This window comes from Pituophis catenifer, unplaced genomic scaffold, assembly GCF_029215685.1.
Source record: "Pituophis catenifer annectens isolate HBS135680 unplaced genomic scaffold, rPitCat1.0.hap2 SCAF_3, whole genome shotgun sequence".
NCBI lineage: Eukaryota > Metazoa > Chordata > Lepidosauria > Squamata > Colubridae > Pituophis > Pituophis catenifer.
In genome coordinates, this window is record NW_027256883.1 from 163,448,479 (window position 1) to 163,574,725 (window position 126,247).

The 126,247-nt window shown below is 38.5% G+C and overlaps 2 protein-coding genes across 2 annotated transcripts; one reads left to right on the forward strand and one right to left on the reverse strand.

The window, feature by feature from the left end:
• Window positions 1–2,988: 2,988 nt before the first annotated feature.
• On the forward strand, window positions 2,989–47,104 carry INAVA (innate immunity activator). The gene is made up of 10 exons (XM_070939686.1): window positions 2,989–3,067; window positions 27,578–27,700; window positions 29,980–30,104; window positions 31,365–31,484; window positions 35,134–35,365; window positions 38,454–38,507; window positions 39,591–39,825; window positions 41,250–41,423; window positions 42,715–43,438; window positions 46,829–47,104. The coding sequence occupies exons 2-10, from the start codon at window positions 27,640–27,642 to the stop codon at window positions 46,919–46,921; spliced, it is 1,818 nt and encodes a 605-aa protein (XP_070795787.1). The 5' UTR covers window positions 2,989–3,067; window positions 27,578–27,639; the 3' UTR covers window positions 46,922–47,104.
• Window positions 47,105–54,857: 7,753 nt separating this feature from the next.
• Window positions 54,858–95,789, reverse strand: KIF21B (kinesin family member 21B). Its single transcript, XM_070939687.1, has 34 exons — window positions 95,580–95,789; window positions 93,751–93,933; window positions 92,585–92,734; window positions 89,047–89,181; window positions 88,556–88,723; window positions 86,309–86,424; window positions 85,117–85,312; window positions 82,643–82,832; window positions 81,765–81,828; window positions 80,844–81,065; window positions 79,247–79,331; window positions 77,596–77,710; window positions 76,485–76,676; window positions 74,944–75,143; window positions 74,381–74,488; window positions 73,066–73,134; window positions 72,233–72,465; window positions 71,800–71,947; window positions 71,341–71,535; window positions 70,783–70,884; window positions 70,244–70,409; window positions 69,687–69,747; window positions 67,996–68,053; window positions 67,216–67,421; window positions 65,824–65,898; window positions 65,551–65,664; window positions 64,145–64,183; window positions 59,298–59,434; window positions 58,730–58,910; window positions 58,008–58,172; window positions 57,343–57,460; window positions 56,504–56,674; window positions 55,659–55,855; window positions 54,858–54,957 (listed from the first exon to the last, which is right to left on the reverse strand). Exons 1-34 carry the CDS (start codon window positions 95,787–95,789, stop codon window positions 54,858–54,860), a joined length of 4,869 nt encoding a protein of 1,622 aa, XP_070795788.1.
• Between the last annotated feature and the right edge of the window lie 30,458 nt (window positions 95,790–126,247).

Consider the following 126,247-nt stretch of genomic DNA (forward strand, 5'->3'; position numbering starts at 1 on the left):
TCTTTCTTAATAGCTCTCAGCAGATATCAGCAGTTAAGAGATAAAGAGATAGCTAGCTCTATTCATAAGCAAATTCCCTGCAGCAAGGTCTGAACAAAGGTAGGGTTAGCCCTCAGCCACAATAGGAATTGCCCAACAAGCCCCTTCAATGCATCAGCTAAACTTCAACCAAACTTGGCTCAGACAAACTCCTGGGATTTGTACATGGAACCATGGGAGTCTGACAACAGCCAATAGATTACATGTTCTTGCACAGGAACAGGAAGTTCAAGTGCAAAGCCCAAAAGAAGGTATAAATACCCCCCCCTCCCCAACTCCATGTGGTCAGCTGAACCAGAACCATGTGCTTGGTGGTTCTGTTCATCAATAAATCACCATCTTTCCAATCAGCCTCGGTGTTTCCAGTGTTTTTCTCCTGGCTTGGAACTGAACCAGATGGATATTTCTTCCAACATTGAGAACCTTTTAGTTTATTTAAGATGTTCTGGATGGCTTTGGTTAGTTTGTGATGCCGTGTGTTTAAAATAGTGTGTTGGCTCTTTTCCTGAGATGTTTTTGCTGGTAGTGTTTGGTAGTGTTATTCTTTCCGTAGGTTCTGTTGGTTGTGCTCTAGCGCATTGAATGGTAAGACACTTTTTGATAAAAGTCGAGTAAGTATCCATTTTGTTGGAAGAGTTTGTAGAGGTGATCTGTTTCCTTTTTCTGGTGTTATGGGCTGTTGTAGTGCATTTGTGCTTGTCTGACTAGAACTCACCAATCAGCGTCTGCAAGTAAACAACCAAGCTCAGAGACCACCAAAGAACTTACAGATCTCTATTTATCCCCCCATAAATGCAAGTGATTTTTTTTTCTTTTGAGATAAAAGCACATAAACACTTAGGGTATAAAGCATGGGCACAGTGGCTTTTGGGATTTTTTGGATTTTACAGCTGTTTCTTCAATTATTTTATAAAATAAATATATGCAGATGCATATTCACCCAAAAGGAAAGCCAGCTTACTAAAGTAGGAGAAACACAACATTAAAGGAATTGTGCAATATCCTGCTTTCCCCACTTTATCAAGTTAGGGTTAATGAGTCTAGTGTGGAAATTTCCCCTTCTCCATGGATATGATAGCAGTTGTATGTATTTGCATCTACTTGTCATAGATCAGGGCCAAGATGGATTTTATCTATTCACCTGTCTGTATAGTATGACTGTGTGTGTGTGAGAGAGAGATGTCCATCTATTTAATTTGGAAAATGATTTTAGACAAAATATTTGGAGGTATAATGATTTAGGAAAGGGGATAAATGAATGACAGGAGAGAAAATCTTTACTTACTGCCAGCATAGATAGTGTAGTAGAACTACACTGTGGACCCTTAAAATATAGTTTCTACCTGAAGTTTTGTACAATACAAGCTTTATGTTGCTAATCCCCAATAACACAGAGGTTTTTCAGGAAAGACTGAACAGCCACCTGTTTAAAATGGTATATGGCAGGGGTCCCCAACCCCTGGTCCATGGACCAGTACTGTGCTGCGGCATGCCAGAAACCGGGCCGAGCAAACAAGTGAAGCCCCATTCATGGGATGCAGGCAGCATACGAAACCACCCTCTTCGGTTCGCAGAAAACCTCTCTCCACAGAATTGGCCCCTGGTGCCCAAAAGATTGGAGCAGAGGTGGTATTCAGCAGGTTCTGACCAGTTCTGGAGAACCGGTAGCGGAAATTTTGAGTAGTTCGGAGAACCGGTAAAAACCACCTCTGACTGGCCCCGCCCACATCTATTCTCTGCCTCCTGAGTCCCAGCTGATTGGGAGGAAATGGGGATTTTGGAGTAATCTTCCCTTGGAGTGGGGAGGGGAATGGAGATTTACAGTATCCTTCCCCTGCCACGCCCACCAAGCCATGCCCACTAAGCCAAGCCATGCCCACCAAGCCACACCCTCAGAATGGGTAGTAAAAATTTTTGAATCCAACCACTGGAACCATTGGAGGCTGCTGGTAGAGAGTCTCCTGCTTGAGCTGGGAGTTGGACTAGAAGACCTCTAAGGTCCCCTCCAGTTCTATTCTGATTGATTGAACAAATAATTCTCTTGACAAAGGTATTATCCACAGAATTGGATCCTAGTTCTACTATACAAAACATTGTGCAACAATTCTGGTGTTTTTTTCCCCCCTTAAATGTTTTTTGTCAATGAAAGACCTGAAAGAAGTGATGGCCAAGTTTTAACAAATTGCTTGGAGCATTTTTTTAAAACCCACCCTGCTGCCAGAAAAGTTTTATGTGAAATGATCTGTTTATAAAGACCAAACTTTGCTATATCCTCATAGGTATGTATGTATGTATGCATGCATACATACATACATACACACAGACACCTGATAAAATGAAAGCATTGTTTCTTCCGCTTGCTTTTCACTGGCTTATTAGTTTGGCATTGTGCATGTGACTTAATTGACAGAGAATTCAGCTTAATCCATCACTAATACGGCAGTAATAGCACCTGCCAGGCTCACTTTTCTGAGGACTGATCTGAGGGGGGGAAAATCCATTCTTTTGCCCGATAGCTTTGGGTCTCGCAGCCAAAAAGCAAGGGGAGCCGGAGACATTGTGTGTCTTGGAAGTTCTTTTATTCGGCAAATGACTTCTACCACTAGGGCTGAGGCAATCTAACCTTCAAAACAGGGACCCCCAGAAAATGCTATTCCTACATAGTTAGGAATTAGTTTAAAACAACAGCATAACGAGAGGAAAAGAAGCTTTGAGTGTGAACATTTTAATGGCTTCTTTTTATGTGTTCTCCTAAGTGATTTCATGCACATGTTTGAAATAATTTGGCTAAGATATTCCACCCCTCCTTTCTGTGAGGGATTGGTATGCCCCAGGGACAGATGTCTTCAGATCTTTTAACATTTGGGATGTCGCTAATGCCCAAGTTAAATGAAATACCTAGTGGGGGTTGGAGGGAAATTTAGCAAAAGCACCAAGAACATGGAAGCTGCAGCAGCAGCAGCACAACTCTCATGCCTTCCAGGAAGTTAATGGAGAAGCTCAAGGAGAACCACTTCCTCCTTAAAAGGTAAGTGAAAACAAAGTAGAACTCTCTCTGGGTGTAAAATGTGGTCTTTCCACTAATAGTTCAACACTTCTGCAGGGAGGAAACATTTTTTCCCTTGAAGTTAAGAGCAAATAATTCTTCTCAGTTAACTGATTCCTGGAAGTAATTTATAACTTTTGTTTTTCCCCTCTGAAATCTTGGAATAACAATCAAGAATTAAAGGAAAGAATGTGGGAAAGCTGACTTTATAGCAATTCTGTTACTGAAAAAGCAAGTTAATGCCATTTCCAGAGGTTTTAGACCTGAATATCACTAGCCGAAGATCCCCACTTATGCACCCATAGACACACACAGAAGCCAAATTCTCTGAATTAAAGCATGCAAGTACAGGATTGGTGAGCATTACCAACTCTTTTTTTAGAAACTGCCTTTCTTTCTTTTCTTTTCTTTTTTGATCAGCTGCTGTGCCTTAGGGAGTTACTGAAGAGAAATGCTTCTGAATGCATGAACAGGACATGGACCAGTGATTGCTTTCTTGAATCCTTTGTTAAGGAAGAAAGCTTTTTGGATTGAAGAGCCATAGAAGCATCACATCTTTTTTTAAAAAAAAAATTAGCTGTAGGTTTCTCTTTTCCAAATGAACCAAGTCTTTGAGGACCAGATTTTTAGCTGATTACCATGAAAACTTTAGCACCTGGAAACAAATGCAGGATTTAAGAACCAGTTACAGGAAACATTTACAAAGCTGAAACTAATCTAGCCCTGAGTGTCACAAACAGGTTGGTGCTCAGCCTAGGAGTGTGTGGATTAAGTGATTGTATATAAAGTGTTAATTTCTTACAACAGAGTCCCTTGAAAAGTCTTTATAAATTTAGTAGGAGATAAGAAAGGATTTCTAGGTTGATTTGATTTATCAGACTTACAGATTCACATATTGTTAAAATTGTTTTTATTAAGCCACCCTTATATGCACCTATTGATTGATTGAATTGCACAGAGTGTTATATCTGATTATGGCATGTGGATACTCTGTGAGAAAAGGCCAGTAGCTTTTTCTATCATTTCACAAAACTCATACAATTTAATGTTGGATTAGAGTTGTAGCATTTGGTTTCTGATTTCGGATACTCTCCAGTACTCGTTAGTGCTACACAGGAATGAGTTGCTTCTGTATAAATATATATAACAAAAAATGTATGTTTATAAATTAGTATATTAATATGTTAATATGTATAAAAGATAATGGAACCACATGTATAGTTATATAGATGTAAGGGAAAAAATGGATATATAGCAGATGTATACCGATACGGAAATGTTGCAAAGAGGAAAACTTAAAAAAATTTAAAAACTGTTTAATAAAAAATTATTAAAAGAAAAAAAAGAAAAGAAAAAGGCCTTTAAGGAGAGAAAAAAAGGAATGAGTTGCTTCAAGGTAATTTAATATTTTATACCAATTTATCATAAGACAATCCCTTGGTGTTTTAGAATATTAGCTTATTGTCAGCCTTTCTATGTCAACATCACATAACCTTGTAATGATGATATATCACATTTTTATATCTCCCCAATGTATCAAATGGTTATGTACCATTCAGTGGAGGCACTTGCCAATAGTAGTTAATGATTCAAATATAAGTTTTGTTTAAAATGGATTGAGCCTTTTGTATCTTCCACTACAAATCTCATGTGTGCGAAAAGTACTCATTTGTCTTTGATTATTCTGCAAGAATTAGAGTTTGACCTCCTTGTGAATTCCTGCTTATCTGTCTACACAGTGAAATTAATCTAATTTTTTGTTTGAGGCAACTATAACACATGTAGGATTCCTAGAGTGTTGATGTCATAATAATACAATTGCATTTGTAATGAGCTAAATTCCATTGATCTTGGATGGAGAAATTGATGCTGAGGGACTAGCCTAGAAAGAAATTGTATGCCAGAAATAGAATTTAAGCCACTCTAGCCCATTTATTCATCTTTTTCATATCCCATCCTGGCTTTGCCACCTAATTTCAGGCATGTGAAAGCTTTTCCTTGAGGAACTATGCACTATTACTTTTAAGGGTGAGCTTTGTGGTAACCTGTCATAACCCTAGTTCCATTCATTTATTGAATTGAATCCTAAATTCCTCTGTTCATACTCCCAGCATCGCTGGAAGATCCTGGCATAGACCTTTCAGTTTCCCACGGACAGGGAACAGTAGCTCATCAAAGACCCTGCTTGGATGATGGGTGAAATGCTTCAGGTTCCATGCCAGAATGAAGAGGGACTGAAACACAGCTGTGACATGCTTTATCATTCTGGAGCAAAGGAATTGGCCTCTCCTCTTGGTCTTGATGGGATGATGGATGGCCTGCATGTAGGGGGCACTAAAAGGGCACTTGTCCTTCACTGTTCTTTATTCTTGAAGAGCACATCTGGCAGCTAATTGAGAGAATGAGATGAATTCCTTCAGTGTTATGAAGTTAGCTCCTGTATGGCTGCCTTAGTAGACAGAGCCTGGGAGAAGGGAGATAGGGCATAGCTTTTTAGGAATAAAGCCAAATGGAATGATTGGACCATTTATGTTGAAATTCTTTCTTGCACTGTAGCTGGGGAAGCTCCCCGGAACACCCAATGTATAACACAGGTTATTTTGTACCCTGCTTCCTTTGGAAAGGGAACAGTTGAAAGAAGAGGAATAGTTGGCTTAAAAATCAGTCTGATTCTCAGGGATGAGCATATAAAGCTCAAAAGAAAAGACTGCTGTTTGCAGATCAACAGATTCTTTATTTCATAGCCGCTCCATGCTGCATTCAAACAGGAATAATCCATAGACAACTTCCCATTCCAATTCCCATTGGCACTTTGTTGCAGTGCCTCACTGCAACAAAGAGCCAAAAGATCAGTTTACTATATCATACATTATTTCTACAGAACCTATATTCCAAGTGTGACAGAGATGCTTTTTTTATGAATGGACAAAAGTACGGTTTTCAGATAATAGTTCTGCAGTGATAGAAGGGATTGTAGGAAAAGATGTATAAAATAGAGCTCTATTATGTGCTAGAGGTTATCAGGTGCTAGTGTCAACTAGGAGAATGTCAAGAGTGGATGATGAATCTCAGATACAGATAGTTAATGAGCACAGAATATGCTGATAAGTAATATTTCTGCATTAAATGAAATGGATAGTTCCAAATTCTAGACAGAAACATTAATTTTTCATTTAATTTATGTTGTCTTAAGACAGCAACGGTAGAAAGGTTCAGTAGTGCTGCAACAAAAAAAGGGAGTTTATTACTTTTTTCCCCTCCCATGCAAAATGAAAGCCGCTCTTTGTTAAAGAAGGAAAGCCCCACGAAGAAGATCTCCCAGTGGGGTGAAACAATTTTCCCTTCCTTAGAAAATGCATGTACGATCTAAGTTGAGAACCCCTATAGTCGGCTCAATATACCTCCAAGGCACCAGGGTATGGAAGATTGATGTAAGCTATTTTCAAAAGTCCTTGACATCATTTCATTCCAGCTGGCCCAATCTCAGGCATTGTTCTGTAATTCTCCTTAAGGTACCTGGGAAGTGGCAGTTATATTGTAGAGGTGGATATTCTTATCAGTAGGTATTGGACAAATATTTACTTCTGGGGCTCTGTTTTCCTGGTAAGGCCTCTTTGTCTTTAACAGCTCATTATTAGCAGATGTATTAACAAAGCTTTTGTTATCATTTTATCCTGAAACAGCTTGCCTGCTTGGTAGGTAGACTTTTTCTCTCTAGTACAGGGTTTCTCAACCTTAGCGACTTTAAGTTGGGTGGACTTCCAATTCCGAGAATTCTGCCCTAGTATCTACAGTAGACCAATTTGGCAACAACAAAAAATGCTTCTTGTTTTCCCCCACCCTATTGATATTGTGTTGGCCTTAAAAATAAAATTGAAAGAAACAGATTATTCTATGTTTACTATTCTGTTACATAGGCAGTTTCCTGTGATGCTCTTAACTCATATGAGCTAACTTTGCTCCTTCTAAACAGTTTACTGTGCTGACAGTGTTTATGAAATAGCCCAATGTGCAGCTGCAGCAATTATTTAAACAACCTGTATGTGCTGGATCCATTACACACAGGGCTTTTCTGCATAGCAGCCTCAAGCTGCTTCACTCCTGTGTTGGAAATGAAGACAATTTAAGAAATCTCTTTCTGGATTTCCGATCCTTCCTCTGCTTTTGCCTTGGAGACGGCAAAAAGTGCAAAGAAGAGCAACTAAGTTGATTAAAGGCCTGGAGACTAAAACATATTTTATTTTTATTTATTTATTTTATTTATTTATATGCCGCCCTTCTCCGGAGACTCAGAGCGGCTTACAATGCGTTAAGCAATAACTTTCATACTTTTGTATATTTATACAAAGTCAGCTTATTGCCGCCACAAACTGGGTCCTCAATTTACCTACCTTAGAAAGGATGGAAGGCTGAGTCAACCTTGAGCCTGGTGAGATTCGAACTTACAGTAATTGCAAACAGCTGGTGTTAATCACAATGCTAGCAGTCTGCTGAGCCACCAGGCTCAGAAAGGTTGCGGGATTTGGGTTTGGCTAGTTAGAGAAAAGAAGGACTAGGGAGGATATGATAGCAGTATTCCAGTATTTGAGAAGTTGCCATAAAGAGAAGGGGGTCAACTTATTTTCCAAAGCACCAGAGGGCAGGACAAGAAACAATGGATGGAAATTAATCAAGGAAAGAAGCAACCTGGAATTAAGGAGAAACTTCCTAACAGTGACGACAATTAACCAATGGAACAGCTTTCACATGTTGTGGGTGCTTCATCACTGGAGGTTTTTAAGAAGAGACTGGACAGTCACTTGTCTGAAATGATATAGGTCGGATTTCCTGCTTGAGCAGGGGGCTGGATTAGAACCCTCCAAAGTCCCTTCCAGCTCTCTTCTGATTCTGAAATTATGTTATACTACAATTATAACATAATTTCAAAGAGCCTGGTGGCACAGTGGACTAAGTGCTGTTAAAGTAGCACTTAGTTGCCAGCTGCCTGCAATTACTGCAAGTTCAAATCTCACCAGGCTCAAGGTTGACTCAGCCTTCCATCCTTTCAAGGTAGGTAAAATGAGGACCCGGATTGTGGGGGCAATAAACTGACTTTGTATAAAAAAGAACACCGCTTGGGGGGGGGGAGGGAAAGCCCTACTAAGCAGGTATATACAAAAGTATGAAGGCTATTGCTTAATGCATTGTAAGCCGCCCTGAGTCTCCGGAGAAGGGTGGCATATAAATCGAACTAATAAATAAATAATAAATTACTATGGTGGATTCCTATGCTACTGTAATCCTTTCACTTTTGCTGGGAAAGCAAGAACGAATCATTTTCCTTTCCATGGATGGATTTTTGAAGACGTGGTTGATAAATCTTTTGTATGAGGGTCCCTTTCCTGACTCATATTTGACGTGGCCCATCTGGTGTCTTCCATGGTAAAGCAGACCAGACTAGACCAACATCCATTTTACCATTTTATTATTGGGGCTAGAGGGGGAAATGAAGAACTCTAGTCAACTGGCTTTTTTTTCAAATAAAGGCCCAGGTGTTTCACTTTTTCTTTAATGGAGGGGGTAGTGGAGGAAAGAAAGCACCATAGTGACCATTCTTCCTGTCATTTGATCCAGAAGGAAAACTGGCAGAACTTTTGTCAATGTTTCCTTTAATTTTTGTCAATCTTGCTATTGTTTCAATCCCCCCCCCCATCAGCGAACTTGTAAAACAATGCAAGACACAGATCATCCTTGTGGCATTCCACCATTATTTATGTATTTTTTTTTTAAAAAAATATTTCAACATTTCACAGGCCCACAGAAGTTCTCCTGACAAGGTTATGTCAGAAGGTGACAAGCTCTGGCCAAAATGGCCAAAATGGTGGGAAGTGATTGGTGACTGGAGGGAATTGGGCCTACCTGACACATCACAAGGACCCAGTTGGAGGGTACATGGAGTGCTTACAATGAAATGAGATATGACAGGTGAACCAGACAGCTCTGCTTGTGCTGGTGTTCTGCCCCAGCTATGGATCCCCAAGAACACAGCACACACAAACTCTGAACAAAACTTAGTTTACTCAAATAACACAGTTTTAGCAAATGCCAGCTGTTAATAAGTGTTCTTAACAGCCTGCCAGAATTCCACAGATAAGATAATCAGAGTCTTACTGGAGTTGGCAGAAAGCCCAGAAACCAGGTTGCAGAGAAATCCCAATATGATTGGCGAACTAAAGTTGTTTCCTGCAGCTTGTTGCAAGCTGCGTTCTTTCTTAAATAGGCTAAGGGAGTGGCCAATTAGCCCCAAGCCTTACTCTCGAGGAGACCTCCTCCTGAGGAACCACTCCTGCCTTTTGGCAGCTCTGCGTGCATTGAGAAGAGGCTCCTCCTCCATCCTCTGCACTTAAAGGAGCCTCTGGAGATTCTGAAGGCCCTGATTGAATCCTTGCCTCTGGCACCACATCTTCTTCAGCCTCCTCGCTGTCCGACTTGCGCGCCGGCTGCACAGGCTGCTGGCGCAGCACCACACCAGCCTCCTCGTCGTCGGGATCAGCAACAATCTGCGCAGGCTGCTGGCGGGCCACAACAGCTGGCATAGGAAAATGCAACTTTTGATGTGTAGCAAGAAAAGAAACATGGGTATGTGGGTGTGTGGGTGTTGTGCCTTCATGGTGGGCTGGTTGTGGGTAGAAGACAGCATCATGCATTCCTTGAGAAACTGCAGTTTGTGTTTCCACTGGGGAAGTCTGGATGTGCACATCAGTCAATAATCCATTGCCACAAGATTCTCCCTTCAGGGTTCTTTAAAGTGTACAAACATGCACACAGCCAGGCAGTGAAAACACCATGTTTGGTTAAAAGCAGTTCAGTGTAACGATCCCCCCCCCTTGTATTTTAACACTTTAACTTGTATCTTTGATTATGACAATTTAATATATTATAGAGAGATAAACATGGCTTGGAGAATTGAGTGTATCAACTCCATTGCCAGGTGGGAAAATACAGAGGGCTAAAGAAAAGTAAGCGTTTAAAAACATTCTGAAGAGAGGACTAAATGATTATCATTAAAAGAGCCTGGGTTCATAAAGATTTGGAAGAAAGGAAAAGTGATGTGTTGTGATGTCCAGACCCTTAATTTGGGATGGAATATTTGGTGTATAATGATTTTGAAAAGTAGAAAGAATGGCAGAAAAAGAAAATGACAGAGACAAAAGGGTAATTTGGTTTATTACAATGTTAGGCTTTGGTTAGAATTATATTATGAACTCCAAAATAAACAATGCCAAAGTTTTGCACCAGCTTTGTACTGTTTTGTTTTATTAAGCGTAAGTAGCATGCAGTACTCTTGACAAATTATCTTGAGAGAATGTGACCTCTGATGGAAAAAAAATTCCCAAACCTTCACGTTCTCCATAGTTTTTAGAACTTTAGACTATATGATGATAAACATTGAATGTCTCACTCTCTTGCTCTCAACGCTTTTAGCAAAGCTATTTCCATTATCCTTGCAGCAAGGCTTAAATGACTCCCCAATTCTGATTAGGTCAACACTTAAACATACATGTCATATTATTGGGGTACCAGTTTTAATCTTTATCTCTTTCTTCATGCTAATTTAAAATAGGTGAATTCTGCCTGGTTTTGGTGCTCTGATCAAAATGTTATCCATAAAAAATGAGATTTTCTTTTCTCCTGTCTCTTTACTTCTTGTTCCAGAAAACCTTCATATCCTTGCTAGAAAAAAAGCATTCATTACTTGTCACTCACTATTTCTAAAGAGAAAGGCAAAAGGTAAATTAGTTGCTGGCTGTTCTTTGAAAGGATATTTAGGTTTTGACCTACATTTTCAAAGTGAGGTGTGGCTACGCATTTGGAAATCTTCAATGGAAAATAAAACTCTTTAGATGTTGTTTCAAATTGTGACATTAAAGAGAAAGAGTTATAATATAAGAAGGTAATAGTTAATAATTTGCTGGCCTACAATCCTTCAACATAAGGGTGTAACTATCTCCAGAAATCAGAGGAAATGACATTCAAAGATGAGGATTCATAAAAAGTTCTAAAAGAGCACAGGTGACATTACAGAAAATATTTATTGCTTACATGATGTGGACAATAACTCAGTTGCCTCAGCTTACAGTTTCTGAGCCTTTTGCTATTAAAGCGGATTAGTAAATGGCTTAATATTTCTTTTGAACCCAGGTTAAATACTTGAATAATCTTTTTGGCTGGCATCTAATGTGATACAGAGTTCCTAATTTCTATATTCAAAGTGGATCTATTTCAAATACTTAATGTAATATACTACTTTTATACTTAAGTATTGTACTAACAATTTAAATAACAGGATACAGGGACCCTCAAATAGATATGGCAATGCATGTTTAATGGGCTTTGGCATGTTTCAGTAATCTTGGATGAAAAAAAAAAGGAAAGAATTCAGAATTACTTTTGGTAGACAGAAACATCAAGACAAAACTTGTTTGCATGAAATAGAACAGGAAAGTTGCTTTGGAATGAGGAAACTAGGATGTTATACCACATGTATTAGATTTTTGTTCTTGGATTTCAGTAGCAGTATTTTAGATAACAATGTTCCAAACTAGGTGGGGTTTTGAATTATGATTGGAAGAAAATAGGAAGTTTGTAGAGATGGTATAATAATGTAATTAGAGACTCATGCTGTATTTACCGGTATAGCTTTTGTATTTTGAACTGTAAAAATTTTGGACAGTTTTCAAAGACAAATCCATGCCAAATACATTCTACTACTTACATTTGGACCTGTCTTTTCCTGGAAAGAACACAGCTGGCATGTTGTATCATTGAAACAGCAAAGCTTCATTTAGCTACATTTTCAATTTGATCCAGATACCGACACCCTTCCAAGCAAAACACCTGCTCATTTAGAAGATAATACAGGTAGTCCTTGTTTAGCGACTGTCTCATCAAATGACTACTCACAGTTCCAATGGTGATGAAAAAGTAATTTTGTCTGGCAAGATCCAGGAAGAGAGCCTTGCCCCCACCCTTTGAAACACCTTACCCCAGAGGTGAGGTGGGCCCCCATTCTTCTGGCCTTCAGGAAGAGTGTTAAGACAAATCAAAAAGTTTTAGGCAACTGTGGGAATGGATGGTGTTGTGAGGGTGTTCTCTCCATTTTTTTAAAGCTTTTTAACTTTTAGTACTGTAACCCAGTGGTGAAATCTAAAATTTATTACTACCGGTACTGTGGGTGTGGCTTGGGGGGGAGGTAATGTGACTGGGTGGACGTGGCCAATTTTTTTTTTAAACCCTTTTTTCTATAACCTCTTTGGCGAAGAGGTTGTAAAAAAATGCTTTCAAAAGGCTCTGACGATCTCAGCTGAGTTGCCTGATCGGCAGAGACTTTTTTTCTTTTAAATGCCTCTGCCGATCAAGCAACTCAGCTTGGATTGTCAGAGGCATTTAAAAGAAAAAAAGGGTTTTTTTTCTTTTAAAAGCCTTTGACGATCCCAGCTGAGCCGCGCGATCATCAGAGGCTTTTTTTTTTTACTTTTAAAAGCATTTTTTAGGCCGAAGAGGTTGTAGAAAAAATGCTTTTAAAAGTAAAAAAAAAGCCTCTGATGATTGTGCGGCTCAGCTGGGCATGGGGGGGAGCAGGGATTTTTGCTACCAGTTCTCTGAACCACCCACCTCCATCGCTACCGGATCGGGCGATCCGGTCTGAACCGGGAGCATTTCACCCCTGATGTAACCCTATATTTTAATTGTGTCTTTAACTTTATTTTTATTTTCTGCTTTTATATTTTGTGACATGTTTTTGTTGTAAACTGCCCAAGTGACTTCAGTGAGCTGGGCAGTATAGAAATAAAATAAAGTAAAAATTTTTACAACCAATTCCTGCATTTACTACCACAGGTCTGTAAAGCAAAGGAAAGCTGAAGATCATAAGCACTCTTGTGGTTTCACTTAGCAACCACTTCATTTAACAACCAAGGTGCTAGTCTCAATTGTGATCACTAAACAAGGATTACTATACAGTCCCATTCAAGAGACACAGAATACTGAATAAGTGTCTATGGAGATTCCCAGTCATCCAGGTCATGGTTGTCCCAAAGGTGCTTTTTCAATAGCTGAAGAAGCTTCTTGGATGAGAAGCGAAACGCCTTCAAAGAAAAACCAGACAGTCCAGTAGTTGCCTCTTGAAAAAGCACCTTTGGGAATACTGAATAAACCATTCCACCAAGAAATAGTACTTCTGCCTTCCTTGTGTTAAATCTGTTGCTTTATCCACATCACATTTCTCATGGGGTAGGTTCTTTGTGTCTATGATCACTTCTCAGACATCAGTGATGTTACCCTAAGAAAGCCAGCTACCTCAAAGATATGGCTGCTCTTACAGCTGTAGTATAGTTTGCTGATAAGTTTGATCAATGGTCAAATTCTATGGAGGTCAAAGTTGAAGGAAAAATTGCAACAGATATGCTTGGCACTTTATCTTGAGCTATGGTAAATAGGCCCCGAGGGCTTGTTTATTTCAATAAACATCGTATTTAAATGTTCTTTGGCTACATGAAACATAGAACGAAACCAGAGGAGTAAAGTTCCCAGGCTTAAGATTTGCGCTGCTGTGCATGTGCGGAGCTGTACTTGCTTGATGTACAAATTATTTGATCAAAGTAGACCAATTGGGACAGGAGCCTTTGTGATTGATACACACGCTAAAATTTATATAATGTATTCATTTTGCAATCCCCGTTTTATTTATCCCTTGGATAACATCATTAGGCAGCCTTTTCTACTCTGTGAAACAAGGCTGAGAGTCACAATTTGCCCAATAACACCCAAAGGGTCCATAGATTTGGCCAATGGTTGCATTCAGGCCTTTAGATGCAGCACATTCCAGAATTCACTGGAAGTCCTACTAGACCTCTGTTATTGTTTATTATTGTTTATTGGTTCGATTTATATGCCGCCCTTCTCCGGAGACTCAGGGCGGCTTACAATGCGTTAAGCAATAGCCTTCATAGTTTTGTATATACCTGCTTAGTAGGGCTTTTGGCCCCCCCAAGCGGTGTTCTTTTTTATACAAAGTCAGCTTATTGCCCCCACAATCCAGGTCCTCATTTTACCTACCTCGGAAGGATGGAAGTCTGAGTCAACCTTGAGCCTGGTGAGATTTGAATTTGCAGTAATTGCAGGCAGCTGGCAGCTAAGTGCTACTTTAACAGCACTTTAGTCCACTGCACCACCAAGGCTCTAGTCTCAGGCGAGCTGGAACTCACTTTATGGGTAAGAATAATTGAAGAGTGAAAACTGAATAGACAAATGAGGCAAACCAGAAATTAAACCCAAAATCAAACCGGGATTGAAGCACAAGCCAAGAAGTAGGGCTAATGAGCAAGTCAAATGTTAGAACTGAAAAAAAAAAAGAAAAAAACGCAGAAACACTGCAGGTTTCTTAGTCCAGGTAGATTCAGCTTTTATATTTTTTTCCTTTTATATTCCTTCCAGGGACCAGCTTGGGTGGGCAGAACTTTACCTGAGGATATTTCACTAAGAAACCTCAGTTATCAGTTTAGTGATTTCCCATACAGGATAGCTGCTGGCAATCCCATCACCTCCTAATTGGTTTGCATCCGTGACTGAAATGTAGGATACGAAAGAACTTGAACTGCAGTATTTCTTAGTTCTTTTTTTCATGTTGTTGAAAGGATAAAATAGCAAACACATGCTGATGTAATTGTTCCTAATATTTATTATTTGACTTGATTTCTATCCCTCCTTTATTACTCTATAGGTAATTCAAGGTGGCAAACATACATAACACTCCTTCCTCCTCCTATTTCCCCCACAATAGCAACCCTGTGAGGTTGGTCTGAGAAAGAGTGACTGGATCAAAGTCAACTGGCTGGCTTTTATGCCCAAGGCAGAACTAGAACATATGGTCTCCAGACCACACTTGAATCACTACAACAAGCTGGCTCTTTATTTATATTGTTAATATTTTTGTCTGTACTGTTTTCAGTGGAAATAGAATAAGGAAACAATAGAAAGGGAAATTTATTTTATCTGTATAAAGGAGAAAAAAAACCCTGATTTTCTAAGTTTCTATAATGACTACTTACTGGAACAAGTAAAACTATCAACATAGTATTTCTGCTGTGTACCCATAACCTTTGGTTAAAAATCTGAGGGACTATTTGTCTACAACTGGGCCTATACACAAGGGCCTATTGCAGTGATGGCAAACCTTTTAGAGACCGAGTGCCCCAAAACCACTTATTTATCGCAAAGTGCCAACACGGCAATTTAACTTGGATAATGTTTTACTATCTAAAATAATGTTAAGCATCGCAGAGTTCAGAGTTCCAAGAGAAACGTGATAAATGCACTTTTATGCCCCTTCATTTTTTTTTAGCTTTTGAAATATTACGTTTAGCAACAATATCATCCTCTCTTTCTCTCTCTTTCCCCCTTCCTCTCTCTTTCCCTTCCCCTCTCTTTCTCTCTATCTCTCTCTTTCCCTCCCTCCCTCCCTCCCTCTCTCTCTGCCCGCTGTGGGAGAAACACGATGGGGCTGGGCTGGGGCAATGGTGCACGTGCCCATAGACAGGGCTGAGTGCCACCTCTGGCACTCGTGCCATAGGTTTGCCACCACTGGCCTATTGGAAATGTGGGTATTTTTAAAAAGTATCGCTATATGCAGGTAGTCCTTGATTTACGACCCCAATTGGGCCTGGAATTCTGGATATAAATTTGGGTGGCTTTTAAGTGGGTCGCCATGTGATCCTACGTGACTTTGTGGTCAATTTTACGATGGTTATTAAGTGAGCCACATAGTCATTAAGTGAATCCAGTATATCCAATGGGTGTCTTTTGTTGTTTCCTGTGGAAAAGAGCAAAAGCTGTCACAAATTGTGGTCACAATGACAATGGAACAGTGCAACTGGTTATAAATGCAAGCCAGTTGCCACCAAGTGCTTGAAATGCGGTCATGTGATGGGGACAGTATGATGCTTTATGATGGTTGAAAGGGCTTTAGAGGCTGTAAAGCACCCTTTCTGAGGCCATCATAACTTTGAACAGTCATTAAGCGGATGGTCATTAAGTGAGGACTATCTGTACACTCACAATTAAGCTGATTTATGGCTAAGCCAAACCTGATTTTTAAAAACATACATATACCAATATATATATTTACTTTTAATTAAAGGGAAACAAATGTTGGATTTGTTTATCCTTAACAGCTACTTTCTAAAATGTAGTCAAATGCTTTGGCCCTCAGCCTGGATGAAGCTACTGTGTTGTTTAATGATCATGCTTGGAGGCAGTTTTTCTATCCTGTGACACAAGTGCTGATAGTGGCAGATTCGAGGGATGCCAAACGGACGGGCCTTACCTTTGTGTGACAGGATTTGTCCCTCTTTTTTCCCCCAGCTTGGTGCCTTCTAGGTGAGTTGGGCATTCTGTAAGTTTTATCTTCAAAAAGTTGAAGCAAAGGCAGTATTGCTTTGAGTCATCACAATCTGCAAGGCCGCAGAGCTTAGATAACAGTAGCCACCCACATGAAACCTAGTTCACAGTGTATGTTTATTGCAGGGCCTGGATTAAAGGTGATTATATGCCTGACTTTAGTTCCACACCTTTATCTCGGTAATGGCAAATATTTTGAATGCAGGAAATGGCTAACCTGCTTTTGAATTAATGTTTTTCTTTCATTCCCAACTGGACCTGTGTATATTACTTTAGGTTTCTATATCATCCCTCATCAGTAAATATTTTAAGTGCTGCTTTTCTTCCACTGCAGTATATAGAGAAGTGGTAGTTGAAAGGCGCCCGTCTCTGTTAGTTCTCTCTTTGAGAAAAATTGTGACTTTAAACATTAATAACAGATACACTTTGCACTTTAATATCATAGTTTTAAAAATACTATTAATTGCACATTTTTGTTTACAAAATGTGGATAAACTTCTGGATAAACTTCTGATTTCATGAGTGGGTTTATAAAAGTTAAGACACTACAGTACTTAATAAATAAGTACTTCAATTCATTTGCTGACTGCTATTTTTATAGAAAAAGCAGCTTTGAAATGCAATGCTCCTTGATTCTTCCACTATCCAGTGCTTTTTAAGTTCTTTTTAGAACTTTTAAGTTCTTTAGAACTCATCTGGAATTCCGTGTGGCTAAAAATTACTTGTGAACAAAGGGTTAAACACTCCCCAGCTATGTTTTTCTAGTACAGTACCGCAGACGATCTCTTAAAGCTGTTTTTTAAATTTAATATTTATTTATTGGTTCGATTTATATGCCGCCCTTTTCCAGAGACTCAGGGCGGCTTACAATGCGTTAAGCAATAGCCTTCATACTTTTGTATATACCTGCTTAGTAGGGCTTTCGCCCCCCCCCAAGCGGTGTTCTTTTTTATACAAAGTCAGCTTATATATATTAGTTGTCCCACTGTATTATGTTTCTGAGCATAACATGTATTCTATTGAAAACAGCATTAGGAAAAACAGCCTTCACATTGATTGGATTACAGAACTATAGGAATAGTCTGGTAGTATTTTCATGCTAATGAAGTCTCTTGCTGATCATCAGAGAAAGTGCTCAAAGCGTGTTTCTCTGGCAGTAAGTTACAAAGGCAGAAAATATATTTTCATGCGTGTGGACTTAGAGGTGACTGCAGTGGGTTATTTCAGCTTTCCCTGCTTATCCAGGACTAGGGGATTCCTTGCTAACTTTTGCAAGAGATGTTTAATAAAGTCCCTCCCTTCTGGTGTTATGTGTCAGCTTGTCCTTTTGTGCCTGGAAGGATTTGGCACCACTGATTATCTTGAGCTGAAAAGGTATTGCTCACCTGCCCTGCTTCTCTGACTCAAGTCAAAACAAGTAACACAGTTTCTTTGGCACAACCAGAGTGAGGCAGTGCTGGGAAGAGAGAAGGAAGGGACTGGAAACGTGAACAAAAACTGCATGCAGTTGCAGTAACTTGGATATTAGGAACAAACCTCCCCGATCTTCCTCTCAGTAGCAAGTATTTGGAAGCAAAGCTCACTAAAGGTAAGACTGCTGGCAGGACAGCAAGACAGCTGGTAACTGAGAGCACATATTAGAAAATAGCATTTTGATTTTGTTTAATATATGACTTTCCAGGTTTTTTTAAAATCTTCAAATGATAAGTGGAAATCCATTGAAACCTGTTAATTGTGATGATGAGTCAATATTTGGGTTTTAAATGTAAAAGAACAGGAACTCTGTTTAAATCAATTATAGAAGTCTTCTTTATATGGATATTTTAATATAGTATTGAGATTCTACGGGGAAATTAGCAGCAATTAAAGAAAAGTCTTCATACAGAAAAGTCTTCATATGTAAGCTTCACAAGTCTTTTTGCTCTGGTCAGTGACAGCTTCAACAGCCGTGTTCTTGTATTTAATTGTGTAAGTTACTTGTAATTTTTTACACAGCTTACTTTTTCTTGGCGAATCTGTAACAAATAACGTGGACTCTAGATCCAGAAAGGTATTCTGTAGTTCCTTCAATTCATTTTCAGCGTCTGGAGGACAGAACACAAAGAGAAGGCTATGAGATAGACAAACATCTCAATGGAAGCAAGAGAGAAAAAGGAAAATTCAAAATTGCTTTTTGTAGTTAATGCAAATATCTCGGGTTTTTGGATCAGAGGGAACATTCTAGGCAGAATTGCTTGGATGTAGCAAGATGAACAAGAATCTTTGCCTTTATACAGCCAGCCACAGTGATTAAGAAGTATATTGGGAATTGAGTCTGCATTGCTGAGTGGCAAACAAAGGTCAGGGACCTCTGATGACCTTATCAATAGGACATTGACATAGCACAGGTATTGGAATTGATAAGTCTGTACTGTTTCATCATGCAGCTTCTGACTAGCTAGCTTTCCTCATCATAGACTTGGGCTGCGTTATCTAAGTTCTGTAATGATGTTTGGCACCTGCATATGGCTAACTCAGCAACCTCCATATTTTTTTAAGCTAATTTGTGACTTCTGCCAGTGAAGAAATAAAGTCTCCCTGTTCCTTGGTAATGTTTTACTGGTGCTTTCTGATTCCTCTATACTGGCTTACTAGCTGTGGCTGCATCCAGTCCCCAGGCTGTGACAGACTGGTTCCTAAGTCTGTCTTTAAAACAAATTTGTAGGTAGGTCAGAATTGTTATTTAGCATTAATCAAATGTTTGTCTTAGTAGATATTATATATTATAGTTTTCATAAGTATGTTATAAATTATAGTTTCAGATGCTCTATTATTCTCACTTTATCCTTTAAATTTGTTCCAACTGTTGACCCACCATAGCCTAATACTTTTCCAATGGTATGGTGTTTCACATCTTTCTGATTACTTTATTATTTTCACTTTATTTTCAATCATGATTAGTTTTCCTTTTCTCTGATGCATCGTCAGTGCTTGCATTGGATTTACCCCTTGGAGGCATGGTTACCAGGGTAAATAAGAGAAAAATGTAAGCCAAATATGAAGTTGCATACTCAATGCTGTGTTAATGACAGTATGTTCTGACTTAATCTGGCAAAAATCCTTCCTCCAGCCGAAGAACCACTGACACTGTGCAGTGTTTTCATGAGCATCACAAAGTAGTGTGTGTTTGTCGTTATAAGCCATCGTATTTAACTCAAATGCTTGATAGGGTAGGCTTTATGACAATCTGTTCAAAAATACAAGCTGCCCATAAGTCAGATGTTCTTATCCTAGGGATTGCCTGTACCACGTTAGTGCCATATCATGCAGTGAGACCTGACCGGTCACCCTGCATTATAGAACAGGGCAAGTTGGAAATAGGGTTTTACTTTAATTATGGGAGTTGTAATTGTGGAACTTGAAGGATGGGTACTCTGCCTTCAAAGGAAGAAAGGGGAATCAGCAAGACATCATTAAGATAATAGGAGGGTTTATCCAGCTACAGGGAGGGACCTTGTTGCTATCACCATCCATTTGGTTTCCATAGCAAAAAATGTGACCACCCGATCCTAGTTCAAAAGCAGTGCAAACTATATTTGTTAGGGCATGAATTTCCACAGGTAATTTCAGAAAGATTTGTGCATTGCCCTGGTTATATCAAAGTTTATATTCTCCCAGCCAAATACACTTTTTCGTCCTACATATGCGTCCTATTAATACTATTACTCTATGTTAAACATAGAATACCATGGGAAGTTATTTGTTGGGAGAACATAACATTGAAGGAGCTTCCAGGGTATACACCCTTTTTTTCATGAAGCAGAAACAGATGACCAAGCTTCACAGGGTGTGAGAGAGCTGGGAGGCTGCTGGGGGAAATCTGGGATAATAATTGCAAGATTTTAATCTCTTAATTGTTCAATTAGTCAATTAAAGTAGGACAGTTAATTAAAAAAATAATTCAACCAGTAGGCAGCCCTGTTTTGACTTTGGTGGTTAGCTGACAAAAGAAAGGAGCTCACTCAGCACACTCTTTTTTTAGAACTGCTTGGAGGGGGTGTTCAAATATCCATTGAGTTTGGTGGGGTAAGAGTGGGGCACTGAGTCACAGTCTGGGATCTGGTGCCCAGAGGACACTTCCAGATGATTATTTAATTATTGTGCAATAAATATGCAGTTGCTAATCTGGTGGGGGAGTAGGGAAGGGAAGAGATGAGGAAGAGACGGGCACATTTTTTGAAACAGGATTCTTACCCCACCCACCTCCCAGAAATATTGTTTTTTGGGCATAGTAGCAGGTGGGCCATCTGTTTGAACTTGTATTTAGAGATTTTTTTCCCACCTAGTATTTCTATTTCTGTGTTCTATTGGCCAGTTTTGTGATGTTCTCAAAGTCACTTCCACATTATGATTACAGATTATTTTATATGTATTTTGTTTATTTTCTCAAAAAAACTTGTCTAAAATTTTTACGTAGAATTTCTCCCTACTGTCCAGTCTAGATATCTTGCACTGTTAAATTTCTGTTCTGTTTGCCACCACAAGTTCTTTTGCTTAGTTTTAGGTTATACTTTGTTCTCCTTCAACCCTGAAATACATGGATGGTGAACAGGCTGCCTCCTTGAAACTACTCCAAGCTTTTCCTCACAAGACTGTGCTTAAATTTTGGAGGGAAATACAGTATTTTAGCTCCCCATTAGCTCCCCTTCTCAGGTGAGCTAATTTTTCTCCTTAGTAGTTGAACAGAACACTTCTATAACCTTTCAATAGGTAACTGATCTGAATGACTCTTCAGATAAGGTTGATGCTATCAACCTGGAATTTATGCATTTAGTAAATTTATATGGCTGCTCAACTCACATACAGGACTCAGGGTGGTTTATGGCATTAAAAATCCACAATCTAATTTTTTGTTTAATCCTGATTTGTTTGCCTGTTTGTTTACATATTTTCTGCAGTGTTGAGCCTGAAAACTCCCGAGTGTATATGAATCAGTCAGTCAGAGAACTGTATGGCTAGAGACACAACCTGAAGCAAGATTTGGCTTCGTCAGTCTTGAGGGCTAGAAATATAAAGTGAAGATAGTTTTTAATGCAGTTTGGTTTCCATCTATGTACAGGAAATTTGGCTCCATTTCTTGGTTATTAATTAGGTGTTTTTGCACAGTCATAGCCCACGAAAGTGCAGAAATACAATGCAGGGATTTAAAGGCTGATTCAGACAACCACTAACTGTTAACTAATTGGCTGAAATTTTGGCATGCACTAAATCAGTTGGATGCATGTACAGTATATATGAGTGGGAGGGCATGCTTCATGGGATTATGTACATAATTCTGATATTCATATCCATATTCTGTTTGCCTAAGAATACTGTAAGTGAAGGTAATAATTCTTACTATACTATTTATGGTTGCATATGAAAGCTGGCATTAGAACTTTAATAGCCTTCCCCCTATTTTTTAAAAAGTATTTCAAAGGGGTATCAGTTTAAGTAGAAAAGTAGTGTGAAAGGAGGTATTTATTTCTTTTCCTCCCCATCATTTCTCTACTCCAGATCAGCCTTCCTAAATAGCCCCCTATGAAGGCTGGCCCCTATAAATATAATGTGGAAATCCTTGGAGGAGATCCACTTCAGAAAATTGGGGACAGAGAAAAATTTAAGCATTGCTTCCCACTATTTTGTTTTCACTATCTGTATCTCAACTAGCTTTAAAAATAAATAAATAATCAGAGTGCATTGGAATTGGGCAGCTAAATAAATTCAAATAAACAGAATAAAATCATCACAATCTTTCAGACCTCTAATAGATGCATTGATATGTATGGGCTGGTTTCATACAACATCCAAATATGATTAACCCATTTGTAAATTTGTGTAGTACTTTGAGGTACTAAAATTGCTGTGCAAATGCAGCCATGAAGACTTTCACTAATTTGATTATGCTATGTTACTCCAGCTGTTGTATTTGCAGTATTGGTAATGTTTTGATATCTATCTATGAAACATATCTTTTTTAATTTATCATCTCAATGAGCACTGAATCCTAGCTATTTATGAAAGTTTGAGAATATAGTTAAGGCTAATGGATGGATTATAACTCTCTATGCTCAGAAGTTAAATAAAAACTGGGCTCTCTGTCCAGGGAAGCTAGTAATTCTATGTAGAAAGCTTTTATCTTATTCTGATTGGCTACCTGTAGCAAATTTCCTTTTCACTAACAAATGGGCAGCGTGATTTGAAGTAATCGAGAAATACTTTATTTGTTTCTTGCAGAACACCTTTTGACCATCACGTAGGTAAACTGGGAGGAGGTTGCTCTTTGTTTACAGCCTTGTAGAAACAGGGTTAAAAATGAAAGTTGAATCTATCTCAGAATTCCAACAAGATTTGTTAAAATTGACTTAAGTACTTATCATACAGCACATATTCCCCACCTCTTCCGTAATCATGAGAGATGATTATACAATTAGACCAAAGCCAATCAGCAGGGAATAGATTGCACGAAATACAGGAGGAGAACTAAAAATAGACTGAAGGTAAGGAATATTTGAGTAAGAGTGGGGCAATGAGGCAGGGCAAGAGTGGGGCAGGAGAGCAAGGAAGGATGGTGGTAGAAATGTATTTAACATAAGCTTCATAGTATCTCTGCTTAATTTTGTAATCAAACCGAATAACTTCCCTAAGGACTTTGTGAAATCCTAGTTGTTTAATGTTTTAAATCAGGCAGATTTTGCTGTTTTGTATATAGTGTCTGTATATATGTTTTAACATGAACATTATCAGGGAGAAATAATCCAAGTATGGCTACAACTTTTGTAAATAAATGGCAAACAATATAGGCACACAGAAATAAAAGAAGTAGATTGGGTTTAGTACAGTTCCTAGGGTTGTATTTATTTGAAGTCTTTGTTTGATTACATATTTAGAAGATTAGAGTGGGCTGGTTGACTTTTTTTGGCCAGGATGGATGCTCTGACCATCTTCTGTTATTAGGTTATTTTCATTGATCTACCAAAATTGCATCTATATCTTAATGTAGAGACAGGTTTTGTTTCTCTACCTGTGGCTTCAGGTTGCAATTCCTTGAAGGTGGAAAAACACAGCTTTCTCAACCAGAAAGTAAAATTCATCATCCAATAGCAGCCTTTGAGGGTCTATTGCAATTTGTGGTTTTGATTAGCAAGCCCAGCTAATTATTAAAATTTTCAATTAATTAAGTTAGCAATGTTTAGCTTTTTTTCTTTCTTTCCTGCCACACAGGGCAAAGTGTGTATCTTTTATATCTATTGCCAAGCAACAGTTTTAGAGAAGGGGAGAGTGGCAAGTGGTAGATAGAAACCATTCTTCTTCCTCTGGTATGGTGAAGTAGCCTAGCTCTGCCTTGCACTGTTTTGAAAAAGGCTATTTTAAAACTGCAGTTTGAATGGGAAGATTTATATTGTTATGTTTGGGCATTGGGTTCTACTTTTGTTTTTATTTTAAATTATTGAAAGCTTGTAGCTGTATGGCACAAGTATATCTTAGAGCTAAAAAGTACACATGCACCCATTTCTTAGCTTCATAATCAAATTGAAAAATATGCCTTCATCTCGTTTAATATCTTTACCTAAAAAGCTAAAATTGGCTCTAGATTCAGTCTTTTCTAAAATGCTTCTTAGTTTTATTACACTTCAAAATGTGCTGTATGTGCCTTGAAGGCACAGAATGACATGGCTTGTTCATCCCATCCCAGAAAATGTACTGAGATTGTTCCTCTCCTGTTGACCTTGCAATTTATGTTGCCTCTTAATATCTGACCCACATTTTGTCCATCATTCAAGTTTGCCTTCCATCCACTATATTTGGTAGAATGTCTCTTTTGCTTTTAAAAAAGCCCTGGTTTAGTTTTTGGCATCCCCAGAAAGGCCAAAAATCTGGAGAGTCGTTGCTAGCACATTAAAATCTCTCTTCAACTTGGGCTTCCTCCAAAACTGTAGATCTCCATGTCCAGAATTCCCAGATATCATATTTATCACTGAGAAATTTACAGTTACAACTTTTAGAGGGTGCCCAAACTGGGATAGAGAAGTTTGCATTATTAATAATATTGTCCAATTGGGATAAAGGTCTGATATAAGGGATTTTCTTACATATCTAGTTCTTGCAATATGGAATTTTCTGAAAAACCAAAAATACCCTTTTTACTAAGTAGGGCTGTGGGTCTGGGTTTCATATTTGAAAACTGGAAAGACAGACATGGGATATCCTATAGTTTTGAAGGAGACATTGATACTTAAACTTGTATATTTTCTCATTGGGAAGAGGTTCCAAAGCTACAATGGCTTTTGCCATGGGCTTGCTAATTTGTAAGATAGATATCAGGTGAAAGGGCAAACTGGAGTTTTACATCCTACAGCAGATAGGACAAAACTGAACTACTAGTAGATGGATTGTGGGCTGGCAATTTGGAAACAACCGAGACATTTTTACTTGTGACAAGTTATCAGATCCAGGAAGCCAGCACTCTTGAAAGTACCATTCATTGAGCCGTTCTTTTATTTACTGACCATAAAAGCAGGAACATTATGAGTTTGTACTTTAATTTCCTGGCTGGAGAGTTAACTCTTACTCATATAAAAGTTATTAGCGTCTGATCCAAAACAGAAAGCCTGATATATGTTATAATTGTGGGAATTATATTGTTCTGAGGGAAGTGTACAGCACTATGACTGTGTGGTTACCTATTTCAATTTATGAATGGGATTGTTTGTTATGAGAGGCAGAGGAACAGGCTCCTACCCACACAGCCTCCTATGCCAGTTCGGAGTGGCGTGAGCAATAATCTGTACAGGTCTAAGCAACATCACCTTAGGTCATACAGCTCAGTAACAGCTGTGAACCTTGTCCGTCCACCTCCTGTTATTTTTTTCCCCCCCAGGAGACTGGCAGTCCTGTGATAAGCTCCAGACAGAAACTCAGAGTGACTTTCAGATTGACTCACCCAGTAGGGGTGGGGAAGTGCTGTGCAAACAAGTGTAGTTGCAAAGAGGAAGACTTGGAGTCACCCTGGCTGCTGGGAAAGCAATAAAAAGTGATCCCTACTATATAATGCTCCAGTTTTGAATGGCCCATCTGGGCATCTGTGATGAGGTCTCATGGTCACTTCTTCCAATGCTGGAGTTTGTTTGCTTAGCACTTCCTGCCAACCTTATGGCGTAGCTTCTATAGATTTACTTTTTGCTGGGGGGAGGGGGGAAGCAGCAGTGAAACGATTGGGCACATGGTGTCATCAAAAATTAGAGATAACATGTAAGGGAGATAGAATTCTTTCTCTCCAGCAAGTTCCACCCCCCCCCCCTTTCCTTCCCTCCCTGCCTCTCTCCCTCTCTTTGTCTATCTCTCTCTTCCCCTCTCATTGTCTTTTCCTCCCAATTTTCTCCAGACTGGAAATGTGTTTTCTGGTTTGGTTTAGTTACTAACAATGAGTGGAACTTAATGGCCTGGAGACTTGGGTTATATATCAGCGTGTCCTGATTTGATTCTCACTCTGTTCTGAACTAACTTAGAGGCACTTCTCCTTCCTACAGTTTTTGGATAATAATACTGAATTATTGTATGTACAGTATCACTATAAAATGCTAAATTATTACTGTTAATTCTAGTTAAGGTTCTATGCAATCTTAGTGACAAGGTAATTTAAATTTGTATTCCATGTGAATTGGAATATTTAAATTTACATCTGAAATTATCCCTTTTCATATTCTTCATTAAATACTGCATGTTTAACAGGTTTACAGAAAGCAACTTCTGTTAAGACTGTAGCCCTCCAGATGTTTTTAAATATTTTATTTATTTTTTTATTTTATTTCAAATTTATATACCGCACCTTCTCCCGAGGGACTCAGGGCGGTGTATTGTAAAAACATACAATACAAACATTAAAAACAATTAAAAGAATATATATTAATTTGGCCCAGTTTAAAAAGACAAACCAATTAAAATATTTAAAAATATGTTAAACTGCTAGCAGCCTCATTCATTGTAATAAGTTCTAATGGCCTGTTGGAGTTGAAGTTCAGTAATAATTAGAGGTCCAAAAGCCTTTTTATTTTGTTTTGTTGTGAGGTTATGTGCTAGATCAGGCACTGAGACACAATTCACAAGGCAACATACAACATTCATGCAAAAAGAATCTATATAGTTCATGTTTAGGTTTCTAATGAAAACCAAGGAAGTCCAATTGCCTTTTGGAGATGCACCTATGAGACATCCACAACCTGGATGATTGAGAATCTCCATAGACATTGTCACAGTCAAATGATTTCTCCTGACTGAATAGAAAATTTGGAAGGTGGGAATAGAATAGAATAACAGTTGGAGGGGTCCTTAGAGGTCTTCTAGTCCAACCCCCTGCTCAGGCAGGAAACCCTATACCATGTCAGACAAATTGTTGTCCAGTCTCTTCTTAAAAATCTCCAGTGTTGGAGCATTTACAATTTCTGGAGGCAAGTCGTTCCACTGATTAATTGTTCTAACTGTCAGGAAGCAGGAATGAAATGTGAGACTTGGGCTGTAGTATGCTGAAGCTGACTCATATTGGTTTATGAGAGTCAATTGTTGATTTTTTGGGAAACTTTGTGAGCCAGTTGAAGGCAGAGTTTAGCCCTGACGCCTAGTGTGCAATGAGCTGTTGGCGTCTAGTGGTACAGTATGGCAGCGGCAATGGAGCTAGATGTTAAATATTTATCTATTGGTCTTGGCTATGTCGGTCTGGTCCACATTGGAGCCCTAAGTAGAATCTTTGCAAGATATAGGCAGTGGTGGGATTCAGCTGGTTCGCACCACTTCGGGAGAACTGGTTGTTAACTTTCTGAGCAGTTTGGCAAACTGGTTGTTGGAAGAAACCATTAGGGCAGAGAATCGGTTGTTAAATTACTTGAATCACACCACTGGATATAGGCCTTTACATAACCAAGTTCTGACAGCAGGTTCTGCAGTCAGTGGAAGGCCCCCATCCAGCCCTTTTAGCATTGTTCTTGCTTACTTTGTGTTTGTATCAAGCATACCTCAGTCGTGCCTTTTTTGTATTAGCAGAAGACGTTACAGCATTTTCCAGGCGTGATCATACTGTCTCTCTCCACATCCTGAGTTTGACCATGAAGAGTAAGAATAAAGATGAGACCAGCGATACAGACAGTGGCATCATAATCCAGTCCGGTAAGTGACTAATGGGGAAGTTTCTTCTGGGAAAAATGCAGACATCTCTTGGATGCTTTCTTGTGTCAACAAGTTTAAGCAACAATATATACTCCGCTGGGGTCTTTCTTCGGTGGCTTAGGCTTGACTGTATTGCTGTTGCTAACAGTCATTTGCTGCAATTGACACAAAATACAGCTGTACACAGAATCCCACACCTTGTTAGTCATGGCTGGCTCAACAGTCAGAGTTTATCAGTGTGGCTTTATCTCAGATGGGTTATGATGTTGCGCAAGATTTAGTCTTTACATTGAAGTGACGAAGGGCAATCTTGCAAAATAGGAATTGATCTTGGACAGGAACTAGAGCCAGGAGCTGGTGACAACAACAGTTGTATCAGATTTGAGGAATGATAGGGCAGGGTGGAGTCTTCTCTTTGGCCTGATGCTTGCCACTCATCTTGCAGTAAAACATATTACCCATTGCAAAGCTTTTTAGTTGCCCTGAAATACAGGCTGTTATATTGAAGAATTAATCCTTTCTTTTTCTGAGTAAGCAGACTCTTGAGAAGCTATTTCATTAGAAACCTAAGCATGGAATATGTGACATTCTTTTTGCATGACTGTTGTCTGATGCCTTGTATGTCTTTAGTTATTTCTAAACTTTAAAAATTGTTGAATTGCTAAAAAGCGCTGTGCCACATACTTTTGTAGCAAAATAATAATAATAATAATCTAGCCACAAATCAGCTAAGGTAATGCATATACAGTTAAATGCTTCCTTGTATAGGAAAGTGGTACATGTCCAGTGCTGTGTGCTGATTCATAATTTATTTTAATCACAGTTTATTGAATAAATTACAGGAGCTGAGTGTACATATTTCACTAAGTCAAAACAAAGCAGGCTATTTTACAACCTGGCAAGATTCATAAACCCAGCCTTTGATGTGACTCTGGTTTAGAACCTTTCTTCATACAGGCAAGAATAAGTGTAAGTGTCAGATTCAGGTTAATGTCATCTTCTGACTGCAGAACTGTGTTACTTGGATCCCTGACAATAAGAATTTAGAGAGAGAGAGAGAGTCAGGCCCACTGATTCTTCTTTTTCTCAGGATGGTTGGTTACTCTCGCAAATTACCATAGCATCCTTAATATCCCAAGGAAATGCTAAGAAAGAGCTGATGTGGATTATTCCAATGATGATGTAGTCTAATTGCCAACAAGACATGTTCTGTTGTGGTCTGGTCAGGGTGCAAACCTGGATTATCTTTTTAGCCTCTTGGATAAAAGCAGCATTAAGAAGTACAAGCATAATGAAAAAGTATTTTCTTTACTCTGGAAACTCTTGGGACTACAAAAAGCTCAGTTGTGGCACACCTAGCTGGATTTCTTAGTTTGGAAAGAAAGAAAAGCTAGTTCCATGGGCACTTTGAAAATTGATTTTGAAGTAAATAAATTAGGGAATTCATCATCCAGTCTCTGCTTCCTCAGCAAATTCCTTTGGGTCCCAGGAGTTTATCACCCTATACAGTTCGCACATCTGAATAAGGACTGCTCTTTCTTCAGTGCCACCAAATTTAGAGCCTGCTGACAGAATCTTGCCCTGCCCTACATTATGAATCATGTATATGGAACTGATTGTCAGTGCCCTGTTGGATTCAAACCTGTATGGGCTGATATCATATGCTTGAAAGGAGTCATAAAGCTGACCAAGCACCTCTGATCCCATAGGAAGAAATCTTGTGTAGAATCCTCTTAAGTGTGTTTATTAGCAAAGAAAAATAAAGGTATTTATTGATCTGCCCATGGACTGGGAAAGAAATGCCAGGCATTGATTTTTTAAAGCCCTGATATATATATATATATATATATAGGGCTTTAAAAAATCAATGCCTGGCATTTCTTTCCCAGTCCATGGGCAGATCAATAAATACCTTTATTTTTCTTTGCTAATAACATCTTAGGGACATTGGCCTTAGGCCTTGTCTTTATCTTTTCTGTAACAAATTAGACCTGCCTATTGTCTATGAAGTGGAGCTACTCAGTCCTTGCTGTTGGACACATTCCATGCCTCATCCAATGAGCTTCAGAAGAGCTCTTTTGAAGTTAAACACAGTTTTGTGATAACAGTATTATTGGTCTTTGAAGATTCCTTTACAATCCTTGCCTGTGCTCAAAGAAGCTGCCAAAGGCCATCTCTGTCTGACTGATCAAATATTAACAAAATCTACCCCATCAAGTTTTCTTTTCTCTATTGGCTGACAAATCAATCTGTACTTTTTAAAAAAATTATTCTTTCAGGTCCTGATAGCCCCATGGCTGCAATGAAGGATTTGACACAAGCCATGAGGAAGCAGCAAAAGGCCCTTGAGGAACGCCTGGAAGCCTGTTTACAGGAACTACGAAGATTGTGTTTGCGCGAAGCAGTAAGGAGCCGAGAGAATTGTAGAATTGTTAACCTTATTAGGGTTTTGTAAAGCTGCATTCCTACAGGGAAAAATGCATGTCTGGAAGGATTGGGATTCCACTGTCCAAGGAAATGAGAAGGGCTTTCTATAGAGATCAAGTGATACCTAGGCTAAGTGTGAGGATATTGAAAGTGTAAAATGGATCTCACGAACACTTGGTCTGTGATAGAAAAAGCTCATGCATCATTTAAGAAATAGCTTGGTAAAGCAAGTCAGGTCTTTTAATTAAAACTACAATTAAGAGACTCCCTTCAAGTTCCTTAATAAACCTGATGAAGTTTTTTCCCCCTTTGCCATAGAGTGCAGCATTTAGTTGATATGTGAATATAGGGCAATTTCTACCAAATAAAATCAGACCCATCAAGCCATTGTTCTCTTCTATAACAATGTATAAGTACAACTACAAAAAAGTTACTAGGTTAATATTAAACTTGTCTCCAATTGGTTCCCTATTGGGAGTCTCCTACTGAATATTCTATTGTCTCTAGAATCAAGTTGTTCCCTTGGATCCATTCATCGACTGTCTTCCTGTTTCTCTTTGACTGATCACCAACTTATAAAAAGCCTCTTAAAAATAATCAGTTTAGAAATTAGCTTGCAATGAATTCAATCCTGGATATTTTCCTTAGCATCAATTTTTGGTCATTCTCTCTGCCTGAAATTAACTGAAGGCTATTTAGAAAATAAGAAAAAAGCCAAAAGCTAACTGCACACTAAGCCCATTAAAATTAATGTGAACTTATTTGTCTCCTTTTATTGATGTGTGTGTGTGTGTGTGTGTGTGTGTGTGTGTGTGTGTGTTGTGCATTTGTAGTGAAGCTCATTTTCAGGCCCGGGACTAAATGTAAATTCAAAAAAGTTAAAAAAAATATACTTGGTGCTGTGCTAAATAAATAGATTAGATATTGCCTGTGCCCCTTTGGCAATCAGCTCCAGCAGCAATCTCGGTTAAATTGCTACTTCAGGCAGCAGAGCAAATAGCATCCCATTTCCTGGTCAAGGTATGCAATGCCTAAGGCCTATTCAATTATTATGGCAGCAGAAGCAGAAAAAAAATCACATAAATATCTCCCCTCCTATCTGGCAGGAGAAATATATTAATAAATCAATTAATAACAAATATGCTGCTCTTTCATGATACTCAGTTCAGCTGCTTTACATTGCCTAACATTAATATCTCCTTGACTTACACTGCTTCTACATTTCTTTTTTTGGCAGGAATTGACAGGAATGCTGTCTTCTGAGTATCCCCTGAAGCCAGGAGAGAAACCCCCGAAGGTCCGCCGTCGAATTGGTGCTGCTTTCAAATTGGACCAAAAGGCTATTCTTTCAGGAGCAGTAAGGCATCTTGCTCACAATTGGGGGGGGGGGGGGTTTAGAGAATGTGGATGAGCACAGACATTTGAGTTATCCAGGAGGTTCTACTTCCCCCCACCTCCAAGGAGGGAAGCAAAAACAATTAAATTGCAGTTCAGTCATGGACACAGTTTGATTAGGAAAGAGGTTCTGGGAATCCCCGTTTGATATTCTGACCTCCAAAGCAGGATTACCAGATCAGCATCTAATTTTGCTTGCTCCAGTAGTTAATAGCAGTAGTCTTGGGAACTTCTGCTGCTAAGGCTTTTTGGAACAGGGTTGGAAGAAGAGCAGCTTTGCAATGCTGGTGATCTTGGCTGAGTACAAATCTGGCATCTCTATTATCTTAACCTGCTCAGTAAGGACTCCTTGTTCTCTCTTAATCTTTATAAGGCCATCTCAGCAAAGATTGGGCCAGTGTTCTGAAACGTAAACATTTATATAGGTTCAGCCATAAAGCCACAGAACATTCTTCGAGAAGCACTGAGGCTGAGAAAAGATATTTCTTCCTCCTGGTTAGCTGGTTTATACACCTTGATCATTTTATACCTGTTGTTTTTTTCATAGAGTTAGATGCTTCAGGCAGTGGTGGGATTCAAATAATTTAAAAACCAGTTCTCTTTCCTAATGACCAGCTGGGTATGCATGGCTAGGTGGTCATGTGACCATGTGGGCATGGCCAACTCAACATCACTCATGTCGATGGGCGATTCGCCTTAGCTGTTACAATGTCATAAGGGTTAACCAGAGAGGCAGTTTCTGTAAGCAGGGCAATAAAGATTAGGCTAGAAACAACACCAGAAAGGGCTTTAATTATGAAACTATCCAGCCTTGCTACACAAAATGCTGCTGGGTATCTTTCATTTGGAATCTGAAGTTATTCCTGTCTTTTTTACTTCCCTGCTCCTTTTACTGGAGCAGGAAACTTGGAAATGCTATATATTGGCTTTTGACTGGCAGTGTTGGGATCCTTCTACTCTGAAGCCAGTGGTGGGATTCAGCCAGTTCGCACCTATTCGGGAGAACCGGTTGTTAACTTTCTAAGCAGTTCGGAGAACTGGTTGTTAAAAGAAATCTTATTTTGTTTTTTTTCCACTTTACAGGGCTAATCCTGTAAGGAAGGCAGGAAGGAAACATTCTAGTAGCGTACACACACACACACACACACACACACACACACACACACACACACCCCAGGAAATTGACCTTTATAGAAGCATGGTTTGTTTTATACATAAAGCTCAGTCTCCCTTTGAAATCTGGTTCAGCTAATCCAGAAAACCATTTTCTCTCTAGATCTTTACAAGTTGGAGATTCCCAGTTAAAGAAAAAGCGTCTGAAAGTGATTTTCAGTAGGAAGTGAAGGTAGATAAATCATCCCAAAGGGACATGGAAGCCTCGGGTTTCCTTCCAATCAGAGGTGTGAGATGCAGCGTTTCTTTTGCAAATAGTCTCTCTCCTGCCTGTGTCCTGTTCTCAGTTTTACTAATCTCATAGTAAGGGCGGCATGTGGTGTGCTGTTTGTTCTCTCATTTGCCTCAATGGGAGGCAAAGAGTTTGGTGCTAAATAAACGTGCTCTTTTGGAAGCCCATTGCTTCTCTTTGTCTCACGCACACAGGCTTATAGGCATGTTTATGTACATTCACACACTATTCTAATCTTGGGAAGGTTTTGTTTTTCCCCTTAACCTCCAAGCTCACTGAAATATTGCTTACTACTTTGTGTTTCCTCCTCAACTATTAGGAACCTGTTGTACTGGAAACAAAAGATATCTGCTTAGTCTGTAGATAGTTTTTTCTCATCCGGTTTGCTAGGTTCAGCAGGCAGCTGGGAATTTTGCCTTAGACATCAGTCCAGTAGAATATACAAAAGAGCACACCCTTTTAACTGCAGATTACTTAAATCCAAAATAATCACCACCTAAATCTTTAAATTGGATTAGCATCCCTACACTGCGTATAAGCATGCCTTGAAAGAACTGAAAAACATTCTTTGTGATTGCTGTTTAATTATTCTAGCTGCAAATGTGACAGAAGAATTATATTTAGTGAGGGAAGTACTGGTGCCTTGTGCAATATTATCTTGGCCCATCTTTTCCCATAACTCTAGAAACATAATATACATCTTTGCTTGTATTTTATGCTAAGCATGACCTTGCCCTGCTTGTTTCTCCTTGTTTATTGAATGTTCAATATACATAAAAAAGAACTATTAGGAAAATGGATTTGAGACATAGTATATTTTGCACACTAAGTCTCAGCATAATTATATGAATCATGAAAAACTTTCAAGGGCAATAAGTCCTGAGGCCATAGTTGGACCATGAAAGGAGATGTTATTTCCAGAAGAATTAACTTATCTGCAGCCTAAATCCAATTAACTACCTTTCTTTATGCACTCCTATGCCTTCATTTTGTTGTCTCCATCAATCTGTAGCTTTTCTCATACTAGAATGCTCACTATATATGTACGTATACACATGTATGTGTATGCTCTTATGTGCACACAGTCATACGGTATGTGCAAGGGAACTCTGGAATCTCTTCTACAACTGAGGATAGGGAAGATGCTGTTTTTCAACAGACCGTATTTGCCTAGCAGATCCAACAGGGATATAAGTGGCAGTTCTTTTATTAGTTTGTGAGCCATTTGGATTGGTATTACTTATGTTCCACAGATTTGTATGACACGTTGTCTGGAACATCAGTCATTCACTGAGCAAATCAAACAAACAATCCTTTTGTGCCAGATACTTTTTTTTTTTTTTGGTGGAACAATACACTATGCTCAGGGATGAAATCCAGCAGGTTCTGACAGGTTCTGGAGAAGCGGGTAGCGGAAATTTTGAGTAGTTTGGAGAACTGGCAACTACCACCTCTGGCTGGTCCCAGAGTGGGGTAGGAATGGGGATTTTGCAGTATCCTTCCCCTGCCACGCCCACCAAGCCACACCATGCCCACCAAGCCACGCCCACAGAACTGCTAGTAAAACAATTTGAATTTCACACTGACTATGCTTTAAAACAGTGTTTCTCAACACTGGCAATTTTCAGATGTGTGGACTTCAACTCCCAGAATTTCAAAGGTAGTACGCTGAACATGCTCATTTGAAAGTTGTTAAAAACATTGATCCCTCCTTTTCTTCTTTTTATCTGTTTTTCCCATCCCAGACAAAAGCATCCAGCCAGAAATAATCATTGAAACAAACAAACAAACCAAAAAAAAATGCTATTTCTCTTACGCAGCAAAGATTTCCTTGCATGACCAGTGTCAACCCTAATTCACACAGATTGCACTAGCCTTACAAAACATGGCTGGCATTTGCTTCTTTGGAAACCCCCAGATCAGGTTACAGTGACTAAGTGTATTGCTAGAAAGCATTTGAAACATAACTAGGTAAAAAAGATGTATCATATTTAATTACCAAGATGTCCACAAAAGGAGTCTTTGGAGCAGAGAATGGGGTGATGATGTCAGACCTCTGCTGACTTCTTCAAGGAGTGACTCTTAAGTTCTGACGCTTTAGATCCCCCTTCCATTCTCTTTAAAAGGCCAGTCACACCACCCCTTGCTAAGGACCACTCAGGAAAGGCAGGTTTTTGGAATATACTTTCCCTCTTTTTTTCTCCAGGATCCGCTGAGCACATTAGAGAGAGATCTGGCTCTGCAGCTGCAGATTGCTGAAGCTGCTCGGTGTCTTTCCAAAGAAGAAAATCTTGCCAAGCAGGTTCGAAAACGGCGGAAAAGTGCTGTTTTGAAAGAGGAAAAGAAACTGAAGGAGTTGGAGCAAGCGCTCAGTGACTATCGCCTGGCATCCAAACAGCCGTCCCAGCTAAAGACCATTGCTCCAGCTTTATTAGAAGGTAGGTGGAATCAATCTGGAGCAGGGGTGAAATGCTCTTGGTTCAGACCAGATCACCTGATCTGGTAGCGATGGCAGCGGGTGGTTCGGAGAACCGGTAGCAAAAATCCCTGCGCCCCCCCCCCCACCATGCCCAGCTGAGCTGCACAATCATCAGAGGCTTTTTTTTTACTTTTAAAAGCATTATTTCTATAACCTCTTCAGACGAAAAAATGCTTTTAAAAGTAAAAAAAAAAAGCCTCTGATGATCGCGGGACTCAGCTGGGATCGTCAGAGGCTTTTCAAAGCATTTTTTTCTGCAACCTCTTCTTGGCCGAAGAGGTGGTAAAAAAAATGCTTTGAAAAGTCTCTGACGATCCTAGCTGAGTTGCCTGAACGGCAGAGGCTTTTCAAAGTATTAGAAAAAATGCTTTGAAAAGTTAAAAAAAAAAAAAAGTTGGCCACGCCCACCCAGTCACATTACCCCACCCACCCACCAAGCCATGTCCACAGAACCGGTAGTAACAAATTTTACATTTCACCCCTGATCTGGAGCATGGTTATCTAATTCAGTACAGTCTCTGAAATTCATTTTTGTAACTCCTGCTGCCTCCTCCAGCCACACCACTGAATTTTTATTCCCTGCTATCTTGAAACATGAAGTATGTAAAAGCCAAGCATAAACTTAGCACAGTCCTCAAGGAAGTAAAACAACAACAGTAACCCCACCATCAAATCCAGCCCTAGCCATGATGTGTTAGAGCTGTGCTCATTTTGCATCATTTTTCCTAGGACCATTAGGGGCAGCTTACAGGTGGGCCACCCTTCTGTAATTTATACAAATGCTGCACTGAATGACTTTAAAATACCTCTTAGATGGCTTGGAAAGCAAAGCTTCTAAGTACACATTTTGGGGAGGAAGCCTGATACCAAAAAGAGAAAAAAAAGGCCTGAAAACTTAAAGAGGTGATGGTAATAATAATAAATTCTATCAAGGGCAGGCTAATTGGTTTATTCTGTATAGCCACTACAGAGAATAAAATTAAAACCCCTTTTGACTGAAGATCTAAAAACCAGGAGGGTAGAGGCAGACACAACAAATCTCACAAAACCTTAAGGACTAATAGTTTTTGTTAAAATAGATTTGTTTCTCTTTAGGCTGCCACAAGGCTCTTTGTTATTATGAGGAAGTGGGTTTTGAAATTAGAAAGGTTGTCAGGAAATGAGACAGAGGTTAGGATTAAGTACATGTCCCTGTAAATCATAAGAAACAGGTTAAATGAACTTTTGACAGGCAGGGCTTGGGTGGAATTCATCCCAGTTCAAAGCAGGAAGCTGACCTTTTATGGCTTCTTCCTGCTGTGATAAGCTACCAAGGGAAATTTTCTGTAAGTGGTTGCCAAAGAGAACTCAAGAAAAAAAAAAAAAAAGCAGGGAGAGGCAGCTGGAGGAGGAAACATGTAGAAGCTTGCTGTGAATGATTGACGTGAAGCGCCGTGGCATCAGATTTAACCCTTAAAAAGTCAGTCACCTAACTTAGCTTCCCAAGGAATACTCCCTAGGAATTCTGAAAACTCTAGTGGAAACATACTGCAAGGCCCTGTCTGGTAGAAGGTTCATTTAGATTCTTCTTTGGTCTCTGTCACTTGCTTGACAGTAAGAACAATTAATCAGTGGAACAGTCCATCACGAGGTTTTCAAGAAGAGATTGGACAAGTCATTTGTCTGAAATGATATAGGATATAGGGGGTTGGACGAGAAGACCTCCAATGTCCCTTCCAACTCTGTTATTCTGTTATTTTTGCAAACAAAAATGCAATCTGGTGAAATGAGAAGTAAGCTGTACTGAACTCAGTCTTACTTGCATAAAGAATAAATGTATTTTGGACTTCAGTATTAGACTCAATCTTTGCTCATTCTTCCTAGTAGTTGGCTTTAGTATTATACTAGTTCAGATACTCTACTATGAAAATAGCTGTATTGAAACTATATTTGCATTCATTGGGGTAACTGGATGGCTTCTTATATACCACTTCATTGCTTTTTGCCCAAGAATTCCATATGGTAAATATTTGCAGATGAGAATTTAGTGTTTTCTTTTATATCTTGTACTATTTGTTTGTGGTATCTGGAATAAAAAAAGGCAGCTTATTTTAAATTAGACCATTGAGTACTGTCTATGCAACTGCTTCTCAGGTTTCTAACAGGGGTCTTTCCCAGCCGTATCTAGAGTTGATCGGGTATGAACCTATACACAAAGAGACTCTTTGTTGAATGGAGGACAATAGTTTGCGTAAATTGTGCAGGAGGTCTTATTGACTGAATGAGATCATCTCTCCTCCCCCATCTCAGAGTCCACCTTGGTTGGACCATAAAAGGAAACTAGTGGTTATTAATATCTACCTGTTGTTTCAGAGTGAACCCTATGTAAGCTCTTTGAAATGAATCAGCTTAAGGGCATTTCTCTCTGAATTGCCCTCATGTCTCATCCGCACTACATCTAAAGAGTAAAAGAATTTTGAGCTATTAATTCACAATTTGATATTTTGACTGTAAGGAAAAAATGCTGCCTGAAATGCAAATGCAAATCCTTTAGATTAGTATTAATTCGCTTTATCATGGACTGTTTCTTTGAGAAGGGTAGGTTTGTGTACATGAATGCTTTGCCTTGAATGATGTGGTTTGGGTTGTTGGAGTTAGCCCAGTACTAATAAGATAAAAACTTTTGTTGTCCCTTCTGTGGTTCTTCGTGGGATTTATGACTGCATATTTCTAGTGAGTGTCAGAAATTCTAATAGCTGCTTGGAAATCTATAGCTCAAAGGAGGCCTGATTTTTGATGTTTTCTCTGATGACATAAGTAACTCAAAAAGCACTGCTGAAATTGATAGAATCTTTAGGAAGAACAACCCCCCCTCCCCCCGAACTTCTCAACTTCTCACTTTTAATTACGCAGTGGGGGTGTTTATGCTCAGTGATCACAGAATGCTGGCCGGGCCGGGGACATGGCAAATAAGTGGAAAGAATGAATGAAATCCAATATCTAGAATCCTGAAAAGCAAATGGCTTTGCAGATCCCATTTACAGTGCCTTTCCCCATTTCTTCTTAAGGGTTCAGTGCCCCTGATGAACCTTCCTTGTTGGATGTGACTGTGAGAGGAGAAGGTAAGTTAATTAAGTATGACTCTATTGGCTTTACTTGGGATGTTCTCCCGTTGCGTGCAGACCTGAAAAAGGTCTTAGGGCCGTAATGGTGAACCTATGGCATGCGTGCCACAGGTGGCACGCAGAGCCATATCGGTGGGCACACGAGTGTTGCCCTAGCTCAGCTCCGGCATGCATGTGCGTGCCGGCCAGCTGATTTTTGGGCCTTCTGGGCCCACCGGAAGTCAGCAAATGGGCCATTTCTGGCCTCCGGAGGGGATAGGGGATATCCGGGGGGGATAGGGAAGGCTGTTTTCGCCCTCCCCATGCTCCAAGAAAGCCTCTGGAGCCTGGGAAGGGCGAAAAACGGGCCTACTGATTACTGATAACGGGTCTATTGATTTTCCGTACTTTGGTATCTTTGAACATATTTTGTTACATCATTTTTGCATGGTAATGTAATAACATTCATACCTATGCTTCATTACTGTATTTTACATAAATATACTTTTTTGCCCAGTCAAATAGTTGTTCAGAGGGAAGGCTGTTGTTGTAGCTCATCATACACATACAAACACATACACACACACACACACACACACACACACACACACACACGCACGCACAGCAATCTTTTTCACTCTGGGGATGGTGAAGTTGCCGTTTTTTAAATAATATTTTTTTCATGCTGGAGTTATGATTCCCAGGGGTTTTAAGAATAGTTTTCCCTGGCAGAGGCTTAGTAAGTAAACATTCAGACAGCTATTTTAGTCATTTTTAAAATATTTATTTAAATATTCTGCTGCTGTTGTTTTTATTTAATGACATTATATTCAGCTAAAGAGATTAGCTATTTAATCGCAACTCTCAGAATCATATCCAGACCATGTGACTAAAAATTTGCCTGCAACAGTTTACTAAGCTTGAAGGCAAGGAAGGATGTTTATTATGGATTAGTGAAATGGTCCAAGTGTGCTAAATTTAATGTCCCCCTTTGTTTTGATTAAGGGCTGGTAAGAGAGTGCAGATGTATAAGGTAGTTTAGTGGATGTTTAAAGGACATTCAAGTTTGTAGTGACAAGCTATCATCCTTTCTTTTTAAAGAAGCCCCTGTGGTGAATCCTCACCTTCCAACAAAAATTACACCTTGGACACAAATCCAGTCTCACCACAGTCCTTCATCGCAGCTTTCCCCTCTTGGCTTTCTAGAAGATTCAACTCATTATCCAGCTGCTGAAGTGGAGTCTTCTCCCATCCAGAATAGCCCTTGGAAAGAAACTAGTTTGGACAAGCCCTATGAGAAGCCCAAGAAGTCGATGGGGTCCAACAGCACGCTGAGGTTAAACTTCTTCACTAGATGTTTCTACTGTGCTTTTCTCTTTGTTAAGTTGTCTCCATTTGACTTCAAAGAGCTGAGGTGAATTCGTGCAAATCATAATTTATACAAAAGCAATACAATAACTTGCAAAGTGTACTTGCAACTGTTGAAGACAGGCAGGTTGAATTAAACTTTCTGGTTCAAATCTCAATTTATTCATTGATTCTTAACATTAACCTTCTTTCCCCACTATATTAAAATTGCACTAATCTACCTTGTTGCATCCTTTATAAGAAAAGATAAGAAAAGTGTCATCAGAATATTTTGTATCCTGGGTGTATCATTCATAATATTTTACCTTGACTAATAATCACTGATAACAGTGATAGACATCAAATATTTAATGATGACTATTTTTTGCAAGTATCACTTACTTGTGCGCCTACAGATGAAATTATGAATTAGCATAGTAAATTGGTAGTTAGATTATTTTGATTTGCAATAGGAAATGGATTTACGGAAAGTTGTGGTTCATTTTAACACTCTGATTTTAGTATAGCGATTAAAAAAAAAGAACCAATTCATATTTTGTGGAGATGTCATATTAAGAGCATTTCCTGAAACTCTCTTTCCCTGCTCCTGCAATTCAGGTAGATGGAAAATTGGAGACATCATCTACAGGATTTACTGGTTGTATCCTGTCTTTTTAGTGTCCATCTTTAATTACAAGACAAATTCATTACAAAAATCCATTACAAGACAAAATATTAGGGAAGTTAATGGCCGGATAATGGCAATTTAAAATTATAATTTTGAATAAGACAATTAAAAGATGCCAGCATGATTTGGCATATTGCAGGGAAGAGATTGTTCCACAAGATAGGTGCCATCATGGACACTGCCCTCTTCAATGTCAATTTCAGACAGCAAATTCCTGTCTTCCCCCAAAATTGTAGATGCCTGAAAAGGTAACCTTATTTTGGGTAATCTGGTCCCAACGAACGTGGAGCTATCTATACTCATACTAGCACCTTGAATCTAGCTGGATGGTGGACTAGCAGCACTGGTGTAATATGTATGGAAATCCAGTGAGTATTCTGTTCTGGCCTGGTACTGATGGAAGCACCTCGTCTCTGCCCAAAGGCAACCCCATGTATATAAGTAGTCCTTGATTTATGACTATATTTGGGATCAAAATGCTCTTTGAAGAGCATTGACCCAGACTATCAGAGTTAGCTAAACCTGAACAGTTGTTTTATTGACATCCTTGAGTCTTCAGTCTTTTCTTTTGCTTCTATTCTGTTTCAGAAATAATGGGAAAGAACTACAGTACTTTTATGGGCTGTAACCAGTGGCCCTTGGTTTGCTTGTAGAAAAATAATGATAACTGGAAAGTAGACAGAAAAACCGTTTCTTACTTTTTATCTCATTGTGTTCTGTTATAGCACAGCAAGCATAATGTCCCCACCGGCACTCAGCCCTTCCATTCACAGGGCAGTTGAGACACATCTGTGTCACTTAGATCCTCCTAGGAAGCTGGAAGTAAGAAGACAGGCTGGTTCCAGTGCTCCTCCAACCCCAGAATTCCCGGGAAGGAGAGGACAGTCTCAGCTGATAAGGTACTATATTACAAAGCTTTAGCTACAGTATATTGAAGTATTCCTATGGTTTAACATGCTTCAAACATGGAGTTTAAACTTGATTGTGATAAACACATCCATCATCTGACAAAAATTAAAATATAAAATATAAAAATAATAATTACAAATAAATAAACTCAAAGGGAAGACTCAATCGACCACTAGGTCTTTTTCTGCTGTCAGATTTCTATGATTACCTTGCCTAATCCAACAGTGGATTTTGACAACAAGCAGATACTTTAAAAGTATATTGTAGCAAGAATAAATTAAGTTCATGCAGACCTTTATCCCAAAATACAGAGCCTTGAGAATCTTAGCTTTCATTTTTAAAAAAAGTTTATAGTCTTTAATGCATCTGAAGCTAGCTTTGCATGAGAAAACAGTGTTTAGCGAATACAGTCAGCTAGAAGGAGGAGGCCAACAGAATAAATATTATAAGCAAAATAAATAGTAAAATAAACAAATAGATGGACATTGGAGGGGATTTAAAATTGCAAAATTTTGATTGGAATGGAGAGAACTATACATGGCATATTGCCCTGAAATGAGAGATGTGAAAGAAAGGTGAAACTTTGAATATAAATATCTTTCTACTTATTCATAGTTCCATATTTATTTATTTATTTATTGTCATATTTATATGCCAGCCTTCTCCCGAGGGACTCTGGGTGCTCACAGCATAAAACAACCCAACAATAAATGGAATTAAAATGTTAAAATCCGATTTAAAAACCCCAAATGCCCCAAATTAAAATGCAAGGCAAATCAGGGAATTTGCTGAAAGAGCCATGTCTTTAAGTCGGCGCGGAAGTGCGGAGGTCGGGGGCCGTCCGGAGCCCAGTGTGTATACAAAATAAAAAAGTAAGTTATCCACTAAAAAAGTCAGAACTATACCCTTAAACATTTCCTTAAAACAGGTGTATCCAGGCATGGCAACTTTAAAACCTGTGGACTTCAAGTCCCACAACTTCTGGCGGGGGAATTCTGGGAGATGCAGTCCATGAGTCTTAAAGTTGCCACGTTTGGGCACCCATGGTTTAAATGGACATTTATGGCTTAGGCGTGAGATGAGATAGGAAAGGCCAGTCATAAGTAGAATGCATAGCAGACAGAATTAAATGTATGGAAGTTCTGAACTCCATGTGTCATGAGTGTTTGTATTAAGCTACTCAAGGTTTTGAGAAGATAGTGTCATGTTCCCACTTTTTCCCAGAATCAAACAATTGCTTCTGACATTTGCAGCCTTAACTAGTTTATTCTGGCCCCACAGGGTATGTTCCACTCGGGAAAGTTTGGAATCCCGTGGAAGAAGTGCACTACCCAGGCGACGCCCCACCTACTATACCGTGACTGTCCCTGAGTTCTGTTTCTCTGCATCAAACCCCAACCCTGCTCCGAAAGCCAATTTTCACTCTGCTTCAGAAGATAGCAGTTCAGATGTCTCCAGCATCTCTTACACAACATCTGCCGGCAGCAGCAGCCCAGACATTTCCTTTATGAAGCCGGCATCTATAGTGTCCAAGGAGGAGCCAACGCAGCTGTTCCATAGCCAGGTCTGCAAGGGACAAGAAGCAGAATACCACCGTCTGTGTCCTCAGAACCTGCGTTCAGGGCCAGGCTTTTTTCCTGCCACAGAACATGTGCCCAGTGGCCACCTGACTGCTGGGAGAGAGCTCTGCCGTGGTCGGCCATCTTTTCTCTCTGGCAACTCAGCTCACTTTGCCTACAAAGAAGAAACGGTGCCAGTTAAATTCCACAGGTCAGTTATATCCCACAGCAGGGTAGTTCGTACGCCATCCCTGAAGGACTTTGTTCCAGTGGGTCCACGGGTTCTCTCCAAGGCGGCAGTGACAGAAGAGTTAAAATCCTGGCACGAACGAACCCGGCTGCGCAACGCGCGTCCACATTCGCTGGATAGGCAAGGAACTTTCCGTGTGCGCAGTATGCCAGGCAGAGAATTGCATTCTCCGTGTTCCTTGGGGCATACAATTCAGGTAAGAATAAAGAGCAGCTCTCTAGGGAGAGGGGAACCAGCATCTTCTTAATTCTCTCTGCCTTGCCCCAACCTGGCAGCTTTCCTACTGCAAGGACGGTAAACAAAGTAATGGGTTAAGTTAGCCAGTGTTGTTGAACTTTTAAAAATCCACAGAGCCAAGTTAGTGTGGGTTCTCCACTCCTGGCTTATACCATCTGGATACACAAGAAAAAACAACTAAACTTAAGTAAATGGAAAAAATGGTGGAGGAGTGCTTTCTACTGAATTTGATGAGTGCCAACAAAAATGGAGAACAACCCATGATGCTACCTACCACCAATGCATCTTCCTTTTGGATATAAATATGCAGGCCAGGAAATTATCAAGGAAAAAAAAATGCTTTTTATTCCTTTTGGAAATCTTCTCCAACTGCCTCCCCAAATTTGGGATACATGAGAAAAAGAGCTTATGAAAATTTCCAATTATTTTTGTTTTAAATGATATGTGAAATTTATAAAATAATCAAAATCAAGAGTCAAAAGAAGTAAATCACTATAATCACCACCAACAATGAGGATATTACTTTAGGTTCATTTTTGTTTGTGTAAACCATACTTTTTAACTACATAACAAAGCATACTTTTATAAGCAAGCTAATTTATTTATGTAGAATAGGCTTTATGATATGACAGCTTCATATTTGTAAAATCTGTTAGAATCTGCATATATTTCTATCTACTCCCTTCCCTTTTCTGTTTTTCTCTCCATTCACGATTTTCAGGTTATTTTAACATTTATTTGATATGTGCTGCCTGACACTATAATCACTATGTAGCAATTTTTTTAAAAAAATTATAGATTAAAAAGTAAATTAAAAAAAGAAGGTAAATAAAAAAGAAGAGCAAAGAGCAAAGTCTGCCAACAACTCAAAAACATACACAAGCACACCACAAAGGGCTTCATCCACCTTAGCCCAGGGCCTGAGAAAACAGCCAGTTCTTTAATATTAGAGCTGTGCCTTCTAATATTGTGCTTCAGAGTTGTTGATGTTCTGTGAGTTTGGTTGTTTTCTTGCAGACGTGTCATTAGCAGACAAGATAAACATCATCAACACAGATGATGTTATTTAGTTGACTAATGAAATGTTTGCAAGACAACAACCAAGCTCACAGAACGTATATGCAAGGACCACGCAGTTCAACCCTGAGCTACAAATATCAGTATTGTGCTTGTGATACCACCTTTCCTAAAACAATATTTTAAAATGTCCTTTTCCAAGTAAGAGATATATACAGATATACAGGAGGAGGAGTTGATGTTCAGGACACTTACGGGTCATCAATGTCAGTGGGGTTACTTAAGCCTATGACAAAGACTGAAATGATCAGATGATAATTTTGCCCACTGCACTTTTACTGAACTCATCCCTGATTTGATAAATCATATCTATTTTTCAGTTTAAGTTTATCTGAAACTGGTGGGAAATGGTTAAATTGCACATAGGCTCCTTTGTTTTGAGCAGCCTTTCTGAACCTAGTGTCCTCTGGAGACTTGGTCTTCCACTCCCACAATTCCATGCTAATTCATCTGAAGGGCATCTGATGAAAAAGCTGCTTTTGAGGGTTATGGCAAAAGCCTTGCCAGATAAACTTAATTTGGTTGATCTCAAATGGCCACACAAAATCAGACCAGATTATTAGTCAGGTTCCAGATCACCAAGCAATGCAGGGCTGTAAGCTAGAATGAAAAGTTGAAAAAGTTGTCCTGAAAGAAGGCAGGGGCAAATTTTGTGTGATTGACAAAAATGATCCCAATTTCTGACCATTGCCATGTAGTCACCAGTTGTCAAGTTGGACTTGAGGGACTATTTATCTCTTATCTTTGCCATGGCAGAGGATTCTGGGAATGCTTTCACTACCTACTTTCAGAAAAGTAGTCATTGAAAGGAATCTGTGCGGTATGGATCATTTTTTGTTTGTTCTATATTTTTTTCCCCCTTCAGATGTGTGAATGTTTCATAAGGAGTAAAACTTTCATCTCCTTGGACATCTCCCTTGCCTGCAGCGCAGGCCCACACCATGCAAGTGTGAGCTTGCCCTTGGTTTCCTCCTCTCATAATCCCTAATGCTTACCTTCCACTCCTTTGAAACAGAGCTGCAAAATTGTTATCCTAGGAAGTGGTTGCATGAGCTAGAAAGGCAGGTTCTTGAACAGCTCATTGCATTTTTTCTAATCTGTTTTAAGTAGAACACTGAAGCCATGCAGTAATGTCATGGAAGAGTAACCCTTCACAATGCTCTACCACCAGTCCTGAAAGTCCACTATTAAAATCATGTACTTAACTGGATGGGTTGGTTTGTGAGCTTTGGAGTTAAGAATTCTAGGCACAAACTTAGAATCCAACTGCATGAAATCTGCTTCATGTTTATCAGCCTGAGAAATACTGCTTACACAGTGTGAGCATCACATTAAATGGGCTTTAGTCTATTACATATGCTAGTCTTTAAAATTCTCCCACTGCTTCTTGAATTTGCCACAACAGGCTAATGTAGCTGACATTCGCCTGATATTTGGGCCATTGACTGTGAATGAATAGAAACCTGATAGGTTTCACTTCAGTTGTGAAGTATTTTAGATAATAACAGATTAGCAGACATTTCCAATTCTTGATGTTTCCTGAGCTCTCATATCCATAGTTGTTTGACTGCACAGCACTGCAAGTAGAATGGGAAATTCTAAAATATAAATTAGTGATCTGTAAGACCCATGCAGCCAGCTAGAGTAGCTACTCTATTGCCATGTTCCTGAATTTTCTCGTAAGAGGTGCTACTGATTTTAGCAGTGGAGTACATAGGAATGGTCCATCTGTTATGCCATCTTCTCTAAATTAGTCTTGATGTTAACATGCAGGCTGTTGGGCACACAGTTTAAGGCAGAAGGTAATGTAATTATCTCCATTTGTCACATACTTTCTCCCTCTCTTTTAATAAATTAATTTCTTAATAGAAACAGATGGTTAGCTTCCTTAGATAGTGAATTATAACGTCTATCCCATTGAATTCTATAGCTTCATGTTATGGTGATTTTATTATGGTTTTATCTTAATATTTTATCTCCTATATTGTAGTGTGTGTGTTTGTGTGTATGTGTACACACACACACACACACACACACACACAGATGCTTTATTTAAACTAAATTTGTATAACATGATTGCATGTTCTCTGCAGATAAAGTAAAGGTAAAGGTTCCCCTTGCACATATGTGCTAGTCGTTCCTGACTCTCTGCAGATGCCTTACGCTAAATAAAAATAAAATAGATGAATTGTAGTGGTAATAGAGTAAATAGGTAATGGGAAGCCCTGCTAAAAATAACAGTTTTATTAAAGGTTTTCTTTTGAACTTTCAGGTACCTCGTATCCATATCCTCAAACGCTCTCCTGAAGGAGCCCCTGTGCAGGTCTACGTCCCAGAAAATGGAGAAATCATTACTCAGGTTTAGACCCTGGAAGCATGAGCAGGATGATTACCTCTTAGGCCCTTGTCTGGGAGGGGAAGAAGAGGCCTTAATTCAAGTCTTGACACGTTCTTGCACCTTGTGCTCCTTCTATTTGGAAGAGAAACTTTGGGACTTGTTCTGCAAGTTACGTGAGACCGTGTTCCTATGATGAATTGAAACAGTGTACTGATGACAACAGAATTTATGTTTCTTGTATTATGTGAAATATAAATCAAAGTAACTAGGGTTTGTCTGCCTATTTATTCCCTTAGGTCTGTGCTGGAAACAACTTTAGAGTGTCTATAGATTATGGAAATGAAATTAGTGTAGGATTTTTGTAGTCAGAGCTATTTCTGACTACAACTTACTTTCTGGTGGAAATAGAATGTATGTGTACCTGCCCAGGTTCCTTCCCAATTACTGGATTTGCTTTCTTTGTTCCGAAAGAAAGCTATCCAATGCAGCCAATGGTACTTCATGCTCTGTTCTGTTATTCTGCCTTTCTTTAGACTAATGTAATTCACAAATCTGTGGACCTGTGTATGAATCCTTATTTTCAGTTTTAATGGAATTTTGTATTAAAAAGAGGTCCATTTTGATGGATGAACTAAAACATATCGCTCAACTTTTGTATGCAATCCTCATTAAATTATGGAACCGGGGTTGCCTATATAGAACAAATTGCATGTCACATAGCTGATAATCATCTAGCACTGAGCCAGACAACCAGCTTTAATTTTATTGCAGAAGAGATTAATGACTGGTTTATCGGCTGTAGGAAAACAAGTCGCTATTTACTGACCTCTTTTGCAAGAAACAAGATGGTTTACATAAAGACAATACGCAGAGCCAGCCAGAAACTAGTCTCATAGGTTCATACGGTAATTCAACAATAAACTCGGCAATCTTAGAGTTGAGCAACATATGTGTGGAGTAGCTAACCTGTGGCGATCTGTGCCTAATTGGAAACACTTGTTGGGCTGTTTTGTTCCAAAGATGGACTAAAACATGGTTCCTCTGGGTAGATGTTGGTCAGGGAGGGGAGAAGCAGGAAAAAGCCAAGTCTGAAGGCATGTGCAAATTTGTGGTGGCAGTGACAATGTAAGAGGACAGAGAAGGCACTGGAAAGATCAGAATCAGGTGGGCCAGTGCCACATTGGAACTTCATGATGGTAGCTGAGCGAAGGCAAGAGAAGAAGAGGGCAAAGTATCCCACTGTATAAAAATTACTCCACAATCCCTCTGAATGCTGTTTTAGCAGAAACTTTAGCCAATGGAAATGTGGGTTTTGTTCCTACCAAGCCGCAACCAATCCAAAACACTTGGATTGAACATTTTCCCTCCCGCAGTATTTTCTGTATAACCTTACAGCAAAGTTTAGCCTACAAGGTAGAAATAATATTCAATCCTTCTCAAGGGTATATACTACAGTTCTAAGTTTTGGTAAATTATTAGTACTGCCAACTATTTTCCGGTTTTTCTATGCCTTTTGGCTTCATTAAAAGTAGAAATCAAGCTAAGGAAATGTTCAACCTATTTACATTATTTTAAAAAATTGTCGGCAATGTTCTGATGACATGTCATTAAGATATGAAGGGGAAAGAGAACCAGAAGACAGCCTTTTGCTAGTAATTGTAATTTTATATAAATATTAGAATTCAGCTTCTTCAAATGACATTTTTCTTACCTCAATTACTCTGTATGTCAGAATTCAAACTTGTCCATTTTTCAAACTTTTTTTTTTCTTCCACAAAGTGAAAACTAATACCTATGGAAAAAATCTATTTCACTTCAACTTTATATTAAAAATTGCATTGAGTTTGATTCAGCCCAACCTAGAACCTATATTGCCCAGATCTCTGAAAAGAAGTCTTTGTGAACCCTGAATGATTTACAAAAGGCAATTTGTATAACAACAGTGGTGTCAGGTTACAAACGAAAAGAAAAAGAAAGGAACACAGTCAAACACGAACCTGGTTTGTTACTGCCTGCTTTACTTCTCTTCTGGCACGCACTGACAATCGCAAAAGGAAAATCTTTTTAGGGCTACTCGCCCATGCTCCCTACCACCTTTTAAACTATAAGCACCAACCAACCAATCACACGCACAGCTTCCTCCCACATGACCCGGAAATGAGAAGGCACGCTGGAGCTGACAAGTGGTTTTGAGTGTCATGGGGCTGCTTCATTCCTAATCACTAGAAATGTTTTTGTATCATTCATCTCACTTTTCACACTTCTGGTTTTGTGCACTCAAGGAATAGTTTAATAGTCTAGAAAACATTAAAAGAGTAATAAGCCTGCTACCTTAGAATAAGTGTAAACTTTCTGTTGTATTCTTCATTTGAAAATTGGGGGAGGGGATAATTTTGCCTGAACACATAGATCCGTGATGGCGAACCTATGGCACGTGTGCCACAGGTGGCACGTGGAGCCATATCTGTGGGCACGCGAGCGTTGTCCTAGCTCAGCTCCAGCATGAATGAATGGCCAGCTGATTTTCAGGCCTTCCGGACCTACCAGAAGTCAGGAAACGGGCTGTTTCTGGCCTCCGGAGGGCCTCCAGGGGGGTGGGAAAAGCCATTTTTGCCCTCCCCAGGCTCCAAGAAAGCCTCTGGAGCCTGGGGAGGGTGAAAAACAGGCCTACCGGATCTACTGGAAACCTTTTTGACGTTGCGTGCCAAAAGCGGGGGGAGTGCAGGGGTGTCGCATGCGCGGGGAAGCATTAAATTATGGGTGTGGGCACGTGGGTGTGCGACCGCCCCCACTCCCCCCACTTTTGGCACGTGATGGTGAAAAGGTTAGCCATCATTGACATAGATGTTAGAAGGCGATAAGCGTTTGGGAAAGAGAAATGTCTTTTTAAAGTTACTTTTTCTCCCTTCAAGGCCATTCCCTATGCAGAAAACTTTCTATGCAAGGAACAAATGGTAAGGAATACTGGAGGACTGTGAGCTACTTTATCAGATTAGGCCTCTGAGACTGAAGTTCTCCATGTCTGCTCAGGGCTATTTCCAAGTTCTTCGCTATTTTTAATCCTTGCATTTGTTCTGTAATAGCTCAGGGATCCAACTTCTCAAACCCGCAAGCTTCCGATTTAATTTTTTTTAAAAAAACTTTGCATTAGACTTTTAATGTAAAAACCAGACCTGGGATTTCAGTTGAATAAATTTATTACTAGGAGGAACAAAAACATTCATTGGAAAACCATGTACATCAGAAACTTTAAATAACTTACATTATTTACACAGAGGTATAAAATATTACATACATTGTATCCTTACATGCACACGCGCACACACAGACACACACATTCACACTTAATACCATTTTGCCAGATGACACAGCCCTCACAGAAGCCCCAGACAAGCACCAGTGTTTTCTATGGGTAAAAAACCCGACCTTTCAGGATAAGGAAAGGCACCTGTTGTTTGAAACAAAATTTCAACCTGGTCACATCCAGGTAATGCTGGGACTGCAACTAAAACAATCGTCCCAACCCTAGACTGAGGTGGCTAGTGTACATTAGTACACAATCAGTAGGCTTCTTAAACGGAGAGTTTAGCCTTAGGGACAACATGATAACATGTTCTAAAACATCCTTGCAGAGCTGCAAAACCATTATTAGTCTCATTAGTCTTATTACGGTAAGCTGTTTTCAGTTTTTGAAAATTATGAGAGAGAGGAAATGTCCATTGTTGCTTATTTTGTATCCTCTCAATTATGTGCTTCAAGTACAATCAACAGTAGGGTAAATTATATTTATTAAACCCAATAAATCAGCTTAATTACCCTTCTACTATATCCATGGGATCAGAAGTATTAAAAGAGGCAAGGTTCACCCTCCCCTCTCCAAAAAATGGAGAATAACCCAGTGCCAAAGGATAAGAAAGAAAGAGCCACCCAGAACTCTATGGCAAATATGGGCATATGGGCAATTTAAGAAGGAATATGTGGCTTCCATAACTTTCCTTGAATCTGAGCTGGCCAAGTGAGGAAAGATGGAAGCTGAACTTCTGGAGGACCACAAATCACACAATCCTTTATTTAACCTATAAAAAGTATCCCCTGGCAGATAGATTTACACAAATACTGAATATTAACTTTTGTATGCTTCATATTCTTCTAAACAAATAACATGGAGTCAATGGAGAATGCTGAGCTAATTCACAATCTATTCAAAGATTTCTGCAGGCAAAAACATTCAAAAGGGATCACAAACTTCAGTAAATAGCAAAAAAAAACAAAAAAAAACAAAAAAACAAAAACAAATTGGGTTCCATGTGCAGAAATAAAGATTGTGCTGATTTTCTGGAAGATTATCTTCTTCCAATCTTGGAATCGTATGACCCACCTCCCCACTCAGTTTAGAGTGCTGAGTTAAAATAAGACTGCAAAAGACACCAAGATGCAGTAAACACAGTGCAGCCTTAATATGTAAAAGCTCCCTCTGAGATTACACAGAGGCCAGATTCCTTTCATCATACTCTCCTCTTGAGCTTAGAAATTGGGACCAGTGAAACTGTGTGTTTCCCAGATCAATTCAAGTTCTATTAACAACAACAACAAAAAAAAAACCCACAACAAAATGAGAAAACACCTTGAACCATGAGGTAGGTTAACTCAAAACAAGCTCTCACCCTCTTAAAATTGCAGTCACACACCTTTCTCTGCTACCCCCCTCCCCTTACCCCCAATTGCACAAGACAAAACACAGAATCATTTGAACACCTATTTAGAATTACAATGCAACTTTCCACTTGGATGGAAGAATCAGCAGCTTAAGTGTAGAGAAAGGGATTTTCATAACACAAATGAATGGACAGAATTCCAACCTAATCTGGGGCAGTAGAGCAAAGACTCCTACAAACTAAAAGCAGAGCTGTAGAAAGATCCAAAGCATCCAGAAAGCAAATTGCTTTAACCTGCTGGTCCATATTTCCCTACTAGCGAATGGCTTTCCCAAGTCTGCTGCTGAGTGATCAGTTTAAATCCTCGGTCCTCTGATGGAAGAGTACAACACAAGTTAAAAGTTTTAAGGATGAATCCTATAACAATGTGAAGAGTGCTTGATCAATCCTTCAGAGAGGCTTGGGCAGCCCTGCTACATTGCACACAGATGAAAGCTTCTACGCAGTGATGGATCTTCGAGGGCTTAAGCCAATGTTTGCTGCTAAAAATCAAGTGCAGTGAACAATATCCTGTGAAAAATTCAAGTTTCTAAACACAGAGCATCAACTTTTATCAGTTTGCTCCTTATTGTGACATGGAAATGTGAATGTTTGAAAAAGATGTAAACAACAACAACAAAAAAGATGCTGGGGGTGAGATTAAGAGGGGCAGGCTCATTATCTCCCCAGTAATACAGGAATGCATTGCAACACCCTTGTGCTTAGCATTTCAAATCTTCCTTACCCTGTTTGAAAGCTGGAAGGGAAGGTTCCACATTTTTTCTGTTCCCAGACAAAGGAGGAGGAAAAATGTCCTTTTTCCAGTGATAGGGGACAGTTGATTTCTGCAGTCGCTGCCATTTTGTTACCGAAATATAATAATTTGAGAATGGGAAGAGAAAGTGGCATGTCCAGGTTACTTCTTTGCTGGAATTGCCAAATGATGGCATGAAGGAGAATCCTAAATGTATTTAATCAGTTTAGGTCTCTCTTTCTTGTTGCTTATCTAACATTTAGAAAAAAAGCATCCAGCTTTATAACTGGTATTCAGGAAACAACAAGCCTTCTGAAGTTCTCAAAGTTCATCAAATCAGTTACTAAATATATCGCTCTGTATCATACAATTGTTAGTTGTCTTTTTTCTTTTAATACTGTCATTCCAGGAATCTGGGAAAATCAACTTCAAGAGTATTTGGCAAATGAAATAGAAAACCTCTGGCCAATTCTGAATCTATACTGACCACTGAGAATCACTACATTATGTGCTCAAATTAAAGTGGCTCATTTTCTTGCATTCTCCTCCAATCCTTCCCCCTTTCAAAAAGAAAACAAATAGCAATTCACAGATAAACGTAAGAAATAAAAGTCAGTACTTCATAAATCCTCTTGAAAGACCAACTAGAACAAGGAATACCCCCTAAAACAGGGGTCTCCAACCTTGGCAATTTTAAGCCTGGCGGACAGTTGTCAAGGTTGGAGACCCCTGCCCTAAAACAAAACCATCAACTGGTAACCCTTGATTTTCTCTCTAATTATTTTCACTGTAACGTCTTATGGGCATAATCAGGATATAGGCAGTTCCTGGAGAACTGGAAACCATGGGAAAGCCTCATTTAATTATACAAGGATGAAAAATCTAATTCTGATTTATAAAATATTTTGACTCCTTTTTTTCAAAACAAGTCTATTTTGTAGACTTGTCAGATGGATTCTGGCTGAAAGAACCTCGGCACCTAATTTTGTCTTCTTTTTTGGCTCTATTTTACCATGGCTGCTACCATAGACATCTGACAGAGAAGGAGACTTGAACATGTAAACGGAAAAGGAGACTTCCTTTGCCCTCTCCAACCCATGTACTTGTCAGAAAACCAGGCACCCATCTCATCCTGAAGCCCTGGGTGTGAGAGATTAAATGCTACTTCCTAGCCAAGCTCCATCTTAGTCTTCTTAAGATCATAGCTGTTTTTTCTCAACTTCTAGTTTGTGCTGTTCAGTAGCTTCCTCGCACTCCAGAGCTTCACTGTGCAGTCACTGGGAATAAAGGTAAAAGGATAAGAATGTGAGGAATATCAGTAAAAAAACAAAGCTTGTACATTTGAAACCAAAGCATTACATGAAGTGAGAAACAGAAAAAAACTAAAAGCCAAATTATCTATTACATTAAATGTACTTTAAAATGGTATACTTTAAAATGGCATACCAGCACATTTTCATTTTCAAGGAAAAGAACTACAGGGGTCCCTGATCTGAGTCCTTTGGTGCTTTCCTGGTATAAGCCATCATTCTGCTTATCCGCAATACTTTCTATTTCTCCCTGAAGATGCCATTTTATTGCAAATTGCAACTCAGGGAATAAATGAGATTTGGCAGATCTGGAGGTAATTTAACCTCGCCCCCCATATAACTGCTTTTCCTTCAACATAAAATTGACTAACTTAAGCATAGTTTTATAAAGCAGGTTCACTAAAACACATTTTACATTAGTTTGGATACTATTATTTTAAACTGCCTATAGAGAAGTTTTAGGTCTCTCCCATCTTTCATGCTCCTGTGACATTCAAAGGCCTAGAAACTACTCTTGAGCTCATTATTCTATTCTGATACATGTGGAGGGGAGGCCCAGAGATCTTAATTTTTTAAACTAGATTTCTATTCCATATTTCATCTGGGAAATCCAGATGGTTTACTGATGGCTTTCCATTCATTTTATCCTCTTAGCAACAGCTTGGGCTGAGAGTGAGAGAGAGTGACCCAAAGTCACTCAGAGAACTTACAAACCTGAGGGTGGTTTGAATCTATATCTCCTCATCTGTAGTCCAACATTTTCATTACTATATCACACTGACTGGTTCTCATACTGCAAAAACCAGGCAGTGAATTGGAAGTACCTTACTGGAACCCAATTGTCCCTCAACACACTGATCCTGAACTGATTTTACTAGGAGCAACTTTAAACTTATTTCAGTATAACAGGTTTCCAAGTAAAGCACACACCACTTGACATTGGAACCAAATTGGCAAAGTTAGGGAAGAATAGGAGGTGCATTTAGGATGCCCATTTAGGAGGTAAAATAGGGAATGAATTCTCTCTTAGAAGACACCTTCACTTACTGTCCCTTCAAAGGAAAGAAAAGCAAGTAAGCATTGCATACCGTCAAGAAGCAGCTGAAATCAGCTCCCAGAGAGAGGGACAGGGAAGACAAAGAGAGGCAGGGAGGGAGAACACAGCAAGAAAAAGTAAGCAGGAGAGTAGAGAAGAAGGAGGAAGATCAAGGCAGACTGGTGGCACGGCCCTTGATGGCAAGGACGCGTCGTGGAAGGCAGGGGGTGAGCCCAGGCACGTAATTCCATAACTTTACCCGACAGTCACTGTGGCACAGAGAAAGAGAAACAGAAAGAGAAGGAGAAGAAGAAGAGAAAAAGGAAAACAGAAAAGGAAAAAAAGAAACATGGTCGGAAAAGTGGAGATCAGAGATTGCCTTAGGGAAGAAAGTGAATGATGTATTCTTAGTTGTTCCCACCCGTTCCCTCCCCCCCCAGGAGATGCACTTCTGCCAAGCATTGAGCGCTTGCTTGTTTTCCAACCCCAGCTTTGCCAGAAGAATCATGTCTTATAATGGCAGGCTACCAAGAATCCCCACTGCTATGCTCCTGGTTTCTGAATATATAGAAAAAACATTTAAAACTGCCTTAATCAAGTATGCATTGACTGATTCAGTAAGCTATTCAGATAGCAATACTACATTCTTTCAGGATTTCTTTTTGGGATCATTGAAGGTGGCTATTCACTCATAATGGCATTATATGAAGAAGCTATAAACAAAACAACTCTCATAAAAAATTCTTCTTTGGCTTAGAGATGAACAGTCAATGGCTGCAGCACTATAGAAAGTGGCACTTGATGCACAGTCAGTCACTCACCCGTGGCTCCTTTGGCTCCCTCCCTCAGTCTTTGGGCTCTAATGAAGCAATATTATCTTGAACACATCAATTATACATCATGGGATCAAGGCGGCAAAGCCTTTTGGAACCCCTCCCTGGATATAATAGGATTCTACTTAAACACTCACCTGGAAGCTGTGAAAATGTGCTTTGAATTTGTGCAGATGGCATTGATAGGACTATCATGCCCCTTGATGTCCCCAACAGGTGTGAAGTTGTCAACATTCCAGACCTTCACTGTCCCACCACGGCAGGCACTCAGCAGCATCGGCCGGCTGGGCACAAAGGCCAAAGCACAAACCCAATCTTTATGTGCAGGGATTTGCTGGAAACAGGAATATAGTAAATCAGAAAGGGCTCAAGTCTTGTCATAATAGCTAATTAAAGGAAGGAAATTATTGGATTAAATAACTCAGTTGATTACATTGAACTAAGAGGTATTTTTTTCCCTTTTCATAATTCTTGAAACTTTTCAAGATTTTCGAGATCAGTGATACAGAAAAGATGTGCTAAGGCTATAGAGGCAAAAATTATACCCTGAAAATGCACTAACTATTAATGTACTAATGCTAGGGAACAGATGACAGTGGGATGAATCAAATGGTCCCTGAAATAGTATAGCATCCTTTAGTAGAAAGGAATATTTTCTCTATTACAATTACATAAGCATTCTTCAAATAGGTTTTGGAAACCCGGGTAACCCTACAACTGACCCTACCGCACAACTGTATGTGGAGGGAAGAAGTGTGTCAGAAAGTGCCACTAGACATAAGGTAGTTCATTCCTACGATGCTGGATATAGTTTTGTAACATTAGTACAAATCAGATTCCATTAATACACTTAGCACAGAGGGACACCTTGCCATGTTATCTTTAACATTAGCCTAAACATCTGATTTGTCTCACTGCCTTTCCAAGCTTAATTCTCCTCCTCTTTTATTCCCCAATGATTCATAGCTTAGTATTTTGGTACCTGGATGAGTTCTTGTTGATCCAAGTCCCATTTCTTGATCCCATTGTCACGGGAACCACTGAAGAGTATGTCTCCCTGAATAGCTAGGCACTCAATCCCATCATAATGTGGAGGCTCAAAGTTGTGGGAAGGTCCAATGTTCCCACCGATACCTTCAGCAATTTCAAACATCTGCAAAATAGAACTTCTTAGGAAAAAGAGTAGCTAATTAAGGACCACTGTTCAAGTTCAAGCCTTGGGCTCAATATGGCACTTTGCTGTTAAAGACGAAGGAACAGTGATAGAGAAAGAGGACCATCTTCCCTTTCTCAATATTAAATTTGAAACAGGAAGATTATATGCAATAATTTTGGAACCGGAGATATGAGTTAGCTGGTACGGGCTTAGTTTGCATCTTTTGTAAGAAATGCAGTGGGGAACTAAATGCAGATATTCATTAGAACTAATTGTTATAATCACAGTTGTTGGATAGCTCCTATTTTGGTTTTCAATTAATTTCTTTGCCAGGAATTTATATAGAGCCAAGTTGCAAGCAAATGCTAACTGTGAGACCAAGCAGAGCTTAATGGAATGGTTTCATTTGCTCTTTAGTAATTTTTCATTTCTATTGCCTGAATGTGAACAGCCTCATCTTTCTCCTGGATCAGAAATTCTCTTCTCTTCTAGATGATACATAGATAGATAGATAGATAGATAGATAGATAGATAGATAGATAGACAGACAGACAGACAGACAGACAGACAGACAGACAGACAATCTGAAAGGAGAGGAACCAGACTGTCAATAATATAGAATGTTCCTGAATATGCTAATACACTCAACAAAACTTAAATAATACCTTAATGTAGTGATCCTTAGATCCTGTGACTACTAAGTCATGATTGCTTGCAGTCCTATTCACTGTGAGACACATCACAGGGCCAATGTGACCTGTCAGCTTTCCAATAGGCTGAAACCTATTTAACATATAAATAAGCCAATAAATAGCCAAACACTACAATAGTGATCAAATCATTATAGGCAGATTTTATCTGAGAAAAAGTATTCTTTTGCTCCTTCCCTGTACTGGCAACCCCAGCATGCACATTCTCTGAAACATAAAGCAATGACAATATACTTCAACAACTCCTTGTCACTCTCTTCTGGGCATTCTCATACATTGGTAACCACTTGTCTACTGTGGGCAGTGTCAGGAGTTGCTGATTGCTTATCCTGCTGTACAATTTGTAGGTCTATCATATTATCCCATATTACATCTCTCACTGTCCCCATTAACTGGGGATGATATGTATAGAAAATCATAGAACTGGAAGGGACTTTGGAGATCTTCTAGTCCAGCCCCTTGCTCAAGGCAGGAGCATTATACCATCCTAGTCAAATGGTTGTCCAGTCTGTTCTTGAAAACCTCCAGGCATGGAGCATCCACAACTCTGGGAAGCAAGCTAATAGTCCAATGCACTACAGGACACAGGTTAAAGAAATGATTTCTGTTTTCTTTCTGACCTGTTCAACTCCCAAATGCGGACAAAATTGCCAGTGGCTGCGTAAAGCATGGTGCCTGTGGGATTAAGTGCAATCTGATTGATCTGGTGTTCGCCTTGCACGCTGGTGATAGTTCGGGTAGTGGTCCCAGCACAGGCATCTCCAGTGATCACCTGGCCTGAGGAGCTAATGGACAGAGAGAGGGGGAGGGTCTGAAACATAAAATATATCTGACAAAAGTATGAATGGAGTTCAGTGAGAAAACAGTAGATGTTTGCCCTTACAAGAGACCATTGATTTATATACTGCAAACTCACATAACTAGAATAAATTATTTCTCAATCTTACTTGTCTTACTCACAATCTTACTCAATCTTACAATTATAGCTAACTGCAGTTATAATTGTCCAGTACAAAAACAAAAAGTAACTCATAGCTTGCTTTCTGATATCTTTCTCTGCAATAAGGATTAATTAACCCAAGTGATTAGAGCCAACAACGGGTTTAAACAAGATAAGACTAACTCTTTTCTTCTCAGTTGGCTTAAGAAAGCCAAATTTCATGTGATGTTAGCCAGATGGTTATCCACCTGGTTTGTTACACTCCAGCTTCCACAATATTCATTCAGCGCATTCAGCATATTCTAGCTGGGAAATCTGGAATTTGTATTCCTACTACATCCTAAGGGCATAGGGGATCTTGGGAAAGATGATTGTAAAGCATGCAATGCAGTGATTACTTACGTGAGAGTACGGATGCACTTTGCAGAATCACGGATATCCCATACTTTGATGTAAGAGGTAGAAACTGTGAATACCAAGCCAGAGTCACTGCAGTATTTTATGGAGACTACGTTATTTGGATGACCTTTCAAAGATGCAATTTCCTGTCCTGTCACTAAATTCCACATTTTGCAACTCCGATCTTTGGAAAGGAAAGAAAGCTGAATCAGAATGGCTTTTTCTTCTCTGTTGAGAAAAGAAGCTACTAGTCTCCAGTAAATTATAAGAGGCATGCACATGGAAACCATCACAACTGATTGGTCCAGGAGACACATATTCTTCTTAACCTGGATTCTGAAACTGTCTTAATAGAGGTGAGTTACAGATTGTCACCCACTTATTTTTAGGAGTATAGGTGACTCTGAAAATGTGTCCTCAAAAAAGGTGGATTATGGTATGAATCGATAGCTATCATAATAGACATATGGTTCCCACAAAGAATCCATTCAAATGTAACTCCCTTTAGAACATGTGTGCAGCACTATTCAATCCTTCCAGCATCTAGGTCATCAAAACCAGACAAACGTACCTTTGGATCCAGAAAATAACAATTCATCAGTAGCATCTAAGCACAATACTGGCTTGGTGTGTCCTTCAGCCACAGAAATGCATTGCAGTGGTGCTGTCCGGGCATTCCTGGAACCTCCCACAGGATTAATGATCCCCCTTGCAAGGGAGAAAACAAAACAATTAAAAGAGTGCAAGTACATTGTCTAAGTAGAAAAAAATGAAGCTTCTGATTTATGAAAGGGTGAACGACATCAGCAAGTATTGCAGGCCCAATTGGCAAAAGAAAGCTCAGGATCGTATTGGTTGGAAACATGTGGAAGAGGCCTTCATCCTGCAGTGGATAAGCAATGGCTAAAATGATGGTGATGAATCCGATTCTACTCTGGAGCAGCCACTTCACCTGTGAATATTGACATGCCAGAGAAGAATAACCTAAGATTGGCACTTTAGATCATCACCTGTAAAGTGATAACAACTATTACATGGTCTTGCAATAAAGAAGCTAAAGTATTTAGAATGTGTTTAGGTGTTAGAATGTAAAGATATTCATTTTGCTTGTTTGTTTTATTATATACTGATGGAAGCAAATGAAGTAAAAATATGTGATGCTATTCCATTGATTATTTCTGACAGAAAGTTTTTTACTGCTTTGAAAAGACTGAACTAAACATTACAGACCCAGAATGGCAACCTGCAACTGATGTAGATTTATATCCTCAATCTCTCTTTCTCTCAAAAGCTCCCAGAAAGCATTGGCAAATTTTGAAATTTCACCACCGAGAAATGACAGCCCATTTTCCTAACATTTTTGGTGGAAAACAACAAAAATGGGTTCAAAAGCAAACACATGTGGTTGAATTTTAATTTAAACTTTTCAATTTAAATCTCATATCTGCCCCTCCCCAGAAATCCATCACTGCCCACTGCTCACTCTGATTAAATACAGTAATAGCATAGTTATTTCACCCATTGCTCTCCTCAGATCCTCAAAATAGAATATTCACAATAGGAGACTAGAATATAATATGCAAATAAAAAAAGTTTTTTTGTAACAACAATTTTGGCTTTAAAAGATACGATTTGACTTTGGGGTTAAAGTAGGAAAAAGAAAGTCCTGGACGCTGGCCCAGAAAAACAGATTTTTCTGGAATCCCTAGAAAGGGAATGGGAATTGAAACTCATAGAAAATATATTCTGTGTTTCAAATAAAAACAAGCATAATATTTTAATGTTTTTCACCTAATGTTTTGTGTGTGTGTGTGTGAGTGTGTGTATCTCTCTATGTGTATGTTTTGAGGTATGTTACTGATATAGTTCACATGCAAATGGGCAGCTTCAAGATCTTCAGGCCTATTATCACTTATACCTAACCACAGCAATTACATTGACAGCTTCATGTATCCAGACAAGTTTTCTTTGGTTACATATTTCAGAAGTGGCTTGACATTGTCTTCTTCCCAGAAATGAGATTGTCTAGCCCAAAGTCACCCAGTTAACTTCACACCTAAATCAGGGCTAGGACTCACAGTCTCTGTTTCTAGGCTGATTAATTTAACCACTACAACAAACTAGCTCTTAAGTCATCCTTAAGTGTATTAATATTTATTAAAATAGTATCCTCTTTTTTTGTGTGTGATGTAATTCAAAGGCATCTATTATGGCCATAGAGTTGCTTTGCCATGCTTCCCTCCTGTTCTAGACTTGAGAGAAAATTTTGGTGCCCCTAGAGTGCGCCTTTCCCATATACTTGGAACAGATCTGTGTTGCACGGTTATCTGTACAATTTTAATACATAACATTCTGAGGGCAGTGATTGGTGTCTTTATTCGCTGAAATTCTAAACCCACTCACAATGGATGCATCATGTGAAAAATGCTTCCAATTGGCATGTATAAATGCTTATTCAATTCACTACAATTTTTCTTTTTTCTGCTGCATCATCAACTGAGTGAATTTTCTTGTTTAAATTCCTTAAAACTGTCAACTGACTGCTGGCAGAAAAAAATGATAGTTCTATGTCTTTTGGCTGCCACCTGATATGAGTAGCAGAGACTGAGATGCAGTTACCGGATAAATTCTAAAGGTGCTTTTTCAAGAGGCAACTGGACTTTCTGATTTTTCTTCGAATATGTTTCGCTTCTCATCCAAGAAGCTCAGAAAGTCCAGTTGCCTCTTGAAAAAGCACCTTAGGGACAACCATGACCTGGATGACTCAGAATCTCTATAGACATTTACTGGGTAAATGTTGCAGAGCTGGAGTTTGAGAGTCAAATTTTTCATGTGGGAAATGTAAATTATTACATCAGAAAAAGAAAGGAGGAACCAGGACTTCCACTGGCTGCCGAAATATTTGAGTTGTCCTTTCCATTACAATTTCAATTATCTGTGTTAAGCCAAGGATGAGCTAGACAGTTTTAAGGCTCCATGTCTCTTAAGTTGACCTAAACAAATGGCCACAGAAGCCCAAACCCCAGTAAGCCTCACAGCCAATTGCTGTAGAGATGCAGAGCCCAAGTACTGACAGAAGGGGAGGTCCTACAGCAGATCTGCAGCAGAAGTTGGAGCCAAGCAGATTGCTGATTCCAATGGTCACTCATCCTCCATAGATCATCCAGATGGAAGGCTTAGAGCTGGACAAAAGGTGGAAAATCATTTCAAGAACAGGGCATCTAAAGCTGTCTTCAGAATGCCACAGATGAGGGTTGATGGTAAGGTACTGATGCTGGCATAAGGTCAGGTCCTCTGCAAATTGCTAGTACTATAGGATATTGTCATGCTAAGACAAGGAAACCGTGTGAATGAGGCTAAAGTGTACAAAATCTTATATTTTTAGTGAATGTACAGGCTAGAAACTACCACTTAAGTTTCAATCAACAGTTTGAAGATGGAGAGATTTCCTTTGGCAAGTAGGAAGGCATGTATCACATGGGCAGAGAAAAAAAAGACTCAACAACAATCTCCTGGATAGGAAAAAGCTTTGTTCTTTTAAAAAGTAGGGGTAGAACTTGGGGAAGGCAGAGCCAGAAGCTGTGTGGAGAAAAGCAGAAACATATCATTGTTCTTCTCAATTTTTTGATAAAAGTGGAATTTTTAGCAAAAGGAAATTTCCAAGTAAGGGGGCAGAAGGAGCACTTGCTGACAAGGATAACTATTCCCTATAGGAATAGGAAAAATAGTATAGCTAGAAATATTTCATTTTTCTAGACAACTATAAGGAATTGAATCCAATTGTTCATGCATAGTTCAGACTAGGCTGAGAGATACTAACATTTATTTAGAAATTTACTCTAATCTGTATTATTAAATTGCACCATCTCCCATTTTATAAAAGAGCTCACACGATTTGTAGCAGACCATTGCCATCTAGTGGTCTTTTGGATTTTTCCATTTAACTAGTTTATCAGCTACTATATATTGTAAATTTGGGCAGCTGAATAATCTGTCTCCTATAACATGAAATGTTTACAATCTAATATTTTAAAACTGACAAGTGATTTTTACATTTTCTCTCTTTTTAAAACAGTTTCTCTTCCAAAAGGGGACTGGAATAGTTGAAACCTCTAGTCCAGAGGTCTTCAAACTTGGCAGCTTTAAGACTTGTGGACTTCAACTCCCAGAATTCTCCAGCCAGCATAGCTGGCTGGAGAATTCTGGGAGTTGAAGTCCATGTCTTAAAGCTGCCAAGTTTGAAGACCTCTGCTCTAGTCATACACCTCTACGCTACAAGGCCTAGAGGTTTTAATATAGAAATCTTTTCATTTTCCCCCCAATATGCCATAAAGGTAGTAAATGTTCCCAAGCCCTATCTAGGCTTGGGTTAATGAGAGGATTCCAAATGAAGTATCTTGTGGAAGTAGGTAGAAGCAGCAATAGTTACTAAGGCAGGAGAAAAAGCCAGAAAGCGTATTCTTAGAAAGGATATTTGAAACTTCCAGTCTTTCACCCAAAGTGCTATGGAGTTTGTTACCCATTGTTTTGGAGGGAAGTTTGGTGACCGCAATGATTTCTGTTCTGCAGAACAGAAACAAACGGAGGTTGGATAAGGATCAACATAGGAGAGAGAGCAACTTTTATATGGATATTGTCAGCTGATTCAACAATAGAGGGAGAGCCTGTCAACTCAGCAGAACAAAAAGGCTTTTTGGGCAAAAAAAGACTGAAAGCTTCAGACATGTGCTGATGTTTTAACTAGGACTTCCAGACAGAATGGAATTTTAACCCACTACTGGCTGGTGATTTTCAACACATATAAGAAGGACAATTTGCAAGAAATCATGTTACAGGTAGTCCTCGACTTACAACAGTTCATTTAGTGACTGTTCGAAGTTACAATGGCACTGAAAAAAGTAATTTAGGACCGTTTTTCACACATGTGACCACTGAAGCTTCCTGATGGCCCTATGATCAAAATTCAGATGGTTGGCAACTGACTCATATGTCCCAGGGTCCTGTAAACACCTTGTGCAACCTTCTGATAAGCAAAGTCAATGGGGAAGCCAGATTCATTTAACAACCGTGTTACTAACCTAACACCTGCAGTGATTCACTTAACAACTGTGGCAAGAAAGGTCATAAAGTGGGGCAACACTCCCTTAACAAAGTCTCACTTAGCCACAGAAATTTTGGGCTCAATTGTCGTCATAAGTCAAGGACTACCTGTGTATTCCAAGTCACAGGAAATGGGCCTGAAACATTCTTTAGTCAGCTGGAGGTATATTTAGCAGTCAGAAAGTAGAAACGGAGGAAGGTAAGAAATACTACATCAGGGTCTGGTGACATGCAGGTTTTAAATGCAGGAAGAGAAAATAGAACGGGAGGGGAAAAAAGAGGCCACAGGAGTTATATAATAAACAGTAAGTTTTATACCTCAACACCTCCGAGATAGAGGAATCACTGTCATCAGACCTAGGGATAGAAAATTAGCAGGATTATGGGTAATTAAAACCAGGAGAAAGAAAAGCAGCAGCATAAAGTCAGAAGGGGGAAAGTTTGTTATTGCATCCAAGCTAGCAGGGCAGATAAAAAAGGTAGCAGGCTGCAGACAGAAAGGGCTCAGGAGCAGAAGGAACATGAGCAGAAACCACCTGCAGTTTGAATAGATATTTTCTCACTCGCTAAACCCTTGATATTATACACAAAGTCTTGGAACTTGCTTTAGGAAAAAGGAAATGAAAACTCTAATGATGTTAAACCAGAGACCTTCAAACTTGGCAGCTTTAAGACTTGTGGATTTCAACTCCCAGAATTCTCCAGCCAGCATAGCTGGTCCACAAGTCTTAAAGCTGTCAAGTTTGGGGACCCCTGTGTTAAAACTATTGCACATATGTGGCCCTTCTGAGGAGAAAGACACCACACATACAATGCAATCTACCAAGATTGGTGGGTAACACCTAGTGGTCAACCTGTGAGCAAAGTCTATTATGACTTCCACAATACTTCCTCATGAGGATATGATCACTGTGGTGTCAAATTCCCTCTACAAATGGCTGTCAGTTATGTTTCTTGTATTGCTTTTATTTTTATTTGAAACTTCAATAGCCACGTAGACTGAAGTTGATCTATACTGGAGAAATTAGCTTAAAGCACTAAATGGAACATCACCAGTTTTTCGATGCTACAATTCCCCTCTCTCATATCCTGATCTCAAGAGTACACAGGCCGGTATTTGGAAAGCAGAAAGCATATTTAACTCTTGTCTCATTAATAGAGCAAATTAACAGCTATTTAGAAGATGCATGCAACTCAAACCTATCTTGAAAAAATAAACTTGCATCCTCTCAACATTCATGTGCAGAGTTTTGAAAATGAGACTCCTGGCTGTGGGAGGCTGCAGACACGATTGGAAAGAGATTTCATGCTTCCTAGCAACCATCTAAATACACTGAAGAGAGGCAGCAATCATTTAGCAATGGAGACATCATGGAATGTATAAAATTAGTTGCTGGTCCTGGATGGGGAAATGGTATAACTGTTATTTAGGTTTCTTACATATTTGGGGAAGTTCCAGGGAAATCTTGTCTGGTTGCTGCTAAATGTCCTCATTGCTGAAGCAGAGAGCTAATTCCAGTGCAAATGGGACGACACATCTCCAGGTCCCCCCCCCCAAAAAAAAACAAAACAAAACCCAAAACAACAACTCAAAACCAAAACCCAGTATTGGGTAAAATGGAAAATTAGGAGAAACTTTTTTTTAGAGCCAGCAGCTATAACCATAAATTCTTCTCTTTATCCTTGGGAAATGAACCTCCTCCAAATCTCATAGTTAATCTTACTTGTCTAATGCAGAGCCCTGGCTCTGGTTGCTAGTGAGCCGAGAGAAGACATTGCGGTCATTGCGTGGTCTGCTGGGAGGGGATGAGGGAGGAGTGAATCCAACATCTGGATTTCTAGGCAAGAAAGAAAGATGCGATGATTTACTCTGATTGGAGGCTGGTTTGCTCCTTGCAAATCATCTCTCACCACTCTCAGATCCTGTTCCACCAAGCAAGTCAACTGGATGACAAGGAAAACAAAAGATATTGAGAGGCCCCTTCTTATGCACTTACCTGATAGACTGGCCCCTGTCATATGACTTCCTCCTTGTAAGGGGTGAAGTGTCTGTGACTCGGGACTGTCGAGGGCTAGAGAGGAAAAAAACGACAGAAAATATTCTTTGCAAAATTCTCTTATTGGAATGAATGAAGTGCTAAATGCCTGGGGAATCATTTGCTTCAAAACATTCCTAGTGTCAGGGAGGATAGATAGGATGTATATAATCTTCTTGCAGATGCAAAGATTTTGATGAGGGAGCACATGGGAATATATGATCTCTTAAAACACTGCAAAAACAAATGTCAAGAAACTGAAATAGACTGGGAATATTAATTCAGTTTCCAGTACCTTCCATGTTTGCAATATCCTTCATATGTGCAGAAACATTTATATTTATTTTAGTACCTATACTTATCCTTGCCAATTCATAACTGATGGAGATGAATATAAGTTACGTCATTTGTATAAACTAAATTTTCTAAATGTTCAGCAGCCACATCCTGCAGGAAATGGTTCCTGCTCAGACTGCACAATGCTTACGTTTTGACTCTAAAGTGGGGTTTCAGAGCATAGGGACATGAACAGAGCATAAGCATAGGAACATCTGTCTGCAACACTTTTAAAGCAGCTGCACCTTTTCCCAACATCCTGTGACTGCTACTTGAAAGTAAAACTGTGGCTGCTTTGAAGACTTGCAGGTAGAGATTGTGAGATGCTCTCTGAAGCACCTTTTTGTAATCAAAGCAAAGCAAAGCTCCTACTTTCTCATTAGGGCACTGTATATTTTGAACCAGTATCAGGTGAAGCTGCTAGCTGACTGAAGATTATGAAAAGAGTTTTGAGATGATTTCATAAAAATGATGGAATCCTAATGAATTGAAGACTTCTATGCTATTGTTAAAATTTCTGTAAAGTTTGCTGTAAAAAGCTGATTCTGGCCTGAACTCAATATACAGATTGTTGTTTTCTCCTTGCTTGATTATTTCTCTGGCTCACTAACTATTACCATCAAGAAAAACCAAATTTTGGGTTGCTAAAAGGATGAATCATATATTGGTTTACACAAAATAACACTGAAGTACTGGGCTCCAAATTTTCAAGCCAGTAGAATCTCTACTTCTCAACATGCAAGAGAATTTACTCAGAGGTCATTGCCTCTGTAAGAGCCATGGTGGTGCAGTGGTTAGAATGCAGTATTTCAGGCTCTGGCATTCCACTGCTAGGAGTTTGAGTCTGACCAGCTCAAGGTTGACTCAGCTTTCCATCCTTCTGGGGTTGTTAAAATGAGGTCCCAGATTGTTGTGGGCACTATGCTGACTCTGTAAACCGCTTAGAGAGGACTGTAAAGCATTACAAAGTGGTATATAAGTCTAAGTACTATTACTATTGCTATAACCAGGACTTACAATGTGCTCCCTCGGATAGGCAGGCTGATGGTACGGGAGACTTTCTCCTTATAATAAGGATCATGGATAGAGAATCCAACACTGTCCTCTTTGATTTCCATGAGAGATGCTAATGACTTAGTGATGTTCTTAGTTGAGATGTCCAATGTGGGCCCTAGGCACTCTGCAGATACAGCTTTCATCTGACCAGACAGCTTAGGCTCTCCCTAAAACAAAGTCCCAAAAGAATCAAGTCAGAAAAGGAGCATTAATCAGCTACTCAGGCATTATTCCCTGGCTGAATTTAACTATCCTTATTGGTTGGTAAAATGTAGCACAAGATTTAGATTTGAATTCAGGTAAGAGATATCCGTAGTGATCATCCTAAATTTTAGGATGCAATAAGTCTCAAGAGTCATGAAATCGCTGAAGAAATGTTGGTCTAAAGACAATAAAGGAAAGGGACATACAAATAGATAAGGATGAATATTTAGTACTAGTTATGAATTATTTACCATCCCAGTTTGATGACTCTGAGTGGTTCATAATTAAAAAGCAGTAAAATTTCAAAACACAAAAAAATCCATCAACTAAACATAAATGAACAGTATGCTTATCAACTAATTTCTAATTAAAAAAGAAAGCATATACCTGGCTATTAGGCCTTGAATGCTTGGTGGGACAGTTACATTCTAATACTTCGTGCAAACTACTCTCACTGTTTAACTTAAGAGCAGTCAGATGTTTACAAAGACACAAAACACCTATAGCCACACTGACCAAATGCAGCTTTCAACTTACCCTGCACTTGAAGTCATCCTGACTAGCAGAACCTTTCATGAAGAAAGACTGGGAAAAGCTGCAAGACACAGAAGGAGATTTTTGGTAAATGTAATTTTTATAGGAACCTATACAGAATCCAAGTGAGACCAACCCCGAAGAGATTCCCCTAAGTGCAATACTCAGACTCTGATTTATTCCTGTCACAAGCACTCCATGATGAATTGGATTGTTTTATATAAAAAATAGAGCATAGGGATTCCTTGATGTCTGTGAACTGGTTTACTGGTCAAGAAAAATCATTTCCTTTTTTTTTTAATATATACTTTATTAGTTTTTTCCTTTATAAAATATAACAAATCATTAGATCATTCGGAGGTGTAGTGTTTATACATATTTACAAAATATACATCAGATATACTTCAACTTAACTTCCTTAATGTGTTTCCACGTTATACATCAGATGTAGTTCGATATTACATTACTAAAGATAACCGTATCCTGACATCATGCTTTTATCCTGTTGCTTAACCATTCATACCACTTTCCCCATACTTCGAGATGTTTTGATTTCTCGTCATTATTTAACTCACTCATTAATTTAGACATTTCTGCACACTCTAGGATTTTGTTTGTTAATATTCCCTCTGGTGGTATAGTTTTATCCTTCCAAAATTTCGCATAGGCTAATCTGGCCGCTGTTATTATATGAGTTATGAGTTGAATTTTGTCTTTGGTGAGACCATCTCTAATTATACCCAATAAAAATATTTCCGGGGATAAGGCTAATTCCTCTCCAGTTATTTCCTGTATCCAGTTTCGAGTTCTAGACCAAAACCTTTTTGTCTCTGGGCAGGTCCACCACATATGATAGAAGGTGCCGACATCCTTACCACACTTCCAACAAGTGGCTGAAGCGTTAGGAAACATTTTCGCTAATCTAGCTGGCGCTAGGTGCCACCTGTGTAGCATCTTATAATGATTTTCCCTATATGTTGCTGATTTGGTAATTTTATAGTTTCTATTCCAGGCCTCCTCCCAATCATTAAACTTTATGGTGTATCGAAAGTTCTTTTCCCAAATGCTTAGCTGGTTTTTGGCTATATCCTCAGCCCTGTCCTCGTCTAATAGCAGATTATATATTTTTGCTAACATTTTCTTTTCCACCCCCAACATAATTTTATCTAAATTTCTGTATTTTACTTCTATACCGTATTGATCTCTATCCTTCTGGTATCTTGAATTTATCTGAAGATAATTCCACCAATCTAGATTGAAGCCTTGGTCTCTCAATATATCCAAAGATTTTAGATTCCCTCTCTCGTCTAATATCTTTTTATATGTGCCAAATTTATAAATGTCTCTTCTGTTTGGAGCGGCCAGCGCCTCCACAATAGAAAGCCAGTTTGGAACTTTAATATAGAACCTCTGCCTAATTTCCTCCCACGTTTGTATGAGCGTCTCCCTAATTTTATGCTTATGGAAATAAGATTTTTTCTTGTTCCTTGGGTCCCACAGATAAGCATGCCATCCTTCTTGTAGATCATGACCCTCTAAGGTCAGGATTCTCCTGTTTTGCAGTGTAACCCACTCCTTAATCCAGACTACCTAAGCAGCCTTTTGGTATGCTTCCCAGAAGAACAAAAATCATTTCCATTTCTCCCATTTTTTTAAACACACTCACACCTCTCGCTTTCTCTGAGGATACTCACCTTCCCTCTGAAGCCAAACTGAATTCTGAGACTTCCTCATCAGTGCTGGCATAGCCATTTTCTATGCAGAAAAGAAACCAACATTTGGATCACATTTGTCAGCACACAGACATTAACACTGCTTCTGTATCAGAAACTTATCTAGGAAAATGTCTCTAGAGTATATCCAAAGGACACAAGAAGGTTGGTCTTAATTTTTTAAAGTGGGCAACTTGGCAAAAGAAGACTAATCTCCAATTTACAGAAGCAGAAGGACCACAAGAATAAACCCAGAACAAACACACTTTCAAATTAGAAAAGAGCTTTGCCACATGAACTGACTAATTCAGAGGTAAGTTTAAATGTTCAGTTCATGGTTGTACTCATCACATAGCAGCCTGGCTATTTGAAGTCTTTGTTATGCAGTGATTGTCCTCAAACTAGTCCTTTTGTCACACAGCAAGAAAATTTTATAGCAGTGTTGCTATAGAAGAGCACTGCAGATAGGTGAATAAGAAAAATTTTATAGGAGTGTTGCTATAGAAGAGCACTGCAGATAGGTGAATAACAAAACAGACCTTGCTGCACATTATGAATGAGTGCCTGCAATTCAGGGTGGGATTCTGCTTTTTCTCGTAGGGCATCCAGAATATGATGGTTCTGAGAGGAGCCAGTCACATCTGTTTGTCTGAGACGTCCCTCCAGTAAGCGGATCTGAGCTTCCTTCTGGGCTACCTGCAGGCTCTATTTTCAGAGATTGGAAAATTAGGTAAGAACTTGATCTCTCCACAAGCTCTATTCTCAGCCATAAAGAAGGCTATATCCAATGGGATTCTGTGCCTTGCATTGAATTCTGAGACAAAACCAGAAGACTGTAATCATAATATTCAGTCAGAGCTTTATTCTACTTCTTAGTAAAGTGTTTGGATATTGCAAAAGGACTAAAAAGAGTTTCACTGCAAATATATTTCATGATATTAAAAATCTTACTCCATTCTAAATGCATTTCTCCAAGAGTTCCATGGATAGGTTCAGATTAATATTGTAACCAATTACATTTGCTACTGGATTAGCTACACCTATCAATTGCTAGCAGGCATTCCTAGCCTTGACTTACCTTGTCTATGGATGCTTTGAGAAAATTGTCCAATAAAAGTCGTGCTTCAGCCAAAGAGCAGGAGCTGATCACCACAGAGGTATCTGTAGAATCCAATTCTTCCTAGTAAGAAGAGACCCAAAGGGAGAAGAAATAGAATGAGAAAGTCTGGGGATAGAACATTGTTTCACTGTCCAAATATTGGTTTTACTAGCCTTGATATCCTATCAGTAGAGTTGTGCATGAGTAGCTAATTTCAATTATTCATTTATCACTACTAGAGACTTCTCCCTGTTTTTTCTACAAGAGTTTTTCTAGAGTACTAATGCCTTAATATAAATAACAAATTATTATGTAATTTGTAATTAGATGTAATTCCAGACTGAAAGAGAAAAATTCTAGGACTTTTCCAGTTCTCTCAGGGATCTCATAAGGATTATAAAACACAGTAACTCCTTAGTCTCTACTGTTCCTAAGAGCAAGGAGTCCAGCTATCAGCCTCAATTAATCTCTGGCTCATATATAAACTATGGAATCCCCCCTCCCAAATCCCTTGCCTCAGATGGAAATGGGACACACCTTGGTCTCTTCAATCTGCATAATGGTGGCCTGGCAGTCAGAAATACCATCATTTATGTAGTCAAGATTGGCAGCCAACACTTCAATCTCCTCATTCAATTCCTGCAATCCCTTCTGTTCTTCTGGGTTCTCAGCCTGTAGTTTCCCCCTCTTTCCTAGTAGTCCTTCCTGCATCAGTGACAACTCCTCACGTTTCTGGAAACAAAAGGGAAGAATTGAGTCATTCTGCTAGGCCAGGGGTCTCCAACCTTGGCAACTTTAAGACCTGTGGACTTCAACTCCCAGAATTCCTCAGCCAGCAAAGCAAAGGAATTCTGGGAGTTGAAGTCCACAAGTCTTAAAGTTGCCAAGGTTGGAGACCCCTGTGCTAGGCCATTGCTCTGCAACAAACTCTGCCCCCAAGCCTTGCCTTCTATCCCAATGACGACATCTACTCTTATGATCCACCCCCCTTGTCACCTTGATAAGACGCTCCATATCTGATTCCAGATTGATGACAGTCATTCTTTGCATGACAATATCAAAGACACGGCGTTCCAGTGACTGCCACTTCAGGCGGGCTGCCTTACTAAAAGTCTGATTTGCACCTTTCTTTGGGAATCTTTTCCTATAGAGGGAGATCACAAGCAAGAGATGAGCAGCACAATCCTACCATTATGTTAAATTCTTAGCCATACTACTCCAAGTAGTTCTGAAGCAGAGGGTAGGAAACCATTCTGAATTCTACCAAGAAGGAAGTTATCAGGAAAAGCCAAAGCTCCAGGAGGCAACCTTGGAGTTGAAAGGTATCAATATGTTCACAGATACCCACATATAATACACACACATGTACTCTCTGACAGATCCCTTGAATAGCTTGAAATATAACCAAAGAATTAACACGGTATCTGACCTGATTGTCCGAGTTCCATTTGAGGAGGAAGGAGAATCTCCCAGCAAAGCATTGGTTTTTCTATTCCACTGGCGTACAATGCTAGAGACAGAACGAGAACCAGATTCTGACTCTAAGGAAGTGGTAGTGCTGGTGGAGACTTCAGCACTGGGTTCTCCCATGGTTTGTTTCTGGTTAATCCTCCCAGCAACCCTATCAGTCATAGGTTTGGCTAGACGACGCAAAGCAGAGACCTAGAAAACCAGAAGAAAAAGAAGAGTCCTGACAAATAGAAATATGAAAATAGGTTCAGGCATCAGTTTCAGGGGAAGAATCAAAAGTGATTCCAGTTATCTCCAATAACAGCCCCAAACTGCAAAGGCAAAGGCAGCTAAATTTGGGGAAGAATTTTCTCCCAAGTAACAAGGTTTTTGAGATACATGGCAAAATGATACAAAATGCCAGACATTATCTATAATCAAGCTCAAATGATCTAAGCTAAGACCAAATTTAGCAACTTCACTAATCAAGTGATGTGCTCAGTCTCTTGGTAAGAAATTATAGATTTGTCTGGATAAACAAAAAATATAATTCTGTTTAATACATTTACATGCTCAAAAGATACATTTGGGGTCTCCCTCTCCCACTCTATGCAGAGCTCCTGTGATTCATAAGCACAAGAGGCATTTTTCTTGGTTCGTTATCTGAGATTTCAGTTTCAATGGCTATGTGTGATTGGTCCAACAAATCACACTCAAGAAACCCACATGACGTTTCCAAAGTTGCAGACTGGCAAAAACTTTTTTTTTTAAAAAAAAGCAGAGACCCTTGTGCACCCTAAGCCTGCACCTCACCTCTTGGGTTTTCCTGCGCAAGACGATCTCCTGCTGTCGCTTCTGAGATTCCAGAGTTCGGATCTGATACTGCAGGAACAATGGGAAAAAATATTGACAACATCCCACAATGGAGCATCTATGAAATAAACTTTCCTTAGGATGCTCCACTGATTGCTCTGATAAAGCTCTTAATAATATCTTGAGGCTTAATATATATGTCAGTTTGTCAGGGAGTGTCCAAATGCTTCCTGTTGCAGTCCGATGGGATTTATGGATGGAAAGTAACATGATGATTATTGATCAAGAGTTAATAGATAAAATTTGTATACAGCCTGCAGAAACTGTGGATTATATAAGATGGGAAAACTCTGGTTTCAGACTTTCATTGCATTTTTTCCTTAAGATCTAATCTTACTCTTGTAGCACTATTGGGAATATCAGTTCCTCTTCTAGCAATTATTTTCTAAGGCTGTCAAGAGTTCCTCTAATTGAAACCCCAGCTCAAAAAAAAAAAAAAAAAAAAAAAAATCCCTGAAGTTTAACTCCCTGCTCTTATTCAGCTGTCCTATGGTAGACCATCTGGAGAGGGGAAAGCTATCCAAGACAGTATGGATTTTTTAAATGGAGTATTTGGAATTGCTTTATTTTCTTTCTTTTTCATTTTTAAAAGTGGTTAAAATATTTAAACATGCTTAAAATGTTACATTGTCGATTATATCGGGTCCTTCAGCAGAAAGTACCAAAATCAAAAGTTCAGGATTCTCATTAGATAAATTCCATATTGGATGTTAAACCAATATTTTAGTTTATAATATTGTATATTTTTAAGTTTACACCTCTATTGTTCTATTGTATCTTGTGTTAATTGTGATATATGTAATATAAAATTATATATCTCATAAGGTTAAAATATAATCATAATTTGTTTAGGCTTCATCTTCTACAATGGCCCCTTTCTTGAATAACTACATATAGTGTAAAGATATATTTTTATGGAATAATTTACTGATATATTGTGAAAACAAAGCATTATATATGCACACAACTTAAACCACTTATGGAATGTATAAAGGAGGAGAAAAAGCACTATGTTAATTCTATACAAGCCTCCAATATTTATGGATTTTCTGGCTATATCTCCAATATCCACATCGATGTAGCATGGTCAAAGTTGCAAGGTGTAATTAATTCAGACAGACATCAAATCAGAACTTCCCTTTCAACTCCTCCTCCTCTCTCTCTTCCACCCCATACTACATCTTTGGCCAAAGTACCGAAAAAGGACCCAAAGTTGGAAACGTTGGCGAATAGGTGAAAAAAATTTCTTGTTCACCTCTTGCCTACGTTGCTCTTTCTTCAACTGGGCAATCTCACGGTTCCTCTTGGTCTCCACCATTCGCCGTCTTTGTTGCTCTTCACGCATTTGTTTCATCAGTGCTACCTGTAAGTAACAGTCATACCTCAACTCAATAATACTGATAATGAAGAAGACAGTCTTGCCAAACAGCAAATTTAACTAACAAGAGAATACAAATAGTTTGAATTGGTATCAGTATAGGGCCAAGAAATTCTTAATGCAAGGATGTGGTTTTATAGAGATGACCCTAATACAAATGTCTGCTGGGTAACAAGATAAACACAGCTGATAATAAGTTGCTAACTTTTGGCCTGACTGAACCTCACTGAGCCTTTCAGAAAATAAAAATGGTACAAGATTCTCCCTATAAAAGCACGGATTAAAAAAAGAGACAGAGAGATCATGTTTTGCCATTTATATTGTTTAACAAATGTTCCTCCTTACACTCTTTGATTGTGGCCTATGTCCAGTATAGTCATGAGGAAAACACACAAACAGACTCTCTCTCTCACACACACACAAAGGCACAACTGAATTACCTTTGCTTTTTTCATCTCTGCTACTTCTGCCTGCAGTTTCTTCAGCTCTCTCTCATATCGAGACTGGTTCTTGAGAAGGCGAGCGTGCTCCTTCTGGGCAGCCTGCAACTTCTGCAGGTCACGATTCATCTCCCTTAAACGTTTCTCATAATCTGCTTTAATTTTGTTAGCCTTCTCTTCTGTATAACATTCCATACTACCTGAGAAGAGGAAAACAAAACAAAGCAAAAAAACTCATATAAATCTCTATCAAGGCACTGTGCTTGGAGCAGTTTCTGAGAAGGCAGTAACGGAATTGAAATATAATACAAATTAAAACAAACCAAGGGAGATTTTTCAAACAGACCTAACCTATTGTAACCATATTTGAAGACCTAAAATACATTACATTTCTGACACTCTTCTTACATAACAAAAGTATATAACTACATAACTAAATTAAATCCTACATTCTCCCAAAATCATAGGAATCAGAATTCAGAGTTCAGGAAGAATGCAAACCTTCCCAGCAACATACCTATTCAGAGAGCAACGTTATGACTGACTTTTTCTCCCAAATCACTAAAGCAGTAATTATCATGCTAATACAAGGAATTGAGGTTGTCTCCCAAGCCTTACTTGAGGAAAGTATTTAATTATGCAACCTTCATCATATTCTGAAATGGTACATTCCTGGGAATGTATAGTAGTGCAGTAGTTATAATACTTTTTTCTGAATATATAGATCAGTTTTCAAACATTAAGGTAAAGGTAAAGGTTCCCCTCACACATACGTGCTAGTCGTTGCTCATCTCCATTTCTAAGCTGAAGAGCCAGTGCTGTCTGATGACAATTCTGTGGTCATGTGGCCGGCATGACTAAAAACGCTGAAGGTGCACAGAACACTGTTACCTTCCCACCAAGGTGGTCCCTAGTTTCCTACTTGCATTTTTACATGCTTTCAAAGATTGGCAGAAGCTGGGACAAGCTTCTGGAGCTCACTCCATTATGTGGCGCTAGGGATTCGAACCACTGAACTGCTGACCTTTCTGATCGACAAGTTCAGCATCTTAGCCACTGAACCACCGTGTCCCCTATGTTATCATTAGGAGCTAATAATAGATAGGAAACAAAAAGCATATATTTTGAAGGAAACGGGATTTATACACATATACAACTTAAGCTGATCTTTCTGGTGATCACTCATCTGACTACACAACATTTGACCATTTTGAGAGTAAGCTTTGAGTCACATGTTGCAAATTATGAGTTAGCATATTGTGTATACCTAATTATTGTGATTTCTCAGCAACAATTTACAGAGTTAAGATTATGGACAGACCACACCACTGCAAATTAAAACAAATCATGGTTTGACATAAAGTGTAAATCTAATTAAAGATTTACTTACTAATTCAGGTTTGAGAGTCAGATAGTTCTTGTGCATTAAAATCATAGCTTTGACTGTGCATTCAGATAAAAAGCCTTTCAATACCAGAACAATGCAAGCAGATCCTGATCCACTTGTAAAAATCCAATTTTCCCAACCAGTAAGCCCTTACTGAGATTCTGCAGCACCCTGTCTCTCTCCAGCTGAGTGTCACGGATCTTGTTCTGCAGCAAAATTAACTTTTCCTCATATTGGTGCTTCAAGGTTTGTAGGCGCCGTTGGCTGTTCTCCAGTTCATCAATTAATTTCTGTTTGATCTCAATCTCACAGGTCAAGTCAGCCAGATCAGCTTGGAAATTTGCTGCTAAATAATTGAAAAAAAGAATATAAATAAATATTACCATACAACCTGCTATGATCTTGCACCCCAGGCAATCTTCTGATTAAGTCATATTTTTTCCATCAATATGCATCTTATATAAATCTGCCTATCAATTAATCAATCAATCACTTACTCATTCACTCACTCAAACAATCATATTTAGTCTTGAGCAAAATTGCTGGTATTTTGAACCTGTTTTGTTTGGAGAAATTCTCATGACTTTTTAAAAAAAATTCAATCATGTGGGGCTGCCCATTTATTTATTTAAATTATGCCACCCAACTTATTCTAAAAAGTGACTCTTTTCAGAAAAATGGAGTGCCATCCAAGGAATTGGCTATTGCCTTGTGCTGCCTTCAAAAACCAAGAGTTGTACTATATTTGGAAGATGGTGAGAACTCAGTTCACTACAGCTTTCTTTTGAGACAGGAATGCATAAGGCCTCTTATTAAATTGAACATGGCCTTTTCCACCCAATGTCTTAGATAACAGCTTCTATTATCCTACTAACATGTCCAAGGTTGTATGATGCATTCCCAAAGTAATTGGGAAACACTACAACAATACTTAAAATGACAGCATATGGCCTATGCACTGATCAATCTTAACAAAAGACTCATATGTACCTGAAACTAGTATGCTGCTATGCATTCACCTAGAATCAGGAAACATTTATTTATTTGTTGTTGAGAAATATGAGTGGGAAAACTATTTTGCTATAAAAATTAATGTATTTACTTCTGAGATTTTCATTGGCCCAGTGACTGGCCAATGTGGAAACAGTTACTGGACAAAATTGAATTTTTAATCTCTTCTGATATGATGGTTCTTGTATTTTAATCATTACAGTGATGGCGTTACACACGATGAAACCTTTCAAAATTTACTGCATGATATTTACCCTTTTCTTCGACATCTGAATCAGAATCCACCAGACTTTCTTCACTCCCTGAATCTTCTTCATCTTCTTCATCCTGGCCGCCTTCTTCCTCACAGCCACTTTCATCCCTTTCCTCCTTAAATATGAGGAAAATCATGATAAAAAAAAGAGTTGCAATATTACTCCTTACAAGATATCAAAATATTAACCCTTCCCAATTTCTATTTGGACTTGAAACATACCAGCAGTTTGGGTAGTGGTGTCAAGCTGGTCACACCCACCCACTCAGTTAGCCACACCCACCCAGTTGGCCACACCCACCCAGTGTTGTCCACCCAGCCCTGATACAGCTCTCAATGAAATTGAGTTTGACACCACTAGTTTAGATCTAGGCTTTTTGAGAGGCAGCTTCTTTCTGTTTGTACCTGCAACCTTACTGAGATTTGCCTACAGTGATTGTGAACTCATTTAGTACAGCTTGTTTTTTTAAAATTCCTATTATGTATGAGCTTTTAACTGCTGACTCAAATGTTAATTTTAATCATTTGTTCTAGTTGTTTTCACTTTTTGTTTTAATTCTTATTTTAAGAATTGTGATATTTCAGCTGTAACTCATTGTTTTGATAAACTGTATTATATTAAAAGCCATCAACTTTTGTTTGATTTGCTAAATGAGGACAGAATTCTTAATTCACAATTCCTTATTTTGTTTTGTAATTCATATTGTATCAGCTATTGATTGATAGCAAGTCCCCTGCTTCTTGGTTGGGCCTATCATCACGGTATATGCCTTCAAATGGGCTTTATACAGGACCTTATCAGTTTTGGATCAGGCCTTGCTCTAGCTGTGTATCTATCTAAGTTTACACTGCTGCCTGATTTCTCTACTTCACATGCCGATGGGCGTTAAAAAAAAAGCATCCAGTTCTTGGAGATGAGACAAGATATATTCCATTGAGGACCTGTATACTGCACGAGTCAAGAAGAGGGCTGTGAAAATATTTACAGACCCCTCACATCCTGGACAACTCCTACCCTCAAAACAAAGCTATAGAGCACTGCACACCAGAACAACTAGACACAAGAACAGTTTTTTCCCGAATGCCATCACTCTGCTAAACGAATAATTCTCTCAACACTGTCAAACTATGTCTGCACTACTATTAATCTTCTCATCATTCCCACCACCCATCTTCTTCCACTTATGAATGTATGACTGTAATTTTGTTGCTTGTATCCTTACGATTTATATTGATATAGTTTCCTGATTGCTTATTTGTACCCTATGACTATCATAGGGTGTTGTACTTTATGATTCTTGATGAATATATCTTTTCTTTTATATACACTGAGAGCATATGCACCACGACAAATTTCTTGTGTGTCCAATCACACTTGGCCAATAAGGAATTCTATTCTATTCTATTCTATTGCATTCTTAAGCTTAAAGAATTAGCTGTGAATTGTTTACGTCAGGAGATTCTGAAAGCAGAGATTAAATTTAATGGAAAAAATGACTTGGAAGCCCTTTCAATCCAACCTGAACTTGCACTCTGTTCTTGGGAAAGTGCTCTTATCTTCTTTATCAAGCCTCTGCAGTCAATGGAGCCCTATGGATGGGTGAGTAAAAGACCACAGAAGTTACACACACGTGAGAAGGAAAGCCTCTTACCTCTTCTGCCTCATTCTCATCATTCTCATCTGCCTCGTTTCCTTGCTGCAACCTCAACCGCTTTTTAAACCCTTCTTTCTCTGGGCTGTCAAAGAAAAGTGAAATTTATGTCAACGTTTGTTTTGTTTTTAGGCTATTTCTTTGGTTCTAAGATTTCAGTCTAAAAGGCAGAAGATCCACCATCAGAGTTGATATCATTACTATCAAAAGAACATTGCTTCCATTTATATCAATAATGAAAAACACCAACAGGACAGTCAGCCTAAATATTAATCTTTCTATAGATCTTGGCCAAGTCCCTTTACTTGACAATACCTTCACAATAGTGGTGGGTTGCTACTGGTTTGGGAGAACCGGTAGTGGAAATCTGCATAGGAGAGCGAACTGGTTCACTCTGAATGTCATTTGGGCCTTCCCCCCTGCCCCCCACGCTATACCTACCTTTATTTTGTTTGGTTTTTGGTTAGCTGTAAGGTGCAGCAGAGGGGATTGCCATGCCTCAGCTGGTTTTTTTCTCAATGCGTGTGGCGATTGTGCGCAAAGCACATGCACGATGCGAACCGGTGGTAAAACTAATTAAAACCCACCACTGCTTCACAAATCCTCAGCAAGACAGACTCAACCGTATTTACTATCTTTACACTATGTATACCAGTCTAGCAATAACAGTAGAAGCTCATCACAAGAATGAGCATAGAGACAAGCAGAATGACAAGATACACAATACCTAATTTATAAGGTAACCTAATTTATAAATATCAATATGAGTATAATGTATGTGTAATTACACGGGAGTGATGTCATAGGGCACAGTGGTGTTTATTTCTTGCTGCAGAACACACTGAACTTTAGTAAAAAGTTCTTCAGCCAGCTGAAACACAACCTATAATGTTTTAATTAGAGATTCAAATCTATTTGATTAATAAATTAGCATTTAAATTGCTACTCTAGGGATCCAAGAAACAGAAAAAATGTGGTATCAAAACACTCTGTTTGATTTCTTTTTTTCCTCCACTACTTTCATATACTAAGGAGGAACAAATGATAACTTAAACCCTTATAAATACACAATTCAGGAGCCAGAATAAGGAATCTTGCCAGTCACCTACATTTTATCACTCTAATTGAGATAAGTCCCAAAGCAGGGATCTCAAGCAATTTTCTTTGCATCACTGATTTGTGTGTCTGTATGTCCATGCCCAAGTTAGTCTTAACTTCTGGCAATTGCCTGGCAAAGCTTTCTTGGCAAGATTTTCTGAAGTAGTTTGCTGTTGTCTTATTTCTAGGGCTGAGAGTGACAGACATAAAGTTACTCTGTTTAGTCATGCCCAAGGAGGAATTATAGTTCATAAACTCTATCCCAGTCCCTTTAACCACTACACCACCACACTCATACCTCTGATTATATATTTATTTTTTAAATTTATATAGCCACCCAGCTCACATAGGTGACTCTGGGTAGATGCAGTCTTCAATAATGGTTGCTGAGACCCAAGAATTGGTACAGAGTAGGAAGGACAGAGAGAAAGGGTATGAACCATCCTTAGGCACCGTTATGAAGAGTGTGGCACTTGATGAAATGGGAAATGTGGTCTACCTTTTTCTTCGCAGTTTTGTCTCCTTCTTCAGCCTCTCAACATCTTGCTTGGCCCACTGTAGAACGTCAGTGGCTTCAGCTTCCACCGAGGTGGCAGGGGAACGTGAATCTCCCAATCCAATTCCTGGTGATAAGCCCAGGGAATAGGGCAGCCTGGTTGAAACCCGGTTCAGATTGCGGCGTAGTGATTCATTCATAGCTTCACTCTCTAAGAGTTTTGTCCTACAAAGGAGACACACATAGACACAGACACACAAAATCACATCAGCCACCTAATTAGATACAAACTTCTTTAAAGTTCTCTGGTAGGGATAATATATTTGCCCAAACAGAATGAAACAATACAATTAATACCTTATTTTAATGATATAATTTCCTGATATTTTAAGTTCAAAAGATGACTATAATACAAGAACAGGATTCAATAAGCAAAATATGGTCCAAAATATGCCCTTCCATAAACCCATTTATATAGAAGAAAACTCAAAAATAAAAGGATAAAGCAAATTTTAAAAGTTCATCAGATTCTCAAGGTTATAGAAAACAGGCTGCATTGCATAAATTGTCTAATGATATCAAGGATTGATTCAAACACCGAAGAATGATCTTTCATAAGAATTCAGCAATGATCAAAATGTAGCATTAAAGTTAGACATAATTTTTTTTTTTTTCTGTATGATGTTTTCAAGTGTAAATACAAGTTTCAAGATGTCCTACAACATAACTTCAGGCACCTGAAAATTTTTTGGAGTTCTGCAAATAAGGAAGATTTAATCTTATCCAGCAGTTAAAAAACTGGCAATTTGTGCCAGATGTATATTTATAGGAACTGTCAACTTTTTCTCTCCCAAATCTGAATATGGCTTGTAGCTCCCCCACCCCAAAAAACCCTGAAAATAAAGTTAAAAAAATTCTATTTACCTGAGATCTTCAATTTCCCTGATGTAGTTCTGGATCAGAGCACCAATAGCCTCATTACCATCACCTGGAAAAAAGTACAAATAAGAAACAAAACATCAACTACAATAACAAAAACAGCTTTTAAAACTGAAGCAATCCAGTTAACAGAAAAAGCTAGGCAAAAATATCCCAAGAAAATGTAAGAAATCTTGATTACTAGGAATGCTATAGGCAACAATCCTAAAACCAAACGATATATAACAATAGTCATTCAGTTAACTTATTTTAATATGGAGGGAAAATATCCACATCAGGTTTTTGTAGATAAAATTTGGTAGATTCTCTGCCTAACAAACATGTTCCACAGTTTTTGTTAGCTTGTTTTGTGGTAACAGCATTTGGGAGAGGCAAAGTAAAAAAAAAGAGAGGGGGATCTCTTTGTCAGACTACCTATCTCTATTGTAGGTGAACAATAAGAAAAGGAATTATTCAGAAGTAACTCTACGTATTGTTCTTGCCTCTTTATACTGTTGGTCTTCCTTCTAACTCTAAATACCCAGATGATGGAGATGATGGAGGAGGAGGAGGAGTTGTCTGAGCTGCCTCTAGCACGTTTTATTATATTTTATTCTTTTATTATTGTTATTTGTTGTTTTTCATTGTGTACTCTGCCCTGAATTTCAGGTTGTGTATGTAGCTCTATAAACTGAATAAATAAATGCTTCTGAAGTAGCTGTTACTCCAAAAGCAATGTACCCAGATTACGCATATTTGACTCAATATATATGTAATGTCACATGTAATCTGTTCCTTAGTGAAGGAACTCTGTAAATTCAACGATTCCACTGTTACTGAAGAAGCCTACAGAGTTCACTTTGAGCTGGCTCTCACAGTCTCACCTGCCTTGGCAAGAATCAGGTTGGCTTCCTGGCTCATCAAATGGGTGACACGGATGTTGATTGCATCAATGGCCTCCTGCATGGCTTTCACCCGCATACGTAAAGTGGTGTTCTCCTTCTGCAACATGGCGTTCTCCTGGTAGAGGTCACTGTAGCCTTCAGAGCCATCTTCTCCAATAACACGCTTACCCTTTGAGGTGGGGAGAAAACAATGGGTAAGGTTGAAATTAACAAAAAGCTATTCTGTGAGAGTAGAAGTTATAGAGCAAAACCATGTCATATTCTGGTACTGAGGTATTTATTCTCATATATGTTGAAGTAGGGTGCCTTTCATATATATCCTTTTGAACAAGCAATAGAAGTAGTAGACAAGATATATATTTCTATTTGTATTTTTAGTTTTTGATTATGAAGTCTGCACAGGGGGTTATAGACATGATACGGGATAACATTAAAACAAACTACAACATAAAGAAATAAATCTGCATATAAGCTTCATAAGTGTGTGCCAGAACTTAAAAACAGGATAACTCTAGAGTGTAACTCAGAATAGATTTGCTTTTATAGGTAGTCCTCAAGTTACAACAATACATTTAGTGACCATTCAAAGTTACAATGATACTGAAAAAAGTATTTTTGGCACTTACGACCATTGCAATATCCACACTGTCATGTGATCAAAATTCAGATGCTTGGCAACTGTTTCATATTTATGATAGTTGCAGTATCCCAGGGTCATGTGATCAGCTTTTATAACCTTCTGACAAGTAAAGTCAATGGGGAAACCAAATTCACACAACAACCGTGTTACTAATTTAACAACTGCTGTGATTCACTTAGCAACTGTGGTAAGAAATGTTGTAAAATGGGGCAAAACTGACTTAACAAATGCCTCACTTAGCAACAGGAATTTTGGGATCAGTTGTGGTCATAAGTTGAGGACTACCTGTATTGTCTTTCTAAATAGCTAGATCTGGCAAATTACCATAAGAAGAACAGACATCGTGAAGCTGCCTCAGCTCAAAAACATTTCTGCTTTGAAGTGTTATCTTGATGTGAAAAGTTAGTTAAACCTCCAATCAACAGCTTTGGGCATGCAAGCATGCAGAAAGGATGTAAAGGCCAGTGAAGTAGCTAAGATGATACAACTTAGCAGCAATGTGCAGAGCCTACAAGTGAGGCTTCATTTCATTTCTTGGAGATACATCAAAAGGGTGCTTTATTATTTGAACCTCAATCAAAGCAAAGCTCTCCTCTGACACTTCATAAAGCCTACTTCTTAGTTACATGGCAGAGCAGAGCTAATACAATTCTTCATTGTTACAGTTAGCAATTCACTGGGAACGCTGGAAAGGATATTCGGTGACCTAGTTCACAAATAACACAACGGCTTAATACAATCTGGTTTGGATTTAGCAATGTTTCATTGGCAAAAAAGACTTGATCAACATGGCTAAAAAAATCTTAGTTAAGTATTATGTGCAAACACAGTCAATGAGTTCAGGGTAATAAATTAGTACACTTCTGAATGTTCACATATTTAGTGAAAATACAGAAGTAGCTTTTTAATTCCCACCTTTCTTGTAAATTCACAATTCCATGAAAGTATTTGGAAAGAGGGGAGAGATTGTTTAGCAGCTGAGAAAATTTGGAATGTACTTTCAGCTCTGCTCTTATTGGTGAGGGGATATTCTAATCCTGAACTTCAAACATTATCTTCCTTCATGAACCATGCCCTTGACTTATCTATTTACACCAGTGGTGGAATTCAATTTTTTTTACTACCGATTCTATGGGCGTGGCTTGGTGGAAGTGGTGTGGCTTGATGGGATGGCTTGGTAGGCGTGGCAGGGGAAGGATACTGCAAAATCCCCATTCCCTCCCTACTTCTGGGGGAAAGATATTGCAAAATCTCCATACCCACCCCACTCTGGGACCAGCCAGAGGTGGTGTTTGCCAATTCTCCGAACCACTCAAAATTTCCGCTACCGGTTCTCCAGAACCTGTCAGAACCTGCTGAATAGCACCCCTGATTTACACCAAGAGAGAAATGTACTCCATTAGACCACATGTAGTTTCACTCCTCACAAATGCCAATATTTCACCCTGGGATCTCTTAAAAAGAGGCGGGGGGGAGAAAAATGAAGTCAACTCCTTCTATTTTCTGGGTTCACTAGTTGCATTATAGGTCATCAATATATCCATTTTGAAGAGAGAAGGTCAGAAACACTTCTGACTGTTCACATATGATGATTCCATTGCAGAAGGGAAAATGCTAAAGAAGAGACAGAGCTCATATAAAAATTGGCTTGAAGTTTTTTAAAGCAGTATTTAAGTAGGATTATATAAAACATCAAAGACTCAAAAACATACTGAAATCACTAGAGATATTTCTAATGCTAGAAGTCTGTATTTGATTTAGGAACAAACACTAATTTCCCAGTAACAAGAGGTCGCTCATGGCTTCTACTTACTGCCTTATATTCCATAAGTTCCATCTGGAGACGAGCAATTTCAGCTCTCAGGGCACTGATCTGCTGACTGGTCTTGTCCTGATTCACCACCACTTTGTTCTTGATGTTGCGAGCACGATTGGCATATTTAAGGGTATTCAGGGTCTCCATAAAATCCCGATCTGAAGGACTCACACAGGCAATCATCACAGTTTGACTATAAAAGAGGAGAACAGACGGACTCAAAAAAACTTCACTGTAGTGTCAGCTGTGCCCAAATAGGAATAACAAAGCAGTTTGTCAAGGCATTTTTAATATTGACTTCTTCCAAATATGTTTATCTAGGAATGCAGCTCAACAAGCATGTGCTCCAAACTACATATATAGGATAAAGATCTACGTACAGTACATGTAAGGACCCCACTCATAATTCTGAAAAACTGGATTATCAGTGAATTATTAAACTATCTGCTCAATAATGAATAAGAAGCAGGGGATTTCAGATCCAAAATGTACAAGTAGTCTTTGACTTACGACCAGATTAAGCTCAAAATTTCTGTTGCTAAGTGAGACAGTTGTTAAGTGAGTTTTATCACATTTTATGACATTTCTTGCCACAGTTGTTAAGTGAATCACTGCAGTTGTTAACTTAGTAATATGGTTGTTAAATGAATCTGGCTTCCCCATTCACTTTGCTTGTTAGAAGGTGATCACATGACCCCAGGAAACTGCAGCTGCCATAAATATGAGTCAGTTAACAAACATCTGAATTTTGATTACTTGACCATGGGGATGCTGCAACGGTCATAAGTGTGAAAACTATCATAAGTCAGTTTTTTCAGTGCCACATGAGCTTTGAACAGTCACTAAACAACTGTTGTGAGTCAAGGAGTACTTGTAGATTACAAAAATTTGTCATGAAAAGATTCTGTTGCCAAAATTTGCATGAAAACTATTTTAGGCATATAATATAACTATCTACACTAAAGAAGCTAATAATGACATCTGAAAAAAGTAAGCTAATGATGTGTTTCAAAATTCATTCTTTCAAACACCTCTGGTGGCCTTGTCCTGACTTCTGATTAAGCACATCTATGGCCATACATGAGCAGTCGTTTTATCTGAGATTCTCAATGCCAGCAAACCCATATCAATGCTTATATGGACTTCCAGTTGAGCATAAGGAGCTCTATTAATGTTTCTTTCCAGTTACCTATTTCCACCAAGTGAATCTTGGAGAAGCCGGGTCAACTTTGAATCTCGGTAGGGCACGTGCAATGCTTTCTTGCTCTGATCCCCAAGGGCACTGATGACGTTTCCTAATGCTAGCTGTCAGAGAAATAGAAAAGTCAGTACTTAAATTGCCTTCTTTTCCTATTGCTTTTATTTTGGAACTGTTACTCCATAAATTCTTAGATAACCATCAGAGCTCCAGACTATTTTCCTCCTTCCATTCCCTGCTTATTAGATTATAACACACATCGGCTGGGAAGTGGATTCTCCTCGCTTAAAGGAAGATCAGACTGATGAAATGACATAATTCTTTCATTACAGGAATGTAGTCTATGAATTTGTTTTTTTAAAAAAAGTCAGCTAGACTAAGAAACCACCTTCATTGAACTACATAAAACCGCCTATTTATTTATGAAACACACATCAATTCAAAGATTCTCTTCTCATTACAAATTCCCAATCCTCACAATTATGGGGAAAATGTATTTGGTAAAAATCATGGCTCTAAAAAATTGGCCAAATATTTATGTTTTATACATGACTTCCAGTTTTCTCCTTCATTGATTCTTTTACCTCCAGAAGGATCCTGAGAAATACTGCTTTGGCTACTGATCTTTTATGTGCCATTTCCCTTTTGTTATTTAATTCTTTCACTGTTTTGTAAAATAACACCTAACTTACAAGGTCTGAAATGATCATGGTCAGATAATACTGCTTGATGCTACTTATACACTACAAAAAATTTGCAACAAGTGTATTATATGATGCATGTTTCAAAAAGTCAATGTCATATTCATATTTTATATTTTCAAATATACCCTGCAGTTCTGTTAGGATTTGACATAAAAAAGAGCCGAGGTGTCGCAGTGGTTAGGGTGCAGTACTGCAGCTACTTCAGCTCATTGCTAGTTCAGCAGATCAGCGGATCAAATCTCACAGGCTCAAGGTTGACTCAGCCTTCCATCCTTCCGAGGTGGGTAAAATGAGGACCCAGATTGTTAGGGGGGCAATATGCTATTTAGTATATTGTCTTTGGTGTAAGCCGCTCAGAGTCCTCCTAGAATGGGCGGCATAGAAATATGACTAATAAAAAATAATAAAATAAAAAGAAATCCATGATGCAGCTCTTTAACTGTCAAATCTACTGATTGATGTCATAAATTAGTCTAACTTTCATATTTTTGTAAAGACCAAATTACTCTTTTGTAACTATTCCAGTAAATGGAATTCTGCCCTCCAGAGGCAATACATAATATATTTCATAGGCAATCCCCTTTTATGAAACCTGCATTCTATCAACAGCTCAATTCTTAATCAATATGTCCCAACTCATTTTTGTGGAGACCTTAAATTATTGAGGGCACTTCCATATGAAAACTTTACACTGCCTCTTGAATAGTTTCAACGCCTGCACAATCATGCTCCAGAGTCTTGTTTGAGCAGCACAGCTGATTGGTTTCTTGGTCTTCTAGAGCAGGGTTCTCCAACCTTGGCAACTTTAAGCCTGGTGGACTTCAACTCCCAGAATTCCCCAGCCAGCTTTATTTTGCTGGCTGGGGAATTCTGGGAGTTGAAGTCCGCCAGGCTTAAAGTTACCAAGGTTGGAGAACCATGCTCTAGAGGGTAAAAGGGGTTACTATAATATTAGCTTTATGCCTTAGACTTCAGAGCTTAGGAGTGAGCAACCTCATCTTACCTCCCAGCTCCTTGACTCTTCCCTCCATATAGCAAATAACTCAAAATGATTCCTCAGTATTTCAGGGATTAAGAAAATGGGCCACTTTGCTTTTTGTCCTCCTTCCTGGTTGTTTTTGAAATAACTCAGAATGAAGTAAGACTGAGGGGGCAGGCTGCTGGCTGAACATGTTTGCGCTAATTTTTTGCCCGCTGGATAGAGCACTAGTGAGCATTTCTGAGTATTTCTTTATGTTCTGAGATGACTGCAAATAGGGCTCTTTGTGAGAGTCTATGGAGCGAAGCTTGTGGCTGTGCAAGAGAGTGCCCTGAATCACAAGACGCTGGACTATTAAGGGGCTTATCTTCCTCACCACCCGTTTATTGTTTATATCCCACCATTCTATCCAAGCAAAAATGCTAAAGGCAGCAAACACAATTCACCAATAGAGATTCACCAATAGAAAATAATAAAATAAAAACAATATACTTAAAACATAATTAAACTGCAACCAAAAATACCATATTCAGTCTTAGAAGCAATCCACCATACCAAACCACAATTGATAGAGATGCCTTCTTTAGCTCTCTCGCCTGTGGCCCCAGTTCGTTTCAACCTCTCTGAGCCAGCCAGATCAACAAAGTGGAATTTGGCTGTTCGGGTCTCATATTCACTGGTAGGCTGGGATCCATCCAGGAGACTATTTGTGTCTCCATTCACCTGTAGTAAGAACAAGTCCCAGCATTAGGTTACATGGTATAATTTGCTAAAATATCAACTACGGTTATATTGTCATTAAACCAAAAATACACCCACAAAATTAACTTGCTGCTGGCACAAAAAGCCATGCTTCCTCTTCTGAGATAATGAGACTGATTCAAGCTCCCAAGTTCTCATTCACTACATCCACTCAAAGTTCTTGTTGTGTCTCTAGTTCCTACACTACATCTCTGCCACCAAAAATTCCACCCTTTCCATTTGATAGCAGAGGGGCAAGTGACATATTTCCTTCTGATATCTGCTTCTCTGCCTTATAGCCTTACCAAATGTACAGGAGAGCAGACACGCATTTGGCAAAGATAGATTGTAAAGATAGCGTGGGAGCGGGAACTTTGGACGTTCATCTGGGTGCTGGCTGTGGTTCGGGAGAGAGCTCCCTGTTTCAGGCACTGGATCAGCTGCAGGGAGAGAAAGGATATACTTTCAGACCAGGTGCAAAGCCCCCCACCCTATATACACACACGAAAAGGAAAAGTACTACTCCATCTTGTTTCAATAAGCTGCTATACTATTTTATTAAACATGGCAAAAATCTTCCCCAACACGCCGCAAGACAGTAATAATACAAGCTGAATTAGATGCTACATGCAATTAAATCTTTCTCTGAGCTAAAATGGGTTTCCAAGTGAAGAGTGGTTAAGAAGAAAGTGTTTAATCCTTTCCACTCTTGCTGTTTCTTAACTCAAAAGCATTTCCCCAAACATAATTTAGGTTTATTTTATTTATTTATTTATTTTATTTATTTTATTTGATTTCTATACCGCCCTACTCCCGAAGGACTCAGGGCGGTGCACAGCCAAACAATAAAACACATACATACAAAATTTAAAAGTAGAATAAAATCAAATTAAATAATTTTGGCCCCGACAAATTTAAAACCCCAAACTTTTAAAACCAATTTAAAATTGAATGTATAAAATACTAAAAGATATTTAAAAATTAAAAATCTTTTATAAAAGAGGGAGAAAATTAGGCCAGGCCCGCCTGGTGAAATAGTAAGGTCTTTAAAGCGCGGCGGAAGGTGCGCAGATCCGGGATCCTCCGTATCTCTGGGGGGAGCTCGTTCGAGATAGTAGGTGCCCCCACAGAGAAGGCTCTCCCCCTGGGGGCCGCCAGTCAGCATTGTTTGGCTGACGGCACCCGGAGGAGCCCCTCTCTATGGGAGCGTACTGGCCGGTGGGAGGCTATTGGTGGTAGTAGGCGGTCCCGCAAGTACCCAGGTCCTAAGCCATGCACTCTGAATAGAAGGGTTATGCATTTTTCACAGGAAAATGTGTTTGTTAATTTCCTAAATGACTGGATTATTTATTTCAGCACAATAACGTAGCAATACAAATCTGGTGAAACAAGGTTAATGAAGATACTTGACTTGAAAGATATCTTGAAGAAGTTGTCTTCTGTTAGTACATAATCTTGGCAGGAGGACTCGCATGATTTATGCATGTATTTCAAATGCTTATTTCTCTTTTAAATATTGAAATGAGTGGAATGGTGCAATACAATTTAAAATTAGGACAAATTATTGTTAATAAATATATAGTAAATAAATGTGTTAATTCCAAATCTTATTATATAAAATTAGTCTTACTTAATCAAAATTCTTAAGACAGAGATCTGAATTACAAATAATAATAAACTATGCAATGAAGCCTGATATATTCAGAGGATGGGTTTTCAAATGTGGGACAAGGATGAAGAAGAAAAAAAAGAGTTTCTCTCAATGGGAGGTATCTTTCTTGGTACTTAGAAGCCCTAAGATTAAGGACTCTGCAAATGAAAAAAAATGTAACTACTGTACAATTTTGAAGGGCCTGGAATAGAGATTTTCAGATTCTTTCTGTATTTCCTCACTTAAAATAACTTTCTGCAGAAGACTAATTGCATTACACTTCTGAAATCATAACAATCAAATGAAGATGATAAGTGGCCATTCAATTTCATTTTATTTCTAATGAAACAAAGATCCTAATATTCTGCCAATATATATTGAATTTTTTGATTAAATTAAGAAAATTGTACCTAGAAATTTAAAATTTTAGGATTATAGCAGAATAAATTAATTTCTCATTGTGTGAAATTATTAAATGTTAAATTGAATGGTAATGGCTAAATTTAAAAATGTACAGAGCAGAAGAACATTTATATCCCCTTGGTAAAAGCACATTTTGAATTGCTAATCCCTTGACAATGGAAAAAATTGTTGAAAAATTGAGATTCAAAGCATATATATTTATGCATATAATTGAGCTGCTTTAAAATTGCTGCTTTCTATTATTCAATATTAAATGGTTATTTATTATGTCCAATGATTAAATAATGATATTCTTTTGATTGGAAATATTAGGAAATGCCATGCAAGGATCTAAAACAAATCCAACACTCCTTGCAATTCAGTATGCTGAAAAAGATCCTACACTGGGAGAACGATCATTATTTGAATAAAAGGAAGGATCTGTATGTATAAATTCAGTGCCAGTTTTTCTCATCCTGATGCTTTGCAGGTATGTTGAATTTCTCCAGCAACGGGAGAACGGAAATCCAATAAAGCAATAGTGCATCAGGTTGGCAAAGGTACAGTTGAGCATGGCAATTGTTCAGTGTGTTTTAGAAGAACAACACTCAAGAACAGGAATTTGGCTTTGTTAATATGGTTTTGGCTTTGGAAAGAATATTTGGCACGATTTGATTCATTTTATGCTTAATAAGCATTTTGTAAGTTAAGAGGCTTTGAATAATGGTGGAATTTTTTGTCTTAATATTGAGAAGCCAATTCTTTGTTTGTTTTATATTTACCACAAAAATATATAGATGATTCTTCACATAAATCCCCAGGATAGGAATGTATGTTAAAGTAATGAAATAAAAATAAAACAATTTCCCAGCTGCTGCTCTGTCTGTAAGAGGAAAGATTTATGGGGCCTCTATCATTTAACTACATATGGGGAATAATCAGAAGGACAAAGCGTAAGCAGACCCTTTCCAATCCCACCCTCTTCAGTCTCTATTGTAGCTTCCAAGGCTTGTTATCTGTTAAAACTAAGAAATATTTCCAACTAGATTCTAGTTGTTAGAACATAATAAGAGTAACAATTTGAGCTGCAAAAAGTAAAAATGGAAATGTGATAATGATGTTTCACATTATGAGAAACAAAATGAAGAGAAATTTTTCATAGTTGAAAAAATGGGTTCAGTTATGGACACCATCCAAATAATGAATGATAATTAGAATCTGGATAGAATGTTGGAATGTTAACAACTCTAGTGAACTCAGAATGCAACCAAGCTAAAGTTTGAAACATAGTTGAAGAATTCTAATCTCAAAATCCCACACATACACAAAATCAGTTACTGCAGTTCAATTAAAGCTTAATTTTCATAATTTAACCATTTTGTTGCAAAGGTAGGAAAGTGGAATTTGCTATCTCAGTCTTTAGATATATTTTACAGGTGAAACTGAGTAAATAATAACATCTTCTCTGATTTAGAAGATAAGCTTGATTGGATGGATGAGAAACTACTAGACAATACCAGGATTGTAGGCTGGATGGGGAAGTTGAAAAACATATGGGAAGAAAGTTAATGACAAATCATTTCCATACAGTACTGTTCTTCAGAAAACTATCCATCTGTCCAACTTTACTTGAGTTCACTTTTATCTACTTTATTTGCTAGGTAAAGTTAAGAGAATATAACCTCTTTTAGCGTCTGTGAACATGGAATCAGAAATTGATAACTGCTCCAGGTTCAGTAAGATGAAACATAGGAGAAAGAGTTTACGTGTAAAAAAATTAAATCACTTACCTCATCCTGTGAGCTAATGAGACGTGATGTAACACCTGTGGTATAGATACCACCACTGGCATCTTCATGGATTTTGATGTTTGATTTTCGGTGGCGATTCTCAGGGTCTCTTGTGCTATCAAAAAGATCCAGGATCTCCTCATTATATAGCTGAACAATGAAACAGAGAAACAAATTACTAGTGAACGCATTGTTTTGCTTTTTAAACTGTTCCACAACAAACAAAAATGGGTAAATTTTTACATATACAAATGTTTGAAGATCAAACCTTAGTGTTTTATTTTGGTAGAAAGTGATGCTGACTACAGTGTCAAAAAGCCTATAAAAGAATTAGCAAGTTTAAAATTCTGTAATTATTACAAATAGTGTGAAATTATTTATCTCCTTTGGTTTTAAGATTTGGCTCTTTTTATAAGAAGACAATTTCATTATTGGGGGGTAAAACTAAAGGAGAAGTTATAGAAGTAAAAATATGGAGAGGTACAGCACTAAATGAAATACATAATTCCCTTAAAAGCCTACTCAAAATCTGAACACTGAGACAAATGTTCTATTATATTTGCAGCAGCCAGAAGCAAGTAAGTAAATTATACAATTTATTCATGTGGCAATCCTCAGATCTCAACAATGTTTCAACAGTAATGAGATCGGAGGGCTATGAGAGAGTTGCTTGTATTTTGCATTTTCTTATAATTATTGTTAAGAATTTATCTTCTGTTCACAGGTTATTTATTGTATACTCTCTATATATAAGAATGATAAATATAAGGCCTCCTTCAAGTCAAGATTGAAGATTCTGGTGGCTTCCTGAACACCATATAGTTTTATTGGCAACAATACAGAAATAGTTTACTGTGGGATTTAACTTTTTAACTTCTCAGCCTTGCATGCAGACAACATATTCCCTGGAAGTCTCCTACCCAAATATCAGCCATGTTAATATTTGATTAAGCCAATTAGTTAAAAGCTGCCATCTGTTAAGACTATACAGAAATACCCAATACTTTAACTTGTACCTGAACTGAAATAATATCACTGTTCACTATTTATCTTCAAACACTGAAATAGAGAAATTCCACCCCACCTACCAGTCCCAGTTGCCTTATCAGTGAGTTTCTAAACACTCTTAACTCAAGACTCACTCTCTTCAACACTAATATACTTACCTCCAAAAACTGTGCACTGACTTTGAACTCTGGGATGGGGACCCCCTGATCTTGTGCAGCCTGCTTATGTGCGTGTATGCCATTGAAGAGATGGGCAATGGCCCGTGGAATTATGCCCTGCTGCTCTTCAGAAGTGTTCATATCAAAACCAGTACCCATGGTATAAGTCTTGCCTGCACCAGTCTAAAAGATAGTAGAAGAAATATTTCATGGAACTGTCTCAGGACAAAATAGGTAAGAAAGCACGTACCTTTGGTCACTCAAGCAAACACAGAATATCCCTATCAAATTTACTCCTTGCCTTATTTTTTTAAACTCCAGTTCATGCCACATCCTTTTGCATATTTGTCATAGTTTTTTCATTAGCTAAAGTGAGTCCACATTATACTGCATCTCTTGTGTAACATAAAAACATAACACTGCCCTGGAGAGAAGAGAAATACGAATTTCTAAAATGAAAAGCCATTTAATGTCACAAGCTAATTTGCAAGCTTGTCAACTGCTATTTTTATCAACATTAATTTACCATGTATTATTCTGGCACCTAATTAATTCATTTCAAATTCTCTCCCATCCTTTCCCAAGGGCTGGTGAGAACCAGTGTGAAGTCATGGCTTGAAATGTGAGAAAACTAATTTCAAACCGTCATATGCTCATTAGGTTGCTTTTAGACGCTATTACTGCACTCAGCCTCGTTTGGCTTATAAAGTTCTATGAAAACTAAAGCATTGGTCTTAAGAAGTACAAGTCCCTTGGGAAAAATATGATTAAAAACAAGGCTCAGCCAATAGAATATCCACAACAGGATATGAAATTAGTATTAGAAACAATGAGAAATGAAGAAAGAATACAAATAGATAAAAACAGAATGTTAGTTCTGAATGTATGCTTCATTCTAGTCATTAAAAAAGGATGAGCTAAGCAAATATTATGATATATCCAGAAAGAATTGGATGCACTATAATGTTGTTTTGATGAACATCAATGTATGTCTGCGTACTAACTGTATATTAACAGATGGATGATGCCATCAAAATACTCTTTTGATCAAAAAATGTATTCTTTTATTGGCTTGAGCACTGGATATGTATCTGAAGAGATCTTTTTGATATAGAGCTAAACATCTCATCCTTAAGTCTTTTCGCCCCATGAAATTTGACCGTTCCTCATTCTAAAGAGCTAACTGCTAGTCCACTGCAGCATATTTTTTGTAAGTTTTGAATCTGGTATTTACTCTGTATCTTTTCCCTAATTCCAAATCCTAATTTTTATCATTATTTCCAATGCCGTGAAGAATTTCTCCATATAATTATTGGTACAGCAATATTTAGTTCCACTATTTATACCAATCAGTGGATAGCTTTAATGATCTTTAAAATTTTCATTTCTTAAAGCTGCCACTTCAAAATAAGCAGTCTTAGTCCCTCCTTATTTTACTTTGTAACAAGGCCACTTCATACTTAAGAGTTATTGTTATCCCTTATACACCTTCCCCCAGAAGAAATGCTAAACAGGAAGATAAATGGTCCCATATTGTATAAAAAGTGCATATTTTGTTCCATATTTTGTTTTTAAATACTAAATTTTAAATAAAGGTATAGTACCTCTCCCTCTAGTGGAAAAGCCGAAGATTTAAGGGGTTGTCATACTCTTTTCTGATGGGTCTTATTGTCTTTAAACTTAACTTAATTGGACAAGCCCTCAGAGAATGATTTCTCATAAAGTATAGTACTCTACATAAAGCAGGAAACATGGTCACTTTAACCAAGTCAATCCCATTCAGATAAACTCATAACAGAAACTGTGAGGAGAGTGAAAAAGGCACACACCTGGCCATATGCCAACACAGTTGCATTGTAGCCTTCAAAGCAGCCCTCAATCAGCTTGCCTACACAAGTTGTATAGATCTGTTCCTGCCAAGTATCCAGGTCAAAGACAAAGTCATAGGTAAATGCTTTGTCCTTTCCCAGGAGTACTTGGGGTTCCCCAGGTGTCACTGATGTGCAGATGTGGCATCCTTCAATCTTTTCCTTTGGCATCTGAGGACGAATCCTGGGGGGGGAAAAGGGGGGGAGGAAGAGCATATCTTTTAAGGAATTATAGTAGTTAAGTACTGGAGAATATGAAGAGATAATACATCAGACAGCTTTTCTAGAGCACAGTACAACAGTACAACCACAGAAATCTTCATGAAGTTGCAAATCTGTATATTTAAATCAATATAAGAGCTCTCATATTATCTGTATATAATAGAATTATGGAAAAAAAATTAAACCAACATCACTGCAGTGCTACAAATACTTATAGATGCATGGTAGCATTAGATTCCATAGACTGGAAATATGTAGATTTACCTACAAGTGACAGATTAAATATAATTGGACAGATACGGGACGGGAGGAGGTACTGTTAATAGAAAGGCCAAGAAATACAGAAGGATTTTTGTCTTTTTATTATTAAGTTTTACCCAGCAAGCAATGTGTGATTGCAGTTAACTGGGGTGAGGAAAAGCAGAATAAGCTATTTCTGCATCAAGATGCCTTGAGAAAAAAAAACAAAAGTGTAATTAAGACAAATCACCCATTAGTGGCACTATGCAGATAATGTAAATGATATACCACAGAATCCACAACTAGCATTTTGATATCCATGCAGGTGGGGGCAAACCTTCCCTCCAGCAGAAAAGGCTCTTCTAGACCCCACTAGCCAAAACTCCTTGATCTACAGAGTCCATAGCTCCTTCTGTTGGATCAAATGGAGTAGGCTAATCCCATTGTGGTGACATAATTCCCCATAAAACCTGTCCCCATGCTACGAAGGGCTTTAAAGTGATAATCAATACCTTGAATTAGACCTGGAAGCAAACCAACAACTAGTGCAGCTCACACAACAATGTTACACAACACATGTCATCCTAGGGGCAGTTAGAACTGTCCGCACCATAGAACTCTCTCAGGTTTAATATTAGAAACAAAGCATTTGAAACTCAGATGTGCTTCTACCGTAGATTTCAAAACTCATATTGGGATTCAGAGGAACATAAGAACAGGCCAGAAATTATACAAATATTTATCTATATAGTTGACTTAAAATAACGAGTCCTTGCAGTCTGTTGCTTTTTATTTTTTCACTGCCTAATCTCCAAGAAATGTATCACTGCTTAAAGCTCCTGATGTTATCAATTCATTTCCTCTGTTTAGATTAGCATTTTCTTTCTTTATAATTTTTATAATTTTACCAATGGACGAAAAACCTTAGTGGGCAAAATTAGATTTTGTTTTTTTCACCAACATAGTCGGTCTTTACAGTAAGCACCTGCGACAAAAGCATGACATCTTTCTGCAGTTAAATCTACTTGCCTGTATTTATTTATTTGTTCTTTTCAAAGTCAGGCTCATACAGAACTAAAGCCAACCAAGCTGAGACTGTAGACTTGTTTTGCATCTGGAAGTGGTATAGTAAGAGCAAACGTGATAACATAAGTATATGCAGCATTCAAAATACTAAAAAACATCTCCTGCAAAAACCCCCTAAACCCTAGTTTTGGTGAGTTGGCATCCTGTTTGCAAAAGTTCTTCAGAATTCTAATAGGCAGTTAAATAAGCAGGAAAAATATAATATGTTTGGGTTTGCTCCTAAATTCATAACTACTGTACCACAGGTACTACAAGGCTAAGACAATTAAAAAAAATGGACCAACACCCCCCCCCCCCTTGCTACTCTATCAACATGGGAAAAAGCTATCACCCTTTCAACTCTCCATGTAACTTAATAGTCCCAAGTCAGAGCAGGGTTTATACTCAATGCAATGCTCATTTTTCTCCCTTTTTGCCAAGGAGATATTTTCAGAGTCCATATTGTTAAAGTGGATTTGTCCTGGAGGATCAGAGAAGGTGAAAATAATAGCACATATAAAACCATTTATTTTATAACTTCTGTAAAATGCTCCTCTTTTACTTAAGATTCCAATTAGCCCTGATGAGTTTTTATCTTTTTTTCTTCTTCTTAGTTGATCGGTATCTAGCAGGAAAACAAATCTAGTAAGGTTCTGCATGGCCTATTCACCCCTTGTGGTCAACATACATTATTCCTGCTTCTCTTTGAGTTAGTTGTAGCTCCAATCCCTATTTTATCTCAGTAATAGGGATATTTTTATTTTAACTATTATACGATCTACAATTATTGCAAATGTGCCATTCAGCTCACAAAAGATAGGCAGAACACTATTCAAAAATTGGGAGGTTTCTCCATTCTGTGCCAACAGGATGGAAGAGCAGCAGTTCCCATGACAACTAAGTCTCTGCAAGGAGGAGGAGGAGGAGGAGAAGGAGGGGAAAAAAATGCAACCCTAAAAGAGAGCACACTGACAACACTATATAAAACACCACTCAGGCATTTTCTCCAGTGGTCTTGACATATACAATGGCCTAGCTGTTCAGTTCTATCAGCAAAAGCCAACATTTATAGAGAGGGGAACCAACTGGGCTGGCATCCAAGGCACAAATGGCCTCTGGTCTTAAAGGGAAAGCTTTAGACCAGAGGCCAAAAAGGAGCTTTCTCTTTTCTCACCCCCAATATAGTTTCTCATTCAGGAAGATCCCCACAGAAGGGATTTCATCCTAGGATTTTTCAGTCAACCTAGTCTTTGCTCTAAATTTGCTCGCAAAAGGAGGATCCATTCTAAAATTATTCCTGAATAAATAGAAACTAAAGTAAAAGCTTTTTCACAAGGAATAGTATCATGCCTAACAAATCTCAACCAGAAACAAAAGCAGTCTAAAAGAAAAGGTTGAAGGGTTTTTCTTAAGAGCATTACTTTCTTTTTCAAAGGCTTAATTGCTTCCCTTCCCTTGTCAATCTGATTGTAAGGTCCCCTTACTTTGGCCAGAACAGACAGATCGGCAGGATAGAGACAAAAAGGCCAATGCATGACTTGTACTGCTCCTGTTTTATTCTGCCACTGAATCCCAATATTCAAGACTTAAGACTTGTACTTGAGGGCAGTCATACAATCAGGAGAAAGAAAACTAATCAGTTACATGCATATTATGATAAACTTCAGTCAGTCAATGACTAGCACAAGACTAAATAAATGTAAATAATTGGCAAAAAGCCTGAGCCTGACATGTTCCATCAGCAAATGCTTTTTTCTTGCCATGCAGCTAGAAAATACCATATTTTCAGGAAGAACATTAGCGCTGCCCCCATATGGTCTGTATTAATCCATGTTTGATCTGAAAAAAAAATGAGTAAATGAGAGGATTTGGACCTTGTGGCATTTTTACTAAGATCATACAAGATAAGCAAAGCATAAAACTATGGGGTGTAGCTTGAGAGTCCCTGTGCTTCCCTTTTTCTCCCACTGTAAAATATACTTTTCAATGGCAGTCAATACTGTTTGCAAATCAAAATAGATTTTAAAATCTTCTCTCTCTTATTTTTCCATCTTACTTTAATTAATTTATCACCTCGGTCCCAAAATTCTTAGCGGCTATCAATTCCTACTTCCAATAATTAAGTTTAAAAACACACACAAAATCAGGAAATAATAACAACGCATCTTGTTATTTCCACTTGGAGCCTTTTTTTAATTAAATCAGGAACAACCAAATTCATACACCTGATCCATCCTCAAATGCCCTATGGAACAGCCGTCTCTTAATCATCTCCCAAAAGGGATGGGGTTATCATTGTCTCCAAGAGTATGCTATTTTAGGGGGTCAGATGCTGTAAAAACAGAAGGCTAGCTCCTGAGTTCCATTGCATTCACATTCTATAGCAGTGGTTCTCAACCTGTGGGTCGCGACCCCTTTGGGGGTCAAATGACCCTTTCACAGGGGTCGCCTAAGACCATCGGAAAACACATATTTTCAATGGTTTTAGGAATAATTTTATGGTTGGGGGTCACCACAACATGAGGAACTGTATTAAAGGATCGCGGCATTAGGAAGGTTGAGAACCACTGTTCTATAGCTTTTGCCAAATATTAGATTCCACATGGAACAATCTCAAACATAATCAGGTCCCAAACATATATAGCTCAATAGATGGAAATCAGCACTTTGGATTGTACCAGGGATATCAGCAGCCAATGCAACTTTGGCAGTAATGGTCTGACATGAGTACAGTAGTCTGTGTAGATTCAATTACAATCTAGACAAGGGATAACCAAAATCATGAGTGGCTGTCATTATACCTCTGAGTTCAGAAAAAGCTGCAACTGGCACACAAGCAGAACTCTACAAAATGTGTCCTGGCCATGGCTTCCACTTGCTTTTTCAGAAGGCTCCAGGGAAACTCCCAATTGTGATTCTGCCCTCTATGAGGAGCATAACCCCATTTATAGTAAATGATGGTCCTCCCTATAGTCAAAATGCTTTTTGATCAACAGCCATGCTCTTGTTTGCATTAAGCCTGTTTCTCCCCAGCCAGATCCCAACACCCCTCAGACACTACGGTAGAACTTTTATGTTAATGATTTTATGACACTACGATGGAACTTTGACGGTGTCTCTTAATTTGCCCAAGAAGCAGATAAACAACCAAGCATCATAAGCATACCAATGATGGTGCTCACAGATGACTTCTCCCAACGGTTTTAGATAACTGTTAAAGAGTAAAAGGGAGAAGGTGGAGCCCTGTGATAACCCACATCAGACACAATCTCTTTTCTCTTTCCTCCACCAAACGGAATTTCTCACTCATGCAAAATCAAGCCATGACACAAACAAACAGCTGGCAATACACAATATGACAAGCTGAAACAGTGAGTGACATTTCTAATATAAACTTGAACCCATTTAAACCAACTGACCAAAGAGGGCCCTAAAATCACCATACTGCAAGAATAAGATATATGCAGAAAATCCTCTCCACTTATTGCTATTGTCTTACCATTTGGTAAGTGGAAAGGAGGTTAATATATTGGAGGGATGTTTTTGAAAGTCAAACAAAAGATAACTGAAGTCTATCAACTGCTATAGTACCAAATTCTCACTTAATTTTCAGAGTATTTCCATCAGCTAAACTAAAAAGAAAAAGACAAAGCAGACTAAATGTTGTATCCTAATTTGCATTAGTATAATGCTTTTAATTAACATAGGTTGCAAAAGATGAAGCTATCATTCAGGACATGAGCTTTAGATATTAACGGTTTACTAAAAGCCTTCTATAATACACCAGAGCTCTCTCTTTTATCAACTGCATCAGTCATGTTCAAAAATCACATGAACATCATGCTTCAGGCATTATTTCAAATTCTGATGGCAGCACAGTTCCTTTCAAATCCAGAGAGTACTAAGTCTCCATGTTCAATTTCATTTTGCAATGAATGAATGAATGAATGGAAACAACATTTCCCTGAAGAAAAAAAAGTTATCCCATGCTATTATCTTGGTTTCAGATTTTATATGAGTGTTCAGATTAAATGTAAGGTGAAAAAGGACATAACTTAATGGTGGGCAAAAATAAATCTAGATTTGCAATAAATTGGTAATGATGACTTGCTTCCAATTGTTAAATGGCTCTTCTTACTATTTCAATATATACTACTGAAATCAAGAAAGCTTTCAATAATCAAAAAGATTTAAATACAGGTGGTCCTTGGTTTACAACCACAATTGAGCCCAAGATTTCTGTTGTTAGGTGACACATTTGTAAAGTGAGTTTTGCCCCACTTTATGACCTTTCTTGCCATAGTTGTTAAGTGAATCACTGCAGTTGATAAACTAGTAACATGGTTATTAAGCAAATTTGGCTTCCCCATTAATTTTGTTTGTCAAAAAGTTACAAAATGTGATCACATGACCTTGGGACACAGCAACAGTCATAAGTATGATCCAGTTGTCAAGCATCTAAATTTTGATCACATGATCATGGGGATGCTGCAAACATTGTGTGAAAAATGATCATAAGTCATTTTTTTCAATGTCGTGGTAAATTTGAGTGGTCACTACATGAACTGTTGTAAGTCAAGGACTACGTGTACCAGAGCTGAATGGCAGTCAAATACATTTTGATTCTAAATTATTGAACTGAGAGAATATTTTTTTCACCAGATGGAATTTGTAGTTCTAATTTTAAAAAAATGATTTGCCCTTCCCCGAGATAGAAGATAATCAGATTTAATTCATTCAGTTTCTAAAATCTCAGGTTCATACTGTATATTAGGTATTGCACAAGATATTTTAACCATGATTGAGCCACCCTAGATGAAAAGTTTTGCATGGAGGGCATATCCAAACTTATCTTATTCTTCCTTTATCAATAAAATTCTAAATACCAGGAGAAGGAAAGAATTGAAAGGACTAATTTCTTTAGCAAGCTTAATTACTGCAAATTCTCCAAGTTAGTCTCCTCAGATATTAAGATCTAAATCAGTGGCTATTTCCAAACTCTTGCCTGGATTGGATTATAGAGCAGAACTTTCTCTGCACTTTATGAGAGAATCAGCAATTCACCTTGGGAACCAGCCAATTTCTTTAAACAAGTGCTCCAACGTATTTCAACATATACAGATACAGAGGAAGAAACTATTTAAGTACATGACCAAGGGACTATTGCCATGAAATATAGATTAGACAAGGAACATATGATGAGGCTTTAGGGCCCCATTTATCATGAGAAAATCTATTATCTTCCCAAAAACTGACTGGACGCATAAGAATACCAGCATAATCTGCATTGGCAAACAGAAAGCTGTAGCTTCTTTCTCATCTCTCCAGCAATAACCATAGCAGTTCAAGCACTGTTCTACCAATGTAAATGGATCTGGCTATATGACACATTTCCAAACATCAGTACCTGCAAATTTAGATTCAATCAGTGACTGAACCTAATTTTTTGATATTAACAACATTCAGATATCACTGTGGCAACTCCATAAATTGTTATATCTTCTTACTTGGGCTTAAATACTGTTTATGCCGGTATTGCTATCTCTATTTAAATGACTTCTAGTTTCTTTTCCTCTCACTGTCTTTACCTAACCTGCCTTTAGGCTTGTTAAATTATGTCAAGAAAGTTTATTTTAATATTCTGCTTTGTATTAAGATATCTGAATATGTATGATAATTGTTTTTATCTATACATGTGACACAACTATAGAAACATATCTGCAAACGTCAGGAACAAGTATATTCCTTTTCCTTTTCACACCAAATGTGCATCCAACTTAAGGTAAACAAGAGCTCACCATGATTTTCTAAAATTAATAGAACGTTTTCTTTCATATGACAGGGTCATCTACCACAAAAGCGAAGAGTAATCATTCTAGAGACTAGTTGAATCATTAGGCAAGACAAGAGACATAGCTTCTCAAAATGTATGTAACCAAGATATACAACCTCTTCTTCTCTAAAGTGTATGTAGTGTACAGTGCATGCCCTAAATACCCTAAGAGGGGTACCAAAAAGAGCATACAAACCAAAAGCTCTATTATATCTTATATGTTTATTTCTGGCTCTAATTAAATTCTTTATGTCCTGGGACATACACATTATTGACACTTCAGGAGATATATTATGCAAATAGGCAGTGTGGGATAGTACATTATGGATTATATTTCTCTATCTACTGTTCTCAATGTAAAATGTTCTTTTATGAAGAGCCCATTCATACTCAGAAGTATAATCCATATTTACTTGGAGGTAGGGGGCACCTGTTGATCTAATGCAGACAACAAAATAACTTACACCAGCCTTACTTCAAGCTTCCACTATTCATAACACATTTTGAGGATTGAAAGAAGCCTGATAAAAATACTTCACCGTAGGGTTTTAAAATATTTAAATAATATTTAAATGCAAGCTGTTTAACAACAACAGAAATTATCCTGCCTTCACAGCACTGTTGCCATGTTCAAGACTATCAGATGACTGTATCTGGGTTAGAATTGCATGTAAGCTCCTCTTTAGTATGCAACATCACAACCCTATCCTCCATGTCATGTAATATTCCAGAATATTTTGACAGGACTTGTTATAGGATATTCCCTCAGAGCCCAACAATCAGACCAACTATGCAGAGAGAGCTGGGCAATAAACAGTTACATTTGTTGGCTTTGCAAAAACCCAAAGAGTGCTTTTCTTTTCTACAGATCAGAAGAAAGGATACTTTAAAAAAAAAAAGAAAATCTTCTCAGTATGCATTTTCATATGTCAATAATCCTTAATACATTATATAATATTCCCTTCCTGCTTCAATATATCATTAGATTAACTTTCTTGGCTGATATAACTAAATTAAAGTATCTTCATAATTAATGTAAATAAAATATTAATTGGAGTTTCATGCCAATAACATTTTTAGACAAACTAATCTTATTATATAATTACAATTATAAGGTTACAAACTTAGATGACCAATTATTCTTATCCTTGACTCTTGCATGTTATCCCAAAATACATATATAGGTACTGTACTGTATACAGTAATACACTCATTCTTAAGTGAATAGAAAAATTAAAATATGACAATAGAAAGATAGGCAGGCAGGCAGGCAGGCAGATAGATAGGGTTTGTATAGATCAATATTAAAAACAATGTGGATATGGTGTTGTGGTTGTTGCATCTACTCGAATCAGTGCTCTGCAGAAAAATATATCTAAAACATTTCTACTCTGCAGCAAAAATAAGCCAGAAGCCAGAATTTAAGAATGTCAATACTTCGCGCCTGTTATTTGTCTCACATGTTTGGAGCCCACAAGGCAAGAGATAGCACAAAGAAAAGCAGAACTGTCTCAAACTCATTGCAGGGAATGACTTCATAACACAAACTATTGCAGCTAATGTTCTTCAAAAACATGACTCACTATCCTTCTGTTATTACAGTCTTTAACCCTGGCCTGCTCTCCTGCCCTGGACTTCTTCCTAGAAAAGATGCTGACAGACTCATTTGCAAAGTTCCCTGGAAATCAGTTTACACAGGGCAGAGAGGCTTTCTGAATGTGATACTTGTCAACACTATTGATTAAAACAAGTCACAGTGCATAAAAGTCTGGAACCTGTGCAGATTCTCAGGCAGAAATCCTCCCATGAGACAGAATGAGCTGGAGGATCTCTTGTGCACAATAGGACTAATTAATTATATTTTATACATCTATATCTATCTGTAATTTAAACTGGCATCATAAGAGCCTTCTTTCAATAAAACACCTATATTTATTCAAAGTCTACAATCATCAAACTGCATCACTGTTTACTAGTAATACAATGGATGAGGCTAACAGGTTTATCTTAAACAGAGATTTTCAATAACTCTTTCAATATCTAACAAGTTAAGAGAAATGCCGAGATGCAAACTCCACAATTGGTTTCCTTTTTATACTGTATGCCTTCTACCCTTGCTATGCCAAGCAATCTTTGCAAAGGTATAACCATGGGTGCCGCAAATTTGCCAGAATTCTTGTATGTAATGCAACTAACAGAGATAAAAGTAGTGATTAAGTGAAGTAGCAATACTTGCATTACTTGAGGACTATAAAATTTGACTGTTAATGCTACTTTATATAGGAAGAAAGTTGCCCAATTTGAGAGTAAGGGGAAATGTGAGTTTAAACACATTATAGATAGCAGAGGTCAGATGCTAGATAGGAAAGAAGAAGAGGTCATGGAATTTCAATTTATCCATTCTAGCTGATCTAACATCAGCTGTACACAAAGACGAATTGTTAGCAGAGAAATACGCTTGCTTCAATCATACTGTGTTAAAAATAAAACAAAAAATCTTATTTCAGAAAGAGAAATAACAAGTAGTCCTCAATTTATGACTATTCGTTTAACGACCAATGTTCGAAAGTACAATGATGCTGAAAAAGGTGACATGATCAGTCCTCAGACTTACAACCGTCGCAGTGTCCCCACAATCATATGATCAAAACTCAGGCACTTGACAACCAACATGTATTTTACAGCAGTTGCAGTATCCTGGGTCATGTGCATTTGCAACTTTCCCAGGAAGCCAGATTTGCTTAACAACCGCGTGATTTGCTTAATTGTGATTTGTTTAACAACTGTGGCAAAAAAATCATAAAATAAGGCTTACCTAATAAATTCCAGTCCCAATTGTGGTTATAAGTTAAGGACTACCTTTAGTTAAAACAACTTAATACATGTGAACAAAGGACCCTAAGGGCAGACACTACATGGCAGCATTTGGGGCAATACTGCAATCTCCACTTCAAAACAATAGAATAATAAAGCAGTAGTAGGAAAGAATGAAAAAGTGAACCAACATAGAGCATAGAATAAGAGAGTTGGAAGGGACTTTGGAGGTCTTCTAGTCCAACCCCCTTAATCAAGTCAGAGACCCTATACCCATGATGGTGAACCTATGGCACATGTGCCCGAAGTGGCACGTGGAGCCATGTCGCCTGGCATGTGCAGCGTCACCCAGTTCTCTTCCAGGTTTCTGGCGTGGATGCACACGCGATGATCAGCTGGACTTTTTGCATGTGGCAGTGCCAGAAACTAGAAGAGCTGGTCTTCCGGTTTGCTGTGAGCATGTGTGCCGGCCAGCTGATGTGCACATGCGCGCCAGAAACCTGGAAGAGTAGCTGGCTGAAACCGGAAGTTCAGTAGCTGAAACCGGAAGCTCATTTTCCGGCATGCGCACGCGTCCTGGGCAGCTCCTTTTCCGGGTTCGCGTGCGTTCTCCCTTTTCAGCACTCGGTGCCGAAAAGGTTTGCCATCAATGCTCTATACCGTTTCAGACAAATGGTTGTCCAATCTCTTATTAAAAAATCTCCAGTGTTGGAGCACCCACAACTTCTGGATGCAAGTCATTCCACTGATTAATAGTTTGAACTGTCAGGAAATGTATCCTTAGTTCTAGGTTGGTTCTCTCCTTCATTAGTTTCCATCAATTGCTTCTTGTCCTGCCTTCAGGTGCTTTGGAGAATAGATTGATCCCCACTTCTTTGTGGCAGCCTCTGATACTGATATGCTGCTATCATGTCAGTTCTTCTTTTCATTAAACTAGACATACCCAATTCCGGTAATCGTTCTTCATATTTTTAGCCTCCAGCCTCCTAGTCATCTTTGTTGCTCTTCTCTGAACTCTTTTTAGAGTCTCAAAATCTTTTTTTTTTATATCGTGGCGACCAAAACTAGGTGCAATATTCCAAATGTGGTCTTACCAAGGCATTATAACCAGGTGCATTCATATGATTTACGTAGTTAATTTTTTTGAACTAATGCATATCTCTATATTTTTGTCAATCCAAGTTTTCTAGACAAGTCATGAAATTAAAAACAAAATATAAAAGCAAAAGCAACAAATTAAAAAACAATTAAATATCAGTGCCTGTTTCAATTTGTTCTGAAATGAAGGGGTACATTTTTATTGCTCCTCTTAGTACTCAATTCTGTTTTAAGAACTGATTTTAGCTTTCTTTAAGAGTATCTATCATTATCTTTCCCTAGAATAGCTCAGATTATATATTTTATGGCACTCTGTCAAGGGGAAACTAAGTAGTAGTAATCATAATGGAGATCCACCACTGTTATACCAGAAGATGCTAAAACTGAGGTAACCTCTATGGCACTTAGGACAAGAAAGTGGCAGTCTTTAACAGAGAGCTGCAGTTGGCAAAACAGTGAAACACACGCCCAAACAAAGTAACACAATTGAATAAATGAGATATTTGATAGCCAAAACAAATGCATTTAAAAATAAACAAAATATCTCCATGCTTTTTAAAGCCCTAGTGCCATTAAGACTAGCTGATGTACAAGAATGGTAGAACTTATGTATTTTCTCTCAACATCTGAAATAAAAAACAGAACAAAAATGGGATTGTTCAACTAGTCTATTTTATATACAGTAACTGAATCTTTAGAATAAATTGACATAATTTCTACCTCATGTAATCTTAAATCCCTGAAAAAAATGTTAATGTTCATCAGTAATGAAACCTCTTACTGTCAGAATATGGAACAGAACTCCTAAGTACTTTCTTTCACTTTGCTAATACTTATAGAGGGACAAATTGGCTTTATTTATTTATTTATAAATTTATTTATGCATTTATTTCAGTTTGTAAACTGTCCAATTCCCAGTGACTCTATATATAATCTATATCAATTTTGTATATTTAGTTTCATCTCACTGCTGCAATAATCTAAACATACTTTATATAACAGAATATCATTTTGATATTGTTTTATACAAGAAAGAATGACAGAGATTTAGTCTAGTAGTTAAGGCACTGGACAAGGAGTGGAAAAACCTGAGATCTGGTTCTGACTTGGGCATGAAAGCAAACTGGGTGACTTTGAGTCAAACTTTTTCTCTCATTTTTAGAAAGATGGTTATGACAAACCAGTTCTAAAAATGTTTCCAAGAAAACTGTATGGACCTGTTAATGTAGTCATCTGGAGTAAAGACTAATTCAAAGACTCTGTGTGTGTGTGTGTGTGTGTGTGTGTGTGTGTGTGTGTGTGTGTGTCTGTCTGTCTGTCTGTCTGTCAGAATGCGTGCACACATGCACACCCACACCCACACCCACTATTTCTTTCCATAATATTTGAATTAAGATCTGAACTCAGTGAAATACACAATTTAAAATATGTACAAAAGGTGTTTTGATTTGTGTTAGACTCCAAGAAATGAAAATTAAATCAGGTCAGTTTAATGTGCAGGGCAAATGAAATTCTTTAACATCCCAGTTTATTACCAAACAACTGATTTCTTAATAAGGCAGTGAGTTTTAGAATAGAATAAAATAGAATAGAATTATTTATTGGCCAAGTGTGATTGGACACACAAGGAATTTGTCTTGGTGCATACGCTCTCGGTGTACATAAAAGGGTTTTATTTATTTATTTTAGGGTTATCCATTTGAATGATATGGATAATGGTTCAACTAGGTAGTTCTACACCCTAGACCTAATGATTTCCTTGGGCCACTCTTTGGATAGCCACAATTACAAAGACTTTTAAAATTAAAAAACTATGTTGTTTTCACCCTAGTGTGTTTTCATTGATTGATATTCATTGTGAATATCATTGATGAAGGATAAGAACAAAGATGGAGATCAATGAAAAAATTACATCAAGCAGTTTCAAGTTCACTGATAATTTAAGCCAGTTATTATTTTAGCTGTATCTGCAGAACATGCTAAGCATTTCTTGCTTCAGACTCAGCTTTTAATTTTCTTACCAGAAAAACCCAGTGCATTAAACAATAACAGCTCTTACCATCATTACATCTGTGAAAAGTGATTTATAAGATGATGGCATTCCTACTTAGAAATCAACATTTAAGCTCTCCTTCTCTTTCTAAATAGATTTCCCAATGTCCTGCAACTTTTCTGTTATTCAGATGGCATCAGAGTCAATCATGCCAGTATAAAAAAGGGAGCTATCTTAAATAAACTTTTTTTTTACAAAGATCATCAGTTGGTATCTAATCAGGAAGTTACAGTTGGTTAGTTAGCATCTAAGGCCAATCACTCTATGCTACTGTAGCTATTATTTTGCTTTAAGGAGCTTGAGTCCAAAATATTTGCCAATTTTTTCTGTCCATTCTTCTTTTAAAAGGGACAAAAGCTGCCAAAGTAAAATGGCTGATTACTGTAAGCAGAAGATCTAAGCTATCTCTTGGGGAGATCAAGGATATGGCATGTTTCAACAAGAATATTTTTAAAAGTGGATGAGGTCTAAAGGCTGCAAGAGTTTAAATAAACTTGAAATGTACTTCCTTCCCCACCCCCCCACCCCATTTCACAAGCTCCATTTCCTGATTCTTCTCAGCACTGAGAACTCTCAGATATTACAGGAAATGCTCAATGAAAGACATTTTTTTTTCAGTACACATCTTTTTTGCAATCTGATATAAATTCTCACATTTAATAAAAAAATCTTTAGGCAGAGAATTCTAAATTAGATTCATGCAGCTATATGTTTATATAAATGCAAAATATTGTTCTATACTACTGTCACTGGAGAACAATTCTGGAATCACTCTACTTTCTTTGATTTGTGACAGCTAAGGGGCCAAATGTATTAGTATTGCAAGTTTTCATCAGTGCCCCTGCCTATTAAGGGTAACTGAACTGGAATCTTTTAGTCCAAGGTATTAGAAACACTTATACATAAAGCATGTAAAAGAGGATGTGAATAATTTCTGTACTGAAGGAGGCAAAGTCTACTAGATTACAGCACAGGAAAACAAAAACCCACAAAGGTATTTGACATTCGCAGTAATCTGAATTTTTGCCCTTAGACATTATTCCTATCTTGAAAATGAGACTGAATCAACTTAATGCCGGATGGGCATACTTAATTTAAAACTATATGCAATACAGATAGACAGCATCCTATATATATCTAATGCAAACAAATGTAACTAGTTGAGGATAATCCATAGATTTAATAACATAGTTTTTATTTAATGTTTCATTGTGAATTTGTGGCCCACCTTTCAATCCAAAAATAGCAGCAAAGAAATGTATTGAGAATTATCACAGTGAATTTTCCTATTGACTATATGTCATTGCCATATGATTTTATTTATATTGATTAGCACTAAGCCAGGATTGTGTTAAACAAGGCTCATAAGTAAGCTGTTACAGCTCTACAGTTTATAAATTATAATGGCTAGGTTCACATAAGACTTCTAAAACTAAAATCCCTTCTGGTATATTGGCTTCTTGGTGTAATTCATGCTGCTCATTGTCATATTTTAAATCCTTCCTGGCATAGGACAACCTTCTCCAATTGTTTCTGCCCATCCAATATGAAGAAGCAAAAGATCCCTTCATTCAGATTGCTATCATCATGGGATTCAGAGTTGGCCTTTTCTTTCATCCCTCTCTGCACTTAGAGCACTAAATCCTACTCTTGTTCCTATATTGATGATCTTATATCATCCCATTCCAAGCTCATGAGCTATACAACCTGTTCATTTTAAGTATCAGAGTTAAACTAATATTCCCCTCTCCCCTAATTTCAGTACCATCCAGCAGCAGCTTCCAAGGCTGAAAAGCTGTTACATTTCATCATCCATTGTGTTTGGAGACATTGTGGGATGACTGAAGCAGAATTTCAGACTTTGGGAGGTGCAGCTCACCCTCTTCTCTTACCAGCCAGGGCCTCCATAGCCATTTTTCTGCAGCATTTGCTCCCTGTGTTTGCATTTTATTTCTTGAGTTTGTCCCTTTCACATTTGTCCCTTCCCCCTCCTGCTTTTGACACCAATTTCTTTCCCAGCTTTCAATAAGGTAGATGATCGCTGAGTTTCCCCATTCTTTCTGGGGAAGATGAAGCAGGATTTGCCACAGTTTGTTTTAACAGTATGCTGAAAAGCCTCTTTAATTTCAGATGCAGCAATCTTACTTTTTCCTCACAGAAATTGCCTTTTTTTAAGTACTTGTTCCATAGTTGTCGGGTTCAATCACTATCCTTGGTGGATTTCCCAAAGCATGGATCTGCCCTTTGGAAGAGTGATGACCCAAGATCCACACAGTCAGACCCCGCCATCCTTGACAAACCTCAGACCTAATCTTTTTCAAAGACACAGGGCCAGGATGTATGTGAACCCACCACTGAGATTATCCAGTTTGTTTAATGGTCATGACCCTCCTTCCTCTTGCCTTTTCTATTACTCTCTTTTGACATACTGTATTGCTTTTTATTAACCCAACTGGCCAAGTCATTTGTAGATGGGCAGACTTAAAAATTGAAATTATAAATCAATGTATGACCTTTTCCCTCACCTTGGCTAATGACAGGTCAAATGCCATAGATAAAATCGCTGCAGATTATGAGTGGCAGTCATTAATCAAGGCCACACCTTTCAGCAGAGAGGCAGTAAAGGTGCAGCGGAAGCAGGGTAAGAGACAGTTGGGAAAAGGACAGCTAATATTTTGTGCCAATTAGGTCATTTCAAGGATTGGTCTCTGTGTGTGTCTCTGTGTGTAACTATTTCACTAGTGGGAAAAAGTCTCCAATCATTTTGATCAGGTTCTTTTTTAAACAAAAAAAAAATTCTCACACACTTTGTTCTTCAGATCTACTTGTGTTCTTTTCTTTAAAAAAATACTTATAAGAGGAAATTACAAGTAACAATTATGTTTTAAAAAGGAAATGGCATACTATAGCAAATAATGCAGAGACATAATCTTCATAATTGATAGCAGCAAATTGGCATTTTACACTTTCTAATAGAATGTGAGAAAAGCCTGCTTCGGTTGATCGAATTATTCAACTATAAAAAAAGATTGGAACATCTGCTCTGCATTACAATTGGGATCCTAAATGCAGCTTGTTAGCTTAATGGTTTTATAAGTGTAAGCAGGCCTCTATAGAGAAGCAGTTGTCAGAAAAGGTGCAAACATCATAACAATCTCCTGCCTCTTGTATGTATCTTGATTGTTCAGAAGAAAAAGCCAACAGAGATTCCTCTGTATCGGCAGTTACATTTTACCTCTTTCAGTATAAGTAGTCCTCAACTTTTGATCAGTGTAAAATTACGTTGGCCTCCAAAAGTTATTTAGGACTTAAAATTTGCACTTGTGTCTATCACAAATTGTCATGCTACCCCCAGTGGTCACATGATGGTAATTCAGGCACTTGGCAAACTTACTCATATTTACAAATGGTTACGGCTATCCTTCGGTTATGCAATTGCAATTGGCAATATTTTTTGCCAGTTTCTGGCAAAAACGACCATTGAGGAAGCTGAGTTCACTTAACCAATGAGTGAGTTCCTTAATTACTATGATGACTCAACTTATGACCACAGTAATAAAGCTGCTTATCTCACAAACAAAATCCATGATGCCCAGGGATAAAACCCACATCAACAGCAGCACTCATCCAATTGTGTGGCATAAATGTGTGGGACAACATACTGGAAACAATTCTAGATATCTTAGCAATTAGCATCCCATATGGATTTTGTTGCATTATTCAAAGTGACAAGTTGTGCTATTTTAGGAACTGGGATTTATCTTTATTTACATTAATATAATAAAGCAATGTTTTACATTCCATGAAGTTTAAAATAGATGTTAAATATTCAGCATACTTGCCAAACTGTAGTAGTAAAACAACCCTCCCCAAACAGTATAACTAAGTTAAGCCAATTCCTTGCCATCCTGGAAAGTATCCAATTTAGGAAGGCTTCACAGGACAAAGATGATTATATATATATAGAGAGAGACAACCACCATACAAAGTAGGAGAGAATCAGAACAGGATAAAGTGAGCCCCACAATAACTTCATCTCTCTCCAAATTCAAGCTACAAGAAATTATACGTCTCAGTCGTGTGATATGTCACAAAATATGAATGAATTGATGTGGAGAGCTGGGGAAAGTATATTATATAGGCTTCTACCAGACTAATCTTATTTCCATTGCATAATAGTGTTGATCATCAAAGGCAGAATAATCATGTTTTTTTCTGCTTTTACTATGTCACCTGCTTATCACTGGTATTTTGCACTTTGAACACTGTTCAGGTTATTAAGCATTTTTGTAATGTATTTCAGAATTATCAGCAAACATTTTCATGCAGATGTGTACAATGTCCATATAGGTGCCTTAAAAATAATTCTGGTTTCTAAATATATTTTCCAAAGCAAAGTAATTTATACAGACTGGGGTTACCTATCCATTGAACTAACATGTGGCTGTTGGTTATGATCTAGTACTACAAATACAGTTATTGAGATCAATCCTGGTCGATGGCTTAGAATGTGCTATGAACTCAGGAAGCTATGGTTTAATAAATCATGGCTTAGCTCAAGATATATACCAATTTATTCAATCCTGAACTCTATATAGGAGTGATTGCTGAGAAATACCAGAGTTAACCAATGGTAACTGGTAGCTTGAGTCTGTATGCACCATAGCTTAATTCTTAACTACTATAGCATATATTTCCATATGTATCAGGCCAGACTGAAAGGGAAAGGAACAGATCCTATGGCAGTGAGTTCTTTAATTTGTTTTGCCCATACAGAAAGGGAAAAAAAGGGTGCTGGCACTGAAGAACAGTTGAAATGCTTTAGTTGTGCCCTTAACAAAGGAAATTCCAAAACACTTTGGATGTTTTACCTATCCAATACGGCAAGAACCCAAGACATCCCTGAAAATTCAAAGAATCATCTGAAATAGAGGCCAAATTGCAAAATTCCAAAATATGAAGCCATTCTGTCTTTTCACACTTTAGCTATATCTAAAAGGATGAATTCAGAGCAGCGTTTCTCAACCTTAGCAACTTTAAGATGTGTAGACTTCCACTCCCAGAATTTTATTGAAGATGAAGTCCATGCTGACTGAGGAATTCTGGAAGTCTACAGTACACATCTTCAAGTTGTTAAAAGTTAAGAAACACCGATTCAGCGCATGAAGGATTTCTGATGTCCGTTCCTATTGATAATTTGTACTTATAGAAAACTACTCCTCTTAAGTGCACTGTTAGAAGAATATGACCAATTCCTATGATCAGCTCCAATGGAGGGCAGAGAAGAAAGTAGCAATGGTTTGCTTTTGACATTGTTTTGGCAGGATGCAAGTTTGCATTATAGTCTTAAATTGCTCTTAAAATCAACCCCTTCCCAAAACTCTCTGCCACTCACTTCAGGTTCTAATATTGCTAACACTGCAAAAGGAAAAAATAGCCCTCTTGGATTCAGTCAATCTAGAGGGGACATACACCACTCTGACAAAAGATGTGCTTATAGCAGAAGAATTGCACAAGCAGCGTGTGTGTATGTGTGTGTGTGTGTGTGTGTGTGTGTCAGGCTAAGATAGTTCACTCCTCCCCTCATTTCCTGCTTATTGCTGAAGGCCCCAATAGTTTGCTCATATACTTTCATTTGATTGGTCTTCCCCCTCACCACAGTTCCCTCTCTTAATTGTATAGTGATTGCAGCATTCAAAACAGCATTCAGTGATGTTTTTGACATTTCCACCACCCACATACCTTCATGTCCTGCAGTAAGAAAGTTTAAAGAAACTGCAGCTGAAATAACACGTATACGTCCTCTGACTCCTCTTTTCCTGTTGCTTCCCCCTGTGCAACACTATAGACTATGATGAAAAACTGTCTATATTATGCAAATCAAGATAGCTGGCATCTATCTGCAAAACTGACCGCATTTCTAAAACTGAAATAAAACTCTGCACCACATAGCCTCCCTGAAGTCTGGAACTCAAGTCCATACTAATTGACTGGAAAATACATTAAGTAAATATTTTAAATTTCCTTTTGAACCATAAATGTATAAACCTGGATATTTCAAAGAAAATAATAAAATCTTGAATTTCTTAGGAAAAGAAATGTCATTTGCAAAATAACATGTTGTTTGCTTATTTGCTCTAGCTATAAAGCACGTGCTTTAATTTTTTCTGACAATACTGTGTGTGTTCAGAAACTTCACCTGATCCAGAATGGCAGAACCAAATTATTATTATGACAAGTTAGAGAGAGGCTGCTTCACTGTATATTAGTGCAGTGTATATTAGTACTAATTATTAGTATATTCCAACTATCATTTAAACCTATCTTGGTCAAGTGATCTCTTCCCAATTTAAAATATATATATATAAAATTAAAAGATAAAAAGAAATAGAAAATCAGAAAATAGAAAATTAGAAAAGGAAAAAGGAATAACTGTAAAAATGTTGAAAAAACAAAAGGAAAAAAGTAAAGAAAATAGAAAAAGAATGACTTTCGAGTTTCATTGGTACAGATAAATATATAAGAATACAACAAATTCCTATTCCAAATTAACATTTGTCTACTTTATTTTGATAATCCCATACAGTACTATTCATCAGATCCCAAAATCAGCTTTTCATTTCTTTCACTTTCTTGCAAAAACTCAAAGAATGATTTCCAAGTATAAACAAAATTTTTCAGTCTTTTTTTCTTCTTCAAGGCTATCAATTTCAACCATGTCTGCCAATTCCACCCACTCCATCATCCATTCTTCCATCAGAGGTATTTGATAGATGCCTTTTATGCTGTTATCATCATAAAAACAAAGTTCCATAAGATGTTTCCATTTGTTTGCCCATTAAGCCGAAAAGAAATTTGATCTTTTTCAAATTGAAGACCACGCTTGACTTTGAGTGGTATGCCAGGAGCCTCACTCCAATAAATAAGGAAGGCCAAATTAATAAAAATAACAGCAACAATGGTCATTGAAAAAAAATAAATGACCTTCCCAATACACAATTAAATGTTACAAGGAATTATATCTACAAAATTTGGCAGCAAAAGGGCAGGAGATTACTGGGAGAACAATGAGTTTTTCTGGGAGAGCAGGACTGTACACAGCCCATATGCTCTGTCCTAAATAGTTGGTTCACCTATGAGCCTACATCTAGGTACCTCCTTTAAACCCACTAGCACCAATGACGTATCTGACAGGAATAGGCAAGAGAGTTTTATTGGTGACTGCTTCCACATTGCAAAATTCCATGCTAACGGAAGGCTAGTTCCATTGTTGTTATACTTCTGTTGGGAAGCAAAACCTTTTTATTTCGGTGAAACTTTGACAAAGAAGTTGGTCTATTATCTGAATGCTGCCTATTCTACTCATGTGTAAATAATGTTTTATATTTTAAATCCTCTAATTATCCTCTATAGCCGGGATGGTGAACCTATGGCACGCGTGCCAGAGGTGGCATGCACGCAAGCCATCACCCCAGCTCAGCTCCACCGCGCATGTGCACACCTCTCACCAGCCAGCTGGTCTTAAAGTCTCTGCCATGCATGCATGGGGGATTGGGCACAAATGGGGGAGGCATCAACGCATGTGCGGGGGCGGGGAGCATGCAGGGGGGCGCACTTTGAGCACTCGGTCATCACTGCTCTATAGGGCATATGTAGTAGCTGCAGCAATAACTTTGGGAAAACATCCAAGAGGACCTTCTCACCATCTTGTATCTTGTATCCTATGATAACTTCTGGACCACCCTAGCTTTATGAACCCCATGAAAGTGGTCCAACTTCTTCAACAGACCTCTGGACAGGACATAAAGAAAACAGATGACAAAAAACAAGGGACAGGTGAGGAAGAATGACATAGAAATTTAGCCTTTCCTGCACTCACTCAATCCTGAGAAAGTGTTTTCTCCAAAAGAATGTCATTCAGATAAGGAGAAGCCCCAGCCCCAGAGTGGGAGGATTAATTTTTAGCTTGCGATCTGCACATTTGCTCAACTTTGTTACATTTCCTATATAGGTAGTCTTCATTTAGCGACTATCTTGTTTAGCGACTGCTTGCAGTTGCAATGCTGATGAGACAGTACTATCTGTAATCCCGCTTTCCATATAATTTTCAACAGATCAATTTCTACTGAAGACAATCTCTGGCACAGAATCTCCTACTGAACATACATTTGGAAGGAAGGGGATTGTTTTATGAACAACAGTTCTCTCCTTCTGCCTTTTGTCTCAGCTTTTTATTTCTGATTTTTGAGGCAGCATATATATTAAAGATAGAAAAAACATTAGAAAGGAAAGTGAGGTGGAGCAAGTACTTATTTTCACAACTCTCAAACCTAGATTGTTCTTTATTTAGAATGCCTTTCCAACTGTGCATCTTCCAGAATTTTTGGCCCCAATTTCTGATAATTCTAATAATTCCCAACCAGAACAGACAATATGCTCTTGCTAGGAATTTTGGTACAGTCCAATATTTCTAGAAGAACTCATTTAGAATAAGCTGTCTTGATGGGAAGCATGGACCACTAAAAAGCAAAAGGTGTTGGCTTTTGCCTTACAACCAATATTTAAAAACCTTCTGTGGAATATTCACAATAGCAAAGAATACAATTTTACATTTCCAGGTTTAAAAAAAATTGGTCCAGACTTCAGGTACAAAGCACTAACAGACAGAAGATATGCACCACCTAGTGAAGAGTGTAGTGTAGTGCTGCCCTCCTGTGAACTGGGCATTTTGTACAAAGTGTGCTTCCCTTTCAGCAGAGGAACAAACTGTTGCCAAAATGGCAACCCTAATATGTCTGCTCAGTCTAGTATTTTTTGGACAAAGCCTCTTTCCCAACCCATCTCCACCAACTCAGCGAATGACCAGTTCACCCCACAGAATGGCAGACAACAGTATCATTTCAAAACACTGTCTGAGAAACAGACTTTCTCTCCTCTTCGTAAAGCACTGCTCCTTGTTCAAATGAATAGAAATTATATTAGATGCAGTTTCTTGATCATTTTAAGTCAAAGCTCAAGTGTGCATGAACACACAAAGGAGATTGTATCCTCCGTGGCTAGAGTAACACAAAAAGGAAAGCACCATGGGAAATATGCCTCTGCATTAACACCACCCTTTCCCTGCAACTGGAAAAAAAATTGCCAGGCTTCAGGTGAAGAGAGAAAAAGCACTTGTGGCCGACTTTACCTGCACAAACAAAATGCAGGGAGTTGCAAAATTAGGAAAGGGAAAGGGAGAGAGGGATGAACGTGAAACAACGTTGCTGATGCTATTTATCCAGGGCACTGCATAAGCAGATAGGCCCCCAACCCCACCCTAATGGAGAAGCTATCAGTCACCGCATATGATGGATGAAAGCACAAAAACTGAAATAGGAAAAATTAATTGCCAGCCAAAGGAAACAGAAGCTAACAAGGGAAAGGAATCAACTGTTGGCCCACATGGAAATCTGACAGCAAGGGATTTATCAGAAACAATAATAATGAAGAGAAACGGAATGAACAGTCACACACATGACAGAAAGGAAAGGCAGAAAAACAGAGCAAATGTGCGAAATACAGGATTTCCTTGTTTCTCTTGGTTTAGCTGCTGTCTGATGTGGAGAGGGAGGGGGGAAGAGAGAAAGAGAGAGAGGGAGGGAGGGAGAGAGAGATTCGCTATTCTTCCAAAAGAATACTAAAGAAATACTAAAACCCCACTCTTTGTACCTACTTAACAGAAACAGCACAAAATCTGCTTCTGCAGAGTAGGGAAGAAGCAGAGGGGCCAAAGAGATGGATCTGTCTAATGACCAACATTTTTGTGTGCATGGGATTATTAGCCGCCTCAGCACCCAGACAAGTCCAGCAATTGGACAGGGGAGTTTCGTTCTGGGTCACCCCTCTCTGCAGCGCTAACAAAGAGCAACAATGCCCATCGGCGTACGGTAGACACGCAGAGATAAAGGGGAACGCGAGGCAACTTCTCCTCCGTGGAGGGCTCAGGGCTCAGCCGCCCCCTAAGCCTGGAGGGGGGGGAGCACAAACCCTTCTTTCTCAATCAGGGGCCGTGCCAGCCACACTCCCGACGGTCAGCAAAACCCCGAGTCCGCAGCTCCAAGCGCAGAATAGCGGCAGCGGCCAAGGCAACCTTCTCTTCCCCGCCCTCCACCCCTAGCGAAAACGCACAAGTCGCCCTGCAAGAGCCGCGCATCTTTGGCAATGGGAGGGAAAAAACAAACAAACCCCGATTTGAATGAACGGGCCGACCTGGAACGGAGAGGGCAAGCAGCAGCAGCTGGAGGGGACTCCTTTTGTTCGCTCTTTCCATTCACCTGCAATGGAAAGTTACCCACTGAAAACCCCTCCTGTCCCCATCTCACCTCACGGCTACCTTGACGCTGCAGCTGTCACCCTGGGCGGCCATTCCCTTCTTCTTCTTCTTCTCCTCCTCTTCGTTCCTTCGCCGCCGCCCCGCACCGCAGGAGAGCGCTGCCCCTCAACCACCATGGAGCTCGGTGGGGCCAGGGCCGAGGCGAGGTTGCGACTCGGCTAGGAGCAGGAGGCGCGGAGGCTGCAGGAGGAGGAGGAGGAGAGCATGCTGAGCTCCTGTCGGGTAGCGCGGGCGCTCGTCCTCTTCAGGAGAGAAAGAGAAGGCAGCCCCGAGCGGGAGAAAGCTTAAGCGGCGTGCCCGCTTCCCATCCCGCCCGCCGCGGCAGCGGGACTGCGGAGGGAAAATGAGCGGCGACCAAGCCAGAAGTCGAGCGGGCGGAGAGGCTTGGTGGGGAAGAGGAGGGAGGCGGAAGGAGGGGCGGCAGGACGCGGAGGCGGTCACGCCCACCCACCCCCCCCGTCAACTCAAAAGGTGGGGGAGGGACTTGCGCCGAGTTGGGGCGGTGGGCCGCGTGCGAAGAGGCACGAGGGAAAGAGGGAGAGGGTCTCGCGGGTGGAAGGAAGGAAGGGCTTCGGAAGTTGTAGGTCCAGAGGCTTGCAGATTTTATTTTATTTTATTTTTTAAGAGCGCCGCCCGCTTTGGTGTAAGATCTCGGTGAAATCGCTTCCGTTGCTTCTAGCCGGCCAGCTCTTGAAAAGAGACACACATATATATATATATTCCCGGAAGAGAGTAAAGAGCTTGCAAACGAAATTGCCACAGAACTCGCACGTGAGCATGAATTTTGTAGCGTTTTTCCGCATAGGTGGAAGCTGGGCCTTTTGCGGTGGTTGTAGTAGTAGCACAACCGAGCGGTCTCTTCATTAACCCGTGGTTCTCTTATTTGAATGACACTATACATTTCAGAAGCCGGGTTTCTCATATTAGGCAGTGTTGGCTAACTGGGTTTGGTGCGTGGTGTGAATATCGCAGGCCCTGGCTTGCCTTTGGTGGGAATTTTCATCGAATGTTGTGGATATTGGGGTTTGTGCAACAGATTAGGTTAAAATATGGCCTATATCAATAAACTGTATTGTGTAATTATAGTCAATATCACACACATGCATGCATATGCATGGATGTAAAGATTCTGTTGCTACAGTACCTCCTTGCTTATAGCTGAAAACCAAAATGTAGCCTATGTTAGTCAATACTAGTTGAAGATTGAGATTCTCCTAGGTCAGGGAACTCCAAACTTGGCAACTCTTAAGACTCCTGAGCTTCAATTAAGCCTGACTAGGTGGCTCAAGTGGCTAAGACACTGAGCTTGTCGATCAGAAAGGTAGGTAGTTCAGTGGTTCAAATCCCTAGTACAGATCTCCTTGCATGAGCAGGGGGTTGGACTAGATGACCTCCAAGATCCCTTCCAACTCTGTTACCGTTAGCCAATTCCCAAATTCTCCAGCCAGCATGGCCATTACGAAGAGTTCGGGGAACTTAAAATTGCTTCTCAAAGTTGTCCAACTGGAAAATGCTGATCTAGTTCAACCCTTTGTAATGTGCAAAAAAGTCAGTGAGGTGAGGCTGTTCAGACATTTACAACAAAAACTTCCAAATATGAGACACTGCAACCTGCACGTGTACATCTGTCAGCTATTGTACAGGTCTTACAATCAGGACACTTTGCCTGATGTATTTTTCTTTGTAGATGTCAGTGGAAATAACATTCTAAATCATAAAGTGGAGAGGACATCTTAAAATGCTAACATCTTCCTGTAGCTTCAGTTATATAAAATCACTGACATTGTTCTCTGCCATTTTGAAGCAGGAAACTAAAAAGTTTAGGTTCTGTGTTCTATTTCATCAATGAATTGCAGAAATCTAGATGAACATTAGATGGCAGCAAAGAGCATTCTTTGTTGCGATTTTAAGGAGTTTTGCAGTCTAGTTTTGGAAACCAAAAAATACCTTTAAAAAAGAAAGACCTGGTTCACACAACACAGAGAGCCATAAAATTGATATGGTTCTGCTGGAATGTTCTTAGTACACTTGTTAAACTTCATTTTGTTTCTAATAATTAAATAAGCTATAACTGGCTGCATTTATACAACATACAAGGTCATCATAAAAAAAACAACACACAATATGACAAGGTGTTGTGTAAACCAGCCCTTTATAGTGTAGTCACTTAATATGTATAATCAGGTCAAAGAAACATTGCAAGATTTTCTCTCCCTCACATCCTGCCCAGTTACCTACTGTGACCTTCACTTTCCCATAGAATATAAAGTGCAGGCCTCCACAAACACTTTATCATAAAATAAAATGCAGTTTACATATTGCAATAGCTGAGTTTTCACAAAAAAACCCTCCCACTTATGCTGTAGCTTAGCACGTGGTGTGAACTTTGTCCATTCATTCATAGCCATGATTTTAAGAGTCTTCCTTTACTCTCAGTGACTGGGAAAGGAGCATTCTTTTCACAGTTAGCTGTGATAGGTATACTGAATGTTACATTGGTTAGATAAGTCACACAAAGATGTAAAGCGAAACAAGACAATCCCCATTTTCAGAGAGAGTGGACTGTATAGCTTAATGAAGTTAACCAACTTTTCTGGGTTCACATAACCATAAACTAATCATATACGTTGCATCTGTGCAAGCTTCAAGTTTGTTATTGCTCAGTTTATGATTCGGGATGCTGGGCAGGGGTGAAATGCTCCCAGTTTGGACCAGATTGCCTGATCCGGTAGCGATGGAGGCTGATGGTTCGGAGAACTGGTAGCAAATATCCCTGCACCCCACCCCCATTGCCCAGCTGAGCCACGCAATCATCAGAGGCTTTTTTTAATTTTTAAAAGCATTTTTTTCTACAACCTCTTTGGCCGAAAAAATGCTTTTAAAAGTAAAAAGAAAAGCCTCTGATGATCGCGCGGCTCAACTTTAAAGCCTCTGCTGATCAGGCAAGTCAGCTGGGATCGTCAGAGGCTAAAAAAAAAAAAGCCTCTGCCGATCAGGCAAGTCAGCTGGGATCATCAGAGGCTTTAAAAGCATTTTTTTTCAGCCAAAGAGGTTGTAGAAAAGTGGTTTTAAAAGTAAAAAAAAAAAAAAAAGTTGGTCACACCCACTCAGTCACACACAGAACTGGTAGTAACAAATTTTACATTTCACCTCTGATGCTGGGTGAACAGGGTCCCTGGACAGAAAAGAATTTGGAATAGGGTTCCCTGAGTTCAGCATTATTGTAATAACAGAGGCACACATCGCAATAGCAGGGAGGTGAACAGAGTGCTAAATTATGAAAATAAGAGGGACCAACTTAGGCTGCTTCATCACAGTTCCGTCAGAAATGCATTTATGCTTTCCAGCTTAAGTTTTGGCAACTGTGCCAAAGTCTACATGCCATTTATCTCCTTCAATTCATTATGGGGGAAAAGGGTATGGGAAAAAAGGGTGTGATTAAATGTTAAAGACAGGAGGATGGATTTCTGTTTTAGAAGATACTATAAATAATTTGTTCCAAGTAGCTGTATTGATTGAATTAAAACAAATCTGGATGTGTTTCTGTAAGCAACAGCACAGTTGCTTAATCAGTGAACTTCATTTCTTTTCTACAAATACTTAAATCTTTTTTATATTAACATATCGAACCTTGGTCCTCCTATTTAATGGTAATAGAAAATCTCTGAGATGCCCATGGATGTCTTGCGAAGCATGATGAAAAATAAGTAAAGAGCTCAGCTCATTTTTTAAGGAATGCACATAAAATTTGGCAGAGCTTTAATCATTTCATTGTAACTTCCATCTTGACTTTCTTTGACCACACCCTGCATATACTGCTGGTATTGCCAACTAATGTCTATCCTTCTGACAAACATTTTTCTAGGAATTTATCTCTGGAGCTATGTCTCTTGTTTGAGTTAATGATCTTGCCTGTACTTGGTTTAATATGTAATTAGAGTGTTTAGGGTGAGGGTGAATTATTATGTAAAATAATACCATTTGTAATGGGCTGTTAGATAGCCAGTTTGAGGTAGTGATTAAAATATCAGGTTAGAAACTGGGAGACTTGAGAGTTCTAGTTCTGCCTTAGGCATAAAACCAATTGGGTGACCTTGGACTAATCACTCACTCTCAGTTCCAGAAAGAAGACAATGGCAAATTATTTCCAAAATCTTGCCAAGAAAACTTTCAGTTCTGAAAACTGTCCAGGTAATTGCCAGGAATCAACACTGACTCAAAGGCATTAAAACACTACAGACACAGAAACACCCCCCCCCCCAAAGGGGCACTGTTCGCTGACATAGTAACATCAGTACTGGATCTGTTGACTTGGATGACTGAGAATCTCTACAGACACACCTGAGATTATTAATTGCATGTCAGCAAGTATCTTCTCAATAAAGATATTCATTACAAAATACAGCGTGGCTTGATATTAATCCTGCTGAAGTATTCTCCATTGTGTCATTAAAAAATTGGAAGCAACTGAATGGCTAAACAATCAACATTAATCAAGTGTAAATTATCCAAGGCACATCAAACGACATAGCAATGAATGATTAGCTATTGTTTCTGTTTATTCCCCTTTTTGACTGGTATCTGAATTGTCTTTGTGAAAGCCATCTGGCACTTCCTTTTTCAAAAAGGGGGACATATAATAATTGGGGATGAAGACTGAATCTTGCCTTGCAGGCTTTATGTCTACGGCTCATGCATGCACACCAGTGGTGGGATTCAAAATTTTTTATTATCAGTTCTGTGGACATGGCTTGGTGGGCATGGCAGGGGAAGGATACTGTAAAATCTCCATTCCCACCCCACTTCAGGGGAAGGTTACTGCAAAATCCCCATTTCCTCCTGATCAGCTGGAAGGCAGAGAATAGATGGGGGTGGGGCCAGTCAGAGGTAGTGTTTACCGGTTCTCCGAACTATTCAAAATTTCCGCTACCAGTTCTTCAGAACTGGTCAGAACCTGCTGAATACCACCTCTGATGCACACCATGCTGTGGGCCTCTGAGAAATAAAAGCAAAGCCAGATGAGAAGTGATTGGTCAGTTGTATATATGAAAGCAAAAGGAGAACTGTTCTGGGGTCTGAAAATATGCTAGACTTAATCTTAACGTAAATCAAATCGAGCTATGGCTACAGATTGATAATTGGGATTACAACATCATGAATTCCCAATTTAGGATGGGCATATCTGTAGGACACCAGGCTTGGAAAGACTCTTCGAAGTCAACTATACATTGGCTTGTCTTCCAGTGTGTTACAATGATGTGTCTGTTCAAATACATCAAAAACCTGCTTATCTAAATTGCTGTCTATAAGAATCATCTCAAAAGGAAAATGCCTGGCGGCCCCGGGAGAGAAAATTATTTTAAGAAGTCATACATGGAAATTTCATTGTCATTTACCTTGACATAAGAGTGTGACTGTTTATTCAGTGAATTTACAAAGGAATCCATTTCCAATCTTTCCCTCGACTCAAAAGACATAGCTCTTATTTGATAGTAATTATTAAAAGCTTCTTGTAGAAATTAGAGTTGAGAAATTGATTCTTACTCTGGCATGCACATCCACCTCTATTGTATTGATTTTCTAAGTGTTTTTCTTAATGCATCCAAAATAGTACAACCAGTGTAGGCATCAGTAGATTCAGGGGATTGATGGAACAGGAGCATTTGAAAGAAAACCATACAAAAAAATTGCTTAAAATGTGGTAATTGTAATGGCCCCACAGTCACAGTGGGGTTTTGAATGATTTGTCATAAAAGGATATTACGGTACTTTCCATGGAATGAAGTAGTTAGACAACCATTTTTCATACCACATAGTTTTATCTTATACAGTAGTGTAGAAAATCAAAAGTCAGTCCAAAGAAAAGTAAGACCGACTTTTAGAAATGTATCAAATGTAAGGAGTCATGACGATACAGAGCAATTTGGGTTGAGCCCCACCAAAGACCACTTCCTTTAGAAACAAAAAAAAATATGTTTACATATTGTACTTAAGTCATAGAAACCTATCAGTGATTGTATCACTGTTAATTCACAATTGATATAAGAGAATATTTGTAGCCCAGGGTTGAGCTGTAACAAGCCATGATGAACTCAACACGACAGCATAAACATCATGATACTATAATGCAAATGGCATGATTATGTATTGATGCCACAACTGACAGAAATCCATAAACCATGTCATTTGCATATTTGTAATTTGCCCCAACGTTAAACATCTGTGCCAAGATACAGAACCTCTCCTCCCTATCAGGCTGAAATAACCTCTCCCATCTGTCTTGAGGAATGCCTACTTCTGCTAGTATGTTAACCCAGATATTGTCATGGACCAAATTTAATTCTTTACTGACAAATAAAAAGTGGCATAAATCAGATGGGTAACACTGAATATAGTGATGAGCATTTTTAAATGTATTTTCAGGCCTTCTTGCTTATCCCCATCTGACCCCAATCCCTAATGAGCCTTAAAAAAACCCAACCTTGAAACTGCTATTAGAAAAAGCAAGCAGAAATACACTTTCCTGAAAACAAGCAGACTTATGAGCAAGTCCTGCAATTATTTGTAAGGTGCCTGGAGTCACTGAGAGTGAGCTGGGCAACCATATAAATTGACTTAAATAAATATTTGGTCGTCTTTACATTATTTATTCTTAGATTATTCCTGTGTTCTTCTTTAACTTTTTGCCTGGTGAAAAACAATGATGGTATAAAAGAAGAACAGAATTACAATAAGACAAAAGGGCAATAATGGTACAAGCCCAGCAGTGAGGCCTCTGCATGCATTTTAGAAACTGGCCTGTGGCAATAAAACAGCAAAGCAACTCCTGTTACTGAGGTCCCTTCTAGCCAAGTTCTTCCCTTTGTAACTCTAATTTATAATTAAATGCTTTGACATGGAAATGATTCCTTGGACAGCTGGAGAGATGGTTG

What these genes read in the sequence shown, in the direction of transcription:
- KIF21B (XM_070939687.1), bottom strand. Translation starts at nt 95,789, where the DNA reads ATGCCAAAGGAAAAGATTGAAGGATGCCACATCTGCACATCAGTGACA. An exon ending in TCAAAGCATCCATAGACAAG is followed by an intron (nt 70,410 to 70,782) that starts GTAAGTCAAGGC and finishes CTCTGAAAATAG; the next exon opens with AGCCTGCAGGTAGCCCAGAA. An exon ending in CAGGGCTCTGCATTAGACAA is followed by an intron (nt 64,184 to 65,550) that starts GTAAGATTAACT and finishes TTCTATCCCTAG; the next exon opens with GTCTGATGACAGTGATTCCT.
- INAVA (XM_070939686.1), top strand. Translation starts at nt 27,640, where the DNA reads ATGAAGAGTAAGAATAAAGATGAGACCAGCGATACAGACAGTGGCATC. An exon ending in TGGCATCATAATCCAGTCCG is followed by an intron (nt 27,701 to 29,979) that starts GTAAGTGACTAA and finishes TTATTCTTTCAG; the next exon opens with GTCCTGATAGCCCCATGGCT. An exon ending in GGGTCCAACAGCACGCTGAG is followed by an intron (nt 39,826 to 41,249) that starts GTTAAACTTCTT and finishes GTTCTGTTATAG; the next exon opens with CACAGCAAGCATAATGTCCC.